The sequence below is a fragment of the Indicator indicator genome, chromosome Z (genome assembly GCF_027791375.1).
Source record: "Indicator indicator isolate 239-I01 chromosome Z, UM_Iind_1.1, whole genome shotgun sequence".
In the NCBI taxonomy this organism is placed as follows: domain Eukaryota; kingdom Metazoa; phylum Chordata; class Aves; order Piciformes; family Indicatoridae; genus Indicator; species Indicator indicator.
Genome location: NC_072053.1, coordinates 36,035,853 through 36,169,672, shown reverse-complemented (window position 1 = coordinate 36,169,672; position 133,820 = coordinate 36,035,853). Strand labels below are relative to the sequence as shown.

The 133,820-nt window shown below is 41.2% G+C and overlaps 1 protein-coding gene across 1 annotated transcript; it reads left to right on the top strand.

Moving 5' to 3' along the window:
- The first annotated feature begins 56,750 nt into the window (after window positions 1–56,750).
- ARHGEF28 (Rho guanine nucleotide exchange factor 28) lies at window positions 56,751–124,560 on the top strand. The gene is made up of 30 exons (XM_054398231.1): window positions 56,751–56,835; window positions 62,048–62,069; window positions 64,868–64,967; window positions 68,279–68,556; window positions 71,946–72,075; window positions 75,094–75,205; window positions 77,375–77,455; window positions 78,453–78,492; window positions 79,530–79,653; window positions 81,017–81,149; window positions 81,524–81,579; window positions 82,869–82,920; window positions 83,499–83,646; window positions 83,749–83,870; window positions 84,808–84,948; window positions 85,945–86,195; window positions 87,083–87,205; window positions 87,595–87,712; window positions 88,589–88,843; window positions 89,562–89,638; window positions 90,290–90,468; window positions 91,102–91,199; window positions 92,084–92,266; window positions 95,987–96,112; window positions 96,828–96,898; window positions 100,929–100,967; window positions 101,057–101,104; window positions 102,859–103,338; window positions 106,232–106,532; window positions 123,528–124,560. The coding sequence occupies exons 1-30, from the start codon at window positions 56,751–56,753 to the stop codon at window positions 123,671–123,673; spliced, it is 4,119 nt and encodes a 1,372-aa protein (XP_054254206.1). The 3' UTR covers window positions 123,674–124,560.
- The last annotated feature ends 9,260 nt before the right edge of the window (window positions 124,561–133,820 follow it).

Below are 133,820 nucleotides of genomic sequence, written 5' to 3'. Positions count from 1 at the left end.
AGTATATGTTGCTGGCTACTGTGATCTTCTGGGTTTGAAGGTTAGGATGATAATAGGTAATAATGAGGAGTGTGTTCGTGCAAACTTTAAACTTTCAGTTTCCTTGCAACTTTATGTTTTAAATGTTATTTCTGCCAATAGACCTGAACTTTATTTTGTCTTTTAGGAAATGTGTTCTACTTTAAACTATGAGGCAATATCTCCTGAGAGACTCGACAAAAAAATTAATTTCCTGGTTTGGGAGGTTTGTCTTAGAGCCACCTTATTCCATGACCCTTCAGTAGTGCTTGGTGTTGAAGGTGGACTCTTGGCAGCCAAGAGTTCCATGACTTGAGAAGCAGTGACTTTGACATGAAACATTCTTAGTTCTTACAATGTAAATGTCTGAAGTAGGTATCGATTGTAGCACCTCAAAGTGTGGCTAGCAGAACCATAGGAAGAAGTTAGATTAAAACAGCAGATTAGTTTGAATCATAGAATCAAGAAGGCTGGAAGAGACCTCAAAGATCATCGAGTCCAACCTGTCACCCTACACCTCATGCCTATCTAAACCATGGCACCAAGTGCCACGTCCAATCCCCTCTTGAACACCTCCAGGGATGGTGACTCCACCACCTCCCTGCGCAGCCTATTCCAATGGCCAACCACTCTCTCTGTGAAGAACTTTCTCCTCACCTCCAGCCTAAACCTCCCCTGGCACAGCTTGAGACTGTGTCCCCTTGTTCTGGTGCTGGTTGCCTGGGAGAAGAGACCAACCCCCTCCTGGCTACAACCTCCCTTCAGGTAGTTGTAGACAGCAATGAGGTCACCCCTGAGCCTCTTCTTCTCCAGGCTAAACAGTCCCAGCTCCCTCAGCCTCTCCTCATAGGGCTTGTGCTCAAGGCCTCTCACCAGCCTCCTTGCCCTTCTCTGGACATGCTCCAGCAATTCAACATCTTCCCTAAACTGAGGGGCCCAGAACTGGACACAGTACTCAAGGTGTGGCCTAACCAGTGCTGTGTACAGGGGTACAATGACCTCCCTGCTCCTGCTGGCCACACTATTCCTGATGCAGGCCAGGATGCCATTGGCTCTCTTGGCCACCTGGGCACACTGCTGGCTCATGTTCAGGCGCCTGTCAACCAGAACCCCCAGGTCCCTTTCTGCCTGGCTGCTCTCCAGCCACTCCGACCCCAGCCTGTAGCTCTGCATGGGGTTGTTGTGGCCAAAGTGCAGAACCTGGCACTTGGATTTGTTGAATGCCATCCTGTTGGACTCTGCCCATCTGTCCAGCCTGTCAAGGTCCCTCTGCAGAGCCCTTCTAACAGATCAACACCTGCTCCCAGCTTGGTGTCATCTGCAAATTTACTGATGATGGACTCAATCCCCTCATCCAGATCATCAATAAAGATATTGAACAGGATGGGGCCCAGCACTGATCCCTGGGGGACACCACTAGTGACAGGCTGCCAGCTGGATGTGGCACCATTCACCACCACTCTCTGGGCTTGGCCCTCCAGCCAGTTCCTAACCCAGCACAGAGTGCTGCTGTCCAAGCCACAGGCTGACAGCTTGGCCAGGAGTTTGCTGTGGGGGACAGTGTCAAAGGCCTAAATTGAACTAAATTGGAGAGAGAGAGTTGATGGATGGAGTCTTTGGTGAATGAGGAATTGGTTGGATGGTTGCATCCAGAGAGTAGTGGTCAATGGCTTGATGTCCAGATGGGGATGGGTAATAAGTGATGTTCACAGATGTCTGTATGGTGACCAGTGCTGTTTAATATCTTCATCAATGACACAGTGAGATTGAGTGCACCCTCAACAAGTTGCAGCAGATACCAAGCTGAGTGGTGTGGTTGACACCTGTGTGGCAGAATACCATCCAGAGGGACCTGTACAAGCTTGAGAAGTGCACCCATGTGAACCTCTTGCAGTTCAAAAAAGGCCAAGAGCAAGAACCTACACCTCAGTTGGGACAATCCTTCGTATCAATACAGGCTGTGGGATGAAGAGATTGAGAGCAACGCTGTGGAGAAAGACTTGGGACTACTGGTGGATGAAAAGCTGCACATGAACTGACTGTGTGCTTGCAGCCCAGAAAGCAAATTGCATCTTGGTCTGCATCAAAAGAAGTGTGCCTAGCAGGCTGAGGGAGGTAATTCTGCCTCTTGAGTCTGTTGAGACCCCACCTAGAGCACTGTGGTTAGCTCTGCGGTCTTCATTGCATGAAAGACCTGAGCTAGGTTGAGTGGGTCTAGAATTGGGCCACAAAAAAATGAAGGGGCTGGAACACTTCTCATGTGGGCACAGGATGTAGGACTTCAGGTTGTTCAGCCTGAAAAGAAGGCTCTGGAGCAACCTCATTTCAGCTTTCCAGTTTTTAAAGGGGGCCTGTAAGAAAAGTGGGGCAGACTTTACTAGGTCCTGTTGCAATGGGACAAGGAGTAATGGTTTTAAACTAAAAGGCACTCTGTCACACTAGATAGAAGGAAGAGATTTTACAGTGAGGATGGTGGAACACTGCCCGTAGAACTCGTAGGTTCTCCAACCTGAAAACATTGCAGGTCAGAGTGGATGGGGTTCTGAGCAACCTGATCGAGCTGAAGATGGCTCTGCTTACAGCAAAGGGGTTGAACTACATGACCTTTAAAGGTCCCTTCTGACCCAAACTATTCTATGATCTTAGAGTAATTTGATTTATTATGGTATTTATTGTTCATGTTACTCTACCAAGTGAGTTTGCCAAGGTAGAGATGCAAGTAGGTGTCACATAGCATTTACACAAGTGGAAAGCTGATCAAAACATGGAAAAACAAACGCTATTTGATACCTTAATTTTGAAGACATTTATCTGACTGGCCAACTGATTTTCTTCTGCTGGAGTAGAAACAGCCATTTGTATAATGAATCATGCTGGATTCACTACTTCTGTGTTGAAAACTAGTATTTGTAAGTGATACCTACTCTGCCTGCCAGACTTGTCTGTTTTTTCATGTTTCTGCTCATGTCTGTTAGATGTTTCTTTTTTCAGCTTAGTGAGATTTAATTTTTTTTCATTATGCAAATTTTTCTTCAGTAACTACATAATTAAGTTACAGAGGAGCCTGGGTAGGATGCTGTTCTTACCTGTGTGGTGTCTGTTGTTCATGTTCAGATTTTAATTCTAATATTAATTTAAACTTTTAAATGTTGGCTTTTTAGTAGGCTGCTGGTTGCATAAAATAGTAGTGGGGGGAAAAGGTCTCTTTCAGGTAACAGTTTTCAGCAGTCTCCGTGCTGGTGAATGTTTAAAATGCATTAATGCAGTGCTGAGCATGCACATGTTTTGAAGCCTTAAGATTAAATGCCTTCAGCTGAAATAGCTAAAATATTAATTGTGCATAGAATAACCTGATCTAGTGGAAGGTGTCCCTGCCTATGGCAAGGGGGTTGGAACTAGATGATTCTTGAGGTCACTTCCAACCCTGATAATTCTGTGATTCTGTGAATTGGGGGGAATATAATGCTGGGTGTCCTGTTTGGGGAAAGGACATTCTTTATTGTATATATTCTACTTACATAGAAAAGTGGGGATTTGTTGTGTAATGTATCTTTGACTTCTAGGTAATTTTGGAGTAACCAAGGTTGATTTGTCTTTGAAATATAGTTAAGAAATTATCTTTTTCCAATGCAGAGAGTTATAGACAAAAAGTGTATCTGTTACTTTTTCAACATCTTAGGAAGCATTGTTGTAGTTGTTCCCTGGTAAGAAAGAACACCTCCCCATCCCCACAATATTGTTATGTTTCAGGAGCATTGTTTGCATAGAAGGTTGCAAGAAAAGGGACTTCTCTAACTTGACTGCAAACAGAAATAGACTGAGTTTCAAAAATAAAAGTGAATTCACCACTATTCTCTCTTGTGTTCAACCACATGAATTGCATGAGAGAAATTGCATGGGAGTGTTAAGCTGGTTGATCACTTGGTTGATTGTTTCTTTTTTTTCAATCAGACTTTCCACTGAACATTTCTCAGAAGAAACAACGGTCTCTTTTCCGTGGACTAGTTCTGCTAACTTGTGTTTCTAGATTACTCAGACATTCTAACTCACTGAGGGTAAATACTTTTGTATTTCAACAGATACACTTTGAAGACTGCTGCTAAAATTTACTAAATTATGTTGCTCAAGTTCAAAGCTGAGTGAGAAAATAGAAAATACTGAAATATTTATGGTCTAATATTATGATTGAGCTATGTAGGGTATTTAAAATATGAGAAACTGAAACAAGCCAATGGAGAGGAGCATCAGAGATAACATTTGTCAGATACTTATTGAGATCGGTTACCTCACTAATAGGGATGTCAAGTGGACACATTTAGTATATTATTGACTTCTGTCTTCAACCAATAATGGGCCTTGGGACACCCAGAGGCTTGTGACTAGGAAGATAATAAATTCCCAGCTGACCCTGAAGTTGTTGTTAAGGATTTGCTGTTCCAGCTGGATGCACGTAAGTCTATGTAGCTTGCTGAGGTTCATCCCAGGGTACTCAAAGAGCTGGGGGATGTCATTGTGAGTCTTTCTCTCCCTTAGTTTTCAATGGTCTTGGGAGTCGAGAAGTCCAAGTCAGCTGGAAGCTGGCAAATGTCCTGGTTTCCAAGAAGTAAAAGAAGGCAGACCTTAGTAAGTACAGGCCTGTGAGTCTCATTTCAGTGCCTGGTAAAATTAGCATGGGTTCATGAGGGGAAAGTCCTCCTTAACCAATGTAATTTCCTTTTACAACAAGGTCACCCATCTCATTGACAAGAGAAACCAGTAATTTTTAAAAATTATTTTAGCTTTTTATTGTTATTTTTTTAATACAGCTTGCTATATTCAGTGAATATAAAAACTGTAGAAATGCAATCCTTATGCCTCCTGTAAAGTATGCTGGGGCCGCATGTAAGAGGAAAGGTTCAAGCCGCTCCTAACCTGGCTGCACCCCATCAACCTGTATCTCTTATTTTTCCTTCTTGCAAATTAACTTTGCAAAGCCCTGATGTCACCATAGCCAGTGGGTATATTAGCTTTGCAAGCTCAGAGCTGTGCACTTGTTCTGACAAGCACAGCACAGAAAGTCCCGGCTTCCTTGTACTCTGTGCAGATGTTTGTCTTGTGATAAGCCACCCTAAGCAAAACAAAAAGTTTCAAATTTTAGTGATGGACACACACCATGTAAAACCATGAAATTCACAAGGGGGAGTGCTGGGGATGTACTGGCTTCTTTGGGGAGGTACTTTCATGACTGTGTTCTGTTGCAACAGTCTTATTTTTTGTTAACGCTGGTGGAACTATCGTATGTTTAGTCGAGTAGAAGCAAGTGAATCAGAAGGGTTTAACTGGATTAAGGACATCTGATAAGATCAGTTATTGTCTTAGCGAATGTGAGTTGGGTTATGATCTTGTGCTGTTAACGAGGAGCTCTCAGTGTGTTTACCAGCTTGGCTACAGCTTTTCTGTTGAATATGCTTCATGTAGGCCTTTGAAGATCAGCTAAAGAAAACATCAGTCTGAATTGTGTTGCTGCTGTTTCCTATGTACAAACTTTTTAAACTATCAGGATCTGTTACTAAAGTCAATGTGTTCACTATTCTCATAGTAAATGGGTATAAATTTAAAAATCAAGACTTACAAGTATTCTTGTGGCTACTGTGGGAAAAGAGTACAGAATGGGAAAGAAGTATGGCAACAGAGCATGCTTTCATTTTGGATAATATTCTTGGAGGACTTGGATTTTTCACTGCTGACTTAGTCAGTTTTAAACTGGGAGCATTGCTCAATAAATAATTGTTGTGGTTTAGACCCAATTGAGCCCCATGCAGCCACTCAGCTGCCAAGCTGCTTTCCCTCCCCTCCCTTTTTTGGAATAGACAGATAATTGGGAGCAAAATGCAAAACTCTGTGGGTTGAGATAAGAGCTTAACAGAACAATACAAAGAAACAACAGGAATGACAATAACACTACTTAAGTAATATGTAAAGCAGATGCTAAACTCGACCATACTGTCACCCAGCACAGCATCTGCCCACTCCAGCTGTGCCTTTATACAATGGACACGACATTTAGGATGTGGAATACCCCATTGACTGGCTCAGCTGCTTGTCCTGGGTGTGTCTTCTCCCAGCTTTTTGTGAGAAAATTAATCCTGTCCTAGCCCAACCCAGGACATAATTTAGATCCTGCATAAGGTCTAATTTTGGACTGAACAGATCCAGCTTTATTATGTTTTCTCTTTCCTTGATTGCCATTATTCTTCATTTCACAGATGCTTGGGATACTGAGGAAATACACACCTTCATAGTGTTCAGGCCATTGCTTCTCAGTAGAACACCAGTTCTTTCATCCATTGCTTGCAGAACTCGTGTAAGCTTTTTTTCATTCCCACAGCACCGTGCTAAAAGGCTGCTGTTATAAAGTACGCAGTCCATCCACAGCAAGCCAGACGTGAATTAAATCACAGAGCAATGAGAGGGAGCTTTGCAGGCTAGTGTGGTGCTTTGTGAAACAGGTTGTCACAACAGGCTTAGGGAGTCAACATGACAAGATAGTTTGAAGAACATCTGAAATTATGTACTGTGTATGCGTAGCACCAGAAAAGCCGAAATAGGTACTGTCTGTCGGCATCAAACTACTTTGCCGCGTAAAACATGCCTGGAATAGAGACTGCGCAGCCAGGTCCTGATCAGCCGAGCCCCGTGCGTGGGCATGGCTGGGGGCTGCGTGGGTCAGGTATGGCGGTCGAAGAGCGAAGAAAACGGGGAGGGCTACCACTGCCGGGGAGATTCCCGCTGCCCCGCCCGCCCTATCGGACTCGCACTCTGCCCGTTTGCAGGCGCTCTGCGCCCGGGAGAGGGCAGCGCTCTGCTCCGAAAGGCGCTGGGGCCGGTGCTCCTCTTCCCGTGGCCGCGCAGGACTCCCCGCGGGGATCCCGTCTCCCCGAGCCCCGTCCAGCAAGCACTGATAGAGCTGCTGCTGGGGCGGGTTGCCACCGGCGGGGACGGACACCAACCTCTCTTAAGACCACCTCAGCACTGCTTTGTTTCCTCGCCCCGCGGGCTGCCGGGGCCCGGGGGCGGTGCATCCGCGGGGCCAGGCGCAGTCCCGGCAGCGGGTCAGCAGCGCCGCCTCCACGCTCTGCGGCGCGCGCGGCGGGAGTCTCGCCGGGTGCCCCGCGTAGGTAAGACGGCCGCCACCCTGGGGCGGAGAAGGGAGCTCAACCCGCGGCACCTGCTGCCCAGCAGCACCCGGCCTGGCGGGACGGGTGGGCGCCGGGACAGCTGTGAGGGGCTGGGGGCGGCGGGTTCCCTCTTCCTTCCCCGGGGCGCCACGTCGAGCCCGGGGGGATGGCGGCGTTGACGTTCTGTCGGCAGGGACGCGACCTGGGTGCTAGTCTGGTGTACAGGAAAAATGCTTCATGTGCGATGTCGTCTTCCAAAGTCACAGAAGTGGGGGAGGATTATTAATTTGCTGTGGTTGTTTTTGTTGTTTGTTTATTCATTATTTTGCTGTGAGAGCTGCTTGCGTTTTCTTCAGTCCTTGTCCCTAGTAAAAGTTTTACCTTTCTTTCATTTAACTTTTATAATAGCCAAAAATGTAAAAGAAATTAAACTTTTCTAACCGCAAAATTCCGAGAAGCAAGTTTTGAAGCAGTGCTTGGTAACATTTTGATAGGACAGTGGTGTGTACAGCGTAGAGCTGTGCTAATTTTCATCCTGCGCATTGGTTCTTGTACGGAAAAATTTCTAAAATCCGTCATAATTTTTATGGATTTACACCTGCCTTGTATTTAGTCGCATACAAAAATGTGGGTAGTTTTCCTAAGGTAAACGAATGCTATAGAAAGCCTAATAAATGACACAGGCTTTTACTCTTGTAGAGATAATTTTCTTTCTACCCCAGTTTGTAGAAGTATGATTTGAGGGGGCATTTGTTTAAGAGGGATTTTTCCACATAGGCAAAAAATGAAGTGTGTTTTGTGACTTTGGTGTATAAAATCGTCAGGATAAAATCTCGTGAAAATATTTAAATGCTTTTCTTTTTCCAAAGTGTTGTTTAAACACTGACCGTAACTAAGAAAATGATCGCATACGTGTATTTTCCTAATAATCTACCAGATGAGGAAACTCATCTGGCTTTCTCAATTGAGTTGTAAATTAGACATTTCTGCCAACAGTTTGTTGCATAATAACAGGGACTATTCCTTTTGTCCATTTGAAACTGCTGTTGTTACTCAGAAGTTCCCATTGTCTCCCCTGAGAATAAATCATTTGTGGGGCTGTTGCAGAAGGGTATGATGTGTGAAATGTCCTGACATTCTTTTGATCTGAGTAACACCATGAAGGAGAATATAGGAAGGATGGCCTATGACTAATAAAGTGTCTGAGAAGATGGAGCTCCAAGTTTTGGCTTTGCTAGCCAAAGCACAGCTATCTGCATGACCACACATCAGTCAGACACCTGCACATCTCAATTTCCCATTTATAGGTGAGTGATACAGTAATCTCAGGGCAGGATCATACAGTCTCTATGTCTTCTACAAATAAGTCTTACGTTCTAAGATGCTGTCTAGAACACCAAACAAAATTTGTATCCCCATGTGTGTTTGTGCCCAAGTATCGAAGCAGTAGAAGTCTTCATTTACATCAGGATTTTTCATACATTTTAACTGAAGTACTCCTTTTCTTTGTCTTCTGTAATGACTTGAATATTACTGTACCTGTGGCATCTGACCCTCCTTCCCTTCTTCTCTGCCCCACCTAGTTTTGGAATTCTGTTGTCTGCTGAAATTCTTCAAAAGTTACAGAATTAAAAAAAAAAAAAAATCCTGCTGACTGGTTGAGCTATATGAGTTGTATCTTTCAGACAAAGCATCACTGAGACAAGTGGGTACCACTAGAGTGCTCTGAGGTGTAGTAGTCGCTCTTCACAATAGAAGAATCTGTTTTGATGAATATCGGAATTATATCTGGTGACATTTTGTATCAAAAATTTGTCTTGCTCTTAATGGCTGCAGTTTATTGTGCTGTTCTAGCTGATCATGAAAGTGAGATGCAAATTACAAAAATGTCATTAAAAACAGTCTGTCACTTAACTTTGTTCATTAATTACAGTGTTTGGTGGATGGCCAAGCCCGAGTGATGTTGAAGTGTCACATGTGGCACTGGAGCATGTATTTGAATGCATTTGTAAAATAGTATGTTTCTAGTCTACTTCTTTGCTACCTTGTCAGTAAAGTCTACAACTGTGCTGTATGAACTCTTCGATGAGTTTGGTTTTGGTCTTGGTTTCATGGCTTCACCGTGTCCAAACTAAGGAAAAATGAATTCTAAAAGCTGTTAAAATAAAAATCGTTATTTGAAAGCTAGTATCTCTGTCAGAGTGAGCATTAAATGGAGTGAGGGAGGTGAGATAGCTAGATGTCTGGCAATGATATCAAGCATATTTTATTTGTTTCAAGACCTTACATGTACTTTTTTTTTTTTTGTCTTTCAAGACTTTAAAAGTCTTCAGAAGACTTTTAATCACAGCAAGGATCTGCATGTAGAAGAGCATTCTGTACCATGTTAGACCTGATTGCAGTGCACCACAGTTTCTTGTGCTTGGAAAGCTATGAGTGAGCCTTTAGGTATATGTATGTAACATAGCTCAAATGGAATCTGTAAATTCAGAAATACAGTTTTATTCAGTTGCTGTTTGTTGAGAGGAAGCAGTGGGGATGAACTTGATGGAAACTGGTTGGTCCATGAGTACCACACTGGAATATATTAAGATCTCTGAAGTATAAACATCATAGGTACAATAACTCATGTCTGTTTTAGATGCTGTCATGTAGATCGGTATAGCGCCTAGCTCCCACAGACTATAGCATGGTAAAACAGTGATAAAGTTCACATGCAACAGAGTCATCCAGTGGAAAAGAGCCTGGCAGAAGACCTGTTAATGTATGTATGATGCTAGAATTTACAGTGTTCAAGGCTTTTTGCTTAGACAACGATATTTGATTTTAAAATGTCACAGCTGGGGCTCTGGGAATTGATTCCTGCCTGCTTTCCAGTGGCCTCTGGGCAGGACCCACTCTCCCTTTCTTATTGCTGCAGTTGATTACAAATAACGATTTAATGTGCTTGTTTTTGTCACGATAATAAGACTGTAATTCTCTTGTAGATGGGAGTTTCCATGTGGGCATCAAAAAAAAGAACATAACTTAAAAAGGAAGAGTTGAATTCCAAGGCACCTGTGAAGCATCATTGGAGTTTTATTTATGTAACTTGAGAGTTTTGATGTTCAGTCAGTTGCTTTACAATTTCTGAAACACCAGTCGTGGTCTGTGGTGTGAGGTGTGGGATTATGATTCGAAAGGAAACTGTAGGGAGCGTTTTTACCTTTGAACTGATACATGGAAGAGTGGTATGAATATATATCTTAAAGCATGGCTTGTACTTACAGCCGTTTGCAAAACTTGTACAAACTGTGGTGTGGTGCTGCTTGATGAGCTGTGGAGGCTCATTGTAGCAGCAGTGGATTGATCCCTGAGTTAAGTCCATACTAGTATGTGCTGAATCACAGAGCAGCATCAAAGCCAGAGTCTTGCCTTCACTACCTATATGACTTTCTTTCATAGTTACATGCTTTGTGTACAAGGAAGAGGAGCGAGTCAAGCTGTGAGTTGTGTGGCAGGTTGCTGTACTATCAGGAAGTGCCCTTTTGTGCTTAGAAATATGCTGATGATACACAGTAGGTGCTTAGACATCCAAATAGTCGTCATAGTGTTGGCTGAAGGATCACTTTGTCAACTAATAGAAATGCCTTTCTGCTGAGATTTAGATAATGCTTTCCCTTATCTAATTTATTAGATGTGTACAGAGTGAAAAAGTTTGATAACTTATGTCTTTTGCATTAAAAATGCAATTAAGCCCATTTTCCTTTGATAAAACCTAAGTACTTGATACTCATCTCAATAACTTGAACTGGTCAGAAGGCTGGCAGTAGCATTTAACACAGGTTTAAACGGACACTAAATTGAAGAAAAAGTTAAATAAAATTGTTTTCAAGATTTTTTTTGGGTTTTTTTTTTTTTTTATATTTACCTCTACTTGACTGAAATATATGCTGCAAGTCTCTCCAGTTCACAGCACAATGCACTAAAGATTGCCATTAAAATTTACCGCTAGGCTAGGTTTTGAAAAGATGATTAAAATGATGTGTTTTCATGATTTGGGCAGCTCTACCCTCTTGCTGTGTGGAGTAGAACTCCTCAGTATGCGAGAGCAGTTGCCTACATGGCATCTCTTGGGCACTGGGCACCCTGCTTTTTTGGGTGAGTGGCAGTGTGTATGTGATCAGTCTCCTTCAGTTCCTTTCTCTGAAACAGAGATTGCGCAAGAGCTGCTCCATAGTCAGCTCTGAGTATTTCCTCCCTACGTGCATTCTCTTCTTCCTGCCCCTCCTAGCCACTTCCAGCAGCCAAGAGAGTTCACTGTGAGTCCCAGATGGAGGAAAGACATTACCATTTGCATAAAACTTTTTTTCTAAGCAATCAGCTTTTTTGAGAGCGTGAGAAAAGCAGAAGAGATTGCTTCATGCTGCATGTTGACATTTATTAATTCTTCTGTAAGAAGCAAAAAGTACAATTAGGTACACCTTTGTACTCAGGAAACACCATTATATGCTGATTTGTCAGGGGAGCACATGTTGAAAGCACTGTGATTCACAGAATCACAGAATGTTAGGGGTTGGAAGGGACCTTGAAAAATCATCTAGTCCAAATCCCTTTCCAGAGCAGGATCACCTAGAGTAAGTCACCCACAGACGTGTCCAGGCATGTTTTTAAAGTCCCCAGAGACGGAGGCTCCACAGCCTCTCTGGGCAGCCTGTTTTAACACAATCCTAATCAGTGCTGTATGGAAAACATTGACTGCTTCAGGTGAGCTAAATCTTAGGATTGTTTATCCACTCAGGGCCTGTACTGAGCTATTTAGTGTTTCTGAACACACAAGCTTGCAGGAGATCCACAGTGTGACTCAAGTGAAGGGTGGTCAGCGATTTTGTGAAGGATTTTGACTTCTGTTTTAAAATTATACTGAAGTCAAACAGCAAGAATGTGGATGAAATGGTGGGCACCAAAAGATGAGTATTAACAAAATCGTTTAAAAGGAGTGTGTACTAGGGTCGTGGGTGGATCGTTTTTGTTTTGAAGTGCACAGTTTCAATCAATTTCTGCAGTTTGTAGACAGGGAACTTCTCAAATCCGATGTGACTCATAGCAGGCTATACCAATGCACAGCAGGCTGTACCAATGAACTGCACAACTGTGTTGTTATTGGAAACTATTCAGCTGTAGAAACAAGGCCACATCTGAGCTGAGATGGCCTCCTCTTAAGACAAATCCTGTTTTTTTTGTAGCCTGTTTCAGCAAGTAGATGATGTGTGTGTGTGTAGTTGAGCTCACCTTCCTGTTTTAAATATGTAGAGTTGCTTCTGACATGCTTTTCTCATTTGACAGGAATATTATTTTTAGAGTATGAATTTTGAGGATGTAGTGAGCGTGAAATATAGTAATAGAAATAGTAATAGAAATCAGACTTCCTATGATGACTGCAATTCCAGTGATGACTTGTGAAAGCTCGATGCTTATGGTAGATAAGGTGGCCTGCCTTGGGGATATCTTCTGTGAAGTGGCTAAAAAACCAGGCAGCTGAGATACTGGTGTGGAATAAAAGTTGCTACAACGACATCTTGAGGTCACATTCAATTTTTTTTGCCTTAGAGATAAGAAATGCTGCAATTTGCACTACTTCATTTGCTGCAGCTAGGAATGTCTCAGTGGCTGGACTCAGCCTGACCTGTTTTGTTTGTTGTGTCTGTTGTGTGAAAAGCATGCCGCATGTTAACTAAAACCAGCCACTCCTCCTCCAGCCTTACACAGACATCATTATACTAGTGTCTCCTCATACTTGGGAAATTTGGGCCAGCTGGATAGCTGATAAGCTTAGTATAATTTTTTGCCTCCTAACTCTGGAGGACGTTGGCTTAGTTTGCACACCTAAATGATATCAGTGCCTCGTGGTGGCTGTGTAATAATTCCACTGGCTTTATTCTGTTTCTAGATGCTGTGACAATGGACTTGAGCTGTGCTGAAGTACCTCTTTATGTAAGTTTTACAATGCTGGGCTTTTGCCTAGAGAATCACTTTCTTTCAGGTAACAGCTCAATTCAAAAGCAGAGTGCATGAAACCAAAACCCCTTCTCAGGTTGTCTGAGACTTGAGACTGTAGTTGAATATTCCTGTCTGATGCAGGCGTGTGTGGGGATGATAGTTTTCAGTACCGTGGCTCAGTTCTCTGACATAAGTTTAAAGTTGTTTCCCCTTAATGGTCATTATTTTCTTCTTCAGTAGTCTCAATTGCAGTTTTCAAAAGCAGAGGTTACTGCTTGTGAAGAGGCACCACTTTGTCTCTTACCCGTAATTCATAACTTTTTTTCTGCTATAAAATTGCTGTTCTCTCCTGTTCCTCAAAGCAGGAAATTGTATGCTATGTCAGAAAATGAGTAAGTTGAATCATAGAATCAAGAAGGCTGGAAGAGACCTCAAAGATCATCGAGTCCAACCTGTCACCCTAAACCTCATGAAGTTTGTAATGAACTGGATTTTTTTTTTTCTGCAAAAGCTGAAGTGGTTCCTTAAAATAGGGGAACTAGGAATTCAAAAGCAGGTTGTAACAGGAGCAAGGATAACTGGATTGAGGGTAAATTTAATTTACTTGGTACCTTCAATAAGGTGTGAGTATGAGGATTAAAATATAGGAGTTCTAGTAATTATTATTGATAAACCACGTGTGTCTTTTTTTTTTTGGCTTATTCTGCCGTAGTTTACAATCAGTAAGGTAGTAGCAGGGTTACATGAATGTTGGTGTCTAAGAGGTTAGTGAGTGGCCACTGTATGGTTTTCAAAAGGGTTGTAAAATATGAAATGAAATTTTCTGCTTGTTGTGTTGAAATGGCTATGGAAATGGAGTGCAAATAATCTGTATCTCTGAAAGATGAAAAGTGAAATACTTGATGAAGCATTTTCAGATATTACAGAGTTTATGATACTATTGAAAGCAGTGTCTAGTATGGATAAAGAAAATTCTCTCATGGAAAATCCTTCTTATGTAATGGTAGGTGACTGCTTTGTTTTGTTTTAAATAAATATTATCGATTACCATCATTAATCTTTGACTAAGAAATGTCTTGCTGCTATGGGGCAAACATACTGTGGGAGTAGTCAACTTTTAAGAGCAGAAAATAACATCTAAGAAGTTCATAAATTTTTCTGTGCTCAAATTATTCTGAGAGCAGCAGAGAGAGATAGATGGGTCTTTTCAGTTGATGATGCTGCAGGTTGCATGTCTCTCTTGTCTTTCCAAAGGATTATTTGGATGTTAATTTTACATGAAGAGACACAGACATGGGCTCCCAGCTTTGAGACTCAATGGAGATTTATGGGAAATAAAATTTTAATTTGTTTCTGTACTGCACATTGTTTAATACTCTCAAAATGCACTTCCCTAACTTATCACATGCTTTTTTCTACAGCCGTGGGAGTTGGCTAAAAGCGCTTGAGGTCTTTCGTTAATTAACTTCTCTTGTATTCTGCTGTACCAAGTCTCTCCCTCTTAAGTACCTCTGCTGGTTTGTTCTTTTTTGGGCTTGGGTCTTGTTTCTGACAGTGTTACAGTTTCTGTGGTGAAGTGTAGTTGCAAAGGAGGGAGTGGTGCTTATGTATTCACTGTTTGATACTGATCTTTTGAAGTATTCCTGGCAAAGGGTATGTTCTTCTGACTGAGCTGAGGAGCGCTGAGAGTAGGATGTAGCAGCAGATGCTCTGTAGCTGCTTGCAGCCACAGAGCATCCAAATGCCTGGAGGCTGTCCCATCCTCTTAAGCTTGGATGATAGTCTTTACCTAGACCAAATCTGCAGAGTGTCAAGTGTGTCAAGTTCTTTTAGGTTTCCTTTTCCCTGACTTCCTTCTGTCTTGCATATTTTCTCTTCTTTGTCTTTATGGATTTTGCATGGTTATGCCTGTTCTTCGCTTGTCCAGCTATTTGTTTGTTCAGGTTGGTGATTTGCTCAAGAAAATGTGATATTTGCTTAATGCTTTCTATTTTAGGAGCCTGTGTTTCCATCCCTGTAATAATGGCAGTGCTTTGTGGTTTTTTTGTAGTGCACTATTCCTCTCAGTGATCTTTTGCAGTGAAGAGACATCGTTTAACTCATTAGCGAAGAAGATATGAGGTGATGTTAAGTGCATCAACATGCCTAAAAATGTTAGAAAGTTACAGTGAAACACAGTCCTGTACAGGTTTCTCAGATACTAGGATATTAGGATCCTACTGAGACCTTCATCCGCTTATCCTGCAGTGAAGCAGGAGGTACTGAGGCCGAGGACTATTCCCATGAGTGTTTAGAGCGCTTGAGGCAGCAAGTCCCGAATTTTTATGCTAGTTCATATGCATGTGCAAACCTAGGCCCTATCCACACCAGCGTTTCCCTTCATCATTACACCACTGGAGATCAGCCTTGGTAGCAGTGAAGGGGGAAGAGTGAGTGCAGCCTGGTGGCCACAGCTGGCCTTCCGATGGACTTGCTCTGCAAGCTGAGATGACAGAGTAGCTTCCCTGCTGCCTCAGCATTAACTACTGGCCCAAGAGACTGACTCTCTGAAGAGAGTGTAGGAGTGCAAAATTGGAAATTAAATACTAGCGCAGTCTGGCATCTTTTTTTATCATGTGCAATCTGCTTGTGGCCTACCGCTACAAAGGCATCTCTGTATTACAACTTCAGTTAATTATCTCTTGAATCCATGCTAGTTTATTTCCTTATGTCATTAAGTAACAATTTTTAAGTTCCTTTGATACTTTTTTTGCTTTTTAACGGATATATCCTCCTTCCAGGAATTTTTGGCAAACAATTGTGCTATAGCCAGGTTCATTAGGATCTTCACTGTTTTCTTAATTTGCAATCTTGTGGTTCCTCAAGGATGAAGTGGCATAATTCCCTGTGACCCAGGTAAAAACATGTCTGCTTATTCACCGCTACTTTGATTGCAGAACATACTTGAGTAAGGAACAAAGAGGAGAAAATGGAACAAGACGTTTCATTCCCTGGGAGTGCAGACTGAAACAGCTATCTTCTGGACCAGTTTCTAATGTTCTTCAAAGCAAAATTTGCTCCACTGATGGACAATTTAGCTACCTAGATTTCTGTAGGTGAGAAATATGGTGAAACAGACATAATTCTAAGATGATTTGGTTCACAAATAAGCTCAAACTCTTACTTCTGTGTGTGCAAAGCAAGAGAAAGACTTTGTGTTCCCAAGTGGTATGTGTCATACAGTGTGTACCTATTCCTTAGGAACTGCTTTATTCAGTCCATTGCTCCGCAGTGAATTGTGGGAGATGGTGCTTTCAGATGGACATTGAACTGTTAGAGTGTGTCCATGAAAATGATGAGAGGGCTGGAGCACCTCTTTTGTGGCTGAGAGAGTTGGGGCTAGAGAAGAGAAGCCTGGAGAAGAGAAGGCTCTGGGGAGACGTTATAGATGTCCTTCCAGTACCTGAAGGGAGCTAAAAAGAAAGCTGGGGTGGGACGTTTTAGGATGAGGGGGAATGGCTTTAAGCTGGTAGAGGGTAGATTTAGAGACTACATGTTGGGATGAAATTCTTTACAGTGACAGTGGTGAGATACTGGAACAGGTTGCCCAGGGAAGTTGTGGATGCCTTCTCCCTGGAGGTGTTCAAGGCCAGTTTGTATGGGGCCTTGAGCAATCTGGTCTTGTGGAAGGTGTCTCTGCCTATGGTAAGGAAGTTGGAACTAGATGACCTTTAAGGTCCCTTCCAACCCAAACCATTCTGTGGTTCTGTGATGATGTAACATGCAACCTGTTCACCTGCAGCTATGCACCAAAAAGTTCTGTGTCTGCCAGCCCTCCCCTTATACAGCAGGCATGATATCTGTTAGATGTGGAATACGCCAGTGGCTGTCCTGGATGTGGGCCCTTGCAGTCTTTTGTGAGAAAGTGAGCCCTGCCCTAGCCAAACCCAGAACATCTGGTTTAAAATCTAAATGTGTGTTGGGCTTCCAGCATGCATTTGCTGATGCATAGAGCTTTTTCACTGCTCTCATCCAGCGCTGGACGGAGTGATGAGTGTTTTGGTGTTCACTGTGGGAGCCTGTTCAGGTCCATCCTGGGTGGTTTGCATGCGGGCACCCACAGAGTGTGCACAGGGTAGCCTTTGTTCGGAGGCAAACTTCTTGTCACAATGAGACTGAGGCACTACATGTGAAAGAAGGGGATCTATTTTAAAAGATGAGAAGGGAAAGAATGGGTACTTCAAAGCAAGTTCTTCAGTGATTGGATCATGTTTTGCTCCCATGGTGTATTATTTTTCCTCTGCTTTTGTTTTCATTTTCAGTCCTTAGAACCATATAATAAATCATTTTCATTGGAAAAGACCTCTACGATGATTGAGTCCAACTGTTACCTAACTGTACCGAGTCTGATACTAAATGGTGTCCCTTAGCACCATGTCTGTTCATCTTTTAAACATCTCCAAGATGGTGGTTCAGCCGCCTCCCTGGAAGCCTACTCTAGTGCTGATAACCCTTTCAGTGAAGAAGTTTCTTCCAATATCCAATGTAAACTGCCCCTGGCATAACTAGAGGCCATTTCTTCTCATCCTATCAGTTGTTATTAGGCAGAACAGACCAACAGCCACTTGACTACACCCTCCTTTCAGGTGGCTGTGGAGAGCAATAAGGTCTCCCCTCAGCCTCTTCTCTAGACTAAACAACCCCAGTTTCCTCAGCTGCTCCTTGTCAGATCTATTTTCCAGACTCTCAACTGGCTTCATTGCTCTTCTCTGGATAAGCTCCAGGACCTCAATGCCTTTCTTGTAGCAAGCGCCCCCAAACTGAACACAGTACTCACTACACTCGCTTTACCAGTGATGAGTACAGGGGTACAATCACTTCCCTGATCCCTCTTGTCACGTTATTCCTGGTAGAGACTTTGTTCTTAAATGTGTATATGTGGTATCTGCAACAGTTGAGCTCTGATGTCACACAGGACACAAGAGCAAAAAGTAATCTCAATTATATGTTTTAAATTAAGTCAACTGAAAGAGATTACCTTTTTTTTTTTTTTAAGTTAGCACCTGTGTTAGAATGGGTATCCCTTTTCTTTCAACATGCTTTGTCATAGAAGTTTTCTGACCTGTGTATGTCAGCTCATTCCCAAGCTTCTTAATTCTTCTGTATGATTTTATGCTCCAGCATAAATTGTGTTGCTATTGACAGCAAAACACTGGATGATATTTTTAACAACAGGCCAGCAAGAATGTTAATACATGTTTTGGCAGGTTCTTCCTTATTTCCACCCCCTGTCGACTCCTTTCTGATAAAGGCATCCAGTATATATTTATTTCTAGTCAGCAGTTTCAGAATTAGAAGGTACCCCATTCTCCACAAGTATTGGTTACTTCACCATATAGGAAACTGGAAACTTTTCCATACCTTATCTGTTGTCACAGTTTAGTGTACTAAACTCAGCTTTAAGAAAACGGTGGCCATGTGATGCAAAACTGTTTTGCCGTACACTTGCTCTCTGTTTCAGGTTGTTTGAAAACACTGGTAGATCAATTCTGCACCAGCAGCCACATCAGGTACTGTCTCTTTTCCTGCTGTTGATGTACAGCAGGCATAAACAACACAAAACTGGCCTAAGCTTTGTGTCCTGTGCTCTCACTAATTCAACAAAAATTGTGTGCCCAGCTGTGGCATGAGTCAGGTTAGTGTGGCTAGATGCTGGTCATTGTGATGTGTAAATGGTCTTCCTGCTAGCTGTACCTTTAAATGAGAAGTTAGACTTGACAGCCTGTGTTGGGGGAGAAATTATGGGATGCTTTCATTCTCTTCATCTCTGTAATTTGTGGTCATTAAGGGGTTTTGTGCTTTGGCCAAGTTCCTGCAGCATCCTACCTGTGGTCGTGTGAAGTGTTTGAGCTTCTGTGTTTGGCTCTAGAATATATTTCTCAAATGGCTGGTTGCCCAAGGTAAACTTTATTTATGAGTTTTTTGATTTTTCCATTAGAAATTAATTCCTTCATTACCCAAGTTGTTCCTTTGCTCTCACATCACTCTCTGTACCAGTATAGCACTGCAGCATGTAAGATATATGTGTCACTAGCATCATAATTTTATACATTTTGACTGATTGCTTGCTGCATGCTGTGCTGTTTGTGATGCAAGATTGTGCTAGGCTTCCCTCACAACCTTGGTAAACTGTAAGCTCCAGCTGTGTTTGTGGTTAGCATCTTTTTAGGGGCTTGTGCTTTGCAATGTGAGCTAGAAGACTTGACAGAAGTAAAACAAAAAGCATAAGGCTGAGAGTGTGCAACACTAGAAACAGGACTGAGGAAGGCAATTTTTTGTAATAAGATAGTACTATAAAAATAAGGATCTTGGACATGTCTGGAATATTGTGTGTGCACTGTTTGAAATGGATCAATGTGTCTGATATGTGTTTCTGTTTAAAGTGGACAGCATTAGAGACAACTAAACAGTGCAGAGCAGCATAGAGCCTTGCAGCCATATATATGTCATTACCTGTCACGGAATTTCTTCTTTTCAGAGGAATTATGTTTGGCTTTGTAGTAAATCAGCATTATTTTAGATGCCCCTTTTAAAAAAAAAAAATTCCTGGGGCCAAGTCTTTCAATTTGTAAAAAGAAACTTGTTCTTCTGCCTGTGTTTGTGAAGAGACTGAGCCTATGTTGAAGCTAGTAAGGAGGCAGAAGTTGTGGCTTATTTTCAGGTATCAGCTTTGGGAAAATAACAGTGTATGAGTTTTCAGAAACTTTCAATACGGCAGGTATACTTCAGAGAGGAGTATTGCAATAAACATCACTGAGAAATTATAAGGTTTAAGGCTAATCTGTTAAAACATTAAGAAAAAAGAAAAAAAGTAATAATCCAGTTTTGACATAATCAGTAGGCTACAGCTCAGCTTGTGCATGGAAACAGAGCTGTACAGAAACACAGGCTGCACTGAATTATTTAGTGCAGCCTTCTGGCACATTGCTGGCTGTGTTGTATCACCAAACTATCATGTTATCAAGGCTGAAGGCTTGTTAGGCCCTTATAAAAGCCAATATATTTGCCAACTGTGGAAGGCGGGAGAGGCCAGATGGGGAATTTTTTGAGTGGAAAGAATCTCCCCGTGCTGGCTGTTAGGTGACTGTGCAAGGAATAGTTTCAGAAGGGGGTGGAGAAGACCTGTCTTTGAGGACTAACTTGGGCAGTGTTGATTTTTACCTTGAGGCAGGGGATTCTGCTAGCTGTCTTCTCAGAATCTCGTCCAACCTTCTTGCTTTTTTTTTTTGCTTGGAGTGTCCTTTTCTCATTGATTTGGATGGTTTGGTAACAGAATGCTTTCATTTTTTTCCAGTTTATTTGGGGCTTCTTAAACTTATAGAAAGGTAGCAATAGCTTCTACTGACACTTGTTTTTCCTTTTAAAAAGGCATTACATCTAAGCGAAAGTGTCAGACTTGCTGATATATCAGAAGAGGGCAGATTACCCACCTTTCTTGGAAAATTTCTGTTGATGCTTTTCTCTTCAAGGTTATTCTTGGACTTTGCTAGAGTGTCCTTCAGGTTATATTCTGGACATTGATCACTTAATCCTATTGTCACATTCTTGACAAGAACAAAGAGCTGCCTTAGCTGCTAGTTGTTGGACTTCGCTCCTGTTGCCTTGCCTTAAGCGAGTATGGCAGAGATGCTTGTTACTTGTGCCCACAGGTGTGTGCAGATACTTGTGTCCCCAAAACCAGGAGTAAAACTCTTTAACATGGGGTTCTTCATTAATGAGCAGGCATTACTTTATTACAGAGTTGTGCCAGTTTGGGTGCTAGGGGCATTCCCACAAAGCTAGCACACCAACTGAGATTTGTGGTGGGTACTCATGCAGTAAAGCGCATTAGCTGTGTCTCATGTCAACACCTACTGATGATCCACTGGTTAGTCTCTTGCTCACTTTTGCATTAAAGGTACATCTTCTCTTAAACTGACTGAGCATGCTTATAGGGTGGGGGGTTTATTTTGGACAGGGTTCTTCCAGCTAGGAGGTGGGGGTTTAGCATCATCAGTAATGTAGTCTGGGACACTATTTTTGAACCAAAAGCTGACTACATTACTTAGTAGCACACTTGTTTAGGATATCTTAACTCTCAAGGACACCCTGATTACAAGTTCCTTTCTTCATTGTTCCAGTATGTTGTCTAAAAGACAGTTAAACCCTGAACATGCACATTTCTTCCGTAATACTTCCTCTGCATTTCTCACAAGGCTTCTCACAGAATCACAGAATGTTACCTACACATACCTGGTGCATAAAGTTGATATTTGGAGAACCTGCTGTGGTGTATATCCTGTATGTAAGCAGTGTCTTGTGCACAGGCATGGAGTCTGAAGACCGCACCGTTTTTCCTGGTGTGAATGAGTGAGGTTCTCAGGATGCTGGTAGAGATTTGCAGTGTAGATCAGCAGAAGAATGTCTCTTCTCAAAGCAACCGTATGTGTGCGCTTAATTTTTAGAAAAATCTACCTGTAATACTAAATGTGATTGTATCATCACACCACCTTGTCTCCAGTTTGTTCTTGGAATTATGCTTGTTCTGTTACTCTAGATAGAAAAGAAATTAATTATACTTGGTCGCTTCTTCTAAGTCATTTGATTGCAGAACCCCTTTAATTTTCTTTTAAGGGGTTATTATGCATATAGTTAGAAGGTTAATGCTGACAGAGAAATGTTTTCTTTTATTTTGTTTTTTAGCTTGTTATGCCTTTCTTTTCCTGGGTGTAACTGCTGTTTCATCATGTATTTTGCCTTGAATCCCATTGCATTCCATTCAAAGAGGATGTGTGCTTCCTTAAACAACTCCATGACAATATTTACTGCAATGTGTCAACAAGAACTGTCTGGTGTATGTTCTAAAGGCATGTTTGTTATTTTGGCCTTGTGATTAGTGATTTGAATACGGTTGGTTGTGTTTATTCACATTCTCCCTGCTGACTTTTTAGCATATTTTATGTAGAATTGCTCACAGTTGCGGCAAAGGTTGTTAAAAATGTGTGGCTGCTTAGGGTAAATACCTTGCCGCTATCCTTGTCTATGCACAAGTAAAATACATCTAAACAATTCATTTTGCTCACGTCAGAAAATCTTTGTGTTTTATTCTGAACAGTGGATAAATATTTGTGTTAAATTGTAATGGGTAGTGTCTGCTTACATAGAGGAAAAAAGCCTCATTATTGCTATTGATACTCGGGGATTTGCATTTACTTTGAGGTGTTTGGACTGGTGTTTTGGGAACAAAGAAGTATTTTTTTTCTTTTTTTTTTTTAATTTTTCCTATCCCTGTACACAGATATTTCTCTTAGAGCATGTAATTACAAGTGTGGTATCTGCTTCTACCATTATGTTTGCAGATAATAAAAATGCTGGATAAGACATTAATTCTTAAGCTGGTATGTTGCCCACATAGTTTGAGAAAGACACTTTTAGTGTACTTCATGATATGTTATTTGTATGGTAAATGTCTCTTGGGAAAATAGATTTATTCAGGCTTTTTATGCAAGGGCAGTGACCGATTGTTGGAGTTCTTGTGTTAGCCAGTGTGGTGGCCCAGATCTGGAAGCCCACTAAAAGGTGTTTTTGCACTGCACCTGTTTTGCAGAGGCAGGTTCATAGTGAGGAAGATGCTGTTACTCGAATGGATTCAAAGTGAAAGAAGCTCAGTTCAGACTGAGGGCCAGTTATTTATCAGTGTGGGGTGACTTGCAGCAGAGTAGGAATTGAGCACACTTGGAAGTGCCACGGCCATCCCTTTGGCCTGTCCTGCCTGGCTGCTGCTCTGCCTCAGCTGTGGGGGTTTGTTAACTCCTTTCCTCTCATCTCCTTGCAGGGAGCATGCCCTAGTGCCTCGCTTAAGACGCTGAAGAGGTTCGGAATGGAGGATGTGGGAACTCTTCTCCTGGTGCTGTGGGGAGTCTAGTCCCCAGGACATGGGGCTCAGGGGATGCTGCTGCTGCATGCCCAACCCAGTCAGCTCTCAAGCAGGAAGGAAAACATGTTTGGTTATGTTGAAAAAGTACACAGACCTATAAATCCTGATAAACCCACAAACCTTCCTAATCTTCTACTTGTGCCAGGGCAGTATTTTCACTGGTAACAAAAGATATACTTTCCTTTATGGAACCCAGAGAGGTCAAAACTACTAAACACTTGCTCGGACACAGGTTTAATGCATTTAGAGTTGTGTCAGAGTCTCTAAAAATGCCTAGAGGATATATTTGTTATGTCTGACAGCCTGAATTGAGCACAAGAAGAATCTCTTTTTTAATAGAGGTAGAATCTCCCAAACCACTCTGGTAAAGTCTTGTGAAGCAGAGGGGCTTTACTGAATCTCCTTCCAAGATTCAGTATGCTTCCTCTTTTCCTGTGTGCCTTGCTATGACAGGAGGATGGAGCTGGAATTGTTCACGCTTCTTTTGCTTTCTGAGTTCACTTTTCTCCAGAGGAAAGATCTGTTTGGGTAGTTCCTGCTGTAGCATGCTTTCTGGGCTGGCCTCGCCTTGCCCGAGTTAGCCAGTAAATAAATGCCTCTGAAGGGAATGACTGTGATGGAAGACTTTCAATTATCCCTCTGGTTTAAGCTAACAAGATCTTTTCTGAAAGAAATAATATACGGTTTCTGGGTTTCTGCCTGTGTGAGCTTATTGTGTGTGGTAAGAAGGAAGGTAATAGAAATCAAGGTCACACACATTTCTGAAGCTCTGTTGCAGTTTCCTTATACTGAACTTTAGCAATTGCTATAACATGTAATAGTCCAAACAGTGGAGGGACAGGAGAGGATTAAAGCGTAGGGGTGAACTCCAGCAATAGTAGGATGCAACTGTAAAAGATTTTCAGATGTTGAGAAGGGGACATGATGTTATATATATACTATGGGTATTTTGTAGGGGAGTGCATAAGAAGGAAAAGGGTACTTTGAAGCTAGAGCAAATGGCATTGTTCCTGGCATGAAGAGCAAACTGCTTCATGTTTTAGTAGTGGCAGCAAGGAGAAAGATGATAGAATTGAGCAACATGAAGTGAAAACATTTGAAGACAGTAGGATGTGGTGGCAAATGGCAAGTGCTGGAGACAATGATGGGAGCTAGTCCTTTGTGAAATAGCTGTTTCTGATGCCACATGTGGCATCAAAAAAAAGATGTAGCTTAATGTTCCCTTTTATTATCTTTAATTCCTTGCTAATAATGCGGGGTTTAACCCTCTTTTTGGATCACATCCAAATGCGTTTTCCAAATGAATTGCTTAATTGTTTGGCCAGATACAAGCCAATTTGCCTTCCTTCTGTAAAATCTTTTCTTAAATTACCAGCAATTTCTTCTTCTGGAGGGCTATAGGGCATGAGTTATGCATGTGAGCTTTCCACTCCATTGTTTCCTCTATTTTTTTTTTCCTTCACTTATTATAAGGCAAGAAGTTAGGAAATTCTGTAGTGTGAAATATGAATACGAAATTGTGTAGTGTGATCAGTTTAAGATGTTCCTCTGATCTTCATCTAAAGTTACTTTTTTTCTTTTCTTTTAAAGCAGTGTAAGCCAATGGCTAGAATTTGAGCTTTTCTTCTCTTTTTCCCCTACTCAAAAATATGTTTATAAAAGAACATTGTGGCACAGTATCTCCCTTGCTTCACACAGTCAGTGCAAAGAAAACCTGAAAGCTGACTGGCTATGTAGTCCTTCAGCATTAGAGTCCAGGTGTTATAGAGGTGCTTTGGGAACTGTGGCCACAAGTACCTGTCTGGAAGAAATTGTGTTGTGCTCCTGTGCACCAGGATGCTGTCAGCTTAGCATCCACTGGTGCAGTCTGTGGAGTGTCTTCAGGGACTTGCCCTGTTCATCTCACCCCAAAACAGCCATCCATAGTATTACTCTCTTTAAAAAGGGTGATAAATTAACAGCAACAACTGTTATGAGTCTGATTATTATTTCTGGGTAAACAGTGCAGAACCCAAAGAAAAACAGGAGAAAACATTTGGCAGTCATAATAACATTTCAGGCTACTAAAAAGAGGTGCATTAGCAGTTTCTGGGGATGATGGGCATATTCGATCTCAATACTGGACTCCTAATGTTGATTGCATCTATCCTTACAGGAACAATCCTATCTAAGGAAGTTTTTGTGTCTAAAACTAGCCTTTGGCTGTTCCGCCCTGGTTTAATAGACTTGCCTGTTTTTAAGAGGAAAACAAGTACAGGGCTTGCATTGTTACAAGTGATGAGCAAGTTGTCCTTGGGGAAGGCAGGTGAAGTTGTGGTGTTGTGGGGGGCAATGAGAGTCTCACTGCGGTGAAGTGTATGTTCGTCGTGTGTTGAACAGAGGAGTGAGCCAGATGTTCATCAGGATGGTCAGAGCATAACTGCAGTTTTAACCGTGGCAATTTCTGTGCTACGGTGTTATGCTTTGGTGTTGGTTTTCATGAGACTTCTGGAGTCAGTGCTGTGGTAACTGTTTTAACTAGAGGCAAAGCAGGCATCCTTTGGAAGCATAAACAGCTGAGGTTTTCTTCTGCAGTGTGTTTTCAAGAAGATACTATTTTTGTCAGATGTTTGGGCAATTCTGTCTTATTTAAAATAACTGCCAGCCAGGGACCAGGGTGGAGCACAGTGTCCTCCTCTTCGAGGAAATGCGACTTCATCTAAATTTCCTCCTTTGGATGTGTGAGACAGTTGTTATAGTTTGCTGTTTCTGGGATCCTTTTCCTGTTGTTTTTTGAAGCTATTGTGTGACAGATTTTTCTTGGCTGGTTGCTTTCTGTTTACTATAAAGAAACCCGTGAGCAAATACCTGGGAACTAGTATTCTTTGGAAACAGCATAACTGGTTGTGGAATGACATCAGTGCTTTTGTTCTGTAAACCAACTCTTTTCAAGTTATTTTGAATTTTTAAAATGTTTTGTTCCTAACACAGAGTGTGATTTTTGTATATAGCAGGTTCGCTGCTATACTTGAGTTCGCTGCCTTGCTTATTCTGATGTGGGGGACTGCGGCAGGTCTGCAGATTCCTTGCCTGGGAAAGAAGAACTTGGTCTTGGGCAGATTACTGTGTATCAGTGAAGATATGGGAGGCCCCAGAGGTGCAGGTGGTTTGCAAGGACAAAGAGTGCCTGGGAAACTGGGAAATAAAAGGTTTGAATCATCCCATGTGAAAGTTAGCAAGAATAGCTACTACCATAGTGACATAGTAGTAATCAATAAGAGTGTTAAAAACAACTTGTTAACCAATTAGAAGTGGCCACAGTAGCATAGAAAACATATAAATGTGTGTGTTAATAATAATAAAGGTGCTGTATGTTTGATGCCCTACTTGGTCTGCAACTGTAAGTGTGTACATGTTGCGCTCAGTCCGCCACGAAAGGCGACATTCTGATGCATTTTAAATAAAAGTCAGTTATATTTATGTGGGTCAGAACGAAAGGAATTAGCTGAAAGACTATTTAGAAGGCAAAAATCACCTTTACTTGTGCAGGCATAAAACAAGTGTAATTTTCTAGATGGAAGCAGAAGACTGCAGATTTGTCATTGAATCACAACCTCTGTATAGCAGAGTGGAAAAGGTTATGATACAGAATCATAGAATCAGTCAGGGTTGGAAGGGAGCAAGGATCATCTAGTTCCAACCCCCCTGCCATGGGCAGGGACACCTCACACTAGATCAGGCTGGCCAGAGCCTCATCCAGCCTGGCCTTAAACACCTCCAGGGATGGGGCCTCAACCACCTCCCTGGACAACCCATTCCAGGGTCTCACCACTCTCATGGTGAAGAACTTCTTCCTCACATCCAGCCTGAATCTTCCCACTTCCAGCTTTATTCCATTCCCTCTAGTACTGTCACTGCCTGATATCCTAAAAGTCCCTCCCCAGCTTTCTTGTAGGTTCTTTTCAGATACTGGAATACTAGATACTTGCATCTGAAGTATATGTCAATGGGTGTAATAAAATGTATATTTTAATGTATTTTATAATTTAGTATCTTGGGTGGTGGTATCTTCAAACACTGCTGCAACTTATTTACATGGTATATTTACAGGTTCTATTCAGTTGTGGGTATTGCATCCCACATATAAAGACAGTTAAATGATTTAAACACAGATGTAACATTTCCAATACAGTGATTCAAATTGGAAATAAGGGTGCTGCGATCTGTGGTTTTCTCACAAATGGGGTTCTGTGGCAGATTAGCCAAGTACTCATGACTTGCTCCTCGGCAGGGTTTGTGGCCATAGTTGGAGCAGTCCTTGGCTCGGAGAGGGCTAGGAGGCCTCTCTCTTGTGTGTTCTGTCGCTGGGCTGTAGCCTCTCCTGGGAGCTTTTGCCCTTTCTGCCTTGGTCCAGGTGCAAGGCCTGGGTGTAGCTGTTACCTGGTAGTGCAGGCCCAGCATTTGGCTCTTGTTGCTTGCTGGGTGAGAACAAGGCAAGTTGCCTGACTTCTTGGCTGGTTTACATACTGTCCCAAGACAATTAATGCCCTTTGGTAACACAGAACCCTGACAGCTGCATGTATAGAATGGGGCATATGGAACATGGCCAGAGGCACCCACAATTCACAGTGGTGTTACAAAGTTAATTACACATGGTACATGTTTATCTGGACCCCAGGAAGTGTCCAGGTTTGCACATTGACAGGTTCTTACAATGTTAATCACATGTGCTATACATTTGTCTTGACCATCTGGACCCCCAGGAACTGTCCAGGTTTGCACCTTTGCAGGTGCTTAGCCTGTTGTCTGGGCTGGGGCATGTTTTGGGGTTTGACCCTTCAGGACAATGGGTTTGTTGGAGATGAGAATTTTACTGGGTGTTTCTGAAAGTGCTTTTTCAGGGACAGGTGACCATACATGCAAAAGTTGGCAAAGACATTTACATCCCAGAGGATGCTGGTTTTTATTTTGTGTACAATGGATCCCTGAAGAAGCACATACAAAGTTTGCTGAGTGAATTAGTGACAGTGCTCTTCAGTCTATTGTTGCAGGTGAGCGCTGAACTGTTTACATTTTTCATCTCTTTGCTACACTGCACCCTCATTTCAAAGCTGTGCCGAACTGAGCAGTTTGTGTAACTTGATTTTGTGGCTCTGTAATGGAAGAAACGTAGGAATTTAATGATTGCCTTTAAGATGCAGACAGAGTTTGACTGACCATAGGTGAGCCTGCCTTTCATAGCAATCCACACCAGCACAGTGTCAGGCATAGACAGGGTTGTTGAGCATGCATAGTTGGGTGTGCAGTCTTCAGGGATGGCTTCATTTTTAATGTGAATTCTATGCCACAATGGTTCACCTTCAAACATAATAACTCCTGGAAAAATAATGTGTTGGTTTTTGGTTGTGTTGTTTTGGTTTTTTTTTTTTTTTTTTTTTTTCCTGAGTCTTTCTTGAATGCAGCAGTCAGTCTGGCTTGCAAGGCTGTCATGGTGGTGTGCAGTGCTTGGAGCTCTGCTGGAGCTGCACATAGTGCAGAGATGTCAGGGAAACCATTCCGGGGGTGCTTCACTGCAAACTGGGGATTCGGGTTACTTCCCAGAGAGCCTCGGGTTGTTCCTCTCACAGATGTAACTTAAGCCCTCATTGTCACCTATATCCTGTGCTTTGTGACCTTTTCATTTGTGCAGTTAGGTGGCTATAGATGTGATATATGTGTGCAATAGGATCTACTTGTTATTTGCTCTTGTTATCTAGAGGGGATTTACAGTCTGAAAATAACTGCTGCGTATAAAAATTGAAAGCTTACTACCATTACATGGTGGCTTCCTTCATCCTGTAAGTGGTAAATTATTGTCATGTATTACAGATGGGGAAAATGTAGTGATGTAACAGTAGGTTTGTTCCGGTAGGAAGAAATCTTGTGTGCGGGGTTTTTTCCCCCCTCCCCTGTTTATTTATTTTTATTTTTAAGGCCTGAAATGACATTGTTAAATGATTGCTTCTGGGCTAGGAAGGAAAACAGAAGGAAAACAGAAGAAATCTTGTGTGGGGGGTTTTTTCCCCCCTCCCCTGTTTATTTATTTTTATTTTTAAGGCCTGAAATGACATTGTTAAATGATTGCTTCTGGGCTAGGAAGGAAAACAGAAGGTTACAGGCAATAGTTAATCCTCTGCTTGTTCTCAACAGAATCTGTGAACTAATGAAAATAAAGAGTCCTTCGGCCTTCAAGGGTCCCAGCTGTAAGTTAGAGAGCATCTAATTAAGTTTGCTAAAAGCTTGAGGCATGCACTAATTCAAAGCTTCTGTGTTTGGCCTACCTGGAGACACTGGGTAGGTACAAAATGGATGTTAATATAAAGATACATTAGTCAGAGTTCTTGTTGCAGGTCACTCTGTCACTCTTAGAATTGTTTGTAATTCTTAGCAAAAAAACTTCAGGCTTTTGATTTTTGGGATTTCATCCTGATGTGGTTACCTCTTCTTTCCACTGCAGTTAATGAGCAGCTAGAAAGACTGGTTCTAGAAGTAATTATATCACTATAATTGAGAGGATTGGCAGTTCAAATCCAGTTCAAGTACAAGTTCATCACCAGGACTGCCCAGGAGCAGTTTCTATCTCTGTGTTACCGTACACAAGGGGATACTCACCTATGGTCTTTGGCAGCTGTCCTGTCACTGAAGAGAGAGAATCTGTCTTGCAAGTTGTTGTGCTTTCTGGTCAGTTATGCAGAATTTATCACTGCCTTTAGTCACAAGATATTACAGGAAAGGTTTGGGCTAATAATAAATGATCTGCAGTCCCTGGATAATGATTTGGCAGTGGTTATTGCTCATAAAGAATTGCCTTCAACCCCGAATATCCTTGGAAGCTTCTCAGAAGGTGGTAAATATATTTTTTTTTTAACTTGGAAAGCTTTTAGCAGTGGTTAGATGCACCTTTCAGAGCAGAGTGTCTCATCATTTTATCCCAGGTTTTCAACATTTGCACTGTATTTTGTGGTTAAGATGAAGAATTATTCAAGTCTGAGCAGGGTAATCAGAGATTTGGGTTGTGTCTGGAAGTGTGAAAAGGATAATAAATGTTGTAAATCAATCTCTATGGAGTCTTTTTTCGTGCCTTGACTCACTGTGAACGCAGTTCTTTAGTTATAACTAGATTCTACCTTTGCAAGATTACAGAGCTGTCTGTTAAAAAAAAAAAAGAGGCAAGAATTGTAGCAGTGAAATATTGCCACCATGATACCAACCAAGTGAGGTATTTTAGTTACACAGACAAGAGTAAGATGGTCATTAAACAGAAGAAAGTATTACTGTCTGCATACAAAGTAGACTTTTTTTTTAATCACAGTTTTGTCACGGCTTATGCTTTATTTATGTCTATAGTAATTTTTTAGGGAGGATCATTGGACATATTTAGTGGTGCTTTTTTTTTTTTTTTTTTGTAAGTGTAGTGGAAATCGGAAAATTTACATTAGGATTTGTTGTTGAAAACTTTTGTAACAAAATCAGGTAAAATTTTCCTGGTTTCAGGGTTTTGTTGCAAGCCAAAAACTGTAGTTTGGTTTTGCTGGAGTATAATTTTTTTTTTTTTTTTTTAAGCTGAGGATGGGAACCATGTTAAACTTGATGGCTTCATGTGTTTTTTGTGGAGAATTTGGTACTTTTGACTGTTTTCCCTTTAGTGCTTTAAGTTGCAAAAAACTGGAGGACAGGCTGTTTCCATATGAGCCAAAATGACAGAGAAATTCATGCAAGCTTTTGGAATGTGAAAACACAGCACTTAGTCTGTTTCTTTAGGTGAGGGCTTTTCCCCCCATCTTAAGTCTTTCTAGTTCTTAATGACAGATAGAAAAGAAACATCCTTTTCCCAGGGAAGGCGGCAGATTTCAAGCTATCTGTTGTAAACAGCTCTTTTAAGAGGTGTAAAAACAATAAAAGCAAATACCAAGTCTCATTCAAATACTGGATAGACAGGAGAGAGATCAAAAAAACAGTGGTTGCTTGTTTCTTTTTGATGTAATTTCAACAAATTACTCAACTGTTAGAACAGTTCTTGGATCTTAGCAGTGATAACCTTGATTCAAAGCCTGAAGAAATCAGCTGTAGTTTTATTCATAGACTTGGCTAAGCATTTCATCCAAATGCATTGGAAGTCCAACCCAGAAGCCTCAGTGGAATAGCAGCAGTACTAAGAAAGGCTCAGGCAAAGCCAGCTGGGTGCCTGCTTACTTGAAATGTGAGGAGGTTTATGTTGGGTGTGTTGTGGGTCTGGAGGGTTGCAGTTCCACTCAGCTGGTGCCAGACTAAGCTTTACCAGGGCAGCCACTATCCAAACAGCAAAATTCTTGTAATTTTTAGTTATGGTAGTTGTTATTTGTCAGGTATACTGCAACATTTATATGGAAGAGAGTATGTTTCCTTCATGAGTCTTTTATAAGACATTTTTTTGATTGTGTCATTTTCCTACTTTCTTTTCAGATTTAAGTATTGTGTACAAACAAACTTTGGACGCTGTGGAACAGCAGGGATGTTTCGGTCATTATATATGGTCTCCATGAATGTTTGAAATGTTAGATGAATATGTCTTGAGTGGGCTGCATTAGTGGTTGCCTCATGGGCACTATTGCACTGAAAAGATTCTTAGAATGGTTTGGGTTGTAAGGGACCTCTTCCTTTGTACCTGTCATTGCTCTTAGATGAACCTGGAATCTTCCCCCTTGTTTCTAAATAAACCAAAAATTTATCCATGTTCCTGGGGTCTGATAGTGGTGTTCATGCACAGTGAGGAGCTCTCAGTGCGATCCTGCCTGGGCAGTCTTTACTGGCCACCCTTTCTGAGTGGGGGCTACTGAAGGCTTTCTTGACAGCTTCTCCTTCAGCCCAAGGGAGGTCATTCATTCCCTGTGTTTCTCTTAGAGGTCCAGGCTTGAGCCAGGCCTGACATCTGTTTTGGTATCCTCTAAGCAGTTTGTTTAATTTTCCTTTGCCTCCTGTATCCTTCCTCCTTTCTCTCTCCTTTCTGAAAGCATAGTTTTGATTCTTACAACCATGCTAAGTACTGACTTCGGTTGTTTCCTGGTGCTGCTCCCATCTGTGATAGTTTTAAAGACTGTCTTTTTAATTTTTCTTCACAAAGTTCGAGCAGAGGAAATGAAAGAATGTAAATAAATCACTATTGGGTGTAAGAAAGCAAAATAATGATTATTTTAAGCACTTCCATTGGAGGGAGAGAAATGTTTAAGACTATTACTCAAAACAAGGTTGGGGAGTTGGGCTGTCTCAGCTTGCTGGGCTTCTGTCTGCTGCTTCTTCTTTTCTGGCTGAAGATAACACACTGACCTTAACAAGCTAAGTCTAACAGCCTCTCTGCTTCTTGACTCTATGCCTTCTGCCAGGGGGGTCTGGGGGGGGATCCTTCTGGTTGGGGGGGAGGCCCCTTGGGAAAGGCCCCCTGGGGGGAAGCAAATGGGGCTTGGTTGTGCTTTTCTGTTGATTGTACATATTTGTAAATGTTGTGAAACGTGTATATTTCTACATATTCATTGCATTTCATCATAGATTGTAGATTTGCTTGTAAATACAGCCTTCATTTGCTTCCAGACTGAGCTAGCCTGGTTATTGTCAGTGTGGCAAGGGGATTTCAGCTCTCACACTGTTACACCATCAGTCTGTATTTCCCTTCAAAGTCACGAAGCCAAGCACAGCTGAGGATTGCGTGTGGCTGAGGGAGCCCTTTGTGTAGAAGGGGAGTGAGGGACAAAAGGTCTGAGGGCTTCAGATGTCAGCACCGCTGAGAAGAGGGGGAGAAGGATCTTCATTTACCACTGTGAGGTGATCAAGGGTTGTCTCAGCACTCTGTTTCTTCCCTGCCTTTCAAAAAATAAAAATAGATGAGAAAAAGGGAATTTATGAGGATTTAGAAAGAAGATGAGACCTTCTTTCCCTACTTGTTGTCCCTGCAACTTTAGCCCTAGGGATCTTATGGTGTCTTAACAGTGTGAGTGTCAGGATGTTCTTTTCAGTTTTGGTGTTGTGAAAGGTATGAATGCTATCATCCATCACTAGTTAAGATATAGTGAGATTCTGTCAGTTTTCAGAGCTCCTGGACTGTTTTTATTGGAAAAAATACTTGAAACTGATATTGCTGGAGAAAATTGATGCACCATATGGTGTTTTTGGGCCTCATTCAATTTTATGAGGATTTAGAGACATATGAGCAGAAAAATTTATTCATAGGAGTTCTGGTATTTTGAAAAAGTGTTTGTATTCCCTTTATAAGGTATAAAAAAGGATTGGATAATGAGAAAGCCTGGATTTTCTAGGGAGCTTTGCAAATAATTCAGGAATTTAGCGCACTTGTACAGGTCAGGACTTGTTAGCTGCGTTATTTAAAGTTCAGCAAAAGAAATAAGAAAGCATGAACCTTTCAGTACGTGCCTGTGTGGCAGCCCTGTCAGGAGCTGCTCACTCACACAAACTGGTCAGAGGTTGAGACCACCAAACCCACAAGCAATTTGCTTCTAGAGGGAACTGGGGGCCCAGTAGAGATGCTATGCTTAGATATTTATTTACTAGTGGATTTAAAGAATGGAAAAGGAGGGGCAGGGATGAGGGAGAGGGAGAAATTAAATTTCTTGTTGATTGCACCTTCATAAAGATGATTCCTACTCAAAAATGGATTGTTCAGTTTATGGAGGTATTTATTAAATATTGAGCCAAATAACTTGTTAAAGCTGCTCAGGGAAAAAAAAAAAAAAAAAGAGAGAGAATCTTACCAAAACAACGAAGAAAGAAAGATGGAGTGGTTTAATCTGGATGAGAAAAATGCCTCCAGGTAACCTTTTCTCTCATGGTACCATCAGATTAGGGTGGTCTTTTAGGATTTGCAGCCCACCAAGGACCACCAGACATAGGTTCAGCATCTTCAGTGCAACCTTTTTATCCTTCACATACTCAGGCTTATGTCCCTTGGCTGTAAGGACTCAGTTTTACATACAGGAGGCTGAGGGCATCTCAGTTTCTGGTTGTTTTGGGTGTTCATGTTGTTTTGAGTGACTTAAGTGTGCTGGTAATCAAGCAGAAAGAGGTGCTGCTGGCTTTGACACTGTTTACAGTTACTTTTCAAGAGGAAGAGTGTTCTTTTAGGTTTAAAGCTATTAGCAAAAGGAAGAAAATTACAGCCTGGATTATGACAGTTAATTGTGGATCACAGGGGAGGGAAAAATGTCTACTCTTGTTTAGTTCCCATTGATGAAGAAGGAGAATTTACATTTTATTTCATGAATACTTCCTAAGTGTTTTCTAGGAATAGTTCTTGTGGAGTGAATTGCATACCTACCCAACCTTGCTGCTTATTGTCTGCTTCTGAGAACACCCTTCCATTTTCTGTGGCATGTTTTACTTTACTACCCTCTCCCTGCCTTTCCCTTTGTAAATCCCGTTGCTGTTTCTACTTGGTGTTAAATATGCTTCTGCTAATTTGCAGCAATTCAAACCTGGGTGATGAGTGTTGTAATCGTTATCTAATGTAAAGAAAGCTGTGAACAAATTTAGCTTAAGATTTGATGAAGGTTGTTTGGTTGGACAGATAAAAATAGTTACTAGAATGTTCATGGTAAGATAATAGAAACTGTTATTGTAGGTGATATTAAGACCACAATGATAAATTACTCTTTATTAGTTATTTTTTAAACTGTGCTTATTTTATGGTGGTTTTTTTTTTGGTTTGGGTTTTTTTAGCACACTTAGTGAACTGCATTGTTTTTAAGATTTGACCACCAGAAGAGTGACTTTATCTACTGCAGTGTCAGAGTAGAGAGTAGAGGCTCTCCCTGGTTAGAGAAGGCTTCCTAAGGGCTCATTTTTTGATGTGCAGGAAAGTCCTGATTTTTTTTTTTTTTTTTTTACAGTCTTACAATGTACACTGAAACCCAGTGGTCCCAGGAAAACGTTTTAATGAAAAGATGGAGTTCAGAGTAAAGTTTGCTTTCTTGCTTCTGTGTTTTTAATATGAGGGCTGGGGTTTGGTTACAGTGCATAATACAGGTGTATTTGCATGTATTTCAATTAGATGAACTCACATGCTGGATGCTTGTTAATACACTTTTACATATTTATATAACAATTATCTAGTTAGAAGCATTCAAGAAACCCACTTTGATATCTAAAGTGAGATTTTAGCAGAATTTAAGTATTCCAGACCAAGGAGCAGTTCTGAAACTTCATTTTCTAGTGGATATTTTAACCTGGAAGTGTATAATACTTGTTCAGGGGCTGTGTTTTAGACCACAGTAATTCCTGAGCATTTAAACTTCAACTTCTTGGTGTACCTACAAACGAACCTGAAAAGGGAGTGCTGATGCTGCGCATCCTGTGGTGCTCTGCCAGGGTCCAACCTGATGTCATAGTGCTGAGTCTGCTAATGTCCTTGTGGAGCAGATTCTCTGAAGTACAGAAAAAGTAATGGGGGCAGTGTAAACCCCAATTCAGAAACAGCTAGGAAAAGGGAAGATACTGGCACACATTTTCCTGCTGTCTGAACGGCTAGGGTGTTCTTTGAGCAAGTGAGACACCTGTGGTCCCCGCATCTTTTTTGACATCTGATGACACTATAGTGAGAAATGCAGCCACATCCACACAGCAGACTTCTCCCAGCTGGCTGTTGCATTGTAGTCTGTCTACAGCTTGCTTTGTCTTCTGCCTGGTATGCCTTGTGTTTTCTTCTGCACCCTGACCCATTTTCAGTTATTTTGCAACAGAGAGGACAGGATATGCTCCCAACACATGAGTGATCAAGGGGAGTTGTTTGGCATGTGTGAGTTTAAATCCCGTCTTGCTGAGAAGGAAGTTGAACTGAGGGCTTCCATTTTTGAAGAGGAGCATCAGCCATCATTGCCACTATCTCTGGATGGGTTTTGGGAAACTTAAGCTCTGCTCATCTAAATGTTTCTCTGTAGAAGAATGTCTAGATCCAGGCACATCAAGGTGTTGGATGAGTAGTGCTTGGGCTGGAGTCAGATCCTCATGCCTCTTTTTCCCTGTGGGCTGGCCTGAATCACTTGATGTGTACCCAACTCTGGAGTTCATACCACAAGAAGGACATGGACCTATTGGAGTGTGAGCAGAGGAGGGCCACAAAAACAATCAGAAAGATGGAACACTTATTGTATGAGCCTGGAAAAGAGAAGGCTCCAGGGAGACATTATTGCAGATTTTCAGCATACAATGCAGCATTATAAGAAAGAGAGTGAAAGACTTTTTACCAGGGCCTTCAGCAACAGAACAAGGGACAATGATTTTAAACTGGAAGAGGTGATATTTAGACTGGATCTAAGGAAGAATTCTTTTATGTGTGACACTGAAACAGGTTGCCCAGGCAAATTATGGATGTCCCATTACTGGAGGTGTTTGAAGTTGGTTTGGGTAGTGCTTTGGGCAGGCTGATATAATCTTGCCCTTGTAGGGAGTTTGGTTGAAGGCTCTTCTGACCCAAACCATTTTATGGTTCCATATAGCTGTTTAGAAAAGCAGTTCTGCAGATGACTGAGTTGATTTCAGTGGACTTAAAGGTTGCATGTACTTGAAAGCTTTGAATATATGTATATGTATATACATATATATATAATATAGGTATATGGCATATGTATATGCCATCTCTCTTAGCAGATCTGTAAATACTGTGATTCATACTATTAATGGTTAACATTGGTAACTAAAATGAACCAATGATTGTAGTCTTCAAAAACTGAAATTAGAAATGTTTTGCAGACATTTGAGGGGGAAAAAAAAAAAGCTTATTATGGTTGTGGTGCCAGATGGTTTGTGTGGCTGAGGCAGTGCAAAGCAGCTGGAAAATTTCCTCTTAATTATCTTTGACAGTATATTGAAGCATTTCTTGGGCTGAACGCTATGTTATATAGCAAGAAAGAGAGAAATCCTGAGATTATCTATTTCAGACTGTTTTCTGAAATTAGATGGTATTTGGATACAGTAATTTAGCTCTACAGACATAACGAAGTATCTAACTCTTGATTTCAGTGAAAAATGGATTCTGCCAATGTACTTTTGTAGATCTGAACCTGAGCAGTGACATTTTTGCTGTGATAACAAGTTTCTTTTGATGCTTCCTGGCAAATAAAATGCTAGGTTTTGTTACTGATGATTTAGGGTTTTTTTTGCTGTGTTTTTTTTCAGAGCCTAAACATAAAGAAGCTCTTTTCACTTTGTGATAAAATTGTGGTAAGCTTGTATTTACAATTAAGGAAAATTTATGATTTGCGTCCTTCATTACATCTGTAAGTCAGCTGCACCATCAGGTACCTCCTAGCACTATCTCAGCTGAATTGCAACACATTACCAAGTCAAGGACATCCTTAAAATATATAGACAGAAATATTTAGTTATAAATAAGAACATAGGACCTGACTTTCACAAAACCTCAGCAGACTTGGTGAGCTCTGTAAAGCTCAGGCTTGAATGGGCGAGGGAGAGTCAGCATCAAATCCAGTGCCGCAGCTACAACTACTTTGTTGGAGAGCTGCCGCACTGACAAATGACTTAAAGGACAAGTGCTTTCTGGTATGTTTCAGCTGCCTGGGCTTTCCTCTGTGTGGACTTGAGTTGTGGCATGGTATATGTATGTGTTTTAGGGTACCAGATGTTCAGCATCAGATGCCCCTTGGCTTTTCTTTGCAAGTAGAAATACGCAAGAACTGGGTTACATTTTGGTTTGTTATGTGGTTCCTTTGGTTCTGGCTCCGTGCAGCGTGTGCTTTACGTGCGACTTACCCATAGTTCAGTCTGATAAAAAGAAATGCTTACAACGCTGGTACAGTACATTCTTTGTTTGTAATGTCCAAACAATGCTGTATTCCCCTGAGATACTTTCTGTTTTTCACTGTCGTGGGATAACAAACCTGCTAGCTGTCCATCATGTCCTATTGCTATATATGGAAACATTAACAGGAAACGGTACTATTGCTAATTTACAGCAACAAAGAGAAATAGGTATTGTCAGAGCTTGCTCTTTATGGCTTAGTTTCCTAGTGAGCTAACATTGTTTTTACCCTGCTGATGGCTAGAAGTAGCTGCATATTCTTAGGTCTGAATTGAGTCACTGGCAAGTATTTGTTTGACCGGATGGGTTTTCAGTGGATGTTTCAGATTTTTTGCCTCTGTATTTTTGCAGTGGGTGTGCTGAGATCCCAACAAGCTTTGAGATAGGCAAGCAGGAAGCTCACTGTGGCCACGCTTCTTTGTACCTGTGCATGGAGCATTTGCTTTGGTTTAAACAGCTTGTTGTTCCCGTTTCCAGAGCAGTCATTTGCTGGACATTTCAAGAGCAGAGATTAGCAAGGGTGATTGCAGGTTGTTCATTCATTGAGAACTTTGGTGCTGACATTTAGCCACACTGCGCAGCACTTGCTGGAGTTAGATGTTAAGCTCTTCAGAAAATAGTTCTGGGACAGATCTCTTCTTTACCAGGTAGGTACCTACCTGGCTTAGGGCATTGTCACCAATATCTTCAATAATTTCCAGCTATAGACTCGTCTGGCTGGACTTCTTTTTTTTTTTTTTTTGAGTAGCATTTTAGTTTAAGCTGCCTGTGTCGAGTGTAATTGCAGTGTTACCTTAGTGGGCATCTAGTTTGTGTAAGTGTAGCATGTTGTATGTGTGAAGCTGGAGGGTAAAAGATGCTGAGAACTTTATCAAAGCCTCCTTTACCTCCCAAGTTGTTTTTAAATCAGTGACTATCTTTCCCTGAGATCTCTGTGTCCTTAATTACGTTGCCATTGTATCCATGTTGGTACTTTGAACTATTTTAGTTCCATTCTTTTGTATAGCAGTGTAATAACTGGAAGCCTTTATCAAGAGCCAACTCTAGTCTATTATTTACAGCATAAATGCAGAGTACAGACACTTGCTGTAGAATTCAGTTACGGTGTAGTGGGTCTTATTTCACTGTATGGTGTCTAGAGCACTGTTGTAATATTCTTCAAGACATCTCAGTGAAGTAAGGAGGGAAACACTTGAAAGCACAGGTTCTTTAATAACAATACAGGCTGCTTTGAGACAGCATGACTGTATAACATTAGTGAGTAAACCCTCCAGTAAATTAGTCTTTTTTTCTGGTCTTAAAATCCAATTTTTCTTTTCCATGTTTGACCAGGTTTTCTTACTTGTGCACTGATTTTACTTGAGCTATCTTTATTGCATTCTGCTTTTTTTTTGACTTAGAACATGATACATGTGTTATGTTTAACACAAAAACTTAAGGTGTGATGCATTATATAGTCCCTATGTATAATCTTGTGTAACTACGCTGCCTAGATTTTGATCTGTTCCAATACAATGAAATTATTCTGTGTTTGTAGCTTGCACAGTACCTGGTGGCTTTTCTATGGAAGCAGTAGGAAATCCAATAGCTAAACCAAGACTGCAATGAGAAATACATTGCTGTTTGTATAATTGTTTTTTCCTTGCACTCATCAAATCCTTGTTCTTTCAGTCTTTGCAAGAGTGGTATGTTAGATGTTTGCTTAACTCTCAGAGGCTCTTAAAGGCTGCAAAACTCTACACTTGTGGATTTCCCTTTTTGCTCATTCCTCTAGTTGCAGCAGTCCAGATCCTCCATTGGGGGACCTTATCCCCTGCCCAGCATCAATATTGTGCTACTTTTAATAAAGCACAAATAAGCCGAAATGATTGAGAAGACCACAGGGTTTAGTTCATTTCCTATACAATAGATACCATCCTGAAATGATGTATATGGGAATGATAAAACTGTGATGCTTAGGTTATGTATTAACATCCAAAAGGTAAAGCAAAAGCTAATTTTCTTCCTGTGCAAACCAAGGACTTGCAGCCCTTAGTTGGATCCAAAGTGTAAGATGGGTATTAGATATTTCATGATAGAGGTAAAATAGGGGCAGAATTTATTGTTGTACTGGAGTGTTCAGCACATCTACAGCAGGCTAAGACTGTATTGTATTGTATCTTGAGACTGAATAAATGACCATATTGCTACTTGAGGCTTGATTCAGAAAGACATGGACTGAAGAGATTATGGCTGCATGCAGCATTGGATTTGTGTGTGTGAAATGGATGACTGAGGGGGCAGCACAGACTATTTCTTAATTTTCCATGCAGGAAAATCTCAGTGTTTCTCAAATAGGTTCTTCAGTCCTTGTTCTGTGGCTTCTTTTAGTACCTTGATTATTCTTTGCAAAAAGGAATAATAACACTTGAAAAAGTAATGGAAATGTTAAAACAAACTAGCTGCTGGTAAGCTAGAGTTAGCTGTATAGGAGCCATGCCATCACTGGAAACCTTCAGAGGCTCTGTAGTGCAAGCTCACAGATTTTCCAGGTGTACTAGGTAGTACAGAGGAGACATTTCTGAAGATAATGAGGAAGGGAGTGGAACTTCTTGAACTCTGTGCAGCCTCCTTGGGGCAGAAGTCACTGTGGTGGTGGCAGCGCCCATCAGTGAGGATGCAGGTTTAACCATACACCTTCAGCAGAGCCATAAGCAGTGTGTGGAGGTGATCCATTTGCCTGTCTCAGTTGCTGGAGTCAGTTCAGCCAATGCAGGTGAAAGGTCCTCTATGAAAGAAAAAGAAGTCTAGGAACTAAAAGACACATGTGAAATCGTGTCAGGGTAGTAAGAAAAAAGAAAGGCTAAACCAGGATAATAATCCAGAGCGATTAACATAATGTCTGATAATTTAGTAATTTTATTGCCTAGTGCTGGACAGATTCAGTAGATTTCCAAGTAGGTTTTGATTTATTTCTGCCTGGTGGGTGTGGGAGTAGGAAGGTGTCTTGCACACCAACAGATGAGCAGAGAAAAATGCAACTAGACCCATGAAGGTAGAGGATATATCTAGCTTGAGAGATATATGGCTTTCAAATCAATTTGGCTACAAAATTCAACTGAGTCATCCCTGGCTTTTTGTTTCACGTGCAGATTATTTCTCTGCTGCTCTGGTAGAAGGCCAATATATGGGCAACTGATCTAGAAAGTCTAGAAAGCAAGCATAGTTGTAGATGAAGCTATTCGAAGCAGAAATTCTCTCTTCAACCCGCTTTGCTTATAATCTTCAAAGGTAATTGATAAAATAAGGGACTGGACCCTAGCATCTTTTGAGGAGCAATCCAGTGTGTGTGTCTGAGAAGGATGTTAGCCCAGCCACAGACGTGAAGAAGAAGCAGGCTGAGCTTTCAGGCTGAGCTTAACCATGTAGTCATGTTTAGTCCTGGTTTAGGTTCTTTGTGTTGCCTGTCCATCAAAACTGCTCCCCTTGTAGAGATGCTGTCAAGGTTAATTAGACTTCTGAACTGTGCCATTGTTCAAATCTGCTGTGTTGCTTTTCTCACAGTGAAGGATGTTACAAACAATGAAGTACAAATGTTAAATCTGATCCTTTAGATCCCTTGTGTATTGTAAGCAGGAGGTAATTTCTCTCTGTAGTGGAAAATATTTTATTGGTTTCCCTCTTGAGGATTTGCTTGCAGTTTCCTCTGGGAGGCAGTCAATAAAAAACCTGTGGAATCTCTATCAGTCACTTTAGTATTGATTTTTGCATATTTGTTTGCTAGTCTTTGATATTGAGTTTTCTAGTAAATGTCACAGACATCAAATACAGTCAATGTCTTTTATTTATTTATTAATTCAAACCAAGTTGGGACAGTTGGAGGTCCAAAACAACAAGCTTTATAGAAGGTGCAGTTTAGTATTCCACATTTTTGCAGTTTTTAAATTCCCTGGAGAGTTGGCACAAAGTTGTAAACTATTTATTTATTCAGGAAGATCGTATGTTTCATATGACATTAGAGACAGTAGATAACAGTGGAATATGAAAATCGTACTCTATGACAGTTGTGGTTTTCAGTGTCGGACTGAAATTGCCCACAAAACCGGTGTCGTTTATAGTGACTGGAAAAGCTTTCTTTTAAGGGCCAGAAGAATGTCAGAAAGGTCCAGGAGAGGGCAGTGTCTAACTGAATGAATGCTCTTGCCAGCAGATTCCAGTAAAGCCCTGTAATTAAAGCTAAAAAAGGTAGGAGCAGAATAATGTTTTGTGTGAATTGTTTTGGGATCCAGCCCAGGCTTCTTAATCTGGCAGAATTTCCATGTCTTTCAATTAGACATTCAATATTTTGGTGGGCAGTTTACTTCTGTAAGGATTGCAGGACTACCCTTACTGATGGGAAAGCTCTTTCATTACCAAAATACATTCCTGTGTATCTGGGAGAAAGCATCTCTTAGAGCTGAAAAGAAAAGAGGAAAAAAAGGTCATTCATCAGCAGAATTATGACACTTTGGGAATTTATGCATGATTATTAGGAATTAATTAAAAGTTTTCATCATTTTAGCTTATATGGCTGACACTGTGTATTTAGATGAAGCAATAAAAGCTGAAAACTGTGAGCTCTGTGAGAGGTTTGGTTTTGCTTAGTGGCTGAGCTGGGGGTAGCCTACCACGGGCAGTGGAAATGGGACCACCTGCATGAACTGCTGACAGACTGAGGAAAAGGAAAATGACTTCAGTTCCAAGTGGCATCAGCTGGTAACTTCAAGTGAATAGATAAAATGATGACACAGTTGTTGTGTAGATCATGTTTAAACATGTAAGCCACCGTTGTTGCTGCTGGAAAAGCAGTTTTGTGCCAAACTTCTCCAGCCACAAGGAGAAGAACACTTGTTCAGGCAACAAGTGTTCCGCCACTACAAGGCAATTTAGCAGAGAAATGATAAGCAGTTTTTAGCAGTTGCAAATTATGCATCTGTTACTGTAAGTGTCAATTTATCACACAAAGTTTATGAATGACTTTGGTGACACAGTGTGCAAATGTGTTGACTATGGGTATTCATCTGAGTGCCATACTCTGGGCAGCATGATCTCTATGCTGTTCATCAGTGATGGAAAGTAAAAATGGCCTGAACTGGTAGCACTACATGTGGCAGTAGCGTGGGCAGTACCATTTCTGGGTGGTGATTATTTGATTGTTTTAAATAAAAGCGCTTTCAATTCAGACTGACTTGGCACAAGCAGATGATGAATGTCAGTGGCTACTGATTGTACAGAGAGAAAAAAAATCACCAGTTCAGGACATCTAGTATGGTTGTGAAACTCCTCATCCTCTCCTTACTCCAAATTTATTTGACATCAGAGTAATTTTGTGCCTTGTTTTTTAAAAACCTAATTTCAGTTGGACTTTCAAGAACAGCATGCCACAGCTTTTGAGAGTATCCAGACCTATACAAACAAGTTGTAGTAATCGGTCGTGCATGATTTTACACTCTGTGTTTTCTGCATGAAAACTCTCTGTGTTTTTGACATGAAAAGCAGGTAACTATTTTTGCAGACCACTGAGTCTTTTCATCTTCTTGGTAACCAATGACAGTATCAAAATCCGTATTTCTATGAACAAGTCTATTTTCTTTGGCTGCTTTCACTGGCCACCACCAAATCCAGATACTAAAAAATCATGAATGATCATTACAGGTGACTAGTAGCTGGACTTACGCTCCACATTTGCAAGAACTCAGGAGACCACAAGAACTTTTTTTCAAGACCGAGTTAATATTACTGCTGCTTGAAGCAGAAATGGTATGAAATGACTGATAGAGAACTTTTTTGCTCCATTCTCAGTGAACTCCTTTGTAAAGTGGCTGCTATGTTTAGGACACTAATTTGGTGCATTTGTGTCATCAAAGGATCCCTGTTGGATTTTAAAACTGCTGCTCTTTCATGAAGTATTAACTACACACTTCTCAGTGGGCCTGAAGTCAAAAGCTTTAAACTGCAATGCTCTTGGAAGCCCTGAGCTGTTACTGAGCAGAGGTTGCTATAGCAGCACATTGCTTCTTGTGAAATGCAATCATATGACAGCAGTGGGTGAGTGTAAGGTGATGCTGCTAGATTAGCAGTGAATCTCCCATAGCAACTTAATTAAATTCAAATACATGGAGCGATACATTATCCAGTGAGGATGCAGAACAAAAGGTAAAATAGATGGTATTTTGGCTAGTTCAGTAGTTTTTTTTTTTTTTTTTCTGTTTTCTGATCTTGAAATCCCTTGTCCATAATTGGACTGAATGCTGTTATCTGGAGGATAAACTGTTTGCTTGTACAGAATATTGGGTGTAGAGCAAACAGCTTTTTAATTTCTGAGAATTATGAAACTCTGTAATAATAATGCCAATTGCAAGACCATACTGTAAAAAAAAAAAAAAATCTTCCCACTGAAGCTTTGAAGTAAGTTTCTACAGTTACAGTTTGTTCCTTCTAGCTGAAAGGTGATGCCTGGGATACTTTAGTTGATGCCACTAGTGATTTCGTGCTCTGTGATTGTATCATGCATAGGGAAGTATATATGTGACTGTTGCAGAAGGTTAATTAAAGAAAGTGAATTAATTAAAAATTAACAATTGAGATACTGATCAGTCCCTGATCAGCATGGACCCAGTCCTGACTCCTGCCAGCGTCTGAGGGCACTTGCTAAGGTTAGGGACAACAGGCACACTGATTACAGTGGGCCCACAATTGTGTCCTAGAAGTTCATCTCACAGAGACCTACAGGTTAGGTAGGTTCATTGTTGCTGAAGACTGTGTGATTTAGATATTAGGCAGCTGCCTTTGAATTGTTTTCCAAAGATATATCAACACAGCTCTTTTTATTTTTTATTTTTTTTAAGTTGGGTATAGACTTGCAATGCTAAGAAAGATCAGAGCTTCTGAATTCCCACGTTCCTCAAGACAGTCCCCCAAACCATTCCATACTGGCTGCTGAGTAATACTTTGATGTAGCTGGAAAATGGAGAAAGAAGGACTTGTGTATCTGAGAACAGATGTGAACCTTGAGTTGAAGGATTCGATGTAAAATGGAACACATTTACCACCATAACTCTGCCTATATGTTTATTATTATTTACACTATATTTACTTAAATAATCATGTTCCTGGATGCTGGTGCTCATTTGCATTCCTGTAGCCAGATTACTCCTGTGTACTGTTTCAGAATAGTCCTTGAGATTGCATTTGGGCAAAACTTGCCAAGTGTGGTCCTTGGGTTGCAAGCGCTGTGTCCTTTCCCACTGCCCTGGGAAGAAACCATTAAAAAAAAGTGACAGAAATGAAGTTATTTTTAACTTCTTTGGGGTGAAAATGCAAGGTCTAATTTCAGAAAACTCATGAAACTCCAGAAGAAAAGCAGGACCTGGGTGATTTGTGGATTTGGTGTGAGGCATGGCACTAGAACTGTTGATTTTTCTGAGCTGTGGGGGTTAATCTGCAGCTGCTTGACAAATCAGCATGCTTGCCTAGCCGAAACGTAGCTGTGACAATAACATAGCACTTGTTGTGCATCCAGCTTGCATGCTGCCCACAAGAATGCCACTGTGGGGAGATGCATGGGCTGCCCAAGTCCATTGTTCTGGCTTGCCTGCCTGTTTGCCTGCTCCTGTGTCTCCCTGCCTATTCGAAATAGGAGAGAGACCAGCAGCAGAAATCAAAGCAGACCCTAACTGAATTTACTTGTTATTGAAGATAGGAATCTTTGTGAAGCTGACATCTGGTGAATTGTCCCAGGATGATAAAAAGGTACAGATTTCTCCTTATACAAATTTCTAACCTTTATTTAGGTTGAGAAACAGCAACCTCTGCTTGAGCACATCCCAGAGCTAACAAATAAATAGGGTCACAGATGCCTGCCAGACAACATTTACTGCCTTTTCCTATCCCGGAGTAATACTCGCATGTGTAGAAGATTATTATTTGAAGGAACCTGTGATATGTTTTGGGGCTGGAAAGCTGGGTTGAAGAAGCAGGCTCTGCTGTTGAATCAGTTTAGGGCCTTTCCTGAGCTCACAACTCAGCTGACAGTCTGAAGGGATGATGTAGTGAAGTATAATTTCATTACGTCTCTGAGAAAGGCCAGGTAGGTATCTGTGAGTCCTAAATGGAAAAAATGTTTGGTGTATTGAATGTAGCAGCTACCATTGTCTTCTATGTGGATTTATCTAACAGGTGTTGGAGGGGACCAATATCTGTGAGAAGGCCCATTACAGTTAGTTGTATTTGATCTCTAGTCTTACATTCTGCTTTTTATTTATTTGAATCTGTTTACAAAACTGGGAAATGTTGGTCTCAGTGTTTTTTGCTTTTTAAAGCAGGAGCTTGATTATTAGCTCAACTGTGTATAATGCTAGAGTAATGATTTAAGTTGAGAGAAGCAAAATCTGTTAAAATATGACAAATCTGGTGAAGATGGTATCTTTTAAATAGCTAATAACCTTTTTAAAAAAACTGTGTTTGAATTCAGTGGAATTTTGTTGGACTGCCACCTTTGTTAGGTCATTATTGTAAAAGTGATGACTCTTTAGGTGTTTCTTTTTTTAATTATCAGCTGTGCAGGGGACTGACCATTTGTCTGGGATTCACATGTTGCTGTTGCAATCTGTGTCACTGCAGAAATACACCTCTGCAATATGCACACGTTTTGGAGTCTGTGTTGGGTCAGAGTCTTGCAGCTCAAATCTTACTGAGGGGTAAAGGTTCTAGTGCCATATTGTTAGTCTGTTGTTTTAATCTAGCAGAAGGCCGTAATAACTCTATAAAGAATGAACTAACTAATGCAGGTGTGAACAGCTCAGACACTAGGAAAAGAGGGATCTTAAAAATATGTTGCTCTTTCCTCCAAAATAACACTATACTGGATAGTCAGGGCACAGTTAAACTTTTAGGAGAAGAGCAGGCTGCAAAGTGGAGTTTATTACCCCGAATTGTTTTAAACTATTAAAAAAAAAAGTTCACTTGGCAGTGTTGTTAAATGGTAATGCTTTTGGCAGGAAAAGCACACAGTGGGGGATAAGGATAGAAATGGAAGTGGCTGTCAGTGGGGGAGAAGAAGAGGGAAAACAGGGGGTGTGAGTGAAGAACTGTGAACAGAAATGAGCAAATTCTGGAATCTCACTTGAAAGTTAGATGAGGACTTCTAAGAGTGAGAATGTGAATGCTTTTTGAGTGGATTAAATTCCCCTAGTTTTGCTTCTCACTTCTTTTTCCACACGGTTCTTACTTTTAGAAACTTTTGCTACAAATCAGTCTCGTCATAGAATGGTTTGTGGGAGCAGTAATTCCTTGAAGGGCTCTGCCGTTCCTTCTGTGTTTTCATTCCCTGCCTGCCCTTTCAGGCATATTGACTGTTGTGGGTCTTTCACCACACCCAGCAAAGTTTTCGCAGTATCTTTGCAGAGCTGCTTGCATTCAGTAGGATGCTGAAAGGCTGTCAGCTCTCCTTACTCCAGTTGTTCATGTCTGGGATGGGCCTGGGCTGCCTTAGGCACCATTTGAATCTTGTAGTTAAATTTTGAGAATGGTAGAAAATTTTTTTTTTTTTTTTTTTTGTGCAAAAGGCTTTCCTTTCTCTGAGATTGCTGGAGAGCCCCTGGGGTCTCATGCCTGTGAGTGTCAGAGGGGGGATGGGCCAGTAAGAAGCCATAGGAACTACAGATGATTTTTGTTTTCCATTTGCCAGATTCGAGAATTGAAAGATAGGAGTAAACTGCGGGGCACAAAAGGATGTTAGAGCAGGAAGAACATGGTTTTGCATGCAGACTCCTGAGTTCAGTGCTGGTCACCTGCCAATCTTCTTTCTCCTCTCTGTTTCCCTTGGAAATTGTTAGGGATCTGTTTTGCGTTTACAAGAGAAAAAAATGAACAAAACTTTTTTTTTGCCTTTTTTTCTTCTTCTCTCTCTCTTTTTTTTTTTTTTTTCATTGAGAGAAATCACACTGGAAAGATGGAGAAGAAAAATCCAACAATATCCATTTGGGGAAAATGGGTGAAATAAACAAAATGGAAAGCAACAAGATTTGTTTGTCTCTTTAATTGTTAAGCCTATATATTATTGCCAGGCATTGTCATCCTCAGAGCCAACGACCCTGTACATTTTGGGAGAGTGTCTAAGAAGTGACAGCTGAGTGTTGTTACTGCTTGGCATGTGACAGTGTTAGCTGGGGACGTGTGTTTTAAACACTTGCAATTCCTTCCTGTTTTCCATAGCCTGTTTGGAAAGAGGATGTTCATAAGGCCATTTCTAAAGCTGCAGGAGTTTCATTTTTCTGATAAGAAAAATCTAACCCCCAATTTTTCTTCCAAGGAAATACAGCTTTTTCCCCCCTCCTAAACTCCAGGAAGGCTTGATAATGTTAATTTTCAAGGTATTTTCTCTGCTCTCCTAGTTACAGTGACAACGACTTAAGGCTGTCTGCCTAGTCTATTCTGTTTGCTCTGCCAGTGGTGAGTGGCTCTGCAAGCCAGGATTTGCACTTCAAGAGATAAAAATACTGATGCCAAATTTTTGGCAGCTCGTTGTATGTGACCAGGCAGCTACAAAAAATTTTTAGTAGCATCTGCCCTTTGATTTTCGTGGTTCCACAGAAATCCTAGTTCAACCACAAATAAATTTAAGGAACAGAACATCATGATCTTTCTTTCAGCATAAACCCAGAGGGCTGCACTGTAATCTACAGAAAAATGTAGTTTCGCTATTGCTGTTTTCCTCTTTTGTGATTAGATTTTCTTATGGTGGTTGGTAAGACTTAAGAAAGTGAGTCTTTTTTTTTTAAGATAGAAAATACCATCGTCTGCTGTCTGGAATCTCGTCTTTGTGCAATTTTTGTTAAATATGTGGAATGATTTTTTTTTTTTTTTTTTTTTTTTACTTACTGCTGTCACATCTTTTGCTCTTTTTTTTTAGTTTTCGTTTGCTTTGGTTTTTAGTGTGCAGAATGTTTGCATTTAGGAGTGTTGTGAGTCAAGTGTGCCTATATTGACATTGGAAGTACAGGAAATAATTTCATGGTTATTGATAGATAAAAGTGAAAGTTACATGTTGGGTGTTGCCTCTTTGAGAAAGTTACAAGAGCCCTGTGATTAAGGCTGTGCAGATCTTCTTTGTTTGTGGTCATTTTTATTGTCCTGTCAGCTTTCAGTCCTTTCCCTTTTGTATGCTTTGAGAGAGGTTAGGTGAGTCAGCTACAGCATCTCAAGTCCAGAGCTGCAGACCTTTGCTTCAGTTTCTATCCTTAACAGATTTACAGTAGAACCTTAGACATGTCACTTACCTTTTCCATGTGTCTCAGTTTTTCACCTGAAACAAGAAAGACCGTAAAGAGAGAGGTGAGAAAGCGGCACTGCAATACTAGGGTGATTTCAGATGTGCAAATACTTGGGACTGGTTGTGCTGAAGAAGTTCTGGAAGGTCAGTTTGTGATAAAGGAGACTTTAAAAAAGATTATTATTTTTTTTTTTTTTTACTTAAGAGGTTGGTGGTCTGAAAGTTGGAGAGAAAAATAATAGCTGAAGAAAACATGAGAGCTGTTGCTGCAGCTAATGACTGTGGCAATTGCACTCTGCTCTTCTTTACTGCAGCTTTCAGAGATCTTTATATTGCTGCTTTAGCAAAACCTTTGCGTTGTTTGTGTACCCTGCAGAAGAGAGGCTTAACTGCCAGAAACAGCTTTTAAACACACTTAAACATGACAGAAGTTTATTTTAGTAGATAAAGCATATTCTCATATGTTTGTTGTGTTTATAAACAAGTAAATATTGAAGACTGCAAAGTAGTTGAGTGTGGGAAGTAAAGCCTTCCTGGGACATGAGCCTGAACTGAGCTTAATTAAAAAGCCATGGAGAAATCTGGAAGAAACAACACTAGGCACCAAAACAATCTTGTGCTTGTCTCTTGGATTTTCCTCCATGTTTGATTTTCTGAGACATTAATATAATTCAAGTTAATCTCAAAAGGAGGACAGAAAGAAAAATGAACAAGTTACAAACATATGCTGTCTGGCTTCCCAGAACTTGTCCTCCTCCTCTGCCTAAAATCCGAAACAAATTCGCTGAACAAAATAATCCTTCAAAAAGAAGCTCATTTTTCCTGATGTTTAAATAAGTTCTTTTGCCTGTCCTTTGCCCAGTCTCATTTCATGCTGACATAAATAAGCAGTCTGGAATAAATCTAGTATCAATTTACTCTTTAAATACGAAATATAATCCAGAAATACATTGTGAAGAAAAGAGTTGTAGTCTTAGAAGTGCACACATGAACATGTTTTTCAGCTTTCTTCCTCCTTGAGAGGCAGGCTTTCCCTTGAAATGTTCCCTGAAACATGGAAAATAGGGTTTTTAACAACATGGGTGTTCAGTGAGTTTTTTGGTGGCACAGGCTGCCAGCGTTAAGTGTAGACTCAAGAACAAAGTCATTGGCAAAACTTCAGTAGGAGTGAGGTCCAAGTCAAACTTGGGTTTGCTTTCATGTGAGGCCATCTGCGTTCTCCCTGTTGCTTGTGGTTCCTGCAGGCCTCCACGGAGCTGAAACCCAGAAGAGATTTTTATTGACTTGAGCCTTTAGTTCTCAAGCTTTTGCAAACAAACTCAAGGGAGCTTTTCGTTGTGGTACAGGACAAAAAGCAACAAGCTTTCCATCCACATTCATACTGCATATCCCAGCTAGTCTTTTGATGTGAATAGATACTGGACGAGGAGAGCATTTAAGCAAATTGCCTCTTTTATGTACTTTGTTGGAAGCATTCAGTGGTTGTTTCAAGAGTCAGGGCATACTGACCGCTGTCACGTGAAAGTTGTACTAATGAGTTTGTTATCCTAAAAGGAGCTTGTTATCCTAAACCACATCGGCTGAATGGTGCGGTGAAAAAAAGGAAACAAAATATCAAATGGTAATCAGTCATGAACTGGATACCACGGTTTGAAGTTGGAGGAACATTGTGAAATCCTGAGATCTGGACAGTAAACTGGACAATGCAAAGAGTTTGGGACAAAGCCTGAGATAACGCAGTCCATGTGGTGACTGGCTCTTTGGAGCTACACTGAGTCATGGTTGGGCAGAGGTCATGTTTTTGCCTCAGTTTTGGAAAACCGAACCCTTCTTCACTGCAATCTTGTGGGTGTTCTCCAAGAATTTTGTCATATCTGGTATACTTTATGCCAAGCTGTTTCTCTTGAACGTTTAAAGTTTGCTTCTTTAGTTTACTGAAGAAATAAGAAATTTAAGTACCACCACTTACAAACAGTTGCTTCCAAAAGAGGTATTTCTAGTAGCTCTTTGTCGGATACTGCATAATTCACTGAATATCACAAATGTGATGTTTTTAGCATGGAAGTATTATTATAGCTTTTCTAACTGTAGTTGTTGCCCTGGTGTCAAAGAAAACACCAAAAGAATAGCCTTAAAAATAATTTCATAATTCACATTATAATTAGAATGTATACATGCAGGGGAATAGTGAGGATTTAGGTATAAACTCAGACAGCACAGTTTCCTCTCCATCTGGATGGTTTGCAGAAGCATTGTAATTTCATGTGCCCTGTGTGGGGTTGGTAAAAAGATACATCCATATGAAAGTAAATGCAGTGGAGCATAAAAAACCCAAACAAAACACTTGGACTGGCAGTCTAGCTTAAAACAATCCAGAAAGCAGCACACACACATTGATCCTGCTTCTCCTGCAGCCTGCTGTGGCTGTGGAGCATTTCAATAAAGTTGAGGGTCTGTGTAGAAGAGCATTTTTGGAGATGGGTAGGATGGCCTGCCATTCTCAGCAGGGCGTTTGTGAAGGCAGCAACTGTTCTGTGTTCATTTCCAGTTTTGTGTCCAGGAAACTGCGCAAATAAGTTGATGAAAAACTGACGCAAATTTATAGTACCATATCATTATTTTGTATTTTTCATTAAAATCTCCAGTATCTGTCTACACAACATCTGTAGGATACACTCATACAGATAAAGCAGCTCTAATGTGGGTGGTTTTTGTCAGCAGTTGTTTGAATGGAAGAATGGAGAACACCTGCATGAGGGGAGGTGTGAGGGCTCAGTATGGGTGAGTCAGAACCATTTAATCTCCTGTGAGAATGTGCCTGAGTTTGATACCCAAATTCAAGGACTGTGCTTTTCCAGGAGAGAAAAATCTGCTGCTCCAAACTGGCAGTGTGAGGAAGAACGCTGTTGAAACCTGTGGCTTCATCAGGGTTGAAATGGTGGGAAGCAGGTGTGTTTGCAAAGGACAGTGTGCAGTGCAAGAAACTCCGTTCCTCCTTTCCTTGCCTTGCTCTCTGCACTTCCAGCCCTGTTCCCCTGCAGGTGGCATAGAACGGGGAGCATGCTGCAGGGCACTAGCAAGAGGGGTGAGATCCATCAAATACTGTCATATCTCAGGCTGTGACAATGGGCAGCGATGTCTGCCTTGACCTTTTGGGATCCACTGATGAACAGTTTAAATCCCAGACTGTTGTGTTACTTGTGGGGTGCCTCAATAGATCTCTGTGCACAAAATAAGGAAATAATCAGGCCAGTTCCCTGAACTGAATGCATGAGCCAGCAATCGAAATTTAGCAGTAAGGAAGATTATAACAAATAGAGGAGGAAGTCATCTGCCAAGAACTTCAGGATCTGGGCTTGGTTCTGCGTTTTTCAGTTATCAGTTCACCAATGGTTTGGAAGAGGGGGAGAACAGTGATATGACAATGTGATTTGACTATTCTAGTACCAACTTTCATAGAAAGACCCAGGTCTTTGGTAGAGAAGAGGGGTGGTAGAAATAATGTGTGGGACAAGGCATCCTATGAGACTTGTGAGGCTGTTGCAAACAGCAGTCTGCACAGCCATCTTTTCATCAATGTGGGCAACTGGGAAGGGCGTTAAAGTTAGAAGGTGCTTGGTGTGTGGGATCTGGTTGGTAGTGTTCTGCGTTTCCTTGCGTTTAATTCATACTTGCTGAGTCTTCAATATGATTGTTAAGTATAATGCAGGGTAATGCAGTTATTTTGTCCAGGTATGTTGGGTGATCTTCTCTGTGGGAAGATATGCTCTAATTAGTAAAAACAATGGAGTGAAGAAGGTAGGAAAGCCACACGTGCGTGGGTCACAAAGGCTGATGGAGAAGGTCACCTAGTCTTTTCTACAGCATCTTTTCTTGTCAGAACCTTCTCTGCAGCCTTTGGGGAAATGACTGCAGTCTCTCCTGGTCGTGAGGTAGAATCAACCTGGGGAGGATTCAACTTCATCCCTAATGTCAGGGGAGACAGTACAGAGAAACGAGACAGGGTGTTTATTGGCAGAGCTGTTGTTCAGGCAGCTTATTTCTTACCTGTGTCCAGCAGTGACCCTTTTGAGGCCTGTTCCTGGGGTTGGTAGCCCTGCTTTCCGTGCTGTGTACATTCTGTCTCCATCTGGGAAGAGCACACTGGGCCCAGAGGTGTTGATTCCTTAAGAGACGGAGACCTGCCAAGCCATTGTTTAACAGAGTTTGAGGAAACTCACCTGCTCAACACCACAGTGCTGTCCTCTGAGTGTGCTTGGGAGGCAACAGTGCCTTTCCATGGAGACTGCAGATGCTGGTGACATTCTTCTGCATCCTCCCATCTTGCCATGAACCATGGGAATGATCAGACACTGGAATGTAATATCTCTGAAAAACATACCATACAGATGGGTTTTGACAAGCTTCGAGTGAAAGAATTTGAGACATTACATTATTTATCAAAAGCCTTTGGTAATGCACACAACCCCCCCCCCCCCCCCCCCCCATTTGGTCTTTATCTTCACATCTATACCTTGGTATACTTAAATGAAAACCTATTTTTCATTGGAAATCAAAATTGACGTTTTCCAGCTAGAAAGCACCATTTATCTCATAAGCTGACAGATCTCTGTGCCAGCTGCGTGCAAATGCCTTCACTTTTGAAACAGTGTGGCAGGTGAAATTGAGTTTGGCCATCCTGGAAAGGGGAAGAGTGGGGGAAAAAATATTTGTAATGAAGATTGTAAGTAAGGCTGAGGCCTTCTTTGTGGCAAAACCTAGCCTGTCTTTCACATCTACATGAAGGAATTTTACAAACTAGAAAAAAGTAATTGTTCACAAAGCCCTGAACAGAGCACGTAAAGTGAGTGATATTCAGTTAAGGAACAGGGGTTAAGGTTGATAATTCCTCTGAACTTTCAGACTGCCATTGACAAATTCCTGTGGAGGATCCTATTCAGGGAAGATTGCGGTAAGGGAGTGAAACTCCTAAGAACTTTGCCAAGAAATAAAGGATAAAGAGCAAGTGTAAATGATCAGGTTTTTATCACAGCAGAAATCGAGTAGCTGATTCTCCAAGTGTTGTGTAATAGGGCTGCTATTGAAAAATTATTTGACAATCCTTAATCAATTGTGTTAGAAGGTTCTAAATGAATGCTGCTAATTTAAGGGAGAAAGTAGACAATAACTGAGCAGCCAGTGAACATAGTTATGCAGTGTACAGAGGTCATTCAGGAAAGTAAATGTCTTGGCATGTAAAATATTTTAATGCCATTAAATACACATCGATGGCATTTCCACATTGCAAGTGTTTTGTTCAGTTTCAGTTAGCCCTCCCTGCACTAAATAGAATTCCAGGAAGACCAGTGGGACTAAGTAAGCGTAATTTAATTGAACATATAAGTGAAAAAGCCACAAATTGAGATATTACAGAAATAAACAAAACTTACTTTTTGTCCTAAAGTAGAACAAAGGAATGATAGCTCAAACTGAAAGGTGAGAAATGCTAAAGCCAGCGTAAAACATACAACTCTCTCTAAATGTTAGCTGCTGGTTGCCCATGAAGTGCTGCCTTTTGTACACGTCTGGATTTAAGACTTTTGTTCCACTTGGCATTAAATACCTCCAATGAGCAAGACAGCATACAGGGTAGGGAAAATTGCTGTGTAGAGGGGAAATCTTTTGTGTTGTAGCAGTTGGGAAGGCATTTCCTAAGTGGAAAAGTTATCCAACAAATACATTCTGTCCTTTCCTTTTCTCTCAAACTGTGGACACAATGGGAGGCAGGCGAGTACCCTGTATGGTGTGCGGGTGAGAAGGTGTACGTCAGTGCCTGTGGTCCTGTATGCCCAGGGGATTTATCAGTGCTGTTTGAACATGACACTCCAGGGAATAGAGATATTTTGAAGTGGATGCTTGAAGCATGGAATTATATCCTTTCTGTATTTTGAGTCATCCATTGTCTGTTTAATTCCCTGGGGCTGTTAATTATATATATAAATGAAGCAAAGGCTATGGGAGTGTGTAATATTTAAAGTGAAAGTCTAAGGCTTCCAGTGTCTGGGGTGAATTATTCTTTTCAGGCCTAACAAAGCTGGCAGAACTTCAGTTAAGGGAAGGGCACAATAATGATGTGTTTCAACTGTGTTTTATGTAATTTGTGAACTTTCTGAAATGCTTGTATAATAATTACTTTATTCCTGAAAACCTGATAAGTATTTTTCTAATGGGGTTTGATTTAAATTTGCATTTGAATTGCTGCTTTATGTTCTTTCAACAAATATGTTGTTATCTCTCACTGAAATGTGGATTGAGGAATCACTTGAAACATAATACAGAAGTAGCACTGAAGACCTCAGCAGACTGAAAAATAATTGAAGTAAGGAATGTTAACAAGCTTGTCATCATCTTCCAAAACCTGACATTTAAGCTGATCCACATTCCCTCTCCTTTATGTGGAATACAAAACCACGTACATTGTGGGGTAACTAAAAGAAATGTTTGGAGGAGTTGGTTAAGAAACAGTGCACATGTTATTTTTGTATTAGCTCTTGTATAGCCACATTTGAGCCTGTTTAGAAAAAAATGTAGTTTGTGTAGTGTAAAGATGTTGGGGGAAGGGATAATGAGTTCCTACTGAATACTAATTGCCTACGAGTTGTTCGGGGAGACTGTGTAAGAATGGATGATTTGTTGTAAATTGGTCACTAGCTGTATTGTGCATTGCTGTGAGGTTAGACCAGAGCTGTAAAGGTGCCAGCTCTACAAAATCTTTATGATTCATTGTCTGACTTGGTGACTGCGTGGAGGAGAAACTTTTATTCAGACTAAATATTATTGGAAAGAGAGCTCTTCTACTTGCAGTGTAATGTTTCGTTGTAACACTTAAGCTTTAAGCTTGTTTGAGCCAGAAAGATGAGAGCAGCAGATTTTGAGTGGGTTATCACTGCTTTTCCAGCTGCAGCATCCCAAGGTCTGCCAAAGTTGTAAATGCTGAGAGGAGGGGAATTCCTCTGCAGTAATACAGGGTCCAGCAGACTGATTAGTGCTCTTAGTTTACTGTTAATCTTTGGCTTCTTTAATTCTGGCATTTTGCCTGTCTTTAATTTAGGAGTCCTTGTAAACCCTGCTTTTAAGATAGAAACAAAGCTTTGAAGAAGTGTGCAATAGTTTGTTTACTTTTGAGATGTATTTTCTTATTACTTATTCAGCTCCTATTGTTTTCATTTACATCAAAATGGAAAGGTGAGTTAATGATTCATTGGCACACAGTGACCTTTCAAATAGTTCTGGACCACGATGCAGCAGCTCCGCTGAAAGCTCTCATATTTTAACCTCCCTGCTTCTGCCTTAATGTTTGCAGCCTGATCCGTCTACATGCCTGAACGCCTGAAGAGAGCAAACATTTACAGCTTCTCCCTCCCCTGTGTTTAGTGGGCAATTTGATCCTTCTTTGCCCATTCCTTTATTTTACATCACTCTTAGACTTGACTTGCTATTCAGAACAACAAAGTGCAAGTTTGGGACTCTGCTCTCTGTTTATTTAGCACAAAAATGGACTCAGACTCTGATTCACCTTTTAATTACTCTTGGCCTTCCTTACCTAAAATGAGGATCCGAAGAAGGGCATCCAAATCAGGTAGATAAAACTGTCTTCTTTTAAATCACTCTTGCTTAATAGCTCTGCTTCCTTTGCATTGTCTGATTGCAGGCAGGTGGTTCTAAACAGTACGTGTGAGGTAGATTATTTGTCTGTCAAAAGTCTACCTTACTAGTAGTTAGCTATGCTTTTGTAGATAACAATATTGGGATTTGTTAAGGAGGAAGAAAATATTTTCCCCAAATGATATACTGTTCTTTATTTTTTAAAAATGTCTTTATTCTTTTAGGGCTTCCCCTACCACCACCCCACCACCCCCTTTTTTTTTTTGTTTTTTTTTTGATTTCTGGTTGCATTTGTAGCTCTCACTGAGTAGCTCTGACACCCTAGGAGCTGCACAGCATGGCAGTGGCTGTGGAAAGCTCTGCTGGTTACAGTTTTCATTTAGGGAGAATTTGTTACTTCAAATATTTCTCAACATCTAACAGGATTTTTTATTTTTAAATTATGCACAAAAATCTTAATAGAATGAAGAATGAAATCTTTTGCAAGCAAAAGAGTCAGTTACTCTCTCTGGTGGCAGAGTCATTTACTGTGTTTGCACATAGAAATTTGTGGAGAAATCTTTGGGAAGTAAGCATTATAAATGTCAGTATGATAAAGCAGATTTTAAGGAGGTTGGAAGACCAGCAAGCTTATGTTAGGAGGAATTATCATTAAAAGCTTTAATGAAGAAAGATAAATTTTTACTACATTTAAATGAAATTAAGAGAAAGAATAGCAAAAAATGTAATCTCTGCTTCCTTCCATAAAATTGGGTGGGTTTTTGTGTGTGTTTGAGAAAAGGGAAAAAGCCTAAGAGAAGACCCATCAATGTCATTTAAGTCAATGAGCTGGGAGAATTATGTTTACACAGACTGAGGCTTTGACCTAGTTTGAGAGTAAAAAATGTGTACAGAAAGCACATTTTAATGTGCAGAACACTTCCAAACTTTTGGGTTTTATTCATGAGATTTCCTAAGCATCTAGGAGTTTCTGCAATGTGTGTGGATGCACATGCAATTTGCAGAATCGATTAACTGAGTTGAAGCGTGTTCTTTCCATCTCTCATGAAGACTCATTTTATTTGTAAATGCTGTATCTTTGCACCCATCCTCCATGACATTTCTCTTGTAATTTTTTTCCCTTTTTTCCTTTTTTTTTTTTTTTTTTTTTTTTGGTAGTACTTCTCCATTGTATGAGATCGGGTATTTGCATCTTGTTTCCTGTCTCTGTTAATAATATATCAACACATGTGACTTGTATGCACAACTGATCATATATCTGGGGTTGTTGTAGCAAGAAGGTGTTCTTGGGTACATGTGCATGTTTTAGCAGTAAAATCCCAGTTGTGCTTGGAGAATTGAAATCCTAGCTGCACATGGGGTGGGAGAAGTGCCTTGGAAAGGGGACAGCAGGTTTATTATCTGCATTGGTGATCTTTTTCTTTTTTTCTCATACAGTCTGGTGTGGGGCTGGTTTTGAAGTTGAATTTCCCACATGTAGGAGTTAAGGTCTCAGTGAACAAGAGCCGTGTAATGCCCAGTGGAAAGCACCGCGGGATTCTTCTTGCCATTCCAAAAGCCATGAAGTTATTGTGTACATTTGCTAGGTGCTCCATCTGATATAGGCAGTGAAATGTTAGCCTCCTCCCTTCCTCTTCAAATTGGCAGGCTGTTGGTTTCCTAGTCTGGGTTTGCTCCCCATGGAAGTGCAGATCTCAGGTGGGAGAGTCCACACCCATCTCTGTCTTCAGATTTTGAGTTAGCTGTGGGCTCCAAGGGCAGCTTTTGTCTCTGCTTAGAGTCCTATCAGACTAGGTGGTGGAGCCCCTGTCCTTCCCCTGAACTGCAGAAGCCAAGCGCAGATTGCAGAGCTTTAGGGCCGTTCATTGTAGACTCCTTCCCTTCTGCTAAGGTTTCATGTGCGTGGCATAATTAAAGGTTAAAGGCTCAACAGAGTCTAATTAACATGACTGTGTCTTAGTGATGGGGCTGGGGAGGGAGTCCAGGTTTTATTCCCTGCTTCAAGAGCCATAATGGTATTTGTGTTGTTACTTGATGTGAAATGGCCATAAGGTGGGTCTCTTCTCTCCTCCTCTTGCAATGGCATACTCCTTCTTGTTCAGAGACAGTGACTTTCAAAGCCTTTCTGGAGGCTTTAACAGCCTTCAGGGATGCTGAAAGTATCTGTTTCTGACAAGTTGTCCCACTGTCCTGCGAGGTGGGAGTTCAGTGCCCATTCAAATCAGGAAAAGGGGGGAATTGAAATCAGGCATCCTGTATCTTGGGGAAATACTTGTTTGTTGTGCTGTTATATTAAATGAGATATGAACTTATTTCTTGCATTTTCTTACATTCATTCATATAGTAGGCAAAGTGCCTTGCTTCAGAGAGGGAAGTCAGTGCAGTGAATCTGTTGTTGGAAAGGGTCACATCCCACCTTTAGGGATCAACGAGTGAAAAGTGACTTTGTCCTGAATATTTATTAGTGGCTACTTTCAGGCCACATCTTAAAAGTGATGGTATGATTTCTAGCATCCAGATTCGTGGTCCTCTCCAAGCAGTATACAGGAAACAGTGCTTTAGTTTCTCTAGATTTAGGACAGTTAAATATTTGTCTTTATGACAATAATACTTGGAAGTGTACCTCGCTTTACCCTATCTGTTTAATGTTGTTCTTATGTACTTGCCCAATTTTGCTGTCATCAGTATTTACACTGTCTGAATGAAGCACTAAGACACCTGAATTAGGGATACAGATCACCCTGTGAACCTGGTTTTATTGTCCCTATCTACAGATGTGCATGTCACTTTAGATGACCCCTTGCCAGGAATGAATGTGTGAGCTTCCTTCAGGTGACCACCTCTGAATTTAGAGGAGTATTTCTGCAGTCCTGCGTGACCCATAACTGTTAGCTGTCTGCGTTTTTCACTGACTTTGTAACTCTTACTTCCAGTTACACATAACCACTGCTCAGATTGCTGGGAGTAAATGAGCTGAGCTGTCTGAAAACTATTAATTGTATCTAGTGAAGGGAATTTGTAATTTATGTCTTGTCTTTTGGATTGTTCACGTTGATGAATTTCACTTCTGCTGTTTGCTTTCTCATAGGGTGATGTCAGTCTTTATTTTTGTGGAAGAACAGTGTTCCATTCTTGCAGTTTTCTGACACAGGTCATTCAAGGCTACACACTTTCTTAAGCCAACCTAAAGTATGTTTTGAATTACTGCTGTTATGATCTTGTGTTGTTTTTTAAAAGTTCAAGTAGTTTTATAAGCTTTTGTGCCTGGTGAAATACACAGCCTTTGCTGTGTTAACTTAGATAACAGCTTTGCAGAAGATGTAGACAGCTTGTGTCTAGCTATTTGATGGTCAAGGTCTTTTATATTGTCCGTGTTTGGAGATTATCTTTCCCATCACTGGGGATTTTGTTCACCTACATCTGAATAAAACATACATCTTGACTGCTTACCAGGCAGATGGCAGAGGGCCAAAGGCTCTGCTAAAGGAGGCATGTCATGATTTTATTCTTTCTCTGTGACCACGGCACAAAGAGCTTTCAGCTCAAGGGGGATCTGCTTGATGAGTTTTTCTGCTGCGTTGTTTCAGTACCAGACTCAGTTCTGATTTGTCATGTTTGGGTCATTTTTACCTCAGTAATCATCTTGAGGTTCATTGATGACGTCTTTCAGAGCTGAAACTTTGGGAGACCTTCACTCTGTAAGAAGTGCAAATTTCATAGAATCAGTCAGGGTTGGAAGGGACCACAAGGATCATCTAGTTCCAAGCCCCCTGCCTTGGGCAGGGACACCTCACACTACATCAGGCTGGCCAGAGCCTTATCCAGCCTGGCCTTAAACACCTCCAGGGATGGGGCCTCAACCACCTCCCTGGACAACCCATTCCAGGGTCTCACCACTCTCATGGTGAAGAACTTCTTCCTCATGTCCAGCCTGAATCTCCTCACTCCCAGCTTTATTCCATTCCCCCTAGTCCTATCACTACCTGATAGCCTAAAGAGTCCCTCCCCAGCTTTCTTGTCCGCCCCCTTCAGATACTGGAAGGCCACAATAAGGTCACCTCGGAGCCTTCTCTTCTCCAGACTGAACAGCCCCAACTCTCTCAGTCTGTCCTCACAGGAGAGGTGCTCCAGCCCTCTGATCATCCTGGTGGCCCTTCTCTGGACACCTTCCAGCATGTCCATATCCCTCTTGTAATAGGGGCTCCAGAACTGGATGCAGTACTCCAGGTGGGGTCTCATCAGAGCTGAGTAGAGGGGGAGAATCACCTCCCTTGACCTGCTGGCCACACTTCTCTTGATGCAGCCCAGGATCTGGTTTGCTTTCTGGGCTGCAAGTGCACATTGACAGCTCATGCTGAGCTTCTCATCCACCAGCACCCCCAAGGCCCTCTCCTTGGGGCTGCCCTATAGAAATCTTCTCTCTCTTTCCATAAGCTGTGCTGAAGTTTTGCATCTGCAATGAGAATGAGCATTTTAATAGGTCAGGGAGATTTTTGAGACCTTTTCTTTGAAAATGTATTTTGTCAATACTTTTCATCTTTCAGGCAGGGACAGCTTTGCAACTGGAACCCAGTGCAGAAAGCTTTTACCTGCTGCCTTGTTAGCCTTGAGAAAGGTCTGCTGATGGTCCCTGTCAGACCAAGGTAACTGGTAGGCAGCGAGGCAGGCTGGTGGTAATTAGTGGGGCTGTAGGAATGTATTGTGTGTTGTGGACGTTTGCAATGGTTTTGTCACTTTTTAAACTGTTCAGGCCTGTCCAGGGGAAATAAGTTACTAGCACAGTAAATGTGTAATTAATAATGGTCTCCCCTGCATTCAGCGAAGTCTTTAAATACTTCTCTTGTTACAAAGTCAATTTGATGTAGTCATCCCTTCAGGCATGTTTGAAATGGGGGGTGGAGTGGGAGTAAAGAGGTGCAATGGGGTTGTATTGCAACACGAAGCCATGAATAACCTGCTACCTTCTAGTCTGTTCATTTAAAACCCGAATAAGTATTTATTTACACGTCTCACCTTTGGCAACAGACTGATTGGAGCATCACCAGAAAAACATGGGACATTTAGCAGTGATAATAAAGACTGACTGATGGAAAGTACTACAGATGACATATTCTAATATATCCTGCTGTATCTGCAGTAGATTTCTTCAGAAGTTATTTACAGAATCACAGAATTAACTAGGTTAGAAAAGACCTTTGAGATCATCAAGTCCAACCTACTACCTGATACTACCTAATCAACTAAACCATGGCACTAAGTGCCTCATCCAGTCTTTTTTAAAACAGTTCTAGGGACGGTGACTCCCTGGGCTGCCCCTTCCAATGGCCGATCACTCTTTTTGTGAAGAATTTCTTCCTAACATCCACCCTAAACCTCCCCTGTACAGCTTGAGACTCTCCTGTCACTGGTTGCCTGGGAGAAGAGACCAACCCCCACATAGCTGCAACTTCCTTTCAGGTAATTGTAGAGGGCAATAAGGTCTCCCCTGAGTCCCTTCTCCAGGCTAAACAGCCCTCAGCTCCCTCAGCTGCTGCTCATACGGCTTGTGCTGCAGACCCCTCACCAGCCTCGTTGCCCTTCACTGGACATGTTAGATTGTTCTACTCTTACATAATTTAAGAGAATGTAAAATGTGGTATTAGAAGTTGCTATATACATAAAAATGTGAAGTAATAGGGTATTTTGTTGTTTCTGGCTTGGGAAGTGTAATTCACAGTGCAGTCCATTAACTGACTGTAGAGAACTGTCAGTGGGTGCTGTTGCTGAAGACAAGAAACTATCTCCACAGGCTTAGGTTTACTCTAGAATTCATAATACCTGGGCTGTTTTTCAGGGATATGTATTGATAATTTTCAGCCTAGCACTGGCGTCAAACACTGCCCTTGCCAGTTGTACCCATAGGTTTAAATGCAAGAGGGAGTGTGTGCTGGGGAAGGTAATAAGCATACAAGAAGCAATAGAGAGCCCTCATTTTCTTTTCTTTCTGGTTGTTGGTTTGAGACCAGCTCTTGGAAAACTTTTCTTGACACAAGAAAGTAGTGGCAGTTCTGCCAAACCACATTTCCATATGATTTTAGCTGCCAAAGTCTGCTGTAGAAAACAATACTTCTATACTATATATAAACAAAGGCTTTGGAATCTTCTCAGACCTAAGGAAGTGGTTTGTGGCTTTAACAGTTCTCAGTGGCAGTGGCTAAAATCATGTTAAAATTCTTCCAGAGAGAGAATTAAAATGAGAAGTGTAAGGATGTTTTACTGGTATAAGATCCCACAAGACCTGCCAGGACTAGAAACCAAATAATTCATAGCATGCCATTTCTAAATGGGAATTTCCATTTTCCCCTAAGCATAGAACTTACTCTTCTTGGGCTTTATGAGATAGCATCTGAAAACTAAATAAAAGCTGTGGTGTAGCACTGCAGTTTTGATATTGGTTTGGGACTTTCTTTTCCTGAAGAAAAAATGCCTCAGACCTTGACAAGTGTAGTTTCTAATCCAGTGTCATTTCATTATAGTAACTTTTCTTGCAATCTGAAGATCACAGTCCTGTTGGATGGGGCTTTGAGCAACCTGATGCAGTGAAAGATACCTCCACCTATGGCAGGGGGTTTGGACTATGCGATCTTTAAAGTTTCCTTTCAATTCAAACCATGCTATATGGTTCTGTGATCTTCCTAAAGCAGTTACATTGCTTTAGGAATATAGCCTTGGAGAAGCCTTTAGTGGTTTATTTTCCTTTCCACTTTTACACAAAATAAATTTCTGATGCAGACTAATATGGATTTTTGGCATAATTTTCAGTATCAGACAAACAGTTTAAATCTATTGAGAGTTTTGGGTTTGAGTATGATTCATTATCACCTTGTTCTTATGGTAGTCTATCTTGGTTCACTTCCCATGGCAATGCTTAACTTACAGCATCTTAAAATAAGGAAAATTGCATTACAGCTGTGATTTTTTTTAAAGGCTATTTTCACACAGTCTAGAAGAAGATTGGTTTCCTCTTTGTCAAATTTTGATGTTTTATACAAACAGAAAGTAATCTGAGGCCTTGACTACCAGCTTAAATGCTGTATTGATGCATGCTCTTCATACTAGCAAACAGCTTTAAGAGAAGTGAGTGTGCAGGACAGATCGACACTGTTACTGTAAAACTTGGTTAGTTTTTCTGTTGTTCAAAGCCATGAAATAAAGAGTCAGCCTGTGCAGCTTTTTATAAGATTTGCAGTCATCAATATGCTAATGAAAATTGAACTTTCAACTTCTGTTATTTTTAGTGAAGCTGATATCTTGTTTCAGTTCCAAAATCAGATCAGATTTAGCCTTCATCCCAAATATCACCTTCATAGGTTAATTCTTGATTGATTGCTGCCACCCTCTTAAGGCACAATCAGTACTATTTTATTTGTACCTCTTTAATAAATTTCTTGCTCTTTTTTGGCACTACAATAGTAATTTGCTTTACTGGTTTAAGATTAGTTTTCATGTTGCTCCCAGTAGGTAGAATGCTTTAGGTGAGTCATTATTTGACTCCAGTTGAACATCACTCTATTTAAACAACGTATCAGATGTTAAGTGTTTAATGTATAGACCATAGTCATGCATATTTCATTCTAGCTCATAGATCTAGTCCTGTGTGCTTCTGCAACCACACATCTCTATAAAGTTGCATCTTAGCCAGAAAATAGAAAGTTTTGCTAACCAAGATATGGGAACACTTATTTTTAAGTTATGTGAATGATTCTGTGGTGCTTTTTAGTATCTTGCCAGCTAGAGGCTTCTTGGAATATAGAGCAAGTGCTATGCAACTACAAAATGGGCAGATTTTTGAATGGCCACATAAACAGCAGTAAAATTGTAATCCTAAAATTTGGTGTTTAATGTTTAACTGAGCCATTTTTATAACAGTGTATATATCTGAGAATAAAATGGTTTGGGACTTAATGGCATGTTTTCTACATTTTCTTTTTTCCAGAGCAGAGACATTCTACCCTTGATGTGCTCAGGAAACTCAAGGCTCCACCTACTTTCTTTGCTGCAGCCAGACTTTCTGCCATGCTGAGTGGAAGTGATGAAGTATATGCAAACTGCATGGTAGTAGACCAAGTAAGCTTATCACAGTATCACAGTATATCAGGGGTTGGAAGGGACCTCAAGAGATCATCAGGTCCAAGCGCCCTGCCAGAGCAGGATCACTTAGGGTAGTCTGCACAGGAATGCATTCAGGTGGGTTTTGAAAGTCTCCAGAGAAGGAGACTCCACAACCCCCCTGGGGAACCTGTTCCAGTGCTCTGTCACCCTCACTGTAAAGAAATTTCTTCTCATGTTGAGGTGAAATCTTCTTATGTTCAACTTTGAACCCATTGTTCCTTGTCCTATCACTGTGTACCACTGAAAAGAGCCTGGCCCCCTCCACTTGACACTCACCCCTCAGATATTGACCCCTATAGACATTGATCAGATCCCCTCTCAGTCTTCTCTTAAGACTAAACAGCCCCAGGGATCTCAGTCTCTCTTCATAGGGGAGATGCTCAAGTCCCTTCATCATCCTCGTGGCTCTCCGTTGGATTCTCTCCAGCAGGTCTCTGTCTCTCTCGAACTGGGGATCCCAAAACTGGACAGGTGTGGTCTCACCAGGGCAGCGTTGAGAGGTAGAAGAACTTCCCTAGACCTGCTGGACACACCTTTCTTGATGCATCCCAGGATCCTATTGGCTCTCTTGGCCACAAGAGCACATTGTTGTTCCATGGAGAACTTGCTCTCCACCAGCACTCCAAGGTCTTTCTCTGTGCAGCTGCTTTCCAGCAGGGCAGCCCCTAACCTGTACTGGTGTCTGTTGTTATTCCTCCCAGATGTAGGACCCCGCACTTGTCCTTGTCAAACTTCATGAGGTTTGCCTGCACCCAGCTCTCCAGCCTGTCCAGGTCACGTTGGATGGCTGCACAGCCTGACAGGTGTCAGCCAACCCCCCCAGTTTTGTATCATCAGTGAACTTGCTGAGGGTACTCTCAATGCCCTCATCCAGGTTGTTGATAAAGATATTGAACTTATGTTTGAACTTTGACAAAATTTTAATTGTTTTCTGGTAAAGTATCTTATTTTTGTGACAGTAGGGTCTTCTGGCTGTCAGCAGTGATATGTGTGTAAATTAGTAAATTAGTAAAGCTCTAAAATAAAACCAAGAGTACCTTACTCTTCTCTGCTGTGAATTTGTAACAACATTTTTGAGGTCCCTTTTTACAGACTCAGTTGATAATAGGAATTATTCTCCTCAGCCTGTATGAAGAATACAGTTCTTCACTTCTTCAGTTCTACAGTTCTTTTCTATGTGTGAGCTGAATGGTAATTGCTTCTTTCTAAAAAACATTAACATGATGTAACTTGCCTATGTGAATGTCAGATTTTCTGAATTCTATGTATGTTTGCAAAAGAGATGAATTTGCAGATTCTGGCTAATTGTGGAAGTTCATGGCTAAGCTTATAAGCTCAAATGAGATATTGCTGAGGGGGTAAAATTGATGTCCAACAGCTGGCACAGAGTATTCTGATACTGGAAATTCTGGCTTAGTTTCTGATTTATGTGTCACCAGCACTGGAGATGAGCCAGAGTGTCCAGACCAAATTAGATTTGACATCACTATTTTATCACCTGACATCCCTCCCCCATTGTCACACTCAGATATTATAATTTGAGCAGAGAGTATTAGGCCAACTCTTTTGTATAGCGATTGTAGTAGTTGCCAGATTCTGGTGGCATGTAGCTATGTTTCAGCGATGGTTTAAGTGATTAATTTGTTTGTAATCTGCTATGGACTCTCCGTGGAGTAAAAGATGGACTGAATGAAGATGAAATAATCAGATGATAGTAGTAGAAAAAGGGAGAGATTTTGCAAGTGTAATTTTTAATTTTTTTAAAAAAATTATTTCCTGAAACACTTCAACCACTGCATTCACTGAAGATGTAGTTTCTTGTGACTGATGAGAAGGAAGTTGCAGTTGGAGGCCAGTATGTTAAAAATGCACCTAGGGTTACTGGGGGATGTGTGAAATTATGACCTAAGGGCAAGCAATTAGTAGAGGATTATCTATGCAATCTGTGAACCTTTGATTTTAACAAGGCCTGTGTTGGAAGGGCAGAGCTACAGAAGGGCAGCTTCATTCCTGCTTCAGATGTTACCTGAGTGTATTTGCTCGATACCTAGCTACTTTCAAATTTGTTAAATTGCTGACTGGGGCCGAATGCTCCCTTACAAACCACAAAGCTGGAGCCAGAGCAGCTTCTGAAGAAGGTCCCTTTTGGTGCCGGAGAAACAACACCTGCACAGGAATAACTTTGAAGGAAGGATCAGCTGTGTAAGACCTGGGAGCAGCATTTTACTTTCATGTTGCTCATCTGCATAATGCAACAGAAGTAGTTCCAGGCTTGCATGCACTGTGTTTTCAAATGCAAATACAGGCTGCTGTAAAAATGCCAGCAGTTCCCTCTGCCTTTTACTAAAACATTATAATGAAGATGAAAACACATCTTAAGTGTGGCTGGAGAGGTTGAAGTCAGCAATCTGAAAGACTGGGGTTTTGGAGATGCTTTGCAGTCTCTTTTCTTTCTTTCTTTCTTTCTTCTGGCTTTTATACAGGTGGTTTTTGGAAGTTGTGTGTTTTACCTGGCTGTGTGGCTTTTCGCTATTATTCAGCGTCTAAATAGACATATTGCATCTAATTAAAAGACTGCTGATAAACTATATTTTAGTATCATCTATAGAGTTCAAGCTCAGTTGCACAAAGAATTATTACCAGGGTCTAAATCCTGCTCATTGTACATGAGAAAACATAATTCCCAGCTCCATTACTATCTTTGTGCCAGACGAGAGGTGCTTCATGCCCAGAATTACTTAATGGCAAATAATAAAGATTCCTTTCCCCTCCTACTCTGGAGAACCTCTGTTCCAGATCATGTATACTTATATGGAAGATTAGGAAAATGGTTCTGGAAAATTAAAGTGCATGATGTGTATGATCTGATTTTCCCAAAATGAATTGCACAGTATTTTAATTCCTTTCCATATGTCTTCCATACTAATGTATTATGCGTATTTTTGCTCAAGGATATTTTAAAATAAAAGCTGCAAATTCGAAATAAAAGCTGTAAATATATGGATCAATACATTTGACAAAAGGTATGGATACAAGTGAGAAATTCATTAGACTTGCAAATAATTATTGCAACTGTCACCATAGGAAAAAACAATGTAAGATCTAGAATCTCTTAACCTTTTATTCATCTACTATAAAAAGTAAGAGAGGAAAAAAAAAAGTCAAAACATAACCATAAATAAAAGTATAAACTTACCTGATCCTAGTTTCCTGACAATACATCTTATTATTGCCTCTTAGCAACATTTTTTTTTTTTCCTCTGCAGGCTGGAGAATTAAAGACGAACTATGTTTACAGAGATGGTGCCACCAACTCAGCCTTGGTGGCTAAGAGCTCTTCATCTCCCTCCCTTGAGGGGAATGACCAATATGTAAGTGTTACAAATGAAGGAAAGCAAAAGCCAGTGAAAAATGGAGAAGACACGGGTTTAAAAGATGCTGCTTCACCTGGTGATTTGTATGGAAAAGATTCATACCTTCCATTTAAGACCCATGGATTTATTAAAGATCGGGGCCAACTTTATACTGAAATGAAAAAAAGAAGGTATGGAACTGGCTTGATATAATATGACCAGAGTAAGAATTATCTGATATAATCTTTTATTTCAAAAGATGGAGTAATATATGTTATTACTGAGGTAAAATTACTGTTTTCAGTCACTCATATTTAAATTTTCCTAATGATCTGTTTTCATAAAATAGTTACGATGATATTTTTAACCAATACAAGATGACCTCCAAGTAAATGAATTTTTAATGCAAATTTAGACTTTTATACCTCTTTTTCTCATGTGTATTCTTAAAAAACAAATCAAAACAAAACAAAGAAAAGAATCTGCTCTGCACTCTAAGCTTTTCCATTGTGTTATTTTTATCAAAAAACAGAATTTCACCCTAGTTTTCCTTAATTACATTTTCCATTAAGAACTTGTCCAAAATCTTTTGAACACTCTGGGAAACCTTGCAGTCTTTGCACTGACCTGTGTAAGGACCAGTATATTCCTGATTGCATGGTTTTTGAAGACACCATGCAGGATACAGCTCAAGTTTCTGATAGGTTCAGACTGTTTTCTGCATTTTTGATGGCACCCAAGTATTGCTGTCAGCGGAAGGCAGTTGTCTTGAGGGTCCTCCTCCCTGACAGCTTTGGCTTATGGTGTGAACTGGTTGGCTTTAGGAATGCAGACAGCCTTGAAAATGAAACTATGTATATAACTGTATTTATCAGTTAGTAAATTTCCTTGACAAAAAAGCTTTACTGCTTCTCTGGATAGGATAGACATGAAATCAATTCCTTCTTGTACAGGAGGAAATTTGAAGCTGTCAGGTCTATGTGAAAACAGTAAGAAAGTAGTGTCTGTCCATTGTTAATTAAAGTGGACAGTTACATTTTGTCTAGCTTAATTTTGAGTTTCTTATGCAATTATGAAGTCCCACTAGGAAGAATCTTTCAACATATATAAGACAATCAGTGTCAGTCTAAGAGCTGTTCTTTTCTCAAACCTTCTATTTTTGCTAGCTCCAGGAATATAGTGTAGATTACTAAAAGTCATCTTCTACCTCTACCATAAACATTTTTCTCTTCTGCAGTTTTAGATGTTCTCACCTTCCCTAAGACCCAGCCAGGTACCTATATATGAGCTTTAAGAGAAACGTGATTGGTTGTAATATGTCAAATCCAAGTGATCCAAATGTTACACATGATACAAGACTATTGGATGTTATTCCAGCAGCACCTTCTTTGGAGGTGACAGCATCAAAGAACTGTTCCAGTTAGAAAAGCTCTTTAAGAATGAGTTGAACCGTTATCTAACTCTGCTGAGTCTGGTGCTGAACCATGTCCCTTAGCACCACATCTGTGCATCTTTTAAACACCTCCAGGGATGGGAGTTCAACCAGCTCCCTGGGAAGCTTATTGGAGTGTTTGAGCACCCTTTCAGTGAAGAAGTTGTTTTGTAGTATCCAGTCTAAACCTCTCTGTTGCAGCTTGAGGCCATTTCCTCTGATCCTATCTCTTATTAGTAGAGAGGAGAGACCAACAGTCACCTTGCTAAAACCTCCTTTCAGGTAGTTGTAGAGAATGGTAAGGTCTCCCTTCAGCCTCCTTTTCTCCAGACTAGCAACCCCGGTGCCCTCAGATCTTCCTCATAAGACCTGTTCTCTAGACCCTTAACCAGCTTTGCTTCCCTTCACTGCTCCAGGGATCTCAATGTCTTTTTTGTAGTCAAGTCACCAACAGTGAAGGCAATACTCAGGGTACTTGCCTCACCAGTGCTGAGTACAGGGGGACAATCACTTCTGCAGTCCTCCTTGTCACACTGTTCCTGATACAGGACAGGATGCTGTCAGTGTTCTTGGCTCACATTCAGCCAGCTGTTGATCAACATCCCCAGGTCTTTCTCTGCTGGGCATCTTTCCAGTCACTCTTCCCCAAGCTTGTAGCATTGCATGGGGTTGTTGTGACCTAAGTGCAGGACCTGGCACTTGGCCTTGTTGAATTTCATACAGTTGGCCTCAGCTCATTGATTCAGCCTGTTCAGGTCCTTTTGTAGAGCCTTCCTATCTTCAACCAGATCAACACTCCCATTTTAGTGTAATCTGCCAGTTTACTGATGTGGCAAGAGATTGAAACGAACATTTGTGCCAAAAAAATTCCGTTGGGTAAGTTGTCTTCAGTAAGATGCACTTCCTTGTCTGGACAGTTTTGTTTTGTTTTTTTTTTTTCTGATTTTAAAATGTGAACTGACATGCAGTTAAATAACTTGTTTCTGAGATGTCACATGCATTGTTGGTAGGAAACATTGCAAAAGATAACCTCCAGAAGTCTAATAAGGAAGTAGTTTTGGACAGTATTGATAGATTTACCCTTGAACAAAACTGAATTGTAGTGGTGTGTGAAGGAATTCTTGTGTTGTTTTTCCTGTTAGGAACTATAGCTATTTAGAAATACCACACATAATTTAAAGTTTTACGTTGGAAGCTTGGAATGTTATTGCACGCAGTCAACCATTCCTTCCAGTCACTTTGATGAAGAGACCATGAACTTGCTTTTGCAACTGACAGGATCCCCTTGGAGAAACTCTAATAATAAGGCCTGAGAAAACTTACTGCACACTCCTGCTCAGGAGCCCTCCCCAGTCAAATAGTCTGTAGATGTTTGAAGTGTTGGTCTATCCGGGGATTTTTCATTTTGCTTACAGTCCTATATGTTTTAAAGTTTATATCTTTCTAAATAATCTCATAAACTGTCTCAAACACTCCATTTCTCCATTAGTTTTCTCTTCCATCCTCCATAAAGTCCAAGGTGTAGGGAAAAAAAAAAAAGATGTCTGTGAATAGCCCCACCATTATCTTTCAAATACAGACAGTACACAAAATATCCATATATACCTACGTATTTTAGCTAAGATACGTATCCAAGCTAGTTGTCTTAATTATTTTTATCATCTACGTAGAGAGTCAGGTGCATGTGTGGAAAAAACATCTCATTTTAAGGGAGATGCAGAATGTGAGTCTGAAAATCATCCTCCTAAAGTGGCTGACTGTGGTAGGCGTCTGTGTGATTGTGAGCCCTGGAAGCATCTGTAGTGCAGATCCACAAGGCTGTCAGATGAGTCCCTTACAAAGTGACTGAGTACCTTGACCAGGTGACTGCAGATCCACAAGGCTGTCAGATGAGTCCCTTACAAAGTGACTGAGTACCTTGACCAGGTGACTGCAGATCCACAAGGCTGTCAGATGAGTCCCTTACAAAGTGACTGAGTACCTTGACCAGGTGACTGCAAACCTGAGAGTGGGCTCTGAGCATGACTTACGTGATACAATCATGGTGCTTTGGGTTGTCATTGATCAGAGTATACAGCAGTATTTATTTCATTAAGGTTGAGATGGATTGTTGCCAGAATTCTTGCAAATTAAAGATTGTTGTTTCAGTTCAAGTCTCGATGACCTTGAGGTGGACTGCAGAAGTGGAGATGTTTCAGACTATCCCCCTCTTGGCTGTTCGGAGGCCATGGCTTGTAGCAGAGATGGATTAGACTCACCTACCAGTCTACAGTCCAAGGTATTTGATGCTATCTTGGTTTGCATTGTTTTCCTTTTAAGTAAATCACTGAGAATATGTAAGAAACAGTGCCTGAAGGGGAAAAATGAGTTCCCAGTTGGCAGTGCCAGGCTCTCCAGAGAGTAGTGTGCAGAGGGTTGTGGAGCCAGAGCTGCCCGATTGTAGCTGGACTTGGCAGCAGCTATATGAAGGGTTTATCAGAGATTTTCTTCAGCTTTGAAAGAACATAATTTATCAGAAAGGAAATAATCTCAGGTTCAATGAATCAGCATTTTCTAACCAAGATATATTTAGTGAGGAAATGTTTAACCAGCTGTAATTATGTGAAAGGGTAATAGCTTTGTAAAGTATAAAACCAACCTGCTGCCTCTTTTAAAATGATTCCCAGAGTCAGGGAAATTCAGATGGGTTTTCTGCTTTGACCACGGCAAATCTCTCCTCTTCATTATGGTTTCTAAAGTATTCTGGCTTTCATTTGTTTGTTTGCAGTAGACCATGATGCCATATCTGAAATCTTTAGACACATAGAGTTTTGTTTTGTTTTTTTTTTTTTTTTTTTTTTTTTTTTTGTTTGTTTGTGGGGATTCTTTATGATTTTTTAGAGAGACTTTTTGCCTCTCTAGAGCTTTATCTGATCTTCAGCAAATGAAGGGAAGAAGAGTCCAGCACAAACATTGAATTCTGTTAGGGCTACTTTTAAAAATAATGCTGTAGGCAGTTTAGGAGGAGGCTCTGTTGAAATGTAAATCAGAAGGTCTCCTCTCAGGATCAGAATATCTTTTCATGAACAATAAAAAATAGTGCAGAGAGAAAAGAGAAAGAGGCTTTAGTCTCTGTGAAATGTGCTTGAAGTAGTAAAGTGCTAAGATTAATGGCTTCATTAGTAAAAGAAGATAGCTTAGTAATCGCATATGATGGCTTGCAACACTCTTTGGCATTTGCCACCAAACTGCAGAAGACTATAACATTTCTCCTAGATTCTTAGTCTAACTTGCACCATGAATTATTTCCTGTAATATACAAAAAATTATCATGGTGGAAGTGTGACAGACTAAGAATTCAGATGAAGTCATTGAAAAGTTTTCTTCAACTTGAAGCTTTTACGAAGCCAAAAATTTGTGTGAATCGTAAATCATAAAATTGTTTTGATTGGAAAAGACCTTTAAGATCATTGAGGACAACTATTATCTAACTCTACCCAGTTTACTGCTAACCCATGTCCCTCAGCACTGCACCTCCTTGTCTTTTAAGCACCTTCAGAGGTGGAGAACCCTACTCCAGTCTTTGAGAATCCTTTCAATGAAAATGTTTTTTCTGATAGCCAGCCTAAACCTACCTTGATGCAACTTGTGTCTGTGCGCTCTCATCTATCATTTGTTACTAGGGAGACCAACACTTACCTTGCTACAGCCTCCTTTTATAATTTTTTGATGGACTAAAGACCAACCAAGAGGTTTCAAAGCTTAATTTTAAACAAGATCACTTAATGATGCTATGCTGCTTACAGATTTTGTCAGTTACTAGAAAAATAACCAATTAAATATATCTAGATACATATCAGAGTGATCCAATCTATCTGAAAGAGGCCCAGACAGAACCAGAACATTAATTTATACGTTATATAAGGAAGTAGAAATCTGAGCCCTACATATACGTCTTCTGCAAAGCAGTGCCCCAGAACTGGCTTTGAAGGACAGAGTGGATTATCTGAATATACATTCTCAATGTAGAGCTATCACCAAAACAAATAATTCAAGTTCTGGAATGGATTCAAAAGATACTAGTGCACATGGCACTGGTATAATTCCTATTACACAGTGCACCCAAATCTTAGAGCTGCCAGTAAAAATAAAAATACTCCAGTAAGTTAAAAAGTACTACAGGAACAATCAAGAGCCTGGAAAACACACCCCGTGTAACAGTTCAGTGCAAGGGTTAAACTGCCTCCTCCCCCAACACAGAAGCGAGGGGAAGAGTAACATACACAACTCAAGGCTGAGATAAAGAGTTTAATGTAAGATAAGATACCATAAGCACAACATGTAATTACTTTAGTTAATAATCTAATTAATCTAATAATACAATACATGATTACCTTAGCTTGCTTAGCCTATTTGCAGAAGAAGCACAGTGAAATACACAGGGGAAAAAACCAGCATAAAACAGAAAGCCAAACCCAGCAGCTGCCTAACTCCCACTCTTGCCCGCACCATGCCTGCAAAAAAGCCCACACCTATGATGCCAGAACCCAAAAGCAGCAACTGGAGCAGGAAGCCTCCCATGTTGCAATCTGAATTTCAAGTCCCATAATACTTTCCTCCAATTAGCACTTTCATTTTTGAAGCTGGCATGACTGCAGCATGGTATGAATAACAGCAGCAGGTTCAACTCAAATCTGCAACACCCTGCAAGGACAAAAGTTCATCCTAATTGTCATCAGAGGGATGGGGAGGGTGATTTGGTCACTCTTCTTGTGTGCAATACGAAAAAACCAACCTACGTCATCACTATTAATGAGATGTTTAATTCAGCAGACAAGCAGCAAATTAAACAAGGAGGATAATCAGCCATTGCAACGGGTTAATAGGGGCTGATCTCTGCAAAGCTGGGATGCATCCACAAGCTAGGTACTGTTGCACACAGGGACTTCATCATGGAAGTCCAAGTGTTCTCAATCATGCAGAAGCCAGATGAGGTGGAGATGGCCCTACTCAGTCCAAAGACTCATTGCTGTGTGCCACACAACTAGAAGATACTTCATCAAGCTGTGTCCGTACTCGTAGTTAAAGCTCTTAGGCGCCACCAGCTGTGTCCTCCACCTCCCAGGATGAAAAGATCCCATACTCCTGTCAGTAGTGCAAACAGCACGACAGGAAGGGGCTGCATGAAAAGATGTGCAACAAGGTGGTACTCCAAAGGGTGTCTGTCTTTCAGAAATTCTGTCACTGATTTAATTTGTTTCTATTGCTGATGCATTTCAAGATGACACAGATTCTAATTTGCTGCAATTTCTTGAAGGAGTGCACAGTATCTGGGGTTCGGTCACGCTCCTATTCCTGCTCGTCACCCAAAGGTTTTTCAGGAAGATCTCGCATTCCTCGGGACTTTGCAGCTGGGGATTCGAATGAAGGTCAGTGCTCAGGCTTTGCACCTGCACAGCCTCATCCCATGGCGCCCTGCTTCAGACCTAGTGCTGATGGCTTTACTCAGGTTTGTTCTGTATGCAGACCTTGCCAACACGTGTGGAAGCAGGGTTTAATTGCCTTTGGATGCCATCATCCCTTCACTCTTCCCTCTGCTGCCCCCTCATGCCCTCTCCTGAAACAGCAGTTGATCCTTGAGAAGGCACACAAACTGGGAGAGCGTTAATCAGGAAAAGTGTCTCCAACAAGGGCAGGAACCTTCTTTTTGAAAGATCCTTATCCTGGCTTCCCACTGGGTGACAGGAAGAGACCATGAGGAGGCTCAGGGTAACACAGAAGAGGAATCAGGGTGGATGGCCCTAGCTCCCTGTAGATGCTAAGGAATGTCTGAAACGTAGATGGATTATTGTCATCTCCACAGGCTGATAAGTAAATCCCATCCTCTCACAGAGATGCCTCTGCAAGAAGCTTGTAATTTTTTTTCCAAATTGTTTGTAACATACTTTATTTCTAGACACGTAGTTTCATATTTAGAAGACAACCCACACTTTTGAAAACCATTCAAAGTGTGAAATACATACTATGTTTTTTATGTAGATCACATTATTAAAAACACTTTTGTTTCAAGAGAAACTTGGCATCTGTCTCTATAACCCCTGTCCATTGCTGTACTTCAGCTTGTCTTTCCCTTCAGTATACCTTTAGCCGTTCACTGGTCCTGAGCAAGAGGCAGATGAGATAGACATGGATGCCTCAACATGAGAACTGTTCAAGACCAGGTTGCATGGGGCTTTGAGCAATCTCATCTACTAAAAGATGTCTCTGCCTGTGGCAGGGGATTTGGACTATGTGGTCTTTGAAGATGCTTTCCAATCCAAACTGTTGTGTCATTCTGTGACATGAATGTGAGAACATGAAAAAAGTTGTGCAAATTTCATTGTTAACTTTGAAGCCTGTTAACAAATTCAAAACTGTGAGAAGCTGATGGGGAGAAAACTGATGGGTAAACATGCAGTGACTGCAGAGATGTTTTTGCCTTAAGAAACTATGTTAAGTGCAGCAAATAACTTGCTTGTGGTTGCTCAAGTTCACTGTAAGATTTTATGTCCCTTTGTGAGAAAGTGTGTGTATTTCATCCTGCAGCACACAACTGTGTTTTATTTTTCCACATTACTTAATGCATTTGTAACCATTTGTATCCAATGGATTAGGAGAGAAGTCTTTGGCAAAACAAGGGAGAAGAAGGATGTATGTCACAGAAGCAGAGGATGGCAGATAAGCAAAGCTCTGTGGCATGCATGTAAAGTTAAAACAGGATTTCTTAGAATTCCTTTCACCTGGCAGCTGAAAGGGACTGTTGGAGCAGCAGCCTGTTATGCTTCAGCCAAACACCATTATGTGCTCTGACCTCATCAAGGCTGGGGCCTATGGCTTGGTCATTCTCTCTCACCTTCTTCTTGGGAATAGTCAGTTCTGGACCTTAACCTGTCTTGTAGAGAAGGTGAAAACCCTTTTCTGTCCACACTTCGGAAGCCAGCTGTTCTTCAGCCTTCAGCAGATACCTTTGTTGAGCTGCTAGGAGGAAGGATGGTGATCTGGTGAGGTTGCTGATGGGTGCTTCTGTTCTTCTAGCACCTTCTGCTTCATGCCTTCCTTGCAAGCATTTTGCAAGGATGGGAGCGTTGACCAGTGCTTAGCAGCAGTGGTGATTACTGTGTGAGGTAGGCACAGCTGTTCTCACTTCGAGCAGTTGCATCTGGGTACAGGACTAGTCCAAGAGCTTGGTCCAAGAAACTAGTTCAAATAGCTCATCCTGATCTCTGTGGGCTGTAGTGAGATTGTGTCTGTGTCTGTGCAGGTGTCTGTGCACTGACAAGTTGCCCCTTACCATCTGCTCAGCTGCCTGCTCTTTGAACATCTTGCTCAAGGCTTAGCTACACAGGAGGAATGTGCAGCTGACCTCCTACGTTGCAGTGAAACATAAAGCAGATGGATACTGGATGGCAACAGGGTGGTCCTTGTCACAGAGAGTATGAGAAAAAAAGTGAGAAATCACCATCCATTGTTGGTGAAAACTTTTCAGTATGATCAGTATGCTTTTATTCAAGAAGCTATTACCTTGCTGTAATATTAAAGGATTTGTCCCTGCTCTGTAGATGGTGTGCTCCTGAACAGTGGTCAATCCCTCCTTCAGACTCTTTCACTCTCTAAGTCAGTGTCTCTGCACCACCCTTGTAGTAAGTACTGCAATGCCAGCTCCACGGTGCTGTTTTGCATGAGCCTGTTTTCATCTCCCATGGATACATTGCCTTCATTTCTTCCAAAAGCATCCTGTGGCACAGTTTGTTCCTGGCAGCTGAAATGCCGTTTTAGTCTTTCTGCTTCTTTGGTAAATATTCTAGCTTTTGCTAACCTGAAGTCTACATTTGTCTGAAGACGTGCTGATTCAGCAAAGCGTGTTAAAGTCTGTATCTAATTTTAAGAAAGACCTAGTCTGATAGTTTCGCTTAGGCAGGAGTTTTAAGTGTCTTTCTGAAGCATAGTTCGAAACTGCAAAAAAATGTCTCCAGAATGGAATGGCTTCTTATTTTGAAATGGTAGAGTGGTCTCTATATTTTGTTTGCTGGGGTTATTTTGTTCTTCCACAAGAACCCAAATGATTTTTTTTTCTTTTGATTTTTAGATAGTTTGATGGAAAGTGGCTCCTTGAGTCTTCTCTACTGTTCATGGGATGTAAGCTTTTAACTACACATCCTATGCAGTACAGGGACTAGAAATACTCCTCTTTCTGTAGAGGGATGAAATTTTTTTTTATATTACAGCTAAAGCTGCATAAGACACATAACTGCAAATTTGGGAAGAATTCCATGAAGATATTTTACAATGAATTACATAAAAAGCAAAATTAATTGTGAATCATTCAACCTGGGTTGCTAAGAAAAACAGAAGGAATATTTTTCTCCTATTCTTAAAAACATACTGTCTGCAGAAACTATCATTCATTGATACCTATCTCAGTTCTGCCACCTTCTGCCAACTAAAAGCTTAGTGGGCAAATGGTCTGACCCTAAGAAAAGCTGCTTCTAATGTGTATACATTTTTGCTTTCTTAATTTTAAAATGACATTGCAAGCCCTTAATGACAAGCTTATGGCCTGATGGAGGTGTCATATTTCAAATGAATCTGACGACTGTGCAGCCTGAGTGCCTGATAACTTTTTTTTATGTCTTGCAGAGCGAGCATACAGCCTGCCCGAGCAGTGCCGAGAGAACAGGTATGGGAACCAGTGCTCACAGGACCTGTGTTTTGAGGTGCTGGGAGCTGATCTGGCTGAGAATGCCACCCAGGGAGCAGAGCGGGCCAGAGCCTGCTGCTGAACGCTTTGCAGCAGGGCTTTCTGCAGCAGTTTAGGGGAGTGATTCTTGCCCAGAGGATCTGCAAGTCCATGCTTAAGCCCTGTGATGTGCTCAGCTTGGCTCTTTGCTGTCCTCTACTGTGGCGGTCTACTGTGCATTCCTGCAGCGACACGCATGGTAGGGATGGATGTTCTCCTATTCACTGCAGAGTTGTCCAAAACACTGTAATAAAAGCACCTGATTTTGTTACCAACCATGATCTCAGTAAGCTTGTAACACATTGCATAGTGAGAGCATTCCGTGGGCTACTGTTAGTCCTTTTTATAAAGATGGAGTGCAGTCTTTTTGGTAATGTCAGCTGAATGTCAGAAGGGCCACCAGGATGATCAGAGAGCACCTCTCCTATGAGGACAGACTGAAAGAGTTGGGGCTGTTCAGTCTGGAGAAGAGAAGGCTCTGAGGTGACCTTATTGTGGCCTTCCAGTATCTGAAGGGGGCTACAAGAAAGATGGGGAGGGACTTTTTAGGCTATCAGGTAGTGATAGGACTAGGGGGAGTGGAATGAAGCTGGAAGTGGGGAGATTCAGACTGGACCATGAGGAAGAAGTTCTTCAGCATGAGAGTGGTGAGAGCCTGGAATGGGTTGTCCAGGGAGGTGGTTGAGGCCCCATCCCTGGAGGTGTTTTAAGGCCAGGCTGGATGAGGCTCTGGCCAGCCTGATGTAGTGTGAGGTGTCCCTGCCCATGGCAGGGGGGTTGGAACTAGATGATCCTTGTGGTCCCTTCCAACCCTGACTGATTCTATGATTCTATAACCCACAGTAAAACATATGATTGTAAATGTTAAGTTAAACAAGCACTGTTCAAATCCTGCTGTGTTTTAAAGGAATGTTCCCACTGGACTGATTTTTTTGTTTGTTTATTTGTTTGTTTTAAATCACTGGCTTCTGTTTTAGGATACAGGAGGAAGAATGGAATAAATATATTGTACCCTCAAAAAATGAGTCTGAAAAATGTAAAGTGAGTCGGACTTTCAGCTTTCTGATGAACAGAATGACCAGCACACGGAATAAGTGCAAGGTAATTTGGTAGTTGTAGCTGTATTAGTATGTATAATTATGTCATTGTAATTACATTAGTTATTGATGAGAATATAAATTGTAATGTAAATATAAGTTGTTTATTACAAAAGCAAGTATGTAATAAGAAGAAACTTTTGTATTTTTTTTTTAAATTTTAAATGTATGCAGTGTACCCTCGAATGACCTTCATGTTAAAAATGGCCTTCCTTTTAAACAGTATCCTTAGCTGAACAAGAGGAAGTGTTTTCCTTGCCATATTTTTTTTTTATGTTATTCACAATCTCATTTGATGATTTATCTGAAGTTTAAATGTATGAATTGCCTTCAAAAATAATTTTCTGTGTTGAATGAAATCTAGAAGTGTGGGCTGGTTCTTGCAGTTACTCTTGTGTAATTGAGGCTGTAACTTCTACCTTGGCTTGCCATCAGCTGAATTTGCCTTAGTTGAAGTTAGTAAGACTTCCTGTGTAAGTAAGAGCTGCTTAGTGTTACAGAGTTGCAGATTTGAGAGGCTCAGAGAGTCAAACAAATATACTGTGGCAGGTGGATTATAACATTTGTGGTTAAATGTTGAGACATCTGAAATTTAGAACAAAAGTATCAATTAGCAGCTTGAGAGTTGGATTTGGCTTACAGGATCTTTTCATCTGGCCTTTTGCCAGTTTTGAAGGGTTTCTGCTACTCCCTCCTGTGGCTTAGCATATCCTAGGATATGAAGATGGTTGCCTGAGGCAGTACCTTGCAGAGTAGCACAACTGGCTTTGAACACGTGTGTCTGGTACAGCAGCCATACATTAACCTGTGGCTGTGTAATCGTCTAAAGAATTAACTACAAGGGCTGCTCGAGAAGTGTATGTTCACAGCAATGGGAGTACTGTAAAGATAAACAGAATTTATTAAATTTGTTAACATTCATGAAAAATATTAATTATTTCTAATGTCTGCTAAGAACAAATTGGCTAATTGATATAACTGCGGCTCTAGCTGCAGAGGCATGGGCATGCATGTGTGCCTCAGGGAGATATGTGCATTTATATTTATGCATGCAACGAGTCAGTAACACTTCCTTTTTGCAGCTTTATAATGTGTTTCTTCCAGTTTTCCTTGATAATGCTTGCTGGTTTACCTGACAGTGAAAGCAATACCTGTATCATTTTAGAACTTCAACAATTCTGGATGTAATAATTTAGTATACTGCCAAAAGTTCTTCAGGTCAGGGAGCAAATGTTTTAGAATAATTTGCCCTTAAAAGGGGATGTTATAGTGTTTTTATGATTGTATCACTCTTCCTTCTTTTATAATGTTATTTTTCTTCCCCCCTCCCGCCCCCTTTTTTTCTGCCTCTACGATTGGGGATGAAGACAAGAAATAAAGATACCAAAGATAAAGAGAAACTGAACAGGCACAATTTTGTAAACGGAACCTTCTCAGGAGTTACTCCATGTATGGCCTGTGAAAAGGCCCTCCTAGGAAAAGAGTCACTGCAGTGCTCTAGTAAGTAGGTGCTGGCTTTTTGCATGCAGACTTAGAAAGTGCTCTGAATCCTGCTTTGAAAGCCTGGTTCACTGTTTTGTTTCAAAAAGAAACTTTGCCTAGATTTGGATTTATGTCCAATTTGTGTAATGAGCCAAGGTTGGCAAGGGACAGGGATGAAGGATGGAAGGTGGCAACTTCAGAAGGACCATGGTCATCTTCTAGCTGCAGTGCATTAGGCAAAAGCTGCTTCTAAGCCAGGAGCTGTAACATCAAATCTTCCTCAGGGCCACTTTAGTAAGGAGAAGATAAAATAGTGAGGTCTCAGAGTATGATTTTCTGCAGACTGAGGACCCTGTTCAGTACCAGGCTTTGAAATGTGTTTTCTCTTTCAGATTGCAATATGATTGTGCATAAGAGCTGCAAGGAGTGTGCTCCTATTTGCACCAAGGTAATTTCCTATACTGCACTGTTCTTACTAGAAGGTGTCTGCTTTCCAAGGGGTCTGGAAACATGAAAGAGAAAAGGAAGTACATAAAGCCTGCCCAGACCAAGTGTCTGTATGCATAGGGCTGCAAGGGTGTTAAAATGTCGAATGTGAGCAACAGAGCAAGCACTGTGCTTGAACAGCACTCTTCAGAAGAGGGTCAAAAGTGAGTTCAAAGAGATATTTCTGGTTTTGAAGGGTTGCAAGATCAAATTGTGAAATGGTGTGTCTGGAGGGATGCAAAAGGAATTAAAAAGAAAGGCTTCTCAAAAACATAGATAGCCCCTGCTGTAGAAGGGAAAATTTCATGTTTGAAATAATAGAAAGCAGACAGGGAATGGACTTTGGAAGGTGACCTAGTCCATGTCCTCATGCAGAGGCAGGCTAACTTTTAGGTATTGACTTGGGCAGATGTTTGCTTGACCTGTGCTGGAAAATCTCTGGAGGAGGAAACTCTGCAGCCTACCTAGGCAGTCACTCCCTGTTTTCAGCTGGTGCTGTGGACAGGGCAAAATCAGCACTAGAGCAGATGATTTCTGTGTTGTTTTAAGTGGGGTTATGTACATGAGGTTATCATGACAAAGACCTAATGTCCAAAACCAGCAGTGTAAGGCTTCTGCTTGCAGAGAAGTTTGCCACAAGTAATTTTTTCAAATTAGTGGAGTGTATCTTTCTGGTAGAACTGGGCTTTGTATGATGTTGGCTTGCAGGCAGAACATGTTTTCACACAGATATTCAGCATAAACAAGGCTTAAAGTGATGCTTGTATTTATTTTGGTTATTACTGTCACATCATAAACTTGCAGAAGTTTCTGGGCCAATTCAGGGCGCTGGGACAGCTGAAGTAGCACTTTTAATTAATGGGGCTGGTGGGTTGTTTGTCAAGAGGAGACAACAGCCCTCCTCCCCCTCCCCCCCCCCCCCCCCGACTCATCTCAACAGGGCTGAGGTGCAAAAAGTGTTCACTGGCCCACCTCTCATGAAATAGATGCCTAGGCACAGCAGACTTTCACTACAGGCTTTGCAGTAGTACTGTAGTATAGATGATACCATTCTGCTTTGAATATTGTTATGTGCTAGTAACGGATTTGGATTTAGTATTTATTGGTAGAAATGTGGACCATAAAGTAGGACCACTTTCTTGAACCCTTTGTATGAGATAATATATGGATGTGCATTGCTGACTTGACTGTTCACTGTATTACTAGCTATGATTTCATTGCAATTTCATACAATTCTTCTTTTTTTTTAAGAAGTCCCAGGAGAAGTACCACAGTAAGAACAAACCCCAAGCTGGTGTAACAAGTAAGTTAGGAAGTGTAAACCTAGCACTTCCAGGTTAAGCCTCGGTTAAAAACAGCAGCACTGGTAATGTGTTTTCCTGCATGATTTGTGTATTTACATTTTTTTTACTTTCAATGTCTTTAAGATAGTAAAGAAAGTGCATGTCTAATAAAACAGGATTTTAAAAGAAATTACTGCTAAATTTAATTTGTCTTCTATTAAAATGAGTGGAAGTTTTACTAAGCTTTGTTTTCAGTGAGAATGAAAATCAAAAGTAGTTCATTCTGTCTTGTCCTTTTGAGTATGTCATTTATTGCATGCACAAATGTTTGTGTCTTCTGTGTTTAGGTCGCAATGTTAGAGCATGTATGGTTTGAGATTGTTTTCTTTTCAGTAATATCTGTCCCAGACTGATTCCGTGTTGTCTGTAGCCTTATCTTTATATTCTATGGGAGAGCATTAATGGTCTTGGACCATGGCATATACTGTTAGTGCCCAGTATAAGTCAATATGAAAACCAGGTAGCATTTCTCAGTATAAGTGTATTGTTGATGGTATGCTTTATGTTGATTATTGGAATGTTGTGTTTTGCCTCACAGATTCCCTGCCTGGAGACATTTCACAGATGATGCTCTCTTCAGGGCATCTTTCTTCCTCTGTGCCTATTGGACTGTCTGCTGGAAGGAGGGAAGCCTTGCAACAATCCCACTTCTTGTCCAAAAGTGTCCCCAGTGCCAGTTTTGAAAGGTAGAGGGAAGTTGCCAGCAGGCTATGCTCAGTAAGTCATTCAGCATTTCTAGGAAAATAAAAACCACTAAATAAATGTGGGATTTTATTTTTTTGCTGCAGAAGATCCATGCCATTTTCTGAACAAGACTCTGAGACTAGCACTTGGAGGTCCAAGTCACAGTCTGAAGAGATGTTACAAGCATTAGGAACCTTTTCTTCAATGGATTCTTTTATGATGGAAGGTGAGAAGCATTGCACAGCTGTTTTATTTTATAACCCATACTGGGAAGTGTAAAATGGAAAAATTCCTTACTTGATACAGGAAGCCACTTAATCTGCTACAAGAAGAGTATCTCTTTTTTATAGTTAAATTGTGTCCCTTACCAAAATGATACCATCATGCAGTCCTAAAATACTTTTTTCTTTATTTCTTATAGCTAACTCTTTGATAACTTTTAGAATATTTTTCTAGTGTTACCGTTTTAAAATAATGGAAATAAATGTATTTAGCATCCTTGCAGAACCAGAAGAGCAACGTGCTTGTCTTCTGCAGTCATCTCATCATCTTCATTGACAATGTACATTGCAAACTATAATACCACTTCACTGGTATTCCCTTAGCAGCCTCAAAATCTTCTTGTCCACTGATGAACTGTCCTCCTAAAAAGGGCTGCATATCCTTGTGAAGTGAATAGAAATATTTTTTTTTCTGTATCTCAGTGTGAGACTGAATTTTAGAGTTTAAGAGCACTCATTCATGAAGGATGGTGCAGATGTCTCTCACTGTCGTCTTCAAAAATGTTTGATTTTAAAACATTTCTTCAAGAAGAGAAGTATAAAAAGGAAATTGTTTAGATGTGGTGCTAAGTGACACTGTTTAGAGGTTGGACTCAATGGTCTGAAAGGGTTTTTTCAAACCTAAACAATGATTCTAGTCTGAGCAAAGAAGGGTGGGATTTTTATCCTGCCTGCTGTCACATTTGCATTTCAACGCTTGAGTAATGATATTGACATCTGCCAAGCTTCTCTATTGTAAAGCCACTGCCAGTGTTTGCAGAAGCCTTGTCTAAAGGTGATCCCTGTGATGTGTTCCCCTTATTATATGAATAGATCTGTATGTGCAAAGGGACTTTTACTGTTTGCATACCTGGTGTCAATGAGATACACATTTTGTCATAGATGATGAGGATTTGTCTCAGTGGACCGATCTCCGCTCAGATGCACAAGAATTCGAGGCAGAGTCTTGGAGTCTTGTTGTGGATCCAGTATTCTGTAGCAAGCAAGCAAAGGATGTCATCAAGAGGCAGGATGTCATTTTTGGTCAGTATTTCAAAACTTTGTGTAGGTTTAAATAAATTTGGCATAGAAAATAGAGAGGTGACCTACATGTTTTATATCCAGAAGAACGAATGCTTCAATTTTGTGGTGGGTTGAAAAATTCCCCCCAACATTAAATTTGCCAGACCAGCTCAGTTGGAAGCAAATGAAAGCTGTATTTACAATCAAAACTACAATGAAATGCAATGAATATGTACAAATGTACAATATTTACAGGTATTTACAATCAATAAACAGCACAAGGGACCCACCCTGGTCAAGGACCTACTTCTCTGCCCCCTTCTAACTCCCCTGTATGCAAAAGGGACAAGAGAAAGGAGCAGAGAGATATTTTTGTTAGATTTAGCCAAAACAATGCAGCCAAAGTCAAGCAGAAGCCAGCAGAAGCACAAGGTTAGCATCTCCCAGCCTGAGGAAGCAAGAAGAGAGATTGTTGTGGTACAACTAGTTTAAGTTCCTTATTTCTCCAATCGGATTATTCAGAACTATCATTATTTTCCTTTTTACACCCAATAGTGATTTATTTGCATTTTACTACTTTCTGTTCAAGATCTGTGAAAAACTAATTTTAAAGGCATAGCCTAAAACTATCACAAATTTGAAATACTGAAAAGGTTCAAAGAACATTTTTGTCAGAAATTACAGTGTATCCTAGAGACCAAGCTAAGGACATAGAGAGTGGTGATTACCAGACAGACACATCTGCTCTGTTTATGCAACAGTTGGGGTTGGAAGGGACCTCATCCAGTCAAGCAGTGGGTCAAGCAGTTGCAATTCCAGCTTGTTCAGTTGAGTACAGCTGAGAGAACTGTGTCACAGCCAAATAAATTGTTTCTACTGATATAATCTATTAGATTTGAAGCTCACACAAAAATATTGATTATGATTGTATATTTGAATGCTGCTAAAATCTATCCTGGAAGGTATGGAAAACATTCAAGTGATTACTGTACTATGCTCTTTTCTTTTGTACCGCAGAGCTGATGCAAACAGAAGTGCACCACATCCACACCCTATTCATTATGTCTGAAATATTCAGGAAAGGAATGAAAGAAGAACTGCAATTGGACCATAGCACAGTGGACAGAATATTCCCCTGCTTAGATGAGCTACTGGAGATGCACAAGCAGTTCTTTTGCAGAATGAAGGAGAGACGACAGGAGTCGTGTGAGGCAGGGAGTGAACGCAATTTTATCATCAGCAGAATTGGAGACATTCTTGTGCAGCAGGTAGAGGCATCAACTCTGTTAATGCTTCATGTACTCGAGGTTCCCAAATTAAACAATTTATTGACTTTAAAGACATTATGGTCAGAGGGCTGCGGTTGCCTTATAAAAAACTGTCCTCTCCAGATTATTGCAGGGTGAAATAGCAATGAGAGAAAATAATTACTGACAAGTAGCTGTGATGAACTTCTACCTGCATGGTAAAAATGATGGACTTGTTCCTGTTCGGAGTAGAAGGCTGTTCTACTCCAAACTCAAAAAGTGGAAGCAATGGATTAACTTTGTAACAGCTGAGCAGAAGTGTGAAGAATTGAATGATGACAGAAGAGAGATTATCTGTTCATTCTTGTAGTGATCTGGCACTGTGCCTCTCAAGTGGCAGCTTGCTAGAGAAGACGTGGTCAGAGTGCATTTGTAGAGGCAATAGAAAAGCTGACTGCTTTTAGGCCACACTTCTGTTCCTTGCAAACAAGAAAGTGTGGTTTTCCACCTTCAGTCACTTTTTACTCTACCGGAATGAAGAAGCAGAACTGTTATTTTGTCTAGAAGATGTACAGAGATTGGACAAATGCAAATAAGCCTCAAAGGAATTGTGTTTGCAAAGAGGTGAAGGAAACACTGTTGTAATAATTGCACTAGCTTTTTCTTACTGGCAAGATTGTAGTGGAAGTCACTTGTGCTTTCTCCTGCCTGTATTTCTCTTCTTGCTCCTAAAAACAGCTAGGCTATTTGCATTCTATAGTGATAGGCTCTGCTAGTGAAATTCTTCAGAGAAATTGAGAAACAAGTAGTTTAGAAGTTCTATGTCTGTACAAAATACCTTAATTAAAGATACATACTTTCCTTAAGGTTCAACGTTTTGAGCACAATTCACTTGTCAATGTTTTCAGTTTTCAGAGGAAAATGCAACTAAAATGAAGAAAATATATGGAGAGTTTTGCAGTCATCAGAAAGAAGCAGTTAATCTCTTCAAAGAGTTGCAACAAAACAAAAAGTTCCAGAATTTTATTAAAGTAAGTTTACATGGAAATGTGATCACTATTGACAAAGTGCTCAGGAAAAATATACTCAGCGTTTACTCAGGTTTAGGGTTGAAATGCTACTCAGTAACTCACTTTAAATAGCCAATAAAAATGGCAGAATTTTGTCATCCTTAACAAGTGACCTGAAAAATTATGTTTTTCTTTTAAATTTTAGAAAGCTTTGTCATCCAGTGTGAATTACACACGTTCCTGCTATAGTACACCTCACCCCTCATGGCAGCAGCTGTTCCTTGGGGATGGTTCAGATGTCTCAGCATTTTGTTTTAGCTTAGTCTAATGCATTTAGTTCATATTTCTTATTAGTAATTTGGTGATTAATACACATTTATTACTTAAGGTACATATTTGTATCTGTGCAGCTGAGAAGTAGTAACCTGTTGGCACGACGCCGAGGAATCCCTGAGTGCATTTTGCTCGTCACCCAGCGAATCACCAAATACCCGGTTCTGGTTGAAAGGATATTACAGTACTCAAAAGGTGAACAAAAGCTAAAGTGTTGCTCCCTGTCTGGAATCCTAGTGCACTTCTAACTTAAGGAATATGCACTGCTGCAAAGTAAGGAAAGATGAAATTCACTGCTCTGTAGACAACCAGGACAATGTAATTATCTACTGTTCAGGAATATGTCACCTAAACAGGGTGTCTGGTGTATGTAGTCTTTGTCAAGGTTGGGCTGTGAAGATTTCCAGTATTCCAGCCAGGTAAGCCATAGAAGTCCAGAAAGTCATACTTACTTTAGGAAAACATCTTGTCTAGAGGATGTTAACTAGTTCAAGTGAATCTGCCCCTTCTTTTGAAATGAATTCTGAAGAAGTCTTTTGCACGTAGGTCTAAGTGAGCATTTCAGCAATTACTCTCCAGTTTTTCACATAAAGTTTGAATGACATCTGGGATTTTGTAGAGTGCTGTAGAAACACTAGTAACTTACAGATATTGCCCCCCAAATGGTTATAAATGAACACTGCAGAAGATTGCATATCCCCATGCAAACTCTTTGTGTTTACGATCCTGTTTCAAGGGTTTGTTTTTTTGTTTTTCTTTTTTTTAACCTTATCCAGAGGAGTAGCATACTGTATGTATTTTTTTTTAAATGCTATCAATTTGTAAATATTTCAGAAACTATAAAACGTGTTGTTTTAACTAATGAATGTAGCTGAGGTGCATGTTATCTTCTAAAGGTATATGCCTCTAATATTTCTAGTAAAATTAATTGCCAGGTTTGATTTAAAATGACTTATTTCTCAGTTTAAACTTTGTGTCATGTTGGTTGTTGCCAGAAAATAAGGAATGAGATCTTGTCTCTTCTGAGTATTCTGACTGCTATCATGGTCTTTATTTGTTTGTTTCATACAGAAGGAACAGAAGAACATACAGACCTGTGCAAAGCCCTTCATCTAATTAAGGACATGATTGCAGCAGTAGATTTGACAGTGAATGAATATGAAAAAAAGCAAAAGCTGTTGGAAATTCTTAGTAGAACTGAAAACAAAACGTTTACAAAGATGAAAAATGGCCATATTTTTAGGAAGCAAGACTTGATGAGGAAAGAAAGGATACTTCTTCATGAAGGTTTAGTATACTGGAAGACAGCAACTGGTCGTTTCAAAGGTACTCCTCCTGATCAGTAAAGTCCTTTAACTCTTTACTTGCAAATAACATACAACGATTTTTCGGTTTAAGAATTGAAATACTTTATTGTGCTGTATTGCAAACAGACTTCTGAGGTAATAGCATGAAGAATATGCCATTAATTGCTAGAAGAGTAGTTCAAGAAACTGTCGTGTTTGTGGAAAAGAAAATCTGAAGTCACATTTGGCTGGGGCCTTATTTTTCACTTGCAAGTGCAGGATTTGACTGTGGTAATCACATGCAGAGGCTGTTTTTTTTTTATGAACTTAGTCACATTTCCTGTACAACTTTATTCTATTCATTGGTATTCCAGAAATACTTGTATCAGTGCAATACTGTGCTGTGAGTATATGTTACAGCACAGACAAACCAAAATTTATGTGGGATGGTCTTTCCCAGGTTGCCTGTGAGTGGCCTTGGGAAGCTGTACTGACATGGGACTTCTTTCCCACAGCCAGCACTACAGCATAGTGCTGCATGAGGGTAGACAGCAAAACGTGTTCTTTCCCGTGCAGTAGAAAGTGATGGTGTCAGTTACTTCATGCAGACCATAGGATAATCCAGAAATTTCCTGTTTGGTTTACTGTAGTATTCTGTGGGATAGTTATTAATCAGGGCTTCTGCCTTTTTAAAGAGGAACAACTATAGTTGTAATAACTTCAATTAAAACCCATCATTTTAATTTTCTCATTTTAAGACACTTTAGCTCTGCTTCTAACTGATGTACTGCTCTTCTTACAAGAAAAGGATCAAAAATACATCTTTGCAGCTGTTGTAAGTATATTCTCAAATGTATGAATATACACATTGCACTTTTATTTGTAGATTTTGTGAAAACTAGGTAATTTTCTTTTTGTTTTGTTTGTTTTCCTAAAGTCCTGGTGCTGTATGCCAGTATATACAAAACTAAGATTGTAAAAATTATATATTTTTTAATGAAGAGGATGAAAATAACAGAATTATATTTCTAATGTCATGCCTTCTCTCATGAAGATTGGAAGGAGAACAGCCTCTTTCAGTTACCTAAAGTAAATTGTAGCTTTTGGTTCTGTAAAGCAAAAAATACAGAATAATTTTAACTGCAAATGTTGTAGTAAATACATGTAAGATGAATGAAAGGTCATGGAAAGTTCCCAAACAATAGAAATACAAGCATTATATGAATACTGTGCCTCTGGGATTTACTTTTTAGCTCATCCTCAGTGCTTTAATTGTTCATCAATAATATAACGTATTTTAAAAGATATTTTTTAAAAATGTTTGAATGCTCAAAATTTGCAGCCACTCAGACCTGGTGAGCCCATACACAGTCTGATTATACCACAACTAAAATGAGCCAAATTGGTTAGGAAGTCATACTCTTTTAAAAGTGTGATGTTTGTAAGAGTCATCTATTATTTTTGTGTGTTGTGACTCTTTCCCTAGGACCAGAAGCCTTCCATTATCTCCCTTCAGAGGCTGATAGTAAGAGAAGTAGCCAATGAAGAAAGGGGGATGTTTCTGATTAGCGCTTCATCTGCAGGGCCTGAGATGTATGAGGTTCATACCAGCTCTAAAGAGGAACGTAACAGCTGGATGAGACATATTCAAGATGCAGTGGAAAGGTAGAGGGGAAGGTTTTTGGTTTTCATTTCTGGCAGCCCAAAACAAATGGGGAGGTCAGTTGGATGTTCATAGCAGCTTGCTCTCTGTTCTGCTTTACGCTTGATCCATCTTGTGAGGTTGGATTTTCCTCTGACTGGCAGACCCCAAAGTCTGACCATCACTTCTGCCATACTCCCTATGTTTCTTTTCATTTCCCACTGAATCAGCAGACCATTCCTGCTCTCCATTCCCTGTCCTTAACAGCCATTGCAAGATTCCCTTCTTTTTGCCTTTGGACTGGATATCCAGAATCCTGCAGAGATTATTATGCCTGTTGTCTTGGTGTCAACTTTTTAAGAATGGCAGGGATTCATGGCTCATCATGAGGCCCAAGGTTGTGCTTAGCACAGCAAAGCTATGTGAGGGCCAGCTGCACAGTACAGCCTTACTAGAGTTGAAAGGAGTCCTTCTTTCTGGTTTATGCCCAGTTACTCCTCTTTGAAGAAGCAGACAAATGGTGTGCTTCTGGATTATAGCAAACATGGGTGCTGATGTTGTGTTCTGTTTATTATGAATGCAAGACTGTACTGAAGATGAATGTTTGATATGCATATTTTGCTTTATCCACCTTTATTTGTCTTTCATCTTTGAAGTTGCCCAGAGGAAGAGGAAGAAGAAGGAAGAATGAGTGAATCTGATGAGGACAGACGTATTGCTGAGGCCAAGGCATCCAGAATTCAGAAATGTCAAGGTGTGGTACCTTTCCTGCTGTTCTGAGAACTGCTTCCTGAAAGTTCAAGATGAATGAATCATGCATCAATACTGACTTTTGGGTTCAGAGTGGCTCAATAGGCAGAACCACAGCAAAGAAGGCTGGGGTAGTCTGATGGTAGAATGTGAATTTATTGAAGAGAACCATTCCCCTCCCCCCCCCCCCCCCCCCGCCAAGACTATATTTTTGCAGTGTTGCCATGGGTAAAAATTCAAACCCAAAAATGCGTGCTTTCAAAATAGACACTGAAATTCCAGATTAGCCTCAGGGCCATGTAGTTTAAAAATTGTGGAAATACCTCCTATCTTCAGTAATTGTGTGCTTTCTGCTTGTTTATGGCATTTCATCCTTTGATGATACTATTTTTATCTAAAAATGTACCTGATAGGCATAATTTCTCCTTCCTTTGTTTCCCTGCACCTAAGCTGCACATCTTTGTAGTGTGAAGAGAGAAATTCCAGCAATGTCCTTCCTGTAGAGAGCCACAGGGAAGGGCATCCTCTACTGAGGGTAGATGCTTGATTTTTTTTTTTTTAAATTTTAGTTTTTTTTCACTTTAGGGCACTGAATCAGTGCATATTCTGTCTGCCTGAGCAAAGTGTGTTGGTCCTTGTGAGTGCTGCGGGTCCCAGAGCAGTCATGACCATGTAATTAGGGTAGAGCACTGCCTTGGCCCTTTGCTGGGTTCCGTGCCAGTTTTCATTAAGACAGACTATAAGGATGAATTTACTCCTGGCCACTTCAAAAAGGCCTATCTTGAGTAAACAGTGCCTATGTGGCAAGAAGATTAGAAGTGTGAATGGTTAACATGCTCTCCCTGCAGGATAAAAAATGTTAATACAGTCTTTAATTTTGATGGACAGAATCACTGAGTAACCAGGACCAGCAGATCTGTAGTTTTTTGGAAGAGAAGTTGCGTATCTATGCAGAACTGGGAGATGCGAGTGGGTTTCAGGATGTTCATGTCGAACCTCACCTTCTTATCAAACCTGATTCTGGAGAAGCCCCACAGGCTGCTTCGTTGCTGGCAGCAGCACTCAGGGAAGGTGAGTTTTCATTGGAAGTGTGGACTGATGACCCTTAATGTGGGCAGATAATTAAAAGAAACAAAGTATAGCCATATTGCCTTGGACTGTGATTCTGTCAAGTCTCAAGAACTGGCTGTGTCAAAACTTGGCAAAGGGCATTGAAGAGAAGTCTCTCAAGTTCATACTTGTCAGATACACGAGGTGATACCTGCCAGATTGTAAGATAATGGATATTTAGTGCATGACATCATACGTAACCAAGTAGGGACATGGTGTTCGGTTCCACCCCGAGGGTTGTTTCGTTATCTGTTGTCCTTGCAGTACAGCCCTATAAAACATATCAAAGGATGCAGTATCATATTGCATCTGGTCCCTGACCTTCACCTACCTTGATTAATTTGGTCACAGATCACAATCATGTAGAGATACATGCAGACGAAGCTGCAGATGATACTGACAGATCTGCCAAGAAACACCTGACACTATTTCTGTAGAAGCTGTGTTTGTTTTTTTCCTAATATACTGGTAGAGAGATGACAGCCCTTATGCTTCCCACAGTGCTATCCTCCAAAGGAAGAAAGGAATAGTTTTTGTGAATACCTTGCCTAGTTTGAAGTTCAGCTAAATACTTAGGCCTAGGGTTCAGCATTGGGACCAGTTCTCTTTAATATCTTTATTGAGGGTCTGAATGAGGGAATTGAGTGCATCCACAGTAAGTTTGCAGATAACAGTAAACGGGGTTGAAGTGCTGATCTGCTTGAGGGCAGGAAGGCTCTGCAAAGAGATCTGGAGAGGCTGGATTGATGGGCTGCAGTCAGTTGTATGAGGTTTAACAAGGCCAGGTGCCAGGTCCTGCACTTGGGTCACAACAGCGCCATGCAATGCTGCAGGCTTGGGGCAAAGTGGCTGGAAAGTTGCCTGTCAGAAAAGGGCCTGGGGTTGTTGGTTGACAGCCATCTGAACATGAGCCAGCAGTGCGCTCAGGTGGCCAAGAAGGCAAACAACATCCTGGCCCTTACCAGGAACAGTGTGTCCAGCAGGAGCAGGGAAGTGATCGTGCCTCTGTATTTGGCACTGGTGAGGCTTCACCTCAACTACGAGATGGACATTGAGGTTCTGGAGCATGTCCAGAGAATGGCCACAAAGCTGGTGAAGGGTCTAGAGAACCCTTCTTATGAGGCATGTCTGAGGGGGCTGGGGTTGTTTAAGTCTGGAGAAGAGGGGGTGAGGAGAGACCTCATTTCTACAAGTCCCTGAAATGAGGTTGCAGTGATATGGGGGTCTCTTCTCTCTAGTGTCAGGTAATAGGATAAGAGGAAATGGCCTGAAGTTGCCACAGGGAAGGTTTAGCTTGGGTAGGGGAGGTTTAGCTTGGGTATTAGGAAAAATTTCTTTACAGAAAAAGTGATGAGACATTGGAATAGGTTATCCAGGGAGATTGGAGTCACCATCCCTGGAGGTGTTCAAGACATGTGTGAGCGTGGCACATTGAGACGTGGTTTAATGGCCATGGTGGTATTAGGTCAGTGGTTGAACTTGGTGATCTTTTCCAACCAAAACAATTCTGTGATTCTATAAAGTCAGCTGAAAAGAGTCCTGGTAAACTGAGCCATGTCCATCATGGCTATATGTATCCTGAGAAGGACAATGAGATTTTTAGCATCGCCTAAATTGAGAGCTGTGGGCTAGTAATCACATTATGATGTCAGGGAGCATTTTTTGGATAAAATTGATAAAACTTGGGTAGGGAATATAAGCAGTGATGCTGTAGTAAATGTCACTTTAGCTGAAATGGAAGCCTATACATACATACCTTATTCTGCACACTTTCTCTCATGCTTGTGTTGATGATGTCTTGGATTTCAGGACTCTTCAGCACACTTTAAGGAATGTACAATTGCTTACACTGTGGGCAATTTGTGTGGGTCAATTTCCAGAACAGAAATAGTAGTCCCTGAGCCAATAGCAGCATCTACTGGGATAAAGCATTGCTCATAGTAGAGTAGGATAGAATTAGGGTGTGCTTTAGAAAATTGTATATACACAAATCCAGGAGATGAGATGGGATAAATCCTGCTCAGGGAGATGGCCAATGTAAATATGAGGCTGATTCTTATCATCTTTGAAGGTCATAGAGATAGGGGAGATTCCTGATGACTTAAAGAAGGCAGCATAACCCTTATTCAAGAAGGAATATGTAGGGAACTACAAAGTAGCATCTTCACCTAGTGCCTCTGAGACAGTGATAGAGCAAATCCTCTTGGAAGCAATATCCAAGATTGTGAAGAACAAGAAGGTGACTGGAAACAACAAGCATGAATTCATCAACGGCAAATTGTCTCTGACAAGCCTGATGGGTTTTATGATGGGAGGAGAGCAGTGCATATTGTTTGCCTTGGGTGTTTTGAAGGCTTCAGCACTCTCTGCACTGGCTGTATTATTCTTACAGCTGAACTGGTGAAATGCTGACTGCATAACTGGGAGGAAAATTAGCTGGACTTCTGGGCAAAAAAAGTTGTGGTCAGTGATGCAATGTCCAGCTGGTAGCATATTATTAGGGGATTCCCCTAGGAACGGATCCTGAGACTAATACTTTTCAACATATTTATTCATGAAGTTAGCCAAGGGATTGAGTAGACTTATAGCAAATTCATGGCTGTCACCATATGAGGCAGAGTGATCAATGTGCTGGAGAAACTTCTAGAGATGGGGCAAATAGGTTAAGAGGGACCCCCTAGACCTTTGACAAAGACTAGTGCAAAGTCCTGCATCTTGTGTAGAGTAGGATGTGTTGGTGCAGGCTTGACATTGCCTGGTAGAAATGGTAGAAAATAGCCTTGCAGAAATGGACCTGGGACTCCTACTCAACAGCAGGTTGACCAAGGCACCAGTGTGCTAGCTCTAAAGAAAGCCAGTTCCCACCCAGGCTGGTGAATTAGGAGAGTTGCCAGCAGGCTGGGGGAGGTGATCCTTCCTCTACTCACTCAGTCCTACCTAGAGTTGCCATAACCACCGCTGGGTTCCCATGGACAAGAGAAACATTGACAAACTGGAGCAAATCCATCAAGGGGCACCAAGATGACTAGGGGCCTGGAGCATGGATGTCTGAGAAGATGCTGAGATAGTTGGTCTGTTCAGCCTTGAGAGAAGAAAGCTTGGTGGGATCTCATTGCTGTCCTCAGCTGCCTAAGAGAGGGATACAGAAAAGCCAGATTTTTTGCAGAGGCATGTGGTGATAGGCACAATAGGCTCAAGCTGGAACATGGGCAATTCTAACTGAATGAAAGGAAAGACTATATGCTGTGAGGATGCTCAAAAACCAGAACAGGTTGCCCAGAGGCTGTGATGTCTCCATCTTTGCCAATGTTACAGCCTTGTCTGTGCAAAGCTCATAGCAACTCAATTTAGTTTGACTATCTTTGAGTAGGGTGTTAGACTAGATGACCTCTGGACTAAATCAGTCTATGATCAATTTAGATTGGTGGTGAGACACTGGAACAGGTTGCCCAAGAATGTGGTAGATGCCCCATCCCTGGAGGTTCTTAAGGCCAGGCTGGATGTGGCTCTGAGCAGCCTGATGTAGTGTGAGGTGTCCTTGCCCATGGCAGTTGGGTTGGAACTAGATGATCCTCGAGGTCCCTTCCAAGCCAATTTTATGACTCTATGATTCTGTGTCAGTGATTTATGCAGTAAGGAGCTTTATAGGGGCCTCTGTGATAATGTATGTTTTCCTCTCAGTTGAGAGTCTCCATGTTGCTGCATCACAAGTGAGTGAAGCAGACAGACCACCAGAGGAAACTACTGAGGAATTAAGTGTAAAGCACAGGTTTAGTACCAATGAAAACTTGGAATCTCTTCCTCACGGTACGTAAAATCTGATGATTTTAGATGTTCAGAGTGCTAAAATAATTGATACTGGATTGGTGTGGGGTTTTTTTTGAAAGGTTTCTTAGTCTGAGGCAGAATCAATGGAAAATAATGCAATAAAAGTTGTCTTTGGGCAAATGCTCAGTCAGTGTAAAATGTCGTAGAACTTCATTGAACTAAATGGGTGGTTTGCACCCACTTAATCTTTTCTGTAGCACATGCCTGCATTCAGCAATATTGAGTCAGATCTGTTTATCTCCATACACTTTCATGTCATTGTTACTCAGCTCTGCAGCAAATCTCTATTGCGATATAGGCCATTTTCCCAAGCCAGCCAATTTTTGTTCAAAGGCCTGAAAACCAGAATTGACATTGCAATAATTTCAACTGTAAAAGGCAGCATATATTTCTTACCTCACAGTCCTGCAAAAAGCATTTCTGCAGAGCATTTTTAATGATATGGCTATCCCTGTCTCCAAATTTGTGTACGTGAAACACTAATAATTCTTAAGGCAGGAAAACTGGATCATCCTGCCTGTGCTATCCTGGCTTCCAAATTTGTTTTTCCCCAGCCCAGAATCCATTATATAACTACATACATCTCTATTTTCAGCATCCTGTGAGTAGCTGATAAAAAGTGTGCCTTTTGTTTCTCTAATGAAACTATGTTTTGATACGTTTCTCTTGCATTTTATTTTGGATTCATTGTTAGATGCAGAAATAAAAGAAGAATCTGATCTCAGTGTTGAGAAGGAAATGCCAGGTGCTGGTATAGAGGATAAGGTATTGTAACTGCTTTTTCCTGTTGCACATCGCACTCTGGGCACTGGGAATGTAAATGCTGTCAACATTTTATAGACTATTGTAACAGTGTGAGAGCTGAAATCCCTGTCCCACACCAACAATAACCAGGCTAGCTCAGTCTGGAAGCAAATGAAAGCTGTGTTTACAAGCAAATCTACAATCTATGATGAAATGCAATGAATGAGTAGAAATATACACTATTCACAACATTTACAAATATGTACAATCAACAGAAAAGCACAACCAAGCCCCCTTTGCTTCCCCCAAGGGGCCTTTCCCAAGGGACCTCTCCCCCCAGCCAGAAGGACTCCCCTGGCGGAAGGCAGAGAGTCAAGAAGCAGAGAGGCTGTTAGACTTAGCTTGTCAAGGTCAGTGTGTCATCTTCAGACAGAAAAAAAGCAGCAGCAGACAGAAGCCCAGCAAGCTGAGACTCAGACTGCCCAACTCCCCAGCCTTGTTTTGAGTAGAAATTCCTAAACATTTCTCTCTCTCCAATGGAAGTGTTTAGAATAATCGTTATTTTCTTTCTTGCACCCAATAGTGACTTATTTACATTCTTTCACTTTCTCTGCTTGAACTTTGTGAAGAAAAATTAAAAAGGCACTCTTAAAACCATCATAACTCTCTCAAGATTGTTCCAAAGCACGAAGCAGGAGATAGGCACATTTCAACCAAATCCAGACAATTCAATTGAAGAGAGGTCACTGACACCAATAATGATTTTTTTATTTTGTTTTGTTTTAAATCATGGACAATTCAAATTGGGAACAGCTTTTCTGCCAGGCTTGCAGATCAATGGGTTGTAATAACAGCCATAGTGGTTTTGTACCACTTGCATGGGCCACTTGAGAGCCTGGTTCTCTGCTGTCATAATTCAATACATGCATCTCTATGGAGCTGACAATTGTATTCCCTCTACTTCCTTCTCCTGTTCACAGGATAATGCAAGTCTGCTGCAGTGAGGCAGATCTTAGGTAATGCAAAGAAGACTTACGTAGTGGAAGAAGTTTGTCCTGAGAACAAGCACATAGCACAGAATAGATTGTCTTATACCAGCTTGCTTCAGAATTTTGAATTAAAACAAAATGGAGCAATTACATGATAGAAGAGAAACTGCCCATTTTTCAAAGTCCTATAACTCATACACAAAAAGCAGAATCACAAGTCACTTCTGGGCAAATAAGGAAAGGCAAATCATGTACCAGTAGAGTTTTGGAATAAAAGCAGTGTGAATTACTGTATGGAAGTAAAGTCAGTTACAACATCGGAGTCCTTAGCTGTACAAGCAGGACCATAAAAAGAATATAAAAGGGGAGACAAGAATAGAAAATACAGGACTTGAAACTGAAAGCAAAGGTTATTAGAAAAGGAGATACTTAGCATACTGTTTGCATCAGGTCTGATGCTATTGGTAGCTATTTCTGGAAGACTCTTGGTAATACACTCATCTACCCATAACCTTGCCTCATGTTCAGCTCTAAGTCGTCTTACTTACCAGATGGAAGAGTAGGAAGAAGAGTGTGTGTGTGTGTGTATAAAAATAAGGATGAAAACAAAAGTCCCGAGTGAGGGAGCACAGAAGCTAGGTGAGGGGCTAGGATAGAGGGGCTCAGATCTAGCTCATTAGAAGTTCAGGTAGCTCCACATGAAAACATTGCTGTGGGAGTTATATATAAAGATAGAGCCAGGGTTTTTGTAGTGGTGCACAGCAAAAGGATGAGCATCCAAGATTACAAGTTGCAACAAAGGAAATTCTGACTGTATATAAGGAAATAAAAAAAGGCACTACAAAGGTGATTGAGCAGGAACTGTCAAGAGGTGTTTGAGGGGTCTACATCCTTAGAGGTTTCCCGGATTTGACTGGAAAAGGTGTTGGGTGACCTCATTTAACTTTACAGCTAGCCTTGCTTTGAGCTGCAGCTGGACAAGAGGGATCTTGCAGCAAACTCTTCCACTCTAAGCTGCTGTTCTGCTCTGCCCTATTTGGGCAAGTTACGTATCACACCTCACAATGTCAGACTTACCAGGAGGTGGCAGCACAAGCAAACGAAACAGTCAAGACAAAGGCTTTCACGTGAGGAAGATGTTCTCCCATATGCCTTCAGTCTCTGTGTGCAGTCCTGGGGTTGTGAGGTGGTAACACTGGCTCAGGCACAGCTGGCCTGGGAAACCAAGAGCTGGAGAGCTGGAGCAGAAGTCGCCAGCTTGGGGTTTAGGTGCTTACTGAGCCATGAGAAGGAACGGTGTTGCCTATGCAGTGCATAAGGTCCCAAGTGGGCAGCTGTAAGAGATGGTACCTTTCTTGTCCCCCATTCCCCTGCCTCATAAGCACATCTCCTGGGGGTTGTCTGGAGCAATGTGCACGCAGTCTGCCCTGAATCTGACCATTCTCATTTCCACCACTACTTGTTGATCTGAACCGAGGTGCTAGGGATGAATGGCAGGGAGGTCACAGGGAGCACAGGGTAAAAACAGAATGTGTTGCTTCCAACATAGCTTGTGCTGAATCTGCAGCAGTGCTGCTGCAATGCTGCTGACACCCCAACTAGCTTGGCAAAACCTGCTTTGGGCTTATCCCCCAAAGCTCAAGCGGTGCTGCAGTGAGGAGACCATGGGTGCTTTGGCTAGCTCTTGCTCCTCCTTGGCTATGCCAAAGCCAGCCAAGTCTTCAATCCCCCTGTACACTTCTTTTATTAAATTTGAAAGGGCTTCAAAAACTGGAAATCTCCCCCCTGCCTCCATTGGTTCAGCATGTGAGCTCTTCTTTGTACACTCACTCTTCCTCACCCTGCTAGCACCTCCCTCTCTTCTCTCTCCCCTTTGGCCCTGCTTTTCCTCCTTGTTTGCTACTTGTCTTGGCTGTCCAGCAAAGGGAAGGTGAGGGAAGGTGGAGTTCCCTTCTTTGAGTCCTTGTGGTGTGCAGAGGGAAGCATGTAAAGTGCTCTGCTTTTCACAGAAGAGCCAAGCAGTTGTGCGGCTTGTGGGTCAGTGAGAATCGGAGGAGGAGGTGAAGATTTGGAGGATGAATGGAGGAAAATACTTAAGGAGAACAATGAGAGTGAGAGAGAAAATGCTGCAGCTGGTGCTCACTGTCCCCCCTGGTTTGTCTGTGTTGAGCAGTGTTTTGGGGGCCTGGCCTCTTTCATTTTCGGTTATCACAGCTAAATGGAGCAGCTGTTTTGCTCTCTATGGTGGAAAACGAGTCTCAGCAGAGAACTTACGAGAATCATAGAGAGAGCAAATATTCCCCAAATCCTTCTCTGTGCCTCTTAGAAAAAAAATGTAAAAAAGATCATACAGGAAGTCATTCCAGCATGGCCTCAGAAGGGATTGTCTTTTATTTCTCTACCATTTGACTTTATCTTTCTCAGAGGAGCTGTTCTTCATGCTGAAGGGATTATGTGTGGCTTCACCCTATAAATTTAGAAACCTTCTTAGGAAAAAAGGAGCAGAGGGGGAAGCGCGTGGTGACCAAGCCTCACTGAAGTGGACAACAATAACCATACTGGTGCATTTTGCAGAGTATAGCAGACAGACAGCTTTGCTTAGTGTCTCAGAGGCACATCTAAGGCTTTCACTGTAACCCACTAACATAATCTCTGCAAGCTTCTTGCTATATTAATATCTTTATTTTCAAAGAGTCATCCTCTAAGTAGTCCAAACCTACTATACTGTATGTATATATATGTCTGCTTACTGTATTTCAATACTGTCCAGTAAACAAAGAATGTATGGAAATGTCTTTTCTATGTAGCATTAGTCATGAGAAGATCAAAATTGTGGATGAAATATTTTTGTTTTTACAGTTGTGCTTAGAATCTGTAGCGATTTCCACAGGAACTCCCGTGTTGATGAATTACAAGTCTTCACTGGTTATTGCTTCTGTCTTTTTTCACAAAGAAGTTTGACTCTGCAATATGAATGTCCCCAGTACTTTAATAAAATAAAATAACCTAGATGATACAACTCAAAAGTTAAAACCTCTTTTTAAGGCAATGTATTATTTCAGGGAGAAAGTATGAGTTTCCCGGGATCTACAGGGACAGAGGTGAGTTTATTTAAACCCCAGACAGAATATAGTAATTATTTAGTTAACAGTGGTCACATCTTTGAATATCCTTCTCTTTTATTTTCTAGATTGTGCAAGCAATCCAGAACTTAACCCGTCTTCTATACAGCATACAGGTGACTGCTCGTCTGCTTTGTAATTAGTCTTAATGTTTACTTCTTGAGGTTTGTCTTCATCTTGCCCTACTTTTTTTAGACATTATGTCAGTGGATATTTATCTCTTCTGACTGTTGTGTAAGTTGTGATATAATATCTTTTTATTCTGTGTCAGTGGTAGGTTTCTTTTAAGAACTGAATAATGTTTGCTTGCTTGGAGATCAATCCCTCTTGGAAAAAAAAGGGTGTACAGTCCAGTAATACAGGGGAAAAGTAAAGTAATAGTTCTGACTGAACTGATCTAATTTCGGGTACAGATTTCTGAAGTAATAGTTCAAAAATTTAATTCTGTTTAGAATATTCTCCTGGATACTAATTAACACTGCCACTCAGGTAGCAAACTCAAACACTTCAGGTATTTTAATCTTGATTAATTATTGTGTATATTCTATAGGGCCCTAGTCTGAAGTTTTTGCCTCTTTCATGCGAAGTTCAAGTGTTTTAACTTTTTTTTTCTTCTTTCTTATTTAGGTGCGGTTACATAGTTCATTTTAAAATACTCGGTTTGAGTATGTTTAATTTGTAGACATTCTTTATATCAGCATATTTCATACTCGTTTCAGAAGCATAGAAGCAATGCAAAAGTAACATTAAGAACTTGTAATTCTGGCAGTTTTTAATGTTTTTTTCAATTGAGAAATGGGTAGCTTAACACCAGATGGGCAGTAAAACAAGGCTTGGGATCATGCCTTAATTGTTCAGACCATGAAGTGGCAGTATAGGTGCAGAGAAACAAGCAGAGGATCCTGGCCCTTCCCTATTTACAAATCACTGGAGCTGACCCAATACTGGAGCCAAGAAAAGTGGGAATTGTGCATTGCATAAAGTTAAGAACTCTCTGGGGTGGACAGCATGGAGTGACTGGGCTGTGGGAATTATCTGGGAATGTCTGCTGAAGCAGATTCCCATGTCAGCTCTTGAAGAGGCTGTGCAGTAAGTGCCTCAGTAGATCTGGGTCTTTCTTTCTTTTCTTTCTTAATCCCAGCTATTTATTTTTGTGTCCAGTAGGAGGATGTCGCAATCTTTAATGCTAGCAATGTCACAACATTCTTGTGAAGGATGGAATATAGCACTGTCAGCTATAAAGTAAACTATGGAAACATCAAATCCGAAATCATTAGTGCAAATTTCTGCCAGCGTAGATATCTTGGTCAGGTGCTTATAGTATGATCCTGATGGCATTGCTATGTTGGCAGGTGCCTGTAGGACTGGTGTTAGTAGAACTGCCCTATTACAGGTTAGCAAGGTGAGCCTTAGGGTTCAAGTGAGTGGTACTGTACAGTTTTGCATGCATAAGCCACATCTGTTAGGAATACTTTGTTGAATGTAGCATTCCCAGTGCCTTAGTGCTCTCTTTAACCATGAAAAATAATTTTTCCTATGTGTTTTAACATCCTGTGACAGAACAGGACCACAGCTGTAACTGAAGTGCATATGCACAGCTGTAACGTAAACATACAGAATAATGCCAGTGTAAACTAGAAGCTGTGTTTAAAGTGCTTGAAGTGGTTGAGTGCCTTTAGAAGCATCTCTTGGTAAAGGTATAAACACAGAATTTTCTCTACTTGCACGAGGAATAACTTCCCAAAAAGCATTAAGCTCTGATATTACAGGAGGTTGAAGCATTTTTATGTAACACTTCTCTATAAAAATACAGAAATGGATTAATACTAATATTTAAACGTTGATACTCCGATTATTTTGTGATGTCTAGGCAGCCCTAGCTATCCAGGACAGTTACAGAGAGCTCCATAGGCTATTACTGCAAGAGAATGAGAAGACTGGTCGGGGCCACAGTTCTCGGCTAAACTTCCTTCTGGAACAAGAAAAATACCGGAATCTGGAAAAACAAAGAGTGGAGCTGGCCAACATACACAAACTGAGGCAGCAGTTTCAGCAAGAGCAGCAGCGGTGGCTGCGTGAATGTGACCAGCGGCAGCGGGAGCAGGAGGTGAGAGAGGGCCGGCTGCGGCAGCGGGAGATGGAGTGTGGGTGCCAAGAGGAGCTGCTGGAGAGGAGCCGGCAGGAACTGGCAGTGCAGATGCAGGAGTACCGGCACAGCCTGGAGAGACTCCAAGAGGGCCAGAAAATGGTGGAGAGAGAAAGAGACAGTGTGAAAATGCAGAAGAAGCTCCTCTGGCACTGGAAGCATGCTCAACAAAACAGCCTGCTGTCATCCACAGGGAGCCATGAGGTGTGTAGTTCCCAGCGTAATTACATCTCTGACTGCAGACCCAGAGAGGCTTTTCTTGGTGAATAGACTAGTACATCCGGGCTTTGTTGGTTGGTAACATAGTAAGTGAGAATGGGGGAAGCTGAGGTTCAGGCATATCCAGGGTTTTGTTTGAACTTCATGAAGTTTAAGGAGGGGAGGAGTAAAGTCCTGCCCTCAGCCTATGCATCAATATATGCTGGGGGCCACCCACCTGGAAAGCAGCTTTGCAGAAAGGACTCGTGGATCCTAGCAGACACTAAGTTAAACATAAGCTGAGATTGTGCCCTGGCTACAAAGAAATCTAATGTTTTCCCAGGCTGCATTAGGCAAAGTGTAGCTCAAGGGAGGTGATCTGAAGTACTGTGTCGAGTTCTGCCTCCCAAGTACAAGAGAGACGTAGAGGTACAAGATAGAGGGGTTTGGAGAGCAGGGAATGAATGTTCAGTGAAGATGTTTGAGAGACTGGGCCATCTCTCCTATGAAGAAAACCTGAGACTACGCAGCCTGGAGAAGAAAGGGTAGTTCTTACTAATTTATATAAATACCTAAATGGAGGATGTAAAGAGGATGGACACAGGCTTTTTTTTTTGATGCCACCTAATCTTAGGACTAGAGACAGTGGGCACAAACTGAAACACAGGAGGTTCCCTCTGAACATCAGGAACAGGTCACACACACTGTGAGAGTGACCAAGCACTGGCACAAGTTACCTAGGAAAGTTGTGGAGTCTCTGCTGTTGGAGCTGCTCAAAAACTAAACATGGTCCAGAGCAACTTGTTCTTGGCAGCCATGCTTGACCAGAGAAGTGGATCCAGATAAACTAGAAATTCCTTTCAGTCTCAGCCATTCTGTGATTTTAAGCTGGATGCTCTACAGAAGCCAAGCTCAGACCGATGAGTGTTAATTAAATTGAGGAGATGGAAATTTTAAGTGTCATACTGTTTTATTCTACTTCGCTGATGTGTTTGCAAAACATGTTGTGTCTCCTGCCTCTTGTAGGAAAAGCTAAATTATTGTGATGCTTGAGACATACAAAGCAACAGCACTGTCTCCAGTGAGGAAAAGTGTCTGCTTCAGGAGTGGGAAACACCAGACTTCTGAGTGTGAACCCCATGTGTCAGGCCCAGTTGTCCTGCACTCCTGAAACAAAGAGCTCCTTAGAGGAAGAGCTTGGTGTGTGGCTCTATCCCTGGCAGTGTAATTCCTTGGAGATGGTCATTACTAGGGGATGCAATTTAAAATAGCTCTGAGACTGCTTAAGCGTGTAATACTAAAAATTATAAAGTTTTTATTGAGGGTGAAGGATGGAGGCTGACTCTGAACTCAGCTGTCTGGGTGCTCGCCTGCCAGGTGGGACCTGACCTCTAATCCTGTCCTCAGTGGGTATAGTCTTGATTTCCATTACTGTTCTCTAAAGCATCTGAAAACCAAAACATTTTGTCTGTTTGCATATATTGAAAGCTTACTGATGCAAACAGCATTTTTTCCCTGCAGGTTTTCATTTTCAGAAGGAAATCTGTAAAGCATTTCTTGAGGCCATCACCCCCGTAGTTTTTCAGCTAGCAACTTACCCATAATACCCAGTGACCATTCAACATTTAAGCCTGTGTATGCATAAAAAGGTGAAGGACTGCCTCTGACCTCCCTCTTTTCATGTGGCTTTTGTCAACACCTTGTGAACATGACATCCACGTATGCTTGCCCAGCCAATGTAGGCACTTCTTACTAGCATAGCTTGCGGTACAATTTTAATTTGTTTGACAGTGCTTAAAAAATAGATGGTAAAACCAAAACTGAGCTTGCCCATCAGCTTTAATGGATGGGACTTTTCAAATCTTTCAAGGAGATGAAGTTGAAGAATGACAGCTGGGCGCAGGGATAGCCAGGATCACACAGACAGAGAGGCAAAATAATGAAATGCTGAGTGTCAAAGAGTAGTGTAGAACTGCTTGTGTTTTTATTTCAAGTAAATTACATGGCTGCAGGTGCATTCCAAGCCTTGGAATCGTCTTTATCTTGCATTTTCCACTACCGTACTCATTGCAGCAGCAGAGCTGGCTGAGTAGTTGCCAGTCAGCCACTACTCCCAGCACAGTGTTTCTGTGGTTACACTGAATGTAGCTGGTTTTGAATAGACAAACATTGCTGTAAATCACACTGCTGCTCCTGCCTTTTTTTTACTTTTTTTTTGGGGGGGGGAGCTCAGCCTTGATAAACACCTGCAGGCAGGGATTCTTTGTCGGAGTTGCATTTGTACCCCCTGGGAGCCATGGACATTTACTGAATGCTGTTTGCCATTACCTGCTTGACTGCTGCAGTTCTGTCCACTATGGTTACCTTTGTACATGAGGTACGGTATTATTTTTGGATGGCAGTGGACACAGATTTACATATGTGAAGTGGTGCCTCATTGAGCCATAGGGCAGAGCATTAACTCCAGAAGGAGTCAGCAGAGCTCAGTGCATCCCAAGTAGTGGCCCTTTGTTATTTGCTGTTTTGCAAGTATTACTACTAAGTTTTCCTGTGTTTTGAGATGAGGTAAGGCAAAATGTACTAGGTTATCACTGTTTATTCCTGAACACACATTCAATTTAATATGCTTTGAGGTTAACTTCAGGGAATTAGGTGACCGTTTTGCTGTGAATCCCCATTCTGTCTGGCAGTTAATTTTATGTATCCTGGTATAACAATTCCTCCAAATGATGCCCATAGTCATATGGTTTAGTTTTAGATGGTCCCACAAGGAGTAGGGAGTTGGACTTCGTGATCCTTATAAATTCCTTGCCACTTGAGATATTCTGTCATTCTATGATCATGGTGCTGAACAAAGGTGAAAATGCTGTTTTCTGGGTTTATTTTTCCCCTTCTGCAGATAATGGGACATAATCAATCGGACAGCTTACATGGCGAAAATACATTCTACTTAAATGAAGCTTTAGTGTGTGTGTCTCTAAGCAGTCTCAACAGATCTGATTCTTCTCTCGTTTATGAGGATGGTGTGTATGGGCTGGACATCTCAAATTCTGATTTAGCAGGGAATAGTGAAAATCAGGTGGACTTCAAAATGGACACTTCTTGCCAGCCAGCATTAACCAGTTCACTGTGGGAATCCACTGGTCTTTGCCAGCAGATGTCTTTTTCCTGCAAAAGCAACAAGGATGCCTTGAATAATGGTAATTAACATTTTGTTTAATTAGCAAGTAGTGTGGGCAATTTGCCAGCTCTTAGAATGACTAGTCCTAGGAATAAAAGTAGCTTGATAGCAGTGGAAGCAATAGATTTTGCTAAAACAACTGCATGCTGCTTTGCAAGCTAGAGGGCAGGTGAGAAAATGGGCAGAACAGAAGTACAGAAAACTTTTGAAAAAAACCCTCAAACTCTTTACAACAGCACTTACAATGTTGTTCTCCAAATCCTTCCCCAATGGTGAGCTGAAGTAACTTTTGCCATTTCAATTGTATTTTATTGGCTGTTTTAGAACATATGTGCATTATCTGATGATTTCCAGTTAGCATAGCTTTTGATTTACTATGTTAAAATGATGATCACTGGTCAAATATTCTCCTTTTTTTCATTGAGAATGAAATGAAAATATCTTGAAAGCATCTGTAGCCTTGGAAAGAAAATTCCTTCTAAGAGATAGTATGAGCTTTGACATTAGGTTTCTGTGTTACTGAGAACAGCTCTTGTTCTGTTGCTTTTCCTTATTCTTGGGTTTTACCAGAGCTCCCAAAGATACGTAGGTTGCATGGTAGTTACTGACTGTGGCTACTAAACAAGTGGAAGAGGCCACCTATCTGAACACTGCATTGCACTGAAAATTCCCTGAAGGACTTTAAAGCATGCTAATGAGAAACTCTGAACTAGCTAGTATTTCTCATGTTGCACAATGCTGGGTTTTATCCAATTCTTCTATTGTTGTGAGGCTTGTAAAGCAGCATATGAAAAACAAAACAGCTGAAATTCTTAAGGGGCAATGGTGCAGTTTTGATTTAATAGATATTCCAGTGGGGTTTTCCTCCACAGTTGTGCAATTCAGATAAGACATGGCAAGTCAGCAGTGCATGCACTCTCATTTTTTGGCAGCTGGCAGTGCAGGATGACTTCTGTCCTCACACCAGTTGCACGTGGGTCAAGTCAAAACAAAGAGCAGAGGGCAGCAGGGTCACAGGTTGAAAACATACACGGGTACAATGTTTTTTAATTGTCCTAGGTCAAATCTTGATGTTGTTCAAATAAAAGGCTGTTGATGAAGGAACTTGCTCCTTAGTACTCTTTCTAATGTATTAAGCAGACATCCATCTCCGCCTCACTAGTCCTTGGTACATGGATTGCCAAAATAGCATTTTATAATCAAAGGTGGGGCAGGTCATCAACACAATCATCAAATGAAGCTGATTAGTGAAAGAGATTAATAGTTCTAAAAATTCCTGAATAATTAGCCTAGTGAAACTTGTTCTAGTTTGAAGTGGTCATTTTAGTAATAAGTTAGCCAAGGTAGTGCAGATTTGAAGAGGAACATATATGTGCGTTTATACCTCTCAGCAGTCGATTAGCTTGCACTGGCAAATGTTCAGATGCAAGCTAACCAGGAAACTTTCTATTGAGCCCACATGAGAACATCTGCTTTAATTAAACTGGCTTGTACCAGTTTAATTGCACTGATTCTAGGATAAGCTAGTGGAGCTTCTGTATGTAAATGTGCCAGCTACCTACAATGGGCCAGCTTTGTGCTCGTCTGCTGTCACTGCATCTTATTTAGACATTCTTGTCTTGCCCTGATAACAGGGCACCAGTGCAGTCCCAGCAGTTTGGAGACCACCACTGGCTACAAAGCCTACCCAAGAGTTAGAGTAACAGGCTAGTGTAAGTCTCTTTGTGTAAGTCATGCCTGTAAAAGCTGCTGTCACTGCCTTGGTTGACTCAAAAGGTGCCTTTAGCAAAGCAGCTAATCCTTGCAGCATCCCCTTGCAAAGCCACCGCAGTGTGTTGCTAGAGCAGGCACGGCTGGGAGCCTCTCCCCAGAGAAATGTGCCATCACATTCCAGAACTGCATTTGTGATTTGGAGAGTGACAAGTATTTTGTGCTCTAATCCTGCAGTGCTTGAGTCTGCACAATTCATACTTGCTTATGTCATGTATCCGGAGCCACTGTGTGGAGAGCAGGGAATGAGAAGAACGCTAGAATTCCCCCTGAAAAACAGATGGCATCCGAAGCCCCAATAAATGGCTCTGTACATGGAAATGAAGTAAATCACTTGTTCCTAAGCAATTCAAATCAAGCTGAGTAGTATGACTTTCATACAAGGAAGCTGATTTCATTTTGGTTGGTTTTTAATTTTTGGCCATGCTTTTTTCCCCAGACAGTTTAGTAGAGTGTAAGATTTCTGACCTTGTGCCTCCATTTCCTGACAACTCTGCAGGATATAGTCTGCTCTGATCACTGTGAAGGAAAAACAGTAGAGATGCAATGAGGGAAAGACTAGAAATAAATTGAAAGTTAGGTGAAACTTTTAATATTTTCATGTGGATGAAAGTTTCATGACATTTCCTACATTTTTTTCAGCCAGCTCCATGTATAAAGTCTCATAATTGTCTTCCAAAAAACATTTCTTAACATCAAGTCAAAACAGAACTAAGAAACAAATACTGGGTATGGCTTACTGGGAAAAAAACCCACTACTTACCTGGCCAGATCTTGCATATAGTAAGCTTTGGTGCACACAAAAGGAATTTCTTGGGTTTGATTAATTTTCTTAGAATTATTAGGCATCCTGTAAGAAGTCTGGTCTGTTAAAAACACCTTACATTTAATGAGAAGCACCACCTGAATATGTTGTCAGGGAGTTAATCATGCTGCCTTCTACCATATGCTAAGTACTATGCAATTTAGCTTCATAAATACACTCAGATGGAAATAGCTACATTCCTCTACTGCATAATTTTCCATTCATATTTTCTAAAGTAATATGTACGTCTCTTCACACAGATTCTTCACATCGTGATTATATATCATTGTTTTATGTGTATGGGAAGGAACTTTATACTAAAGACCTTGGGGCAAGTTCCCACAAAGCTGAATCTGGCACAAGTACACTTGCTAGAAAAGGTGTGTCAGTCATCAGGACGAAAATGTGACGGAAGGAAAATTCTGTTAATGCTTTACACTAATGGTTATGAACTTATCAGCATGGAAGAAGACAAGTGCTTTGGCTAACGAGGAAGTACATGTTTTGTGTCAGAGTAGGCTGAGAACTGCATAAATTCTTTCATTTAATTGATGTGTCAGGTTAACTAGCTGAAGTGATGCCTAAGATTTATCTATGGATTCACCTCTTTGATTTCAGGGATCAGTGACATTTTAATTATTTTAAGCTTTGAAGTGAACAGCTTTGTTCACTGATACTGCCTTTAATTTTTTATTTATTTTATTTTTAATTCAGATTTAGCTACAGTAATAGAGTTGAAAAGAGATAGATTTGGAAAACTGCTCTGAAACTTGATTGTAGGAGTTGTCTCCCCCCCCCCCCCCCGACATTTGCAGAGTTAGCATGAGGGATCTCTGTGGGTTGTGTAGTGAAAAATATAGTTTAAATTTTTATGAGGAACATAGAAAAAAATGTGATCTCCATAAACACCCAAATGCAAAACCAGAGAGCAAAATTAGGGCTGTACTTGAATAATGTGATTTTAATCTTTTTTTAAAGGACATAAATTTCTACTTATATGCATACAAACAAATGAGGTAGTTTGATTTTAACAAACTAATCAGGTTTTAGCAGAGGTTTTTGTCAGAGTGATTTCTAGAGATGTAAAATATTTACTTTGCAATAGAAAGAGCAAAACACCCCAGAATCAATGCATAGTATCCTATAACTGCATTTTTTTCTCCTTGTCCTTTGTCAGGAATTCCCCTCCTATTCATTAAGGCAGATTGTACTCATGGTGGTTGCTGTATTGAACCTGTTCAATTGGATTGATGTGTTGTAGTTTCTCATTGGTAATTGAGATGAGGTTTAGAGCAACATGTTTATTTTTTGGGTTAACATTGATTATGTCCTAATGACATTGTATAAAAGTACCTGCATGTTTTGCATCAGGGAGGTTGAGGATGGTGCTGTATGGGACTGGCTCTTTTCTCATACTTGGGTAAGAAGAATTTCTTGCAGTCAGAAGAGGCATACAGTGTAAAGCTGGTGCAAATGTGATAAAAAACAGGCGAAATATGCTTTGAGCTACGGTACATCTGAAGATATATAAGCTGTTTCCTCATGGTTCCCAGTCAGCACAGGATTTTGGAAAGGGGTGAAGCTCAGTAACTCCAGGCCTTATTCAAATAGGTGTAGTACTACTCCAGCACTGGAGGTGGTTAGTGGGATCCCATGTTGAGGACTTTGTTGAAGAATATTGCTTTCTTTATTTGGAAGCTGTTAAATAATGACTAGCTTCTAGCAAAAAAACCCCCAAACAACCAAAAAACCAAAAAAACACAAAAAACCCCCCAGAAAAACAATACCATAGGTCTTTATATGTGACCATTGTGAGTTAATTTCCCTACTATTGCTGCTGTGTGAACTCTTTCTGAGTAAGTATGACCTGCTTGTCTTTTAGGCTGGGACATAGTTATGCCCTGCACAGCACACACCTCCTTATTTAAACAGCATTCTTTGTAGCCAGTGGCAAGTCAACTACTTACCACATGCAGAATGGCATCTGAAGATGCTTTTCTATTTTGAATTTTTTCTGGTACATATCATAATGCTTTTAATAATGCAATTTTAAAAAGACCTTTTTGCCCTGCACAGTGAGCAAATTCTTTCTTTTGTCCTTTTACTTGAGAAGAAGAAAGGATGGAAATCTTTTAAAAGTAAAGGATGCCATGACGCTGTAGCATGTTGACCTGGTTTGTCCAGCTGCCATGTTTTGAGCTAATTTTTTCCCCTCTTTTAATTGAGTCCATGCAATTAATTCCAAATTACCCTTTCTGTGTTCACATAGGCTGTCACATGGACACGATGTCAAGGTGGTCACAGCCCATTCAGTGTTCAACATAGGTCATAATGACAGTAAAATTAAATGGAAGGGTGTAAGAATAGGAAGTTGAGTAACATCATCGCCCACACCTCCCAAGTTCTAAATTGCATTGATTAGAACAACTGAGATCTTTTATCTCTGCAACAGATAACAGCAAATTTGCCTCCTCTCCATTCCACAGAACAAAGAGTTTGTGCTCTGCCATGAGACATCAGTATCTGTGGGTTATTTGGTGGAACTGAATAACAGGGGAAGTATTTTTTTCCTCTTGGGAATACACTGCCATTTGTTTAAAGCAGATGGCAAAAGGGATTAAATCACATTGCAGTGTGATACCAAAGTGAAAAACGTGTCATTATATGTCATCTGCAATTAGTATACTTCAAGTAACACCTGCTTTTCAGCTCTGCAGCACTAGGGTTTCATAGTTCTGTTACTAATTTTCTCATGTCAAAATACTTTCTCTCATTTCTGGATATAACCACAGTAGATGCAGCAGTATTACATAACCTTTTAATTAAAGCAGTTAATGATGTTCTGGTTTTATTTTGTATGCTAATTTAAGTACAGAATTTCCTGTGTAATGCCGGTCTGGTTTTATTATTTCTAATATCTTCTCATTTAGAGCTCATTCATTAGGAAGTAAGTTAAAAGTAGTGCACATCTTTATGATGCTGAAAGGAGTGGAGAGATTCCCTTTCTTTTGAGGTATCCCTTGTATTGGTGTAAATCTCCACACCATCCTCAGGGTTTCCTTCCAGACTTCTTAAACTGCCACAAGACGATGATCAAATCTTTCTTGTTTTCCTAATATTTATGGTTCCAGCAACTTCAGAGCAGTGGTTTATGAAGCCAGTGGAATTACTGCCATCAGTGAAACTGGAATGATGTGGACCATATCTCTTGCACACAGATCTATTCTTTACTCGGGTAAGGTTGTTCCAATAGACATGGGTCTCAGGGAAGTATAGGAGCACATTTTGAACCAGAAGATCGTGGGCAGGGCACCTTTTACCATTTGCTTTGTGGTGAGGCAGCTGAAGCTCAGGGTTGTGCATAAGTGTGGCTGTGCCGCAAGTCCACAGGGAAAGAGCTGATCTCTCAGACAAAGCAGTCGCAAAGTAGGAGTATTACTAATTGTTTTTTGATGTCGAGAAGATACCTTGGGAGGTCTGTGTTTTCCATCAGGTAATGTGATCGGTGGGTGGAGACCTGGTGGCATGCCCTGCTTTAGTATATTAACAATGTTTTCTATGTGTTTTGTAATGGAGTTAGAGCCTGAAATAAATGTACAAGTGTGAATAAATAATGCATCCTAATGGATGGAAGAAGCTGTTCACGCATGATCAAATTTTGCAAGATACTGAGTATGCAAACACACCCTGTAAAGTCATGCAGCTGAATCACCAAGTACGTCTGCCTGGCTTATTTTGAAAAGTACAACCTCATTTTAATTATTTAGTATAACACTTTGCATATTCCAGAAAATAGCCTGTAGTATGTTGTGTAAAAAGAGCGCAATCTTAGAAGCACAAGATCTCACCAGCATCTACAATTACATATTTGTTGAGACGCTGGGGAAGATTGTCTGTCTTTTACTGGCATTCATCACAGGAGCATCTGATTGCCTTCCGTACTATATTTGCCATAGCCAAACTGTTGGGGAAGACTTCATGGAGTATCACGTTTTGTCTTTCCAGATGTGGTAGAAAACTTTTCTTTGGGTTCAGGTTTTTTGTGGATCACTAGAAGGTTGGAGCCTTGGTGCTGTTATGAAAGTTGATTTTAGTTTAGTTAAAATATTAAGACTTCTAACAGTCACTTGCTGAGATTCTGTGAGTGTCCTTTGGAAGCTTGATCTAGAGCTGGAACATGAATGATGCAAAAATAAATGTGATCTGGCTGTACTTGCTTAGGGTTTACCATATCAAAATCAAACCTGTGTGCCTTTAAATGTAGTTGAATATATTTCCCATTAAACAATGCACAGCATACTGGGAAACTAGTGTATTTGGCAACGGTGAAAAGATTATTGGTTTTCTTTTTTAAGTGAGATTGAGAATTGCAGGATAGTTGTTGCTGACAGTAAGAACGGCAGAGAATCTGTCTCCTTTGCAGAGGAACTTGCCATTGCAGCATGGCTACAATGGGAAGGAGATGACTGTCTACAAAAAGCTTTTGCATTACACACAGGCAGTTTTGAACTAAAGGTGACAAAGAAAGCAGGAGGGTGTTTTAAAACGTAGCATCACTCTTTTTTTGCTGTGGAGAAATATCCCACTCTGTGGAATGATGGATTTGGATTGGTGCAGAGCAGCAGAACATGAGGCCCTGGGGCAGGAAGGCACGGGAGGGAGTTGGACCAAAGCAGAGCTGGCTAGAATGTGCAGAGACATATCTCTGGGACAAGAGAGAGAAAACTTTCAGTAAAGTCAAGGTAGAAGGACATGGTGATCAATTTTGGTAAGACCAGTGTTGCTCATAGCACATAGAAGAGGAAACAGAAAAAAAGAACGTGGATCCAAGCACATTCCATGTGCTGAAGGAAAACACTTGGCTGAAGGGATGATGGCACATGCTTATTTGATAATTGTACTTTTCTTCTTGCTTCGATGTACAGTTATCCCTTTAGCTTTTATGCAGATCGCTTTTGTGGCAGTTACATGTTCACAATGCATTTAGCAAACAATTAAAAAGGGCACCCATTCCAAAATATTTGATTACACCCTGAAAATTCCTATATTTCTAATGCAAAACTTGGGGAATGTGCAACTTCTAAATTTTTGCTCCTTTTTTATTTCTTTTTTTTTTTTTTTTCCCAAATGACTGCAAAAACAGAACATCAGTGTGTATACTTCTCGCCTACCTAACAAACAAATGGTTTAAAATGCCTATGCGGTACACAAAATGCAGTGAAAAATTGGTGACTATTTTCCTGTGTCTTGAACCTTGTGCTCACTCTTCCAGTAATGCCCATAGTTTTTCCTAATCAACAAGCTGAGCTACTATTAAAGCCGAAGATTAGCATGTAATTGATGTAATTGATTTGAAACAGGCGCTTTCCCTGAATTTTTGCATTTGCAGAAATTCTGTATATTGGCTAAGTGTACCTCTGCCACTTACTTTGAGTTTTGATCTCATCAGCTTTCATGAGTAAGAAGTGATGGATCTGGTCTGTTGTTGGGAAACTACCATAAAACCCCCAAGGGGCTTGGGAGGAGACCTGAGAGTGTTTTATAAATGACCTCACCCTTTGGACTTTGTTATTCATAAGAGTTGTGCCCTTTGTCTGCTCATGAAAACGTTTGCTGAAGTCCTGAGCATGCTTCTTTGTGCTGTACCTAAAAGACTGTCCAAAAGCTGGGGACTAAACCAGTTGTTTGCCAAGGTCTTTGATTTAATGTTTATTTAAAAGCAAAATTGTAGTTTAAAAAAACCAACGCCAAACCATCCATAAAATATGAAGCAGAGTTAATTGGTACAGTAACGTCTGTCTGTGGTAACAGAGAACTCGAAAGAGTAGTTTTGATGTGTAAATGTCCCCTTTGGTTTCAAAGGAACTGAATTCATGTGCCAGAGAGACTGCTTTTTCAGGGTTAATGTGAACTGTTTCTGTCCTGGGGGGAGGAATGAGAGGAAGCTTCACTGCAGTGTTTTACCTGCAGGGTGCACTTTGGGAGAGCAGATAAGGGAGGTGTGGGGATGTGCTGTCCGATGGCAGAAAGGGAGACTGGTTTCATTGCTGAGTCTGGAAATGCTATTTCAGCCTGTAACTTTAGACACCTGAAGAAAGGGACTTTCCCATGCTGACCCGAGCAGAGTTTCCCTGTGCTTCCCTGCTGCTGCTGTCGGTGGACAGACTAGTTGCTGGCATGCCCCTGGAGAGGTGCCCTGTGCTGGCACACTGCTGTATTAGGTGGAGCAGTGGCCCTGTGCTGTGATTCTTTGTAGGAAAGGTATTTTTAGGGGTTATATGTTTATTTTCTCTTGATCATTTGAGTGCGGTTGTGTTTAATGAGCTGGAAAAGAAGTAGGTCAATAAAACATGTTCACTGTTAGCAGAATACCTGTTGGGCCGTGTGTGTGTCTGTAATTGACCATCTAAAGCTTCAAAGCTTAGCACAAAGGCAGTTTAATAGGGAATTCATACCTAAATACATGAATATTAAGCAGAAGCAGACAGCTTGCAGGCAGGATGCCTTGCCAAGGTGAGACTGTGGGTATTTAATGCACAGAGAAGTTACGATTTAGAGTCAGACCTATTTTTAAGTCTCTCTTACTGATATGCATTAAAACTCAGCATGCCAAAAGTAGTTAGAAGCTGTGTGCCTTAAAGCCAATACAACTGGTAACATAGCCGTGCAAGTAGGTTAAAATTTTAAATAATTTCAACCTAGGGGCAAGCTATGAACTTGATGTTAAAGTGGTATCCCTGGCTGTGTCTCAGCTTGAGATGTTATTACAGGTTTTTTCTTTGATAGCACTGTGTTATCAATCAATGTGAGAATAGTTTACCAGGCTTTAATAAAAGAAAAGGTGACTGCATCATCATATGCCTCTGAAATCTAGAGCTTTGAGAAAAATATAAAATAAATTAGTCAGAACCATTATGGAGCTTTATGATAAAGAGTGTTAGCAGAATAGCTATAAATTTTGTCTTTGCCAAGAATCTGGTCCAAATCCTCTAGACCAAGCTTCTCTAAAGAATTATGAGGAAAAACCTGAAAAATGAATTGCATTTTTTTTTTACCTGAGCCAACAATTAAACAAAGAACAGAAGCACACAGAATAGTGCCAGTTCCAGTGATTTTTACCATGATCAAAAAATCCAAAGTACAGAGTTGAAGAAGAGTTACATTGCAGACCATACTCATCATGGGCTTCAAATTCTTTCTATTCTGTGGCTTGTATGGGGGGGGGGAGGGGGGGAAGGGGAGGGGCGGAAGCCACCAAAAGTTGATAAGATTAATTAATGTCAAATCTGTTATGATCTAATTGCTCAGCTGCTTTTTGTGAAAAGAGCTCTTATTCATGAAGGTGCTCATTTGCCTAGGAAATGCAGCTGCTGCTTTTTCATGGGGTTGGGCTAGTTAAAAGTAAATAGCAGCATTAAAATTCTCATATTGATTTCCTGCCTTAGTCAGCTGGGAAGAGGATTAGGCTCCTCTTTCCTTCGTAGCTTCAGGATAAAGATATTTTTCCCAGTGTTTTTGAGACCCAGTACCAAATCCAGATCCTGTTATAAAATTAGATTTGCTGAGGTGCAAAGGCTTGGCTTCTCAGTTGTAGATGAGATCTTGACTCACAGTGAAACTCTTGGGAATTGGCCTCAGATCATCAAGGCCTTTATGATGTATCTGCCTTTTCTGTATCAAGTTGTCTGACTACACACAGCAGCAGTGGTATCCTGGCTGTTTGATGGCAAAGGGCTGTGCTGCCCTGGTCCAGTGCTGCTAAATGGTGTTCCCTTTCTCTCACCAACAATCAGGTCCATAAATAACTGAAGTAGGGGTATGGAAAATCCATTGCAAACTGGGAAGGTCTTAGTAGGCATTAAAAAACCCGAAGCAAACCTGATCTTAGTGCCTTTCACCAGCAGGAAAGGGAGAGAGGCAGGTGCCTGGAGTTCCCTGAGGCATCAGCTGTTGCTAGTAAATCTGCATGCAGACCACTGGGAGCATCATTAGAGGCAAAGAGATGCTGTGGGATATTCCAATGAAAACCTTCAAGGAAGCTCATGGGAGTTAGGCTGCCATTTGCCACAGAACCATAGTAGCAAATGAGAGCCTGTTAACCTTGAATTCCTTTGAATATTTGCAGACCTGGTAGATTTAGCACTGTTTTTTAGGTGTCTGCTTGTGCTTTGCATCATTATGCATGAGTGCCAATGGGGGGGATTAAATACAGCAGCTCTGCCATTTCAAATAGCTTTGGTCTGAAGTTGATGTGTCAGCTGTCAGTCCAAATGAATTTGTGTAAAAACTAATGCCACTTATTATAAATAAATGGTAAACCCCAAGACTAACTCTATGCTATTTGCAGAGGACTTATGGTTTTGAGAATCTTTAAGATATTTGTTGCTGGAAATGGTCTAAATCTCTCCTCATTTAATGAAATTGTATTTTGTAAAGAGCCCAGCACGTGACACAGATGTCTTTCAGAACAAATTAACTCAGTGTATGTATGCAGTTTTTCCAAAATCCATGTGGTGAGTTTGCCCCTCCTTTTTTTTTTTTCCCCTCTTCCCTTTTTTGAAACAGCTGAGAATGAAGGAACCTGGCCTATTGAACTTGGCCTGACTTCAGAGCTGACCCAACTTTAGGGGGGAGTTTGAACCAATGGACTCCTAAGGTCCTTTCCAATTATTCTGTGATGCTGTGAAATTAGGGTCAGAGATCAAGAAGGAAAACTGAAGGTCTTCTGTTAAAAACAGAGACCTGAGGGGTTATTTTTTGCCTAGAGTATTTCGTAGTACCTTCATAATGTCTTCCTGTCCTTCCCCTAATCTCATTGTGGGTACTCCAGACTTACCTGACAAGCTCTGATCCTCAGGGAAGAGAAAGGCAGAGTGAAGGAGAAAGTATGTGGCATTTATTTGATGTGGAAGTGCCTATGTTCTATCACAACAGACAGAAGGTGAGAATCACTGACTAATGAGTTGTTTACTTGGCCTTTTTACCCCTTCCTCCCCCTCTCCCACCACCAGGAGCATGGACTGTGTTTGGTTTGGTATGTATTGATCTCAGATTCCTGCAAATGCCATCGCTTTGTCCTTCACCTTTGGAGCAGTTTACTCGATGTCACCAATCCTGCCTTTTAGTGCTACAGGAAGGGCAGGGTGTGTGGTAGGTAGGATGTGGAATGTCACATTTTATCCTTTCCCCATACAACACTGGCATGCTTTTAGCCAGGAGCTGTCGCTTCTCTGAGTTTCGACCTGAGACCTTGTTGGAAGAACTGAGGTCCCCTTAAAAATTCTGTGAAAGCTGTCCCCATGTGCTGCAGGCCTGCAGCCAGCCATTTTTGCTATATTTAGGTTGCCTGGAAAGGTATTTTTATTTTGGGGAAGTTGCAATTTCGTGATACTTATCCTCATGGTACCAGAAGTGAACTAATGGGAAACAGAGAGAAACTGGAATTTGGATTTTGGCAGTAGGTGCCTTGGTGCATGAGACTATTTGTGATTTTCCAGAATTTTGTGAGAAACAGCCTCTAGGTCCTTGTGAGAAAGTTGGTGAAGGAGACAAGAGGGAATGTCTGTATTTTCTTTAGTTAAGGAAATGGTCTCACCTGAGATAAAAAGAAGAAAAAGCTGGACCTAAGTGGTGTTTTGTGCTGTGGTGTGGTATTGTTGGGCTGATCAGGCAGGCTGGCCCAAAAATACTGAAGTGCTGTTACAGATCACCTAATACTTTGTCTCCAGCCTCAAGCACATCCCTCTTTGCTGGGTAGTTTGACCAGCCCAACACTGAAAGAGTGGATTTTTCTGGTCTGCTGTTCAATTTTTGTCTAGGATATAAATGGTGTAGCTGGGGATCAGACTCTGGCTCTTCAGGAAAGAGTTACCTGGAGTGTCGTAGGAGAAGTAATTTTTGCATAACTGAGCAACAGTTACAACAAGCATAAAATCCAGAGGTCAGAGTGTAGTGAGAGGGCATTAATCCATGGCTGCTGCAGAAGTGTGAGGGAGCGGGAGGCTGGGAGTCTCGGGAGAAGCCCTGTGGAAGGCCTTAGATAACAGCTCAGCTTCGTTACAGCTTGGGAGATCTTTTCTGCGCTTATATGAAGAATGAATTGTGTTCTGTAGGTGTAAAGGATCAGGTACAGGTGAGGCAGGTGCAGGTCTGGTGAGTGCTGGTGAGGCGAGTGCAGGTCTGGTGGGTGCTGGTGAGGTGAGTGCAGGTCTGGTGGGTGCTGGTGAGGTGAGTGCAGGTCTGGTGGGTGCTGGTGAGGTGAGTGCAGGTCTGGTGGGTGCAGGTCTGGTGGGTGCTAGTGAGGCGAGTGTAGGTCTGGTGGGTGTTGGTGAGGCGAGTGCAGGTCTGGTGAGTGCAGGTCTGGTGAGTGCAGGTCTGGTGGGTGCAGGTCTGGTGGGTGCTGGTGAAGCGAGTGCAGGTCTGGTGAGTGCAGGTCTGGTGGGTGCTGGTGAAGCGAGTGCAGGTCTGGTGGGTGCTGGTGAGGCAAGTGCAGGTCTGGTGGGTGCTGGTGAAGCGAGTGCAGGTCTGGTGGGTGCTGGTGAGGTGAGTGCAGGTCTGGTGGGTGCTGGTGAGGTGAGTGCAGGTCTGGTGGGTGCTGGTGAGGTGAGTGCAGGTCTGGTGGGTGCTGGTGAGGTGAGTGCAGGTCTGGTGGGTGCAGGTCTGGTGGGTGCAGGTCTGGTGGGTGCTGGTGAGGTGAGTGCAGGTCTGGTGGGTGCAGGTCTGGTGGGTGCTAGTGAGGCGAGTGTAGGTCTGGTGGGTGTTGGTGAGGCGAGTGCAGGTCTGGTGAGTGCAGGTCTGGTGGGTGCAGGTCTGGTGGGTGCTGGTGAAGCGAGTGCAGGTCTGGTGAGTGCAGGTCCGGTGGGTGCTGGTGAAGCGAGTGCAGGTCTGGTGGGTGCTGGTGAGGCAAGTGCAGGTCTGGTGGGTGCTGGTGAAGCGAGTGCAGGTCTGGTGGGTGCTGGTGAGGTGAGTGCAGGTCTAGTGGGTGCTGGTGAGGTGAGTGCAGGTCTGGTGGGTGCTGGTGAGGCGGGTGCAGGTCTGGTGGGTGCTGGTGAGGCGAGTGCAGGTCTGGTGGGTGCTGGTGAGGCGAGTGCAGGTCTGGTGGGTGCTGGTGAGGTGAGTGCAGGTCTGGTGGGTGCTGGTGAGGCGAGTGCAGGTCTGGTGGGTGCTGGTGAGGCGAGTGCAGGTCTGGTGGGTGCTGGTGAGGCGAGTGCAGGTCTGGTGGGTGCTGGTGAGGCGGGTGCAGGTCTGGTGGGTGCTGGTGAGGCGAGTGCAGGTCTGGTGAGTGCTGGTGAGGTGAGTGCAGGTCTGGTGAGTGCTGGTGAGGCGCGCGCAGGTCTGGTGGGTGCTGGTGAGGCAGGTGGAGGTCTGGTGGGTGCTGGTGAGGCAGGTGCAGGTCTGGTGGGTGCGCTGTTGAGCTGAGCACAACCTGCCCGAGCATCACTCGGCATGTTGGACAGGAGCAGAGGAAAGGAGAAGTTAAGTGCTGAATTTAAGGAAAGGGGATCATACAAAACTGTTTTTGTGGCTGATATTGGCAGGTGAGTTAAAATCACGATGAACAAGGCTCATAAAAGGCTGATGTTCCTTGTTTCCCTAGGTTTTGATCCATACTGAATTCTGGCTGTCAGAGAGAATGGGCATGGAGAGAGGGTGGAGCGGTGCCCATGGGTGCCCTGGGCTGCCTGAGGAGCCCAGGAGGGCTTCTCAACTGTCACTTTCTGGTGTCTGTGTCTGTACGGATAATTTGTTTCGCCCCCTCCCCCTTTTTTTTTTTTTTTTTTTTTTTGAGAATCCTTGCATCTCAGAGTTCTGTAGTAGGCAGCAGCTGATGCTATCAAGGCTAGCTCTGGAGGGTTCTTCCTTGTTTTGGGGGTGTGTTTAAAGAGGATTCCCTCACCATTCCCCTGCTTGGGGCCAGGGGCAACTGGTTACCCCATGCTGCACTAGGGAGCTTGGGGGAGGCTTCCTGGCAGCTGTTGCTGCTCTATGTGAGAAGAACCAGTGCTGGCTGGTGGATTGGTCCCCCTGCTCCACGCTTCCTTCACCTGAGGTTGTTACGACAATTCCGGCAGTTCTTTCACCCTTCCTGAGCAGTGTCTTTCAGGGTGCATTGTGTTGCCTTCTTCGAGATATCAGCTGGTCTCCTGGCTCAGCTGCTTCCAGCATGGCACCAGGCAGAGACACAGCAGGCACCCTCCCCAGTGGCAGGCTGAGTATGTCAGCTTGGGAACACATTGTGCTTTTGTTAGGCAGAGCCTGTGTTGATTGCCACCTGAAGTGCAGCCAAAACCAGCCCCTTCACTCCTCAGTTGGATTAAGGACAGCATTTCCATCCTGAGAGGCTAGCCACTCATCACCCCGTCAGTCCCTGGGCTCTCACCTCCTGGGTGCTCTCCTGCTGTTCAGGTTCTCTGGTTGCAACGGATTTTTTTTTTCTTTAAAAAGGAGAATTCAAAAAGGCAGCTAAACTAGCAATAAATAATTTATTTTGATAGTGACAGAAGCTGATTTGTTTTTCCAGAATGCTGACAGTTTCCACTACTCAGCTTTGCTACTTAGAGTTGTAACAGTTAATAAGAAATAGTTTGGAGACAGCTAATGTTTTAATTGTTTTTTTTTTTTTAATGTTTTAATTGCTGTTTAGTTTTGGTGGTGGAAAGTAACTGCATGTAAATTGCTTTCTCCTTCTTTTCTAGTTTTTTAAAAATTTGTAGTTAGGCTTCTCCAATTAAGTAATTCATAAACTTTGGAAACAGATCTTTCAAATAAGTGCTTTATTGCCTGGTATGAAGTTGTTAAGGTGTATAGACTCACAGGACTTAAAATGGAATATTAATATGGGTAAAATTACCCTGAAATAAAAGTGTTTTGAAGTCAAGGACCTTTCACTGGTAGGACTTTTTTTTAATAAATAAAATGAAAGTAACCAGTTTCCATTAAAATAAGCAGATGTTGGCTATTTTCTGATTTCCTGTCTGGCTGCAAACTGTAATATTTTTCTAATATGGCTGTCAAAAAGAAATAAATGTAGAAGTCATTTTTAACAAAGCAGAACTCTTAGATTGTTAGGGAATCCTGTAAATAACTCATCAGCAATCAGGACATACTCTGGATTTTCACCAAGAATAAAACTTGATCTTGTAAACCCAGTGTAAACCAGTAAAAGCAAGGGAATTAATGACTGATTAACATCCTGCATTGTCTCACAATGAGCAAGCACCTCTTGTCTGTAAATACCTCGGCCCTGCCACCAGCCCTGCAGTTTGAGCAGCCAAGTATATATGTGGCTTATGCTGGGAGCCAAAGCCTCAAAGCCTGTTTGCTCCCCCTCAAGCTGTGTGAATATCAAAAAGAAGATGCTGAAAGCAGATGCAGCAATAGATGTGTTCTCACATGCCCATTGCATAATCATCTCCTACCACTACACACGCCCCTGATGTGGAGCAACCAGGGAGGCCAGGCTTTGCAGGGTGCCAGCAACCTTATTCTGCCTTAAACTCCTGCCTTGGGGAACTAGACTGGTGAAGGCCACATGTGCTGAGTGTGAGCAGGTGTCATTTTAAATTGTTACTAGTTACAGTGGCATAGGTTGTAAAACCCCAAGTATTTCCTTTTCTTTATAATAGATTTTGTTGCACATATGTATGAGAACTGGTAGAGACCAGAGCAGGTGTGAAATGTCTTTTTAGCTCTTTACATGAAAGACCGAGGCTCAAAGGACCCCAGTGCTGAGGTTGCTTGAACCTAGTGTTACCTGTGCTATGGAAGGAGTGTCAAGCTTCCCTTCTTCCAGCAGAGTCCTTTTTGAAGTGGGAAGAGTGAAAAGTTAACTCTACATATGTAGTAGCAGAGGTTGGTTGGGCCAAGACTACAGTGAGAAATATTGCAACCTGTCCAATGCTGAAGTATTGGTCCTGAGGGCTTAGTGTGATACAGAAAGCTGACTAGGGAGAAAACCCAGTCGTGCTGGGTTTTTTTTTTTTTTTTTTTAAGTAATGCACTAGTCATCACAAAAGCATTCAGAGCTCAATGCTGGGAAAAAAATACCCAATTCTCTGCATTTATGGGAGAAAATAAGTAAGATAAAACAATGAGGATCCTTGTGAAATAATTTCTTAGTATTTGGGTGCCAGGATTATCTCCATGTCAAATCTCTGTCTGGTTAGTGAAGTATGGGTATGAATTTCTTTTACTGTAAAAACGGTGGTAGTGATCATCCCTTGCATGGCAATAGACAGACTCAAACAGATTTCAGCAAATTTGAGTAAGGTACCTCACCAGGCTTTAGTATAATTTGTAATGCAGCAGCAGTTTCCTTTCTAGACTGGTGTAGCAAACAAGAAAATGGTGCTAATGAATAAAAGCCAGAATTTGGTTTTTCTGATGCTAGAGGCATGGCAGAAGATGCATCGTCACATGTCCTTCTCTTGTGCCTTACAGATCTGAATGCATTGCAGACCCAAAGTCCCCAAACAAGCACTCCAGACCGGGGATCCATCCAGCCACCACAGGTAGATGCACTGCTGCTGGACCACCAGGATGCAGAAAGTGGAGGCAGAGTGGAGGAGAAGATTGTTTACCTCTGATTGGTTGTTTTATAATCTTGGTAGCACTTTGGAAATATAATTGTGTTTGCTTTTCTAGACAGCCCTAGTTGCTTTCTGTATGACCAAATGGCTTTATGGATAGTATTTAATTTTCAGTGCAAGATTTTCCCCATGGTGAATATAGCAATTAAGTTATTCTGATGCCTTTTTGAAAAAATAATCTTTAATTTATGACATGATTTCATATGTTTTGCAAGAAGCAGTAGTTAGCAGGGGAGATGTAATGTTTTGGAATTGCTAAGATGCCAGCAAATGCTATGAAATCTAGGGTTGGTTTTCTCTTGGGTCTCCTCTTTGAAAGATCAAGCTAAGAGAGATGGGCCTGCTATTTGAGATTTCAGAGTATGAGTCAGTAACCTTCTAACAGTTGTGCTATAACATGAAAAGACAACAATGTGAGAATGATGGCTATAGTCTTTGTTGAAATGTACTACGTATCCTTAATTATCAGGTCATTTTCCTTGTCCTCTGGCTCAGGAACTGCTCAGAAGAGGATGTTTTTTATAGTCTCAATGTAATTGCATAATTGTAAGTGTATGTTCGTGTCCTGAAGCATATCATGATTTTGGTAGTACTGCAGAGATTATTTTCTATGCAGGGATGCTGTAAATCAGTTTGTTATTGTATTATAACTGTACTTCATTTCAGTAAGTGGCCTTGCACATTAAAATTCACCAGATGAAACCACCTCTCTGGTCAAAAGGGGATAAATAGTAGGCTTTTAGTTAACACAACCCTTCTGAAACTCCTCCACTTTCCCATGTAGGAACCAGCTAGGTTCTTGCTTTCAGGTTCTTGGAATCGTTTCTGTATTAGGCAGTAAGAAACCAGGACCTGTTTTGTACCTTTTTGTCCTTCAGAAATATTTGTACACTTATCTTGAAATAAAGTTCTGTTAATTTCTGCAAAACTGTACATTTGATTCATTGTTAGATTCTTCAAAGAAGTTTGGAAACAGGAGGAAAAAAAAATCTCCTTGCCTGGTTTGTACTCTGCCCTGCTACTGATACACCTGCCTTGGTTTTGCACACCCAGAGCTGTGCTTCAGGCACCTCCTCTGGAAAGACCAGGGATGTGCCTATTCGAGCACTCACAGGTAGCCATCTGGACTGGTCAAGTGCTGCTTGGTGTGGCTGATGGGACTGGCAGTGGTGCAGCAGGGATGCAGCTGCACAGCTCCTGAATCAGAGCTGTCTCACATCTGCCCAGCTCACAAGGCAGAGAGGTGCAGCATTGGCCCTGCCTGTTTGTCTGGATAAGCCCCAAGCATTACATGGTTTCTGTTTTACCATTAGACCTACAGTATGCAAAATTTTTGCAGGGAGTAGAGTTTTAGACAGTAGATTTTTGACAGCAAGTGTTTCCTGATGCAGGAGTCTCTTTGAGGAGCTGGTGTGCTGTTGGCAATATTCAACACAGAGGTTTCTGAGCTGCATTACTGTGCTGTTCTCGTGGTATCTCAGGCTAACAACTGAGCAGCCAACCCTGAGGAGCAGAACCTGATTCCCAGATGGTATTAATTGGTGTGCCAGTGTCATTAGGGGAGGATTGGGCCTGCAGATGTATTTTCCAGTTTCTGTTTCCAGCCCCCAAGACTCCTGAACACCTGACAGCGCTTATTTTAACACGTCTCCTTATAGGAGAAAAAAACTTGCAATTTCTGGAAATGCTTTACCTTCTTTATTTTTCACAGACTAAAATGAAAATGGGAATCCAACATCTCTTGAAGGCCCCGCAGAGAGGACACAACCCATCTATTTACCAGTCAGCAATGAATCCAGGATTGCCATCTGGACAGCTTTTTGGCAAATTTCTCAATAGCCGGACCAGTTTCTTGGGATGCAGTTATGTCCCAGGATATGTGCATTGCCCAGTGACCAGCAGGAAATTGGGGAAAAAAATGAGTACTTTTCTCCACAGTTACTTTCTCTGCATTTTATTATTCCTTCATTGAAACATCTGGTATTGGCTACTGTCAAATCCAAGTTGCTGAATGGATAGCTGCTGTCCCAGCCTGATGTGGGAATTTCCATGTACATGTCTTGCAACTGGGAGAGGAAGAAAGGATACTGCTTCTCTCATCGGTTTTAATTGAGTGTCAGGGAATCAAAAAGAGGGTCATTGTGACTTCAGCTGTTGTGCAATTCCCTCAAGTCCCCTAACACCAGGCAGCACCTTATTTTGCTCACTTGTTTTTATAGTAAAACCTCTGGCACTCGAGGAAGGCAAAGGCAGGAAACAGGTGGCCTCTAGATTTAGTTATTTTAATTGTAGAAAATGTTTAAACTATAGGCTAGTATGGTCTCTGCAGGTGTTCCTTATAACAAGATGCATTATACACCCCTAAACTATGTCCATCATTGAAGCATATCTTAATAGTTAGCAGAATTTAAATGCAGGCTCAGTAAGACTCAGGTGTTTCAGGAGGCTGCATTTTCAGTCATTGTCTAGGCGCAAGCTTATTGTCTTATTTTGTACCTAGAAAAATATATTCAGAAGGTCTCCCTTTCACCTTTTTTACATTATTTTGAAGTGGTCTTATTTGCAAGGCCTGTTGTTTTTATTTTTAACTCATGCCACGTTTTGTGTTTTCTTTTTGCTATGCTCAAAATTGAATTTAGTCATTCATTTCAGTGTTCAAATTAAAGGAGCAGTTGCTGTGCTGTAAATCTCTACTGGGCTGGGCTTTCTCTTAGTTTTTTTTATTTCTTTAAACTTTCTTCCATTATTTAACAAAGAGGGGATTCCTTTACTGTAATACATAGACTTTGTCCCACATATTTGCTTTAATGTTATAGACTGGTAAAGTTGTATCTAACGACTTAGATTTTTAAAGAAAACTCACAATAAAGCTTTTTTTAGCAAACCTACAAAAATGATGAAGAGTTCATCAAGGACTCAAACTTACACTGGGTTGGATCATAGAGTCATAGAATGGTCTGGGTTGGAAGGGACCTCTGAAGGTCATCTAGTCAACCCTCTCTGCAGTAAGCAGGGACGTCTCAACTAGATCAGGCTGCCCAGAGCCCTGTTGAGCCTCACTCTGCATATCTCCAGGGATGGGGTTCCAACCACTTCCCTGGGCAACCTGGATCCAGAACCTTGGATTTATTCATTCAGTCATTTAGAGAATGGGGCCAGAACAGAGCAAACTCTTTACTTGGCTGCTCTTTGAGTATTAAGGTGAGCAACACATTTACTTGGATTTTAAAAACACTTTTCACAAAGCTTGTCGGTGTGATTTTCAAATGTCTAAATTAAATACAGATTAGGTTCTCAGCAAAACTCCTCAAAGATTGTTTACTATAAAGTGATTAAAAATAAATATGTTAATATTTGCCATATAAGGAATGAATAATTTTATTTAGAGTTCCTTGTGGGCTGCATTAATTTGTATACCGCCCATTTAGGTTAAAAAAAAATTTATTATTGCTTCTTAAGTAGGTGTAAAATCTGAAATGTGCCATAATGCCAGTAAAATCTTGCTCATGCTGTTGTTCATTCAGAAAAAAGCAAAGAGTCCTGGCTGTGATAGAACTGTGAGAATGGCCTGAATTCAATTTTGCATAAAGCCTCCCTTTGGCAGGTTGATGTGAAAACAGAATATTTAATTTCTTCAGCATAAAGGAAAAATCTCAAAGGATAACCTTGCTGGCATTAATCTAAAGTGTTCTCATTAATGAAGCCCTTTGCTCTGCCAAAGTGGATCATACAACAGACTACTAGATTTCTTGTATCAGAAGATCACCAAAGACTAAGAGAACTGTGGAGGAACTTGAAAGTGTTTTGTGGGCTAGGGTGGTGAAATGGTCCAGATGTACCATTTGGGAATGTCAGTGTTTTTCACTGACATGCAGACCAGTATTGGCAGGAGCTCTATCCAGGTCAGTAGTTAGTTCCCAAATTCTTAGAGAATCAGCTATTCAGAAAAGTCTTCCTCTTCTTGCTTTCTCAGTCTGAGGTTCAGATAAGAATGTTCCCAGTCCTGACATGAAAGGGCTCTGCCACAGACAGGCCTGCAGCACCTGCCAAATTCCAAGGTGGAGTCTTGAAATATCCTGGGAAGAGACCAGGACAGGAGAAAAGAGACACGAAAAAGGCACTCTGGGTACAGAGAAGTCAGGAAGAGTGTCCTGTACCATGGGATGTTTTCTACTCTCCTTCATGGACCAAGCTTTTATATTCACAGGAAAAGAAAAACAGAAATCGGTAGTTATAGAGTTAATTATTATTGATAACCTGAGAACTAGTTAAATTTTTCTAGTTCAGTGTCAAATGGATCGTAGATCATGTATTTACATAAGCGACAGTGAAACAAAGAATTTGTCCTGTGAAGACTGTGTAACAGGCCCAAGGGAATATTTTTACCAGCTTTTCATAAAACTGCCAAACCATGCCTACAGGAGCTATGCAGGAGTGTGAACCTTTCACTAACCCAGGTCACCAGGGCTAACAACACAACCCTGCATGGATGAGCAATCTCACAAACTGAGGACAGCTTGTCAAGACCAGTATGAGTCCCGTGCCCCCCTGTTCAAGTGAACAGACACGATGCCTAGATTCCCTGTGATCAGCTCTTTGAGTATGATCAGGTCAAGCTGTAGACCTACTTGTGCTCCTCTTGAGTACTGCAACGAACGTGAGAAATTAGTGTTACTCCTGGGTTAAGTAAGTAAAACCTCACTTGGAATTAAAAGTTTCTTCTTTTCTTGCATGCACAGAGTTGTTCTAGCTTTACTTAATGAGTGCTACAACAAGCTGTTGTAGGCCAGTTACAAAATCATCAAACCAAGTCTGATCCAGATACAAAGGCAGACAAGAAAGCAAAAATAGGTTTAATAGTGCATCTCCTCCTTTTCAGTGAGTAGAGAGTAACCATTCTCATCCTCTGGGGTCTCTCTGTCCAGCTTTTGATATGGCTGACTATATAATACTGATATCTCAGGTGTAAGGAGCAAGGTTTCAGAGGAATATACTCAAATTGTCAGTGAAAAGGAAAACATCAGAAGGAATGAAATTGCCCCTCTGCTGATGTTGCTTTCCTTTGCAGGGTCCCACATGACCAGATACGGTTTGATTTTAAGCCTGCGTGCAGCTACCAGGTGAGCTGACCAAGTGGCATGGACTACATAAAATTATTTCCAAGTGCCTGTTTCTTGAGAGATGACTTTGTGACTCTATCCTACCACAGAAATGATGTCCTGACCTCAGCCAACCTTCATTTGGTATCTAGGCTACAGCCATGGAAAATGCCTGGCTGGTAGGTCATGAGACTGTAGGAAGTCCTCCTGCTGCTGTTAGATGCTGTGGAACATGAGACTACCTTCCAGGTGATGCCCATGCTTTCTGTAGAAGGATTTATCATGATAATTTTCTTTAGTTTTAAGTCCTCAGTAAACATCTAAAGTGGTAGACTAGAGAGCATGGTTGATATTTTTCTACCACCAGGTGAAACTCAGGAGGAAAAGTTTGGTTGTAGCAGATCCACAGACTTGGTGTGAACTCCCTGAGAAACTCAGGTGCTTACTAATGTTGCACCCTTAACAGGAATGGTGGGTGCAGAGGGAAGGGTTCCTGCTCTGTGGCTGGTACTTGGCTGTCAGGTGAGTGATACTGGCATCTTGGTAATCCAGAAAATTTAGCTGTTACGGGACCAAGCTATTTGTTGCCACTGAAGCTGATGCCATAGGTCATGCTGGGAACCATTGCGTGTTCAACCCTGCCTTGATGTATGGCTGCCTGTTGGTATCCTTGAGTTTTCCATGCATCCCCATGTCTGTCTCTCATCGCGTTGGTACCTATCTTGAGGCTGAGTGGTTGTGTGCAGGTTGTGAAAGGTGGCATACAGCTCTGGGAAACCTTTCTTGGCATGTGAAATAAATACCAATCATTGAAGGGTATTTCATAGTATGAAGTAATTATTGACAAAGGGTTGGGTGCTCTGCTGTTTTACTGGCAATCTTAATTTGCACAGCAGAAGCAGTTCCATTTTAAATTCTGATTCCAGCTGGTCTCATTTTATTTGCAGCAAAATTCTTCAGAGAGATCAGGATACCAACTTTGAAAGACAGCATTGCATGAGGCTGCCAAAAAGAAGGGAAGCAGTTTAATTTATGTGAGTAGTTAGTCACTTCTCTCTGTCCTGCAGGCTGGACTGCATTGTAGTCTCACAAGCTAAAAAAAAACATGAGATTGCTGGGACTCCAACATGCTTCTTGGATATTCTGAACACGACTGACAGAGCACAGTTTAAGGATGCCAAACTCAACATATTCCTCCATCTGGGAAACCGTGAGTTCAGAATATCTGGGCAACTGACATTCCTCAAAATGTAGTCCTTCCATTTTAATTTCAGTTAAATGTAACTCAGTTAGTACTCACCACTTAATTTCCTGATTGCCTTCTGATAAGCAGGAACATGTCCCTAACTGTTGCTCAAATGTTTCCGACCTATTACTTCTGCAACTTCTGTCAGCGATTCTGGGGTAATTACAGAGATGGTCCTGAACATAAAAGAGGTGTGAAGACCATCACATGTTTGGAATATGCAGAACAGGATCCAGGCTTGAAAGACTCAGACAGAATGCTCCACTTCAACAAGATGTTTTTCAGACTCAAATTATGAACTGTCAGACAAAGAGGTATGGACTCAAAAATAAGTGATTGGGTAAATAAACAGCACAAGAAATAGTAGAAACCACTTATTCTGTGCAGTGTCCAGGAAGTTAACTGTTGAAAAAAATCCTTGTAGGCAATCTATGAAATTACATTGTTATAGCAACAGTTTGTCAGTATTTGACTGGGGTTGGTGGTAACTAAGATTTAGTATATAATTAAATTACTGAGCAGCTCTAGTGCTGATAGTAGAGCTGAATATGATGAACTGGGTTTAATATGGTTTAAGAATTCACAGCCAGGTAGCAGGAAGGATTATTTCCATCCATGAAAAAGCTTTTCATGGACTGAGGGTCCATAGTGGGCAGAGGAAGAGAGTGAGATTGCACTGTATGGTCCTGCTGAAGGGGCTAAGCTTTCCTGGAGGTGCCAGGTCTTCACTCTAGGTCTATTGCTACACCATAATCTCACCTCCTCAGCACAAACCCAGGATATCTAGGCCCCTTCCATTAGGCATCTGTCCAAGGGTCCTCTCTTCTCCAAGCACAGAGGTGTGAGTGTGTGAGGAGCTGGCACTTGAACATGGCCTGTGGTGGTGAGGATGGTTTCCTCATGCTGCTGATCTCCCCTCCGTGCTAAAATGAGGATTTATTCTGTGTTGCAAAGTGACTTTGCACTACATATATCACACGAGCAGCCTCTCATTTATTTGATGCTTTCTGTTATGTTGCTGTTTCACCTGCTGTGAAAAGACATTTGTCAAGGATATGAAGTAGTACCTTCTGAAATGCAACATTTCTGTGAAAATTCAAAATGCACTTAAATGTTTGAGGAGCAACAAAGATTAAGTATGTCTGTAATAACCAATGACCTGAGTGTTGTTTAATCTTCAAAGCAAGTTTTACCTTCACAGGTCCATAATTTACTCAGTAAATATTGTTTCTCTTACTTCAAAAGGAAGCAATAATTAGATTATCCCTGGACTCAGATTAACATTTAATTTGCACATACCTTCAGAGCAACCTGGTTGTCTGCATACAATAGCAAAATAATTCTTTTCAACTCTGTATGTATGCTGTCAGTGTTTAAAGTTATAATTTAATACCTGGAGGAAAGATATGGCAGTGTAGGAGATGGAAACACTCCAAAGGCTTTCCAATCCAACAAGCCCTCCATACACTTGTCACTGGTGCACAGTCATGGCCTGAAGTCACCTGCTCCCACCTCCTCCCCAGTCACTGTTATACCCAAATTCCTTCTCCAGTCACCTCCCACAATTTTTTAAAAGTTTTTTTATTTTTCATTTTTTGCAGAGATAATTTGTGGGTTGATAACTAGTGGTTTTGATTCTGACTTGATGCAGCAACTTGCTCCAGCCCCTTCAAAGGAGCCTGGCTCAGGGACCCAGGGGTCCACTGCTGTCCCCTTCCCACTGCTGTCCCCTTCCCACTGCTGTCCCCTTCCCACTGCTGTCCCCTTCCCACAGCTGTCCTGAAGGAAAAAGCTTGCTGGGGACATGTGAGGTGGAACATAGCAGGAGCAGTTCATGCTTCCTTTCTGAGGCTGGCCTCAGAGGTTATAAACAAACTGGCTCCCAGTTACATGCTGGCTATGGGAGAGGCTGAATTGGCAATGAGTTGCTCCTGGCATTTGGCCATCCGGTCTGCCTTTGTTGGAGAGCTGAGATGAGTTTTTTATTCCTGGGAAGCAGGAGATCTTGCTGCCTGTCTGTCAGAGCATCCTGACACTGTTGTGGTGGTGACATTCAGTATAGTGCCTTGCTCAACTTAGCTAGAGAGGGTGTATTAGAAAATCACAAATGGGTGTCCTGTGTTCTCCCAACAACTGAAATAAGCAGCTCTTCCATTAGCTGTATCAGTAGCTGTTACTCCAGCTTTCTTTAAGATTTAAATAACGTGGATCAGACCTTGCCAAAACACATGCTTTAAGTCTAAGCTGTTAAGATACTAGAACTAGAAAGGTAGAAAATACACCAAGGAAATATTTTTGCTACCAATATTTTCTTAATTGCCTTTAAGATATGGCAGTGCAAAATGCTGCTCTTTATTTTATAAAGCCCTAGAGTTTATTTTAAACATAGAAGGTGTTAATGGGCTTCTTTCTAGGCTTTGAAAAAGAGTCTATCTGCTTTAATTTATCTTAGTTTGAATGCCATTATACATCTTAATGAGGTAATGCATGAGGAGGGATCAAGTAGAGCAAGGACTCATTCTCTTCCCACCAACACTGACACCACATTGATAACACAGAAGCAATTCTGTGGCCATAATTTGAATAAAGTATGTAGTGTAGATACTGTATTGAATATTCCAAGTCAGGGGAGTCTGTTGAGCATTGTTGCCATGGGGACTGCATGAAGGTTGGACTAATTAAGGCCTGAGCAGATGCTGTGGAGTATGCAGTGTCATTTGTGCTTTCTGCTTATAATTAATGTGCATGTGGGGGGATGTGAAGAAAAAAAAGGGAAGAGGGAGATACCCACCTTAATTTGTATGTGACAGATTTTCAGGTAAAATGATTTATTGGTATATGAAAAGTCCTACTACAGATGCTAAAAATGCAGATTAAAAAGAAATTAAAAAGGGCCTCTCAAAATCAGCACGTATCTGTGGCATTGTGTTTCACAGGAAAATGCTGGACACAAGCTTTCCTCTTTGTTCCTACAAAATTCAGAAATTCTGAAGAGCCAGTTTACCTGTGAAACATGTTGGTATTATAGAGCAGCATTTAATGTTATCCTAGAAAGCACAAGTGTTTCATAGCTTTTGGGAGCATTTTTATGCATACATAAATTCATGGATGCAAAGAGAGAAGGGGTAGCTTATATATACGCATGTGTATCTAAAGTTTAGGCCTCCTTGCTGCTTCATTGAAGTTTGCTGGGTATTGCTGAGCTCACAGGGAGCACTGAAACATCATTTCAACCCCATTTCTTCTCCCTGTGCTGAGTATTTGCTCTATTGCTGTAGCACACTTTGAGATCTTTAGGATGGTGTTAAATTCTTCCCTCTTTGCCTAGCAGTGAGGAGGTGGTGCTCAGTTCTCTACTAGTGCCTCAGCATGTGCCCTGAGCTTCTCAGGAGAGGTTTTTTGGGCATAAGGGATCACACATAGGAGTGGTACCCTCCAAAGAGGGAGGTAGGTGTAGTGGTGGCCGTCTGCTGTTCTGCTTCTGCCTTCACATGGGGTGGTGGATATTCCCAGATTTTCAAAGCTTCATCCAAACCCAGAAGTTTGGAAAAAAAAGTAAGCTATTCCATGGAAAAAAACATCACCCAAACTTCCTTTAAGAAGTGGGAATAGAGTACTCTGCAGCAGCTTTGGTTGATTTGTGAACAACTAGTTGCATTGGAACTGTGGTTGCTTGAAAAATAAGTGCAAAAGGTTTTCTAAGAGTATTTAATAAAAAAGAATTCAGTTTCTCAGAACTGCACGTATGTTCTACAGTGGAGGATAAGTCTCCACAGCAATTCTAAGTGAAATTTTGCAG

Excerpts from the sequence above, each read along its gene's own strand:
- ARHGEF28 (XM_054398231.1), top strand. The coding sequence starts at position 56,751 with ATGGACTCAGACTCTGATTCACCTTTTAATTACTCTTGGCCTTCCTTA. Across the intron at positions 84,949-85,944 it reads GAGGCAGGATGTCATTTTTG|AGCTGATGCAAACAGAAGTG; the intron begins GTCAGTATTTCA and ends TTTGTACCGCAG. Across the intron at positions 106,533-123,527 it reads CAAGGATGCCTTGAATAATG|ATCTGAATGCATTGCAGACC; the intron begins GTAATTAACATT and ends TGTGCCTTACAG.